At 53.7% G+C, this 137,952-nt stretch overlaps 11 protein-coding genes and 1 long non-coding RNA gene across 13 annotated transcripts; 5 read left to right on the forward strand and 7 right to left on the reverse strand.

The window, feature by feature from the left end:
• The first annotated feature begins 16,698 nt into the window (after window positions 1-16,698).
• On the forward strand, window positions 16,699-17,298 carry LOC135405004 (gastrula zinc finger protein XlCGF49.1-like). Its single transcript, XM_064639725.1, has one exon. The coding sequence runs from the start codon at window positions 16,699-16,701 to the stop codon at window positions 17,296-17,298; it is 600 nt and encodes a 199-aa protein (XP_064495795.1).
• Window positions 17,299-27,213: 9,915 nt separating this feature from the next.
• On the reverse strand, window positions 27,214-28,263 carry LOC135405005 (olfactory receptor 14J1-like). Its single transcript, XM_064639726.1, has one exon. The coding sequence runs from the start codon at window positions 28,261-28,263 to the stop codon at window positions 27,214-27,216; it is 1,050 nt and encodes a 349-aa protein (XP_064495796.1).
• Window positions 28,264-45,156: 16,893 nt separating this feature from the next.
• Window positions 45,157-46,121, reverse strand: LOC135405006 (olfactory receptor 14J1-like). Its single transcript, XM_064639727.1, has one exon. It carries the CDS (start codon window positions 46,114-46,116, stop codon window positions 45,157-45,159), a length of 960 nt encoding a protein of 319 aa, XP_064495797.1. The 5' UTR covers window positions 46,117-46,121.
• A 9,351-nt stretch (window positions 46,122-55,472) lies between these two features.
• LOC135405515 (B-cell antigen receptor complex-associated protein alpha chain-like) lies at window positions 55,473-59,308 on the reverse strand. 2 transcript variants are annotated; one of them, XM_064640221.1, is made up of 5 exons: window positions 59,202-59,306; window positions 57,963-58,454; window positions 57,219-57,337; window positions 55,798-55,866; window positions 55,473-55,692 (listed from the first exon to the last, which is right to left on the reverse strand). In XM_064640221.1, exons 1-5 carry the CDS (start codon window positions 59,284-59,286, stop codon window positions 55,582-55,584), a joined length of 876 nt encoding a protein of 291 aa, XP_064496291.1. In that variant the 5' UTR covers window positions 59,287-59,306; the 3' UTR covers window positions 55,473-55,581. The 2 variants fall into 2 exon arrangements, with proteins under 2 accessions (XP_064496291.1, XP_064496290.1); XM_064640220.1 differs by lacking the exon at window positions 57,219-57,337 and having other exon boundaries at window positions 59,202-59,308.
• Window positions 59,309-67,124: 7,816 nt separating this feature from the next.
• Window positions 67,125-73,904, forward strand: LOC135405007 (uncharacterized). The gene is made up of 7 exons (XM_064639728.1): window positions 67,125-67,769; window positions 68,344-68,452; window positions 69,912-70,130; window positions 72,239-72,646; window positions 73,193-73,423; window positions 73,665-73,693; window positions 73,764-73,904. Exons 1-7 carry the CDS (start codon window positions 67,668-67,670, stop codon window positions 73,902-73,904), a joined length of 1,239 nt encoding a protein of 412 aa, XP_064495798.1. The 5' UTR covers window positions 67,125-67,667.
• On the forward strand, window positions 73,503-80,288 carry LOC135405578 (alanine aminotransferase 2-like). The gene is made up of 4 exons (XM_064640285.1): window positions 73,503-74,146; window positions 75,888-76,031; window positions 78,104-78,249; window positions 80,162-80,288. Exons 1-4 carry the CDS (start codon window positions 74,099-74,101, stop codon window positions 80,244-80,246), a joined length of 423 nt encoding a protein of 140 aa, XP_064496355.1. The 5' UTR covers window positions 73,503-74,098; the 3' UTR covers window positions 80,247-80,288.
• A 776-nt stretch (window positions 80,289-81,064) lies between these two features.
• Window positions 81,065-82,981, reverse strand: LOC135405660 (uncharacterized). The gene is made up of 3 exons (XR_010425917.1): window positions 82,272-82,981; window positions 81,382-81,493; window positions 81,065-81,297 (listed from the first exon to the last, which is right to left on the reverse strand). It is a non-coding gene; the product is annotated as an uncharacterized LOC135405660 (long non-coding RNA).
• A 6,632-nt stretch (window positions 82,982-89,613) lies between these two features.
• Window positions 89,614-90,405, forward strand: LOC135405009 (olfactory receptor 14J1-like). The gene has a single exon (XM_064639729.1). It carries the CDS (start codon window positions 89,614-89,616, stop codon window positions 90,403-90,405), a length of 792 nt encoding a protein of 263 aa, XP_064495799.1.
• Window positions 90,406-98,841: 8,436 nt separating this feature from the next.
• Window positions 98,842-99,736, reverse strand: LOC135405010 (olfactory receptor 14J1-like). The gene has a single exon (XM_064639730.1). It carries the CDS (start codon window positions 99,734-99,736, stop codon window positions 98,903-98,905), a length of 834 nt encoding a protein of 277 aa, XP_064495800.1. The 3' UTR covers window positions 98,842-98,902.
• An 8,497-nt stretch (window positions 99,737-108,233) lies between these two features.
• LOC135405011 (olfactory receptor 14J1-like) lies at window positions 108,234-109,205 on the forward strand. Its single transcript, XM_064639731.1, has one exon. It carries the CDS (start codon window positions 108,234-108,236, stop codon window positions 109,203-109,205), a length of 972 nt encoding a protein of 323 aa, XP_064495801.1.
• A 7,105-nt stretch (window positions 109,206-116,310) lies between these two features.
• LOC135405012 (olfactory receptor 14A16-like) lies at window positions 116,311-117,270 on the reverse strand. The gene has a single exon (XM_064639733.1). The coding sequence runs from the start codon at window positions 117,268-117,270 to the stop codon at window positions 116,311-116,313; it is 960 nt and encodes a 319-aa protein (XP_064495803.1).
• A 10,559-nt stretch (window positions 117,271-127,829) lies between these two features.
• On the reverse strand, window positions 127,830-132,177 carry LOC135405013 (zinc finger protein 239-like). The gene is made up of 2 exons (XM_064639734.1): window positions 132,133-132,177; window positions 127,830-128,516 (listed from the first exon to the last, which is right to left on the reverse strand). The coding sequence occupies exons 1-2, from the start codon at window positions 132,175-132,177 to the stop codon at window positions 127,830-127,832; spliced, it is 732 nt and encodes a 243-aa protein (XP_064495804.1).
• Between the last annotated feature and the right edge of the window lie 5,775 nt (window positions 132,178-137,952).

Below are 137,952 nucleotides of genomic sequence, written 5' to 3' on the forward strand. Positions count from 1 at the left end.
CAGCAAGAGGATCAGAGGGATGGAGCAGCTCTGCTGTGAGGAAAGGCTGAGAGAATTGGGATTGTTCAGGCTGGAAAAGAGAAGGCTCCAGGGTAACCTTATTGTGGCCTTCCAGTGCCTGAAGGAGCCAACAAGAAAGATGGAGAGAGACTATTTACAAGGGCCTGGAGTGACAGGACAAGGGGGAATGGCTTCACACTGACAGAGCAAAGGGTTAGATGGGATATTAGAAAGAAATTCTTGACTGTGAGGGTGGTGAGATCCTGGCACAGATTGCTCAGAGGAGTTATGGCTGCCCCATCCCTGGAAGTGTTCAAGGGCAGGCTGGATGGGTCTCAGAACAACGTGGTGTAGTGTCAGGGGGTTGGAACAAGTTGGTCTTTAAGGTCCCTTCCCACCCAAACCGTTCCATGATTCTGTGACTTGTGGGGGATGTGGTGGTCAGAACCTTCCCAGCGGGACAGGGGAGAGTACAAGGTGGAAAAAAAAAAAACAACTCGTGGATTGAGATAAGTCAGTTTGTTTGAAGCAAAAAGCAAAGCGATGCTTGCGCACACAGAAGCAAAAGACAGCAGGGTTTGTTCTCTGCTTCCCATGAGCAGCCATGGTCAGCCACTCCCGAGGAGCAGGGCTTGGGTCCGCGGGACGGTTCCTTAGCAGGCAACCATTAGACAATGAATGCCCCCCTCCTGCTCCCTTGCCCTCAGCTAATGTCCCAGTGTTGGTGCTGTGCTCAGCAGTGGCCAAAACACTGGGGTGTTCTCAACCCCCTTCCAGCTGCCAATGCCAAGCCCAGCCCTGGGATGGCTGCTGTGGGGAACTTAACTGCAGCTCAGCCAGACCCAACCCAAATATCTGTGGCACATATTCTATAGAATCCATCCTTAGGTGTTGTGTGATAGATCTATAAGATATTACACATAATAAGCAATAATCAGGCAAGTGTCCTCCTTAGGGACACCCCCCCCCCCAAACTCTTGCCTGGGTTTGTTCCCTGGGGGTCTCTGCAGCAGCAAGCACAGCCCCACACTGACTGCTCTGGGCTGTGCAGGCATTTGTGGTTCTGCCTGTCTCAGACACACCCCCAACCTTGGGATGGATCTGGATGTGACTGGATGTGATGTCACAGGGGAGATGTGATGTCATAGGGGAGATGTGATGTCAGAGGGATTATATGATATCACAGGGTAGTTGTGATGTCATATGATGGATGTGACATCATAGGGGAGATGTGATGTCACAGGAAGGATATGATGTCATATCATGGTTGTGATGTCATAGGGGAGATGTGATGCCAGTGGAAGGATGTGATGTCATAGAGGAAATATGATGTCAGTGGGAGGATTTGACGTCACAGGTGAGGACGTGACATCACAGGGATGATATGATATCACAGGAGAGGTGTGATGTAACATGATGGTTGTGACATCATAGGAAAGGCGTGATGTCATAGGGGAGATGTGATGTCACATGGGAGGACATGATGTCACAGGAAGGATGAGATGTCACAGAGCAGGTGTGATGTCACAGGAAGGATGTGACATCATAGGGGAGATGTGATGTCACATAAAGGATGTGATGTCATATGATGGACATGACATCATAGAGGAGATGTTATGTCACAGGAAGGATGTGATGTCACAGGAGGGATGTGACATCACAGGTATTATATGATATCACAGGAGAGCTGTGATGTCATATGATGGACATGACATCATAGAGGAGATGTTATGTCACAGGAAGGATGTGATGTCACAGGGATGATACAATATCACAGGAGAGGTGTGATGTCATACGGGAGATGTGATGTCACAGAGGAGGATGTGATGTCACAAGAAAGATGCTATGTCACAGGAAAGATTTGATGTCACAGGGGAGATGTGATGTCATATTATAGTTGGGACATCATAGAGGAGGTGTGATGTCATGGGAAGGATGTGATGTCACAGGGATTATATGATATCACAGGAGAGGTGTGATTTCACAGGAAGGATGTGATGTCATAGGCGAGATGTAAAGTGACAGGAAAGATGTCACGTCACAGGAAGGATGTGATGTCACAGGGAGGATTTGATGTCACAAGGGAGCTGTGATGTGACAGGTACGATGCCTGCCACCCCCACGCCCCTGGTGCCTGATTGGCCGCTGCCCCACCAATGGGCCATCCCATGGGATGCAAATGTCCTGCCCTGCTGCATATTCATGAGCTCGGGGCGGGGCTTTGAGCCCTTGATCAGAGGCAGGCGAGCTTTTGGTCCTCGCCCACTGCCGCCGCGCCCGGAGCGCACCCGTGCCAAGTGCGTGGGGTCGACCACAGGAACCCAATATATTGTGTGAGTGCAGGGCTTGAGGCATGTGGGATTGAATGGACACAGAGGAAGAACTAACATTCAGAAACATATCTACTTCTCTGTCTCAATTAATAAACCCCACAGTTTGACACATTGACTTCAAATTCCCACAGAAGAAGTAGCAGTGTGTATTCCCTCTGACACCTTGGCCACCCTAGAGCAAAGATGCTGAGGTGTAAATGCTCTGGGTTTATTTGTTTTTTGAAGAAAACATTCCAGACTTCTCCATTATTGCTACTCTAGTGGCATCATGCCAGATAAGAAAAATAGTGGGATAAATAGATAATTCCTTCTTTTTAATAATGGGTCCATAGCGGCCCAGATTTCCTCTTTTTGCAGGAACCTGCCAGCAGATGAGGTCAAACTGCGTGAGAGCAATAAAGCTTTCAATTGCTGCAATGGGCAGAAGAGATAACTGCCCCCACAACTGCTTCTGTTATCAGTTTACAAGTATGCCATGAGAAAACGAAGCAGCAACAGGACTGGAGAGTTGTACTGTTCTTTGCAGCGCTGGTTGTTTGCATGTGTTTGTATTTTTATCTTAATAACTTTGTGATATGCAAGTCTGTGTGTATTTTTGTCTCAGGAGTTTTGCAATATGTAAAAGTTTACCACAAACATCGTGTGTCTCCTCTACTCCCCAAATTGCTTGTATGATCAGCTTATTAATAATTGTTGACTTATTGGTGTTTTTATCATGAGCAACTCACTGGTAAGATTGTGTAAGACAAGCCATTTCATGTATTGCTAGTTTAATTTTTGCCAAGTTTATTTTGTCTTTTTATTGAAAAACAAATTGGCTTGGGAGAAGCTTTTAGATATGTATAATTCTGTCTCAATCAATTGAAACTCCACCAAATTTAGCCTGGGAGTTGGTACAAGAATTTATGCATATTTGGAATCATACAAATATGTATTAGATGCATTAATCCTCTGCCTCGGAAGGCATCAAATTTTACATTTGGCTAAATTTCTCAAAATATTAACAAATAAAACTAAATCTGGACAAAACAAAAGAAAGTGTTACCTGAAGAGAATATAAGAAAGCCTTTTACCAACTCCCACGTAACTCAATGCATTTGCAGAAGAACTGATGTGTAATTTCAGGTCCAATTTCAAGACACGTTGGCCCCTCTAACAGACACATTACTATGGAATCCCTCATACCCAACACGCATTAGAGGATACCCTGATTACTCACGGGGTGGAGACAGTGGCTAATGAAAATTAGATTTGTGTCAGTATTAAATCCTGATGTTTGTAACTTTGTTAATGTTAGGAAATTTGATTGTAGCTATTGGGATCATGTTATGTCCCATATGCTTACTATTTTACTGTAAGGTTTGGTTTTTTTGGAGGGAATTGCATCGCATTGGGAAAAGATTTGTGCTATCTCTTCCTTTTCTTTACTCTTCTCTCTTTCTGTCCACTACACAAAAGGCACCGCCCACAAAGAAGATTCACAGTGAACGACCAAAGAAGAGAAATTATTGAATGCATAAATTACGGGGTGGTGTCAGAGACTGAAACAGCTTATGATTTATGCATTCTAGGATTGCCAAGGGACTCTTGCAGGTTTCTGCTGGACTTTTGCATTAGACCTCTGATGGCCCATCAAAGCCCATCCCCCCTCTGCCAATCCTGAAAGGCAGGAAAAACCCTTTTCCCAGGCCCCTCATGGGAACTCTGTGCAGGCCCAGGAGATGTTGGGGGTTCGTGGCATGGCCTGGGACACCATCCATGGATATAATAACTCCTAACTTCTTGGAGTGTGGGGGCTTCCCTCCCCCACCCCCAACGGATCAAGGCCACCACTTCAACTCACAGACATGGAAGCTGCAACTCCCAAGTTCCATCGCTGGACCCCGTGGGCGGTGACTGTAGACATCTTTCCACTCTCAGCTTTGCTTTCCCTTACTCTCCCTCACCCTTATCCTATCTTTCCTTTCTCTCCCTTATGCATTTTCCCTAAAGGTTCTCTTTATGCCACATTGCTGTAGATGAGAGATAGAGCTGATAACACCCAAAATGGCAACATACCTGTTTACCTTTGAAACAAAACTGTTCTGAAATAAGCCCTACTTATATGTTTTCAAACACCAATTATTCGGTCTCTTTTCACTCTAATCCACCCCAAGGGATTTATTAATAAGAACCTGGGTTACCCCCCACTTTCTGGGGTGGGTGGTAACAGACCCCTTGTAGCAGGATGTTCGGCCTGGAAAAGAATCTGATGGGAGAATGCAAGCACTGCAAACTCTCTGTGTGAGTTACTGCTGGTGCCAAGGGGTTGGTTTAGTGTTGAATTGTGCCAAACTCAGCCTGGTTCCCCAACCTTCCAACACACATCCTGCTTTTGGAAGCAGAGTTTGACAGATCAGCTGCTCACTGGCCTGGGAATATGTGACTGGCCATCCATCACTGGATAAGCATAAAAGCCCAGGGCCAACTTTCATAGAGCAGATTCTTCCACAGACTTTGTTGAAGTGTGTGGAGCTTCTGCTGTGAAGCAGGGACAGCTCTTGATGGTCACTGCCCAGGGGGTAAAAGAAAGAGAGAGATCTACTTTGATTTATTTCTATCAGACCCCACCGGGCCCTCCCCGCTTCCTGCCGGGATCGGACACCGCCGGCGGCCCCGGCCCTGCCGGGCTCCATCAGCCTGAGCAATTGCTGCCAAGGAGGGGCCGGGGGCTTCCTCTTGGCCTTCGTCTCCCTGGCGCTGGGGCTCGGCTTCTACCTGCGCCAGAAGGTGAGGGGGGTCCCAGGGGGTCGTGTGTCCCCCCAGAGCGTCTGTGCCCCCCTGGGGACCCCCCACCCCGGTGTCACCCCCTTTTCTCTCCCCACAGAGCTCCTGAGCCGGCGGCAGCCGCAGCCCCTCCCCGGGGCCTCGGGCCCAGCCTGGACCCCTCCTGTCCCTGTGAGGATTTTGGGGGTGTCATCTGTCCCCCCCTCCCCTGCTGTCACCCTGCCTGCACCCGGCTGCTCCCAGTGATCCCAGTAAAGCTTCCCAGTTCTCCCCAGTCCCGGTTATTGGGGGACAATGTGGGAGGGGCTTGAGGAATCCCAAGGCGTGGAGCCGAGTTTGGGGGGGGCAGAACTGGCCCCAGGATGGATCTGGAATGGGGAATCCCCCTGTGTTCCCCCTGTGTCAACCTGCCCCTCAATAAAGCATCCAGCTCACCCCAAAAGGTGCTGGGAACTCCCAAGAACCTCCAGATAGCACCCCAAGGACCCTCAAACCCACTCAAAGCCCACCCATGACCCCTCCCAACCCCATTTTCTGGGGGGACTTCTCTGGGCACTGGTGGTGCTGGGAGCCCCCCCGGCTGTGGGCGAGGAGTTCTCGGGTGAAAAGGGGGGGAGAAGCGGGAGGTCGGTGGGAAAAGTGGGGGTCAGAGGGGATAAAGGGGTGGTGGAACCCCAAACTGAGCATGAGAGGGCTGGGGACTGGAAAGATGATACAGAATTGGTGAGAGAGGGGGGAAAAAGTAGGGGTTAGGACCCCTAAACTGATCGGTGGGGGGGCTGGAGATGAGGGGACCATGAAAAGGTGGAAGGAACAGGGAGAAGGGTGGAAAAGGGGGGGTGGTCTGGTGGGTCTGACAGTCCCATGGGGGTCTTTGGGCAAAGGGGGGCTGGCAAAGGAGGCTAGTCCTCCTGACCTCCCAACTTACTGTGGGGTGCTGGGGGCTGATGGATCCAATCTCAGCCTTGCTTTATGTCAACAGTTTCAGTTTACAGGAATTACAGAGCTGTGACTGAACAACTTTTGTTTCCCAAGTTTTAATGATGGAAAATCAGATTTATTGATAGAAATGAATTATTTAGGGTTACAAATGATCAGACAAAAGATCTTCATCAGAATTATTTACTGCACAATATACATACGGAAACTACCAGAAGTACAGGATAAGATAGGACGGTGCTCTACACTAAAGCAATTGTTGAAGCAATTCTACTCAAGCTGGCACAAAAGCAATAATTCTTAATTAGAGATGGATGGAACTCCCCCAGACCAACACTCGTGGGGAGATCTCTGCTCTCAGCCTCCAGCAGTGACCTTGGGGGGTCACCAGCCAAGGCAGGAATCTCCAAACATCCTCCAGGAAGGATTCTGTTGAAAGAACCTGCCCCTGGGAAAGGGGACTGGCCCTTTCTGGTCAAAAGTGATGGACTGACAGTCACTGGACGCCAGGTGTTGCCTCACAATCAGGGGCTTCATTCGGGGTGGAAGCAACGGCTGAAGCTCTTCCTGCAGTCGGGGCACTGGTAGGGCTTCCCTTACAGGTGGGTCCGTTGGTGTCTGGTCAAGGTAGAGCTCTGGGTGAAGCTCTTCCCACACTCCCCACAGTGGGGCCTCTCCCCGGTGTGGATGCGCCGGTGAGTGACGAGGGTGGAGTTCCGGTTGAAGCCCTTCCCGCAGTCGGTGCAGCGGAAGGGCCTCTCATCCGTGTGCGTCCGCTCATGCAGGAGGAGATGTGAGCTGGTCTTAAACCTCTTCCCACATTCCAAGCACTTGTAGGGCCATTCCCCAGTGTGGATGCGTTGGTGGGTGCGAAGGGTGGAGCTCTGGTTGAAGCTCTTCCCGCATTCCCAACAGGTGAAGGGCCGTTCCCCAGTGTGGATGTGCTGGTGGGTGAGGAGGTGGGAACTACACCTGAAGCTCTTCCCACATTCCCCACATGGGTAGGGCCGTTCCCCAGTGTGGATGTGCAGGTGTCGGATCAGGTGGGAGTTTCGGCTGAAGCTCTTCCCACATTCCAAGCACTTGAAGGGCTTCTCTCTGCTGGGAGGCTGCTCAGGGACCACCAGCTCAGAGCTCCCCCTCAAGCTCCGGCCACCTTCCTGGCACAGGTTGGGTCTTTCCTCCTCAGAGCACCCTGGGATGGCTTTGGAGCCCCTCCTGCGGGGGGATCTCCGGCCCTTTTCCTCCCCGCTGCCTTCCTGCGCCGGGGAGCCCTTCAAAACGGCCTCTCCCACCAGGGTCTCACGGGGGGATTTGTCCTCCGGGCTCTCCGTCCTCAGCTCGGGGCCTGGGGCAGGAAGCAAGAAGGACAGGCAGGGGATTTGCCTCCGGCCCACAGGACATCCCCCCAACTCCGGCCCCGGCAGGACGGCGGCGCCAGCGGGGTTGTCCTGCAGCCGGGGCCATGCTCGGCTGACAGAGCCAGCACAACACCCGCCCAAAGGGACACTGACTTCCTCCTCACCTGCCTGGGGGGCCCAAGGCATCTTCCTCTTCCTCGCAGCCTCCTTCTCCATCCGCCCAAGCTTTGGGAAAGAGAAATCCTGATGAGGGGGAAAAACAAGGGCTGAGCACGTTGGCTTGGGGGTTCCTCCTGCCCAAGTCCATCTCTAGAACTCCGGGCATCCTGTGACCATAAAAACCTCCCAAACACCAAGGTTCAGCCCAGAAAAACCCAAACCACCAGGATTCAGGCAAAAAACCCTCTCAGAAATAGTGAGGGATGGCTGTGCCGAAGGAAACCAAACAGACCCACAGGCGGGGGGACACCAGAGGCTGCCCCAGGGCAACGAGAGCAGGGAGCGGATTGGGACCCCTGACACATGGGCAGGCTCTGAGTTCAGCCTGACCAGGGGCAATTTGGCACCAACAGCACAGCCCCGACCATTGGCTCAGCACAGGGGGCCCGAGCTCCCCCCTCTCCAGGCACTTGCGGCTCTCGCAGCTCCCCCCTCTCTCCAGCCTCCGCCATTCTCCAAGGATCAAGGCATGGGGACATCAAGGCACCCGCAGAGCAACGCCGCTCCTGCTCTCCTCCCTCCCCTTACCCCCCCCCACCCTGTTTCCATCAGCCCACAAACCCCAGTTCCCTTTGGGGGTGACCCACTGCCCCTCCAGCTCCCTTTGGGGGTCCCGCCCACTCTTTTCGCTTCTCTCGCCCCTTTCCCATCGTGGTTGCTCCGCTCACCCGACAGCGGCAGGAAGGGCAGGGACAGGGGCAGAGCAGCAACAGCAACAGAACAATCGCCCCCCATCCAACGGGTGCCCGGGAAGGGGGAACTCATCCCAAATATCCTGGGGGGAGTGTGGGAGGTCGAGACATATTCAGGATGCCAGCACAGATTTCCCTGCAAAGTCTGCACTGACTCAAGCTCTGGAGAGGAGATTGTGCCCTATGGATGAGATTGCAGACGGGCCCTCAGGTCCCCAGAATCAATCAGCAACCAGGAATAGACACAAAAGGCCCCCTTGAAAATTTCAGGGGAGTGTCCTGTAAGGAGGGGACAGTGTCACACCACCAGGGCAGGGCTGGCAAGTGGGAGGCTGCTCCAGGGCTCTGCAAGAGGCCTCGTGCTCTGCTCGGCCCCAGCACTGGCTGGTACCAACACCCCCGGCTGCCCCCGGCCCTGGGCAGCTCTGCTGCCACAGGCTGTGCCCTCACCATGGCCCTGCAATGGCCCTGCCTGTCCCTCACCCGTGGCCCTGCCCATGGCCCTGTCCCTTGGCTCTCTCTCTGCCAGCTCAGTGTGGGGCACACGGGCTGGGGGTCCCTCCCAAGCCCCCCGGGCAGCCGGCGTTGGCTGGGGGGATGTGAGGGCTGGGCCTGCTCAGCACAGCCCCGGCCTCGTGCCCAGCGCCTCTTTCCTGACCCACACAAGAGCTTCCCGGACCCCCCAGGGCTCCCCTGCTGCTGCCTCTGCTCCTGGCCCTGCCTTTGCTGCTCCCTTGGCTGGGGCAGCGGCTGCAGGGGGGGATGGCAGCAGCTTCAGCTCCACGGCACTTCCTGGGGGGAGCTCAGCCCGGGGGGGACGGGCAGGGACCTGATGGGGATGGACAGGGGCCCAGCAGGGACAGCCAGGGCCTGCAGGGGAAGGCACAGGGACAACCTGGACCCCCACACTGCCAGGGCTGTCTCTGCTCCTCCTTGCAGGCTCCGTGGCCAGGCACAGTTTGTGTTCCTGGGTGCCCACCATCTCAGCACTTGGAGACGCTCAAATCAGCGCCCGCAGCTCTGCAGCAAAGCCCCAGCTCACCTGGCACACAGGGGATGGACACAGCACCTGCTCGGGGATGGGCACTCACAGCTTCTGTCTCTTCCCCACCACGGGGCTCTCCTTCCTCAGCAGCACCTCTGCCTTGCACTTATTCTCAGCCTCACCTCAGGGACAGCTCTGGCCTCACCTCCGCGCCACTTCTCAGCCTCACCTCAGGGCCTGGGCTCAAGGACAGGAACCTGCAGGGAGGGGACATCATGTGCAAGCTGAGGGCTGCCTGCTTGCACTGGCCTCTGGGCTTCTTTCTCCTTCTACAACCAGCCCAGAACTCAGCCTGCTTTTCTAACACCACACATTTACAGACTAACCTTGGAGATAGATATGGACAGACATCTCTATCACCCTGGGGATAGAGCCTCAAGCATGTGCTGCCATAGGAATGGCAATTACAGAATCACAGAATCAGCCACGTTGGAAAAGACCTCCGAGATCATCAAGTCCAACCCTGGATCCAACCCTACTGTGCTTCCCAGACCATGGCACTGAGGCCACATCCACTCTCACCTTCAACACCTCCAGGGACGCTGACTCCACCCCCTCCCTGCCCAGCCCATTCCAAGGCCTGATTACTCTCTCAGCAAAAAATTGCTTCCTAATATCCAACCGAAACCTCCCCTGGCACAGGTCAAGACCCAGCCCTCTTGTCCTACTGCTGCTTCCTGGCACAACAGCCCCACCCCCACCTGGCTCCAACCTCCTGGCAGGGACTTGCAGACAGTCAGGAGGTCTCCCCTGAGCCTCCTCTTCTCCAGCCTCAACACCCCCAGCTCCCTCAGCCTCTCCTCACACCACTTGTGCTCCACTCCCTTCCCCAGCCTCGTTGCTCTTCTTTGCTCCTGCTCCAGCCCCTCCAGGGCCTTCCTCAACTCAGGGGCCCAGAGCTGGACACAGCACTCCAGGGGTGGCCTCACCAGCGCTCACTCCAGCCCAACAATCACTTCCCTGCTCCTGCTGACACACTCTTCCTCAGACAGATCCTTCTGCAGAGCCCTCCTGCCTTCCAGCACATCAACACACTCCCAGCTTGGGGTCACCTGCACATTTGCTGATGAAATGCCTGGTTCTGCAGCAGCTGCAGATGCTCAAGGGGCAGCAGGACCAAGTCAGGGGCCTGGGGGGGCCTGGGGGGCTTTGGGGTCCAGGAGGGTCCTGGGGGAGCTGGGGAGGGGATTTGGGGATTCGGGGTACAAACCAGCACAGACCAGTGCAGACCAGAACAGACCAGTACCTCCTCACTGCTCCCCAGATCTCTCCTGGAGCTGGGCCACGTTATCCTGGGACACCTGAGCCCCCCCAGTGCCCTCCCAGTACAGCCCAGTGCCCCCAGTACAGCCCACTGTGTTCCTGTCCCAAGGTGCCGGGTGATCCCTCTTTGGGGGGAGTTGGAAGTGATTTGAGGGGGGGCTGGGGGAGATTTGGGGGGGTGGTTGGATAAGAATTTGGGGGGTTTTGGGGTGCTTTGGGTGCATTTAGGGGAGTTAAAAGGGGTCTTGGGAGGTCAAAGGATCTGTAGGGGGAGGGGATTAAAAGGAAAATGGGGGTTGGGAGACATTTGGGAGGGGTTATGATGTCTAGGGGGAAAGAGGAGGGGCTCCACCAAGAGCAGGTGAGTCCTGAGATCCCCTTGGGGTTCCCAGGACCCGCTTGGTGTCCCTAATTCCCCCCTTAACACCCCAAGACCGCCCTGGTGTCTCCAATGTCCCCAGGGCCTCCCCATGGCCATAATTCCCCCCAATTCCACTGTCCCCACACTCCTCCTCATTGTCCCCACTGTCCCCAAACCCCATCCCTGATGTCCCCAATCCACCATCTCCCTCCAGGAGCCCCCCCTGGACCCTCTGACCACAAAAATGCTCCCTCCCCCCACAGTAACAGAAAGGCCAAGAGCATCTGGGGACACACTGGGGAGAGGTGGGGGGCTTTGGGGGGGCACTGGGAGGGACTGGGGGGTTAATGGGGGATTACCAGGACCCACGGGGGGACACTGGCAGGTTACTGGGCCATACTGGGGGTTACTGGGTGCTCACTGGAGGATCACTGGGCCATCCTGGGGGGCAGTGGGAGGTCACTGGGACACACTGGCTGGTCACTGAGGGGGTTACTGGGCTGTACTGAAGGTCACTGGGAGGTCACTGGGATATACTGGGGGCACTGGGATCCCCTTAGTCGGTTCTGCTACATCTTCCCCCTGGACTTTTGGGGGCACTCGCAGGACCCCTCCCCTGGGGGTTGGGAGATCCTCTGAACCCCACTGCTGGGCTTTAGGGGACACCCAGGCCCCCCTCCTTTGGGGTGTCTGTGTGCTGAGTTTTGGGGGTCTCTGGGGTTCGAGGGGAGAATTGGGATCCCCTTTCCCTGGGGTTGGTCCGCTGGGCTGGCAGAGGTGCTGTGGTGGGATGGGAAATGGCATCATAGGAGTTTTAGTTGGCCGTGGCCAGGCAGGACTGACACGGAGACGCCTCAAAATCCTCTCAAAACCCCTGAAATCCTCTCAGAAATCCACCCCTGGACCCATTGAAACCTCGTCAAAGACACCCCAAATCCCCTCAGAGACCTCATCTCCCCCCCAGAATCCCCTAAACCCTCTCAGTGACCTGCAAAACCCACCTGGGACCCCCAAGCCCCTTCAGAGACCTCAAAAACCCCCTCAGGGACCCTCAAAACCGTCTGGGACTCCGTAAATCCCCCTAGAAACCCACAAAACTGCTTCAAAGACACACCCCCCCAAAGCCCCCCAGGACCTCCCAATTCCCTCGGAGACTCCAAAACTCCCTCAGGGATTCCCAAACCCCTTCAGGGACCTTCAACCTCCCCCCTAAGTCCCTTCGCGACACCAAAGCTCCTCAGAGCCCCCCAAAACCTCCTCAGGGACCCCTAAAAGCCCCCAAGGAACCACAAAACCACAGAACAGCAGAAGAGCTTTCTGTAAAGGAAGAGAGCAAAGAATCTGAGAAGGAGGAGACCAAGGAAAAACTGAAGCAAAGCAATAAAATCATCCTGGTCCTTGCAGTTTTTCCTTGACCTTTTTCTCACTTTTCCCTTTCTTAGGGTTCTTTTTTTGGTTGGGTGGTTTTGAATTTTTTTTCCGAGGGACTTTTTCGGCAATCGAATCACCCTTCCGGGTTCTTGGGAGGCCTCCGGGCCCCGCGGCCCCCGAGAGGTTCCTCCGAACCTCCGAACCCCCCGCGCTAAACCCTCCCGAGCCCTCCAGCCTTTCCCCCCACAGCCGCGCTCCCCGCAGCCCCCGAGGGGATCCCCAGACCCCGCTCTCCCGCACCCCCCGCCTGCACTCAGAGCTCACCGACCGACCCGCCGCCATCACCGATTCCCGGCAGCCAACGCGGCAGGGGCGGGGGCGGGGCTGCGGGGGCGTGGCCGCGCGCTGATTGGCTGCGGCGGCGTTCTCTGAACGCGGTGCGCGCGCAGCCGGGACTCGGTGATGGCGGCGGGGCCTGCGGTTCGCTCTGAGTGCTGTGAGTCCCCCCGGGGGGGCTCGGGAGGGTTTAGCGGGGGGGTTCGGGGATAACCGAGGAGGTTTTGAGGGGTCCCTGAGGGAGTTCGGTGTCCTGAGGGGACTCAGGGGGTGGTTGAAGGTTCCTGAAGGGGTTTGGGGGTCTCTGAGGGGGTTTTGGTTTCTGAGGAGATTTGGGGGGTGCCAGGTGGGGTTTAGGGGTCTCTGAGGAGGTTTGGAGGTCCTGGTGGGACCTTTTAGGCAGTTTTTGGGGTCTCTAGGGGGTTTACGGGGTCTTAGACAGTTTTGAGGGTCTCTGAGGGGGATTGGGGGGTCCCTAAAGGGGACTGGGGGGTCCCGGGTGGGTTTTGCGGGTCACTGAGAGGGTTTAGAGGGTGCTGGGTAGGGATGAGGTCTCTGAGGGCATTTGAGGGGACCTTGAGAAGGTTTTGATGTGTCGAGGGGGGGCTTTCAGGGGTTTTGAGGGCATTTTGGGGGGTTCCCTAAAGCCCAGCAGTGGGTCCAGGGGGTCCCCCAGCCTCAAAGAGGAGGGGTCCTAGGGATGGCCCCCAAAATCCGGGGAGGAAAATGTACTACATCCGGGTAAGGGGATCCCTAGACCCCAGTATATCCCAGTGACTTTCCAGTGACCCCTTCAGTAACCAGCCAGTGTGTCCCAGTGACCTCCCACTGCCCCCCAGGATGGCCCAGTGATCCTGCAGTGAGCACCCAGTAACCCCCAGTATGGCCCAGTAACCTGCCAGTGTCTCCCCGTGTGTCCTGGTAATCCCCCAGTAACTCCCCAGTCCCTCCCAGTGCCCTCCCAGTGTCCCTCAGTTCCCCCCAGTGTGTCCTGGTAATCCCCCAGTAATCACCCAGTGCCCTGCAAAGCCCCCCAACTGTCCCCAACGTGTCCCCAGATGCCCTTGGCCTTTCTGTGAGCATGGGGGGGTGTTTTTGTGGTCAGAGGGTCCAGGGGGGGCTCCTGGGGTGAGATGGAGGGTTGGGGACATCTGGGATGGGCCTTGGGGACAGTGGGGAGGGGTTTGTGGACAGTGGAATTGGGGGTGCCAAGGGGGGAATTAGGGCTATGGGAAGTCCCTGGGAACATTGGAGACACCAGGGGGGTCTCGGGGTGTCATGGAGGGAACTGGGGACAGCAAGAGGGTCTTGGGGACACCAGAGGGGTGTCAGGTGTCACCTGCTTGTGGTGCAGCCCTTTCTCTCCCCCCCAGGCCCCTTTAACTCCCCCCAAATGTCCCTTAACCTCAATTTTCCTTTTAATCCCCTCCCCTCACAGATCCCTTTGATGCCCCAATGCCCCCAAAACTTGTTTTAACTTCCCCAAATACACCCAAAGACCCCCCCAAACCCCCCAAATCCCCATCCAACCCCCCCCAGATCCCCCGAAATCTCCCACAGCCAGTCCCCCCTCAAATCCATTCCAACCCCCCCCCAAAGAGGGATCACCCACACCCTGGGACAGGAACACAGTGGGCTGTACTGGGGGCACTGGGCTGTACTGGGAGGGCACTGGGGGGGGCTCAGGTGTCCCACAACAAGGTGGCCCAGCTCCAGGAGAGATCTGGGGAGCAGTGAGGAGGTACTGGTCTGTCCTGGTCTGTCCTGGTCTGTACCCCCAATCCCCAAAGCCCCTCCCCAGCTCCCCGAGGACCTTCCCGCACCCCAAAGCCCCCCAGGCCCCCTTCAGGCCCCTGACTTGGTCCTGCTGCCCCTTGAGCATCTGCAGCTCCTGCAGAACCAGGCATTTCTTTGCTCCCCACAGGGTCGTTCCCACACCCAGAATGGAATCTGGAGGCAGCAGGATGTGCACAGGGCTCCCATTTCCTACAGTGCAAAGGGGCTGCAGGGAGTGATTCCCCTGCTCTTGCAAATCTGCCAAAACCTGCAGGGCACAGAAGTGGGAGCTTCAGGAATTTGCTGGCCTTGGGAATAGAGCTCACAGGGTATTGAGAGGAACATATCCCTCAAATACAATCTCTCTGCATACACAATATCTGTCTGGACAGGCAGATAAAGCAATAATCAGATATATTCTGTGTCGTATATATGACACATATTCTATAGAATCCATCCTTAGCTATTGTATGATATATCTATAAGATATTACACATAATAAGCAATAATAAGGCAAGTGTCCTCCTTAGGGACACACACTTCTGAGGGAACTTGCACTTGACCCCCCCCTCTCTTCAGCTTCGAGCCACCTGGTGCCACAGAGGGGGACAGAGCTCCTGTGGAACATTCTATTCCACTGACACAGAGCAAGGAATAAACCCAAACTATTGCCTGGGTTTGTTCCCTGGGGGTCTCTGCAGCAGCAAGCACAGCCCCACACTGACTGCTCTGGGCTGTGCAGGCATTTGTGGTTCTGCCTGTCTCACACACACACACAAAACAGTCTGGTGTAGTGCTGCCCTCAGGAAACCCCCCCAGCCTTGCTCCAGCTAAAGCTGTGGAATTTGTCTTTGTTTCCCTTGGGTTCAGGGTCAGGCTGTGCCTGTGTCCAGCCCAGAGGCTCAGAAAAGCATTTCTCCTCTCCCCTTGCAATCTGCTGCTGCAGACAGGACCAGGCACTGGTGGCACTGGGAGTGAACAGCAGAGTGTTTCCAGGGGTTCTCTGAAGGAACACGAGTGTCCAAAGAAACCAGCACAAGTCTCCACAGAAGTCCCAGTCCTTCATCTCTGAATGAGCTTGTTCAGCCCAGGAAAAACTGTCTAAGTTTTATTTCCATGGAAGGAGGTTTTTCCCACTTTAACACCAGTTTAGTTCCAAACCGGTTTCTTCATTTCCTCCTCTCAGTTTCCCTGAAGGACACTGACAGGGGCCATGGACACTGACAGGGATCACAGAGTTTGTCCCTTGGCCATACAGCTCCTGTTGTTTGGTAGCACAGGAGAGGTTAATTAGAGCCCAGGCTCCAATCCCACGCCGTGCCTTGAAGATGAGCTTGAAATCAAACAACTCTCCTGCTGGAGGGTTAAAATCAGTCCCCATCACCTTTTTTTGGGCTGAACCTTCATATTTTGGAGTATTTTTTAGCTGAATCTCAACTTTTTGCAGTTTGGGGTGGTGAGGGTTTTCTTGCTATTTCTGAGGGGGTTTTGCCTGAATCTTGTTGGTGGCTTCAGTTTTTCTGGGCTGAATCTTGGAGTTTTGGAGGTTTTTATGGACACAGGATGCCCGGTGAGTTCTAGAGATGGACTTGGGCAGGAGGAACCCCCAAGCCAACACACTCAGCCCTTGTTTTCCCCCCCATCAGGATTTGTCCTTCCCAAAGCTTGGGCGGATGGAGGAGGAGGCTGCGAGGAAGAGGAAGATGCCTTGGGCCCCCCAGGCAGGTGAGGAGGAAGTCAGTGTCCCTTTGGGCGGGTGTTGTGCTGGCTCTGTCAGCCCAGCATGGCCCCGGCTGCAGGACAACCCCGCTGGCGCCGCCGTCCTGCCGGGGCCGGAGTTGGGGGGATGTCCTTGGCCTTCCCTGTGGGCCGGAGGCAAATCCCCTCCCTGTCCTTCTTGCTTCCTGCCCCAGGCCCCGAGCTGAGGATGGAGAGCCCGGAGGACAAATCCCCCCGTGAGACCCTGGTGGGAGAGGCCGTTTTGAAGGGCTCCACGGTGCAGGAAGGCAGCGGGGAGGAAAAGGGCCGGAGATCCCCCCGCAGGAGGGGCTCCAAAGCCATCCCAGGGTGCTCTGAGGAGGAAAGAGCCAGCCTGTGCCAGGAAGGCGGCTGGAGCTTGAGCCAGAGCTCTGAGCTGGTGGTCCCTGAGCAGCCTCCCAGCAGAGAGAAGCCCTTCAGGTGCTTGGAATGTGGGAAGAGCTTCAGTCAGAGCTCTCACGTGCTCCGACACCAGGACATGCACACTGGGGCACGTCCCTACACGTGTGGAGAATGTGGGAAGAGCTTCAGCCAGAACTACCACCTCCGCACCCACCAGCGCATCCACAGCGGGGAACGGCCCTACAAGTGTGAGGAATGTGGGAAGAGCTTCAGCCGGAGGTACCACCTCTGCACCCACCAGCGCATCCACAGTGGGGAACGGCCGTACACATGTGAGGAATGTGGGAAGAGCTTCAACCGGAGCTTTCACCTTCGTTCCCACCAGCACATCCACACTGGAGAATGTCCTTACACATGTAGGGAATGTGGGAAGAGCTTCAGTCACAGCTCCACCCTCCGCAAACACCTTCGCATCCACACTGGGGAACGGCCCTACAAGTGCTTGGACTGTGGGAAGAGGTTTCCAACCAGGGGGAATCTCTACACGCATGAGCGGACGCACACGGCTGAGAGGCCCTTCTGCTGCATCGACTGCGGGAAACGGTTCAAGGAGAAATCCCATCTTGTCACCCACCGGCGCATCCACACCGGGGAGAGGCCCTACAAGTGTGGGGAGTGTGGGAAGAGATTCACCCAGATCGGTGTCTTGACCAAACACCAATGGACCCACCAGTAAGGGAAGCCCTACCAGTGCCCCGACTGCAGGAAGAGCTTCGGCCGCTGCTTCCACCCCTAATGAAGCCCCTGGTGTTGAGGCAACCCCTGGAGTCCAGTGACTGTCAGTCCATCCCTTTTGACCACAAAGGGCCAGTCCCCTTTAACAGAGGCACGTTCTTCCAACAGAACCCTTCTTGGGGGGTGTGTGGAGATTCCTGCCTTGGCTGGGGACCCCCCAAGGTCACTGCTGGAGGTTGAGAGCAGAGATCTCTTCACAAGCATTGGTCTGTGGGAGTCCCATCCATCTCCAATTAAGAATTATTGCTTTGTGCCAGCTTGAGTAGAATTGCTTCAACAATTGCTTTAGTGTAGAACACTGTCCTATCTTATCCTGTACTCCTGGTAGTTTTAGTGTTTCTATTGTGCAGTAAATAATTCTGATGAAGATTTTTTGTCTGGTCATTTGGAACCCTAAATAAATCAATAGATTTGATTTGCCATCATTAAAACCTTGGGGACAAAAGTGGTTCACTTACACCTCTCTAATTTCTCTAAACTGAAACTGTTGTTTCAGTTGTCCCAAGGCTGAGATTGGATCCAGCAGCCTCCAGAACCCCAGAGTAAGTTGGGAGCTCAGGGGGGCCACCACCCATTGCCAACTCCCCTGTGCCCAAAGACCCCCATGGGGCCATCAGGCCTGCCAGACCACCTCCCCTTTTCCACCCTTCTCCCTGTTCCTCCCACTTTCCCATTGTCCCCTCAGTCTCCAATTTTCCACCTGAACAGTTTTGGGGGCCCAACCCCCACTTTTTGCCCCCTCTCCTGTGGGTGCTGAAGGAGAAAATGAGGCTGCACACACAGAGTTCCATTACGGGACTTGTCCGCCCATCTTTCCAGCATCCCCCTTTCATTGGGGTTCCTTTGGAAGCAGCGCCTGGGCTTTGTCTTTTAGTCCACTGGAATTCCCAGCATGGCCCCAAAGCAGTGCCCTGATCCCACACATTCCCCTCCCCTCATGTGCTGGCTGTGTTCAGCCACCAGACAAAAACACAGGCTACCATGCAGAGCGTTCCAGGTGGTTTCCACTTTGGCAAACAGCACTCTCTGGATGGAAAACACCAGTCAAGGCCAAAACACTCCTTGTTGATCTGAATTAACTGAGAGCAGCAGCTCCTGCCTTAACTTTTTCCCATAAAAATTCTCAGGGTTCCTTTGCTTCCAGGAGGCCCCACATGTCACAATGGCCCCTGGATTCCATGAGCTTCCACAGTCTCCAAAGGTTCCTTTAGTTCCATGAGGCCCTGCAGTCCCAAAATGCCCTTTGGATTCTCGGAGATTTCCCACTGTCCCAGGGTCCCTTGTGCTTCAGAAGGAGCTGCAGTAGGACAGTGGCCCCTTGGTTCCGTGAGCTCTGCAGTGTTCCAGGAATCCTTGGGTTCCAGGAGAGCCTGCAGTTTCACAAGGAGCACTTGAATGCAGGAGGTTCTGCAGGGTCCCAATGGCCCCGGGATTCTGGGAGGTTCAGAAATATCTCAGGGCTCCCTTGGTTCCAGGAGGACACACATGTCACCAGGAACCCTTGGTTGCAGGAGGTTCGACAGTGTCCCAGAATTCCTTTGATTTCATGTGGTCCTGCATTATCCCAGAATATGATGGATATCACATCTCCTCATAGGGGAGATATGATGTCACAGGAAGGATGTGATGTCACAAGGTAGGCGTGCTGTCATAGGGGAGATGTGATGTCATATGGTGGCTGTGATGTCATAGGGGACATGTGATGTCACATGAAGGATGTGATGTCACGGGCAGGTGCGACGTGTCAGGTAGGGTGTGATGTCATATGATGGATGTGACGTCATAAGAGAGATGTGATGCCATATGGTTGTGATGTCATATGGGAGATGTGATGTCACAGGAGGGGGTGTGATGTCATATGCAAACTGTGATGTCACAAGAAAAATGTGATGTAACAGGGAGGATGTGATGTCACGGGGGGGCTGAGATGTCATGGGGACGATGTGATGTCACAGGGCATGCCATGATGTCAAAGGGAGGATATGATATCTCAGGAGATGTGTGATGTCATATGATGGATGTGACATCATAGGGAAGCCTTGATGACACAGGGATGATATGATGTCACAGGGCAGGATGTGACATCACAGGGATGATATGATATCACAGGAGAGATGTGATGTGACAAGAAAGATGTGGTGTCATAGGGGAGCTGTGATGTCATGTGGAGGTGTGATGTTATATGATGATTGTGAAGTCATAGGGGAGGATGTAATGTCACCGGAAGGGTGTGATGTCACAGGGGAGGACCTGATGTCACAGGGAGGATGTGATGTCACAGGGATTATATGAGACCACATTAGAGATGTGACGTCATATGATGGAATGTGACATCATAAAGGAGTTTTTATGGCATGCGGAGGACGTGACGTCACAGGGATGATAGGAGATCGTAGGAGAGGTGTGATGTCATATGATGGATGTGATGTCATAGAGGGGCCTTAATGTCGCAAAAAGAATGTGATGTCACAGGGAGGATGTGATGTCACAAGAAGGATGTGATGTCACAGGGAGGATGCGATGTCACAGGCAAGCATGGGATGTCACAGGGAGGTGGTGATGTCACGGGGATGATATAAGATACAGGAAGGATGTGATGTCACAGCAGAGCTGTGATGCCACAGGGACAATGTGATGTCACAGGGGAGGATGAGACGTCACAGGGATGATATGGTATCACAGGAGAGATGTGATGTCATATGATGGATGTGACATCATAGAGGAGCCTTGATATCACAACAAGGATGCGATGTCCTGGGGAGGATGTGATGTCACAGGGCAGATGTGATGTCACAGGGGAGGACATGATGTCATAGAGGGGATGTGGTGTCATGGGGAGGATGTGATGTCATAAGGTAGGTGTGATGTCACAGGAAGGATGTGACATCACTGAGAGCATGTGATGTCATAGAGGAGTGACACATCCCCCCCACCTTGCTCCAGCTTAAGCCCTGGAATTTGTTTCCCTTGGATTCAAGTTCAGGCTCTTTTATTTCCATGGATGTCTAGAGATGAGTTAAGGGGAGCTCAGACCTTTTGGTGAGGAAGGAGTTGTTTACTCTGGAGCATTTGAACTCAGCCTTTGTTCCTGGTTTCTTCCCACTCTTTCAGAGCAGTTCATTTCCCAGGGTGAAAGCTCTGATTCCCCAGCACAGTCAGGTTCTCCTGAGCTCAGGATCTTTCACTGGTCTCAGGTACCGCATCGCCCCGGCCGCAGCGGCGCAGAGGCTGCTCGGGAGGTGACAGTGTGCTAGAGGGAGATGCCCACTCACTGTCCTTACTGCCTGCACAGCGCAGGGCTGGGGGGAATTGAGCCAGGCAGGAAAAGGGAATGGCGGCGATCGCACGGTGCTGAAATGAGACGGGAAGTAGCAAACAGCCTGGCTGGGGGGAGCACAGTTTGGGAAGGGGGCGCAGGGAAAACCCACTGTGATGTTCTGGGGTAAATAACAGAAAATAAACAGAGGAGGGTCCCCTTTCAGATATGGTTTATAGATCAGTGCACTGTGTATAGTGTAAGATAGCTTCAGAAATGTAAGAATGCAGTTTCTACAGCTTTTACTACAGTGACATGTTTTTTATAAAATATGTAAAGAGGTAATAAGTTGGGTGTTAGGTTGGGCTTTCTTTGGTCTGGGTTTTGGTTTTTTTTTTTTTTTTTGGTGAATGCTTTGTCCCCTCCAACCTCCCCAAAGGAGCTTTCTTGAATGTACCTTCTTACAGCTAATTTGAAGGATTAGTTTAGATAAGCCTCTTAGAGGCTTATTTCATTTAAATGAAATCGGGGCACATGTCTTTTTGGCTCTGGTGCAAGATTCAAACTAATTTTTTTCTTCCTCTTTGGCTCAATTAAAAGCCATCTTAAAACACTCCCAGTATATTGTGTGAGTGCAGGGCTTGAGATTGAATGTATGGGATTGAATGGACACAGATAGAACTAACATTCAGAAACATATCTGCTTCAATTAACAAACCCCACAGTTTGACACATTAATAATATTCATAGTAATTGTGATTTGACTATATATTGTGACATGCATATGCACATGTGAGCATAAGGACATATGAAATAGGTATTGTAGTTTCTGCAGTTCTTGTGTTATGGGTGAGGGGAGAGAGGATTCGAGCTAAAAATTGTCTGAACATTTTGAGAGTGCAGAGACATCTGTCTGACCATCACTAGGTATGCTTTGATTTTCAGGGAGAGCATGTTAAAGAATGCAATAACTTAAAGCCAGCTGCACTCTTGAATTTTTGCTCTTTCAGCAATAACAATAGCACTAATAATTACTAATAGTTAATGAGCTAACAGATGCAATAACTATATCTGGCCATTTTGAGATATATGTTGGTTTAATAATTTTAAAATGATCATTACGTTCATAACAGGAAATGTCCCTTAACCTCTGATTAAAATGTAACATTGACTAAAGGATTATAGAGGGGACTTAATTTTACTGACTGTTTTAACAGTTATCACAGCTGTTGGAAAAGGAAAGGCAATTGAAACACTCCAAAAAAGGGGGGTGGGGAGGCAGAACGAGAGTAGTTTAATAAATTTAAACATGGTCTCTGAATGCCAAACATAAAAAATTGAGCAGATCTGTAACTCCACAAAGCTGCTGTACCCTATGTACGTTTGCCTTTTGTGGCTCCCTGTGTTTCATTCATTTGAACACTGAGCAGTTTCCCTACTTTCTCCATTTAAAAATGTGCAGCAGCATTTAAATGTGGAACAAATTCAGCTGTTCATGTGCCTAGAGTTTCATCTTAGAATGCACCTGATAGAATACTCAGCTGACAGGAAATAAAGGTTGTGTAGAATGGCTGTAACATTTCAAAAGTGGACACAGGTGTCACATCCTGTGAATGCTGCAGTGCAGTGATGGTTGGTGTACATATTTTATGTTTTTCTAACCGTTCTCATGTTGTGATGTGGGAATGGTGTGTGGAGTTCCCCTGCGAGTCTGTCTGGGTTATGTCTGTGTAGGGATGAACAGGAGTGTGTGTGTAGATTCCCATGCCTGTGTGTTTGTGTGTGTGCAGGGGGATTCTGTGCTAAACTCGTTGAGCTACGAGGTGCACAAAGGACCCCCTTGCTTTCTAAATTCCTTCTCAGAGAGGAGCCTGGGGGGGGCTGGATCCAGTCTCAGGCTCAGATTTTGGTTTCAATTGAAGGACTTATAGAGATGTGATTCAATCACTTTGTCCTGCAGGTTTTAGTGATGGCAAATCAGAAATATTTCTATAAAAACAATGATTTATTATGACAAATGAACAAAAAATTGATCAGAAAAGTGAACAGATGAAAGACCTTAAAGAGAATTATTTACTTCAAATTATAAAAGCCAAAAACCCCTAGTAGTATAGTGTAAGATAGGACAGTGGAGTCTATCAAAGTAACTCTATTAAAGCAATTGGATCAAAGCCAGCAAAAAGAAACAATCCTGAAGCAGAGATTGAGGTAACTCACCCCACAACGACAGGGGGTAATTCTTTTTTCTTCCAGCCAACCCCTGGGCAGTGACCATGAAGAGCTGTCCCTGCTTCATGGCAGAAACTCCACACACTTCAAGGAAGTCTGGGGAACAATCTGCCACATGAAAGTTGGATGGGACTTTTATAGTTATAAAGAGTTTGACTGCCAGACATATTTGCAGGCCAGGGAGCAGCTTATCTGTCAAATCTTGCTTCAGAAAGCAGGATGTGTGTTTGAAGTTTCATGAAGCATTTTGAGTTTAGAATAATTCAACATTAAAAACAGCACCTTGACACCAGCAGTAACTCATCACAGAGAGTGTGCATTGTTTGCAATCTCTGACTATTTTTAGGTATTATCAAAGCAGAGCATCTTGCCAGAAACAGCCCCTTGATTCCATGAGGTTGCAAAAACTCTCAGGGTTCCTTTAGTTCCATGGGGGCCTGCGGCGTCACAATGGCTCCTTGATTCCAGGATGTTCCAAAACATCCCAGGGTTCCGTTGGCTCCAAGAGGCTCCCCAGTGTCCCACCGGCCCCTGGATTCCAGGAGGCCCTGCAGTGTCCCAATGGCCACTCGGTTCCAGGAGCCACAGCGGCTGCCACCGGCGTCTGTGCCCGGAGCCGCCGCTCCCACGGGGCTGCCGCACTCACCGCCGGGGTTGCCGCTCGCGCAGCCGCCGCTCTGCCCCGGCTGCACCGGGACCCGGCACCGCCTCGGGCCTGCGCTGCCGCCTCAGCGGCCACAGGGACACAGGGATGGGGGACCTTTGCTCTGACACTGAGGGGGCCTGGCTTTGTTCTGCTGGGGTCTGGGCTTTAGGAAAATTGCTGTTCATTTTCATGCTCCACTGGAACACCTCCTGAATTCCAAAGGTTTCCTAATCCAGGGGGAGGGGTTTCTATGGCATCGGAGGTGCCGCCCCTCGGGACACATTGTCAATAAACCATCCAGCTGATTTGGATGGGTGTAAGAGCTGGGGAACACAGGATAAGGAGTCATCCCCTGAAAACCGTGGAATATTCCCTACCTGAATCCTAACCCAAAGAGAAGAGTTTGTATACAATTCACAAATAGTTTGGAAACTCCAGTCATTCCTGATACCAGGATGGAAATTCAGCAGATAACTAAAGCCAGTCCCCTTGGGAGCCCACAACCAGTGGGGCTGAGGGAGGTCCTGGGAGCTCCCCAGCACCTCCCTCTCAGTGGGACACCTCTGGCAGCCTCTCCCAGCTTGGGAACCCTCCAGTTTCCAACACTCCAAAGACCCTCCCTGATGCCCAGGACAATTCTGATCCCCCTCCACAAACACTCCTCCAGCTGTTACCCTGGTCTGTTGGCAAACACAAAGGGATTTGGGGGAGTGTTTCCCTGACAAGGAGGAGAATTTGGGAGAGGGACCTTTCCACAGCCAGCTATTGATGTGTCCACACATCTCTGCCTGGGTGTGGGTGTGGATTGACTGTGGTGGGAATGTTGTTATTGTGAATCCATAATTCAGTCACTGTTAAAATTGTAGCAAATGCTATTGAATCACTAGATAGCTGTTAAACTGGTCAATAATTAAATGCTAGTAATCTCTTTTGCCCCCTTATATTTGTGTCCAAATCCTTTGCATCCTGATCCTCTTGCATCCCAAGGCTCTGTGTAAATCATTCTCTTTCATCAAAAAATATATTTTTCATGACTTCCACTTTAAAATCTTCCTCCTTAGCTAAACTACATAACAACTCTAATTAGTTGTTGATGTCTTGAAGACAATTAAAGAAAGAAAAATAATTTGTTTTTCAGTGTTTTAATGGGTCCCACAGTGTGTTTGGAGTTGCATCAGCTGTCAGTCCAAGGTGGGCCATGGCAGAACTGGTGAGGCTGGGGGGTGAGGAGCAAGACAGATCGTAGAGGGTCAGTGTGGATCTCCTGAGGAGACACTCAGCATCAAGATAACTTGGAGAACACCTCTATCACCTCTTTTCTGAACTTAAAAATATCCAACCTTGAATTAAAAAAAAGTACAAACTTTAAAGACTTGTTTTGAAATTGTCTTGAAGACAATTTAAGGAAACAAAGAGATCCTGAGGGATTTCTGGAATTTAATGAGCTCACGGCATTTTTGCAGCCCAGCCCATGATCCTTGCGGTGCTGAGCGAAGATTGAAGCAGCTGCTCGAGAAGTCAGAAGCCAAAGTCCAAGTGCCTTGAAGCATTGCTGGGCCCCACTGAGGGCAGGCACTGCCAAAGCCTCCCCAGGGACTCCTTGGAGCAGCTCCTTGGAGGCCAGGAGTGCAGGCAGACAAAGGCTCTGGGCAGGCCCCTGCAATGCTGAGCAAAGCCTGCCTTGGTTTTGTGGAGCACAAAGGCCAAGGCCTGAGCCCCAGGCCCTGGCCCAGCAGATCCTGTCCCTCCCGGCTGGCTCAGGGCTGTTTGGGGGGCACTGGGATGGGAGGGGGAGGAACAACAAAGGCCCAAAACTGGGCAACCCCTGCCAGGCTCCTGAGGGAGGGGCGAGGCAGAAACCAAGGGCAGAACCTGCCAGGAAAGTGGCTTGTGGTGGCCTGAGTGGCAGAGGCAGCTGCCAGAGGCAAGGGGACAAAGGCCTGGGTGCCTTTGGGCCTTGCAGCCCTGCCAGAGCCCTTGGCCATCTCTCCTGCAGGCTGTCCTGCCCTGGCCCTGCTGCTGCTCTGGCCTTGCAGGCTGCACACACCCCTCCTGCTTTCCCACCCCCTCCCAGCAGCATTTCTAGACCCTCCCTGATGTCTCTGCACCAGCTCTGGCTGTTGCCATGTGCACTTGGCCTTCTGAACTTGGATCCTGAGCCCCGTGTGCCACAGGACATCCCTCCCAGAGCCCAGGCCCTTCTCCTGGGGGTCACTGCAGAGCTGAGCAGATCCAGGTCACCTCCCATTCCTCTGCCAACCCCCTGGGCCTGCTCTGGACTCTCCAGGTCCTTGCCCTGCTCCCAAGGGCTGTGGGGGTGCTTAATGGTCAGGGCTTGGAGTTTAGAGCTCAGGGTGGGGATTAGGCAGAACTTTGGGAGGTTTGTTGTTCTGCTGGCAGTGTCTGCTTCATGATTAGGGGAAGAGCTTTTTGGTCTGGGTCAGGATTAAAGCTTTGCTTTTCATACTGGTAATACAGGTTTGGGAATGGGGTGGGAACTGGAGTACAAATAAGTCTGGAGTTCTGGGTTTGGGCTTTTTCTGGCTTGGAATTAGGGCAGTGAATTCCTTTCAATGGGAGGGGCAGCACTTTTGGGGAGTGTTGGGGCTTCAGGTTACAAAGAGAGTAAAGGCCTATCAAGGGTGTTTGCCCAGTCATTGTTTCAGCACCCTCAGCATTCTCTGAACCTGGTTTTACCTCATCAAAATCCTTCCTCTGTTGGTCAAGCCCCTCTTTCCTTCCCTAATTTTCCTTCTCTTTTGTCCCAGTTCCTCCTAACCTCCTCAGAACTTTCATCAGGATGGGCTCAGCTTTGTGATAACACGGTGCAACCTCATGGACTCAAGGAGCCACTGTGAAACTGCAGAACCTCATGGAATTATGAGGCCATTGTGACACTGGGGAAACCCATGGAATCAAGAGGCCACTGGGATGCTCCAGGGCCCCATGGAGCCAAAGGAACCCAGGGACAGTGGGCAACCTCCTGAAAGAAAGGGGCCATTGTGACACTGCAGAAACCCATGGAATCAGGCCATTGTGGCACTGCAGGGCCTCTTGGAAACATAGAAACCCTGGGCCACAGTGGAATTTCATGGAATCAAGAGGCCATTGTGACACTGGGGAACCTCATGGAACAGAAGGAATCCAGGGACTTCTTCTCGATACCAGAGTTGGGAAGAGACCTCAGCCTTCAGGAAGTGCCTGGAGGGGAACCCCTTTGCTGCTGGAACTGCTGTTGTGGAGCCCAGCCCTGTCCCAGCAGTGCCCAGGGCCTGTCCCTGCCTGTGCTCACAGGCCTGACCCACAGCAGGACAGTGACTGAGCTGCCAGAGCACTCAGGCCTTGGGTACGGACAGGAAAGGAGAGGGTGGGAGTGCAAAGAGAGCAGCTCTGAACAGACCCAGTTCAGGTGCTCCCTGGCAGTGCTGGGACTCTTTTCCCTTCCACATCTGCAAACATGGAAATGCCCTCCAGCTTCAGGGGAGGTCTTGGAGGAAGAATCTGGAAAAAAGCATTTGTGTCCTTTCTTACACTCAGAGATTGTGATTCCTCATGTACAAACTAACACAGGGAGGATGTTTAACAACCACCTTGCTGCACAAACTTTTATTTTGCTTAAATGCACACAAAGCATGATTCTTGAGTAGTACATTTTGTGGGTGAAAAAAAAAGAGGTAGAGACTGATGTACATGGGATGAAGAATAAAATTTCAGTGTTATTAACATTAACAGACGAACAAAAAAGAAAAGCCCCCCAACACTATCAAAAGCTTTAGAAGGCAGGCTGGGCCCAAAATAAGTTCCACAATGAGTGTTCTGCAGAAGAAAAGATGCAGTTTATTGCTTCTCAAAAAACACGTAGTCATCATTTTCCTTATGGCATCCTTGAGCTCCTGGTTCCTGAGGCTGTAGATGAGGGGGTTCACTGATGGAGGCACCACCACGTAGAGAACTGACACCACCAGGTCCAGGGACGGGGAGGAGATGGAGGGGGGCTTCAGGTAGGCAAAGACGCCAGTGCTAAAGAACAGGGAGACCACGGCCAGGTGAGGGAGGCACGTGGAAAAGGCTTTGTGCCGTCCCTGCTGAGAGGGGATCCTCAGCACAGCCCTGAATATCTGCACATAGGAGTAAACAATGAACACAAAGCACATCAAAAACAGAAAAGCACCAACCCCAATGAGCCCAATTTCCCTGAGGTAGCCTGAGTGTGAGCAGGAGAGCTTGAGGATGTGTGGGGTTTCACAGAAGAACTGGCCCAGGGCATTGCCCTGGCACAGGGGCAGGGAAAATGTATTGGCTGTGTGCAGCAGAGAATTGAGAAACCCAGCGGCCCAGGCAGCTGCTGCCATGTGGGCACAAGCTCTGCTGCCCAGGAGGGTCCCGTAGTGCAGGGGTTTGCAGATGGCAACGTAGCGGTCGTAGCACATGATGGTGAGGAGGGAAAACTCTGCTGACATGAAGAAGTCAAAGAAAAAGAGCTGTGCAGCACATCCCATGTAGGAGATGGTTGTGGTGTTCCAGAGGGAATTGTCCATGGCTTTGGGGACAGTGGTGCAGATGCAGCCCAGGTCTGTGAGGGAGAGGTTGAGCAGGAAGAAGTACCTGGGGGTGTGCAGGTGGTGGTCACAGGCTATGGCACTGAGGATGAGGCCGTTGGCCAGGAGGGCAGCCAGGGAGATGGCCAGGAAGAGCCAGAAGTGCAGGAGCTGCAGCTCCCGCCTGTCTGCGAATGCCAGGAGGAGGAACTGGGGCATGGAGCTGCTGTTGGACATTTGCTGCCTCAGAGTATGATTTTCTGTTGAGGTAAAAAAGGCAGAACTGAATTAGGCCAGACTCAATCAGCAAAACATCTTGCATGTCTCATAGCAATTCAACATTCAGGGCCTCTTTTCAGGAAGATCTCTCTGCATCCCTCTCCCCGAGCTCTGGGTTTTGCTGGCTGAAGGGGGCACTGAGAGCAGGGACCCTGGAATGGGCTCCCGAGGAATCCGTCTTGCTGTGCAGTGAGAGGCAACTTGGAGCACAGGGTGACCTCCAATTAAATGCATTTGTGATGTATCAAAGTGTTTCCAGAACTGCTGGTCACAGTTTGGCCAAGGGCAGAACAGAGGGAGGGGATTTGGGGGACTTTGTGCTCCAAGTGAAATCTTGTGAGTCTTGAGAGGCAAAGGGGTGGTCTCTTGGTGCAGAGACAAAAGCTGGCCATCTTTCCCGTTCACAGCTGCCCCTGGCTGGCAGCTTGGAGCTGAAGAGGGATGGCCTTAGGAATTCCCTGCAAAAAGAAACAAGGCACTTCTGGGAGCAGAGGAATCTCAGTTCAAAGAGCAGATTTACAGAATCCTTGCCTTTCCTCAGAGTGCCTGATTAAGACTTCATCTTTCTCCTCCCAGACTGCCACACACAGGGATCATTGCAGCTCCCAAGTACGGCTGCCCAGGGCATTTCCATGGATTTAGCACTGAGGAGTTTTCTCCATGGGGATCCTGTGCAGCACAGAGATCCTATGGCAGAGTTGTGCCCTTCTGGAGGGCACCTGCAGCCCTGCAGGACACCCAGGCAAACAGCTGAATACCCTGAAGGTGCCTGGAGGGCACTTGGGCACTTGGCTCCCACAGACACATCCCCACAGCAGCACCCAAAGGGGTTGTGTCTGGACAGGAATCTGCCACCCCCAAACCCCACAGTGGCTTAGAAAACCCACTGGTGAGAACAAGGAGAGCCCAGGCAGCAGGGGATGGCAGTGAAATGCCACAATGCTGCTGCCAAGGGAGGAGGGACACAGAGAGACAGCTGGAAATCAGGGCCTTGTCCTTGCCTGGGCTCTGGCTGCTGCAGGGCAATGCACAGCCCAGCCCCCGTGGGCCTGAGGGCACAGGCTCTGCTTAGGCTGGGAAAGGAGCCCAGGCAGGAGCTGCTCAGGGAAGGGGTCTGTGCCACAGGGACAGCAGGGAGGGGCCCCCATCCCCCTGCCCAGCCCTTGTGGCAGCAGCTGCCTCTCCCTGCCTGCCTGTCTCTGGGTGAGGAGCTGTTCCTGCCAGCAGCCCCTGCCTGTGCCCAGCTCAGCTCCCTGCCAGTGCTGCCAGAGCCATCCCCAGCCCAGTGCCCAGGGGCAGCTCTGCCTGGGCAGGGGCTGCAGAGCAGATCCCAGACACCCTGCGGTGGCTGGGAAGGGGGAGGTGTTCTGGGGGATGTGCTTCCTGAGAAGGGCCCCTGGAAATGGCAGGAGGTGGAGCTGTAGCTGTGAGGAGCCCTGAGCCTGCAGCTGAAGGGCCCTGCCCAGCCCTGCCCTGCCCTGAGGGGTCACTCCTTCCACCCACCCTTCTCCCTGCAGGGCCGTGGCAGCTCCTTGGCCGGGCTGAGAGCTGCCCCTGGCAGGCAGCAGAGTCCCTGCCCCAGCACACAGAGCCCTGGGGGCAGGACCCTGCTCTGCACCACAGCCCTGGGCACCCCTGGCTGCACCCCCACCTTCCCACCCCACAGCCAGCCCTGGCACAGGGAACCTTCTGGCCCTGGGCCTCTGATGGGGCAGCAGCAAGTCCTGCTCTGCAGCAGCTTCTCCTGCTGCACCCCAGCAAATGCAGCAGAGCCATCCTGACAGCTCCTGCCACTGCTGCCATTTGGCAGCTGGCAGAGGCACTTGCAGGAACTCCCCTGCACTGCTCTGCAGCCAGAGCCTGACCCTGGCAAAGGGCTGGCAAGGTTCCTGCCCTGAGCAGCTCTGCCCTGTCCTCCCACCCCAGGATCCCTTGAACCTCCTGCTCCCTTCTCCTCTCTGCCCTTGCTGCCTGCAGCTCCTGCCCTGCTCTGCCATATGGCCACTTCCTCTGCACTGCAGCAACTGGGAGAGTGCTGCTGAAAGATCCTGGAAGCTGTGGGATGTGGCAGCTTGAGGAGGTGCCTCCAAGAACGCAAGTTGAACTTTCCTACAGCCAGAGAATTCTTCCTTCAAATCCTAAGAAGGTTTCTCCCATAGTGAAAACTCAGTGACCTCCCAGCCCAGGCTGCTTCTCATTTCTCTGCCTTCTCTCCTGTGCCCTGGGTGCTGCAGGCAGTGCCTTCAGCCCTGCTGGGCTGTGCAGAAAAGTTGCTCCTGCCCGGAGCTGTCTCTTTGAAGCTCCTCTTGCTTGCCAGGAGCTCCCTGTGTGTCAGGAGCCCAGCCCAGCTCAGCAGCACAGCAACAGCCCCAGGCAGCCCTTGCTCTGCTCCTCTGGGCTCCCTCCAGCTGTCCCTGGGGCTCCAGAGGAACCTGCTGGCCCACAGCTGAAGGAAATAATGATGTTCCTTCTCTCAGCTGGGCACAGACATTTCTGTCAGCACTGTCATTTCTCCAAACACACACAGAGTTAAGTCCAAGAGTCCCCTTTTCTTGTCCCATCATTAGACAGGAAACTCTGACAGTGCCCGGGAGGGATCTCTTTCACCTGCACTCAGGGAAGGGACTCAGCTGAGTCAACAGAGGTGTCTCATTGTGGCTCTGCAGACCTGGGGCCAGAAGGACACTCTGCTCCCTCCACAACCCCTATGGGCTGGGATTCCTCCTGCCCCACTTCAGTGGGCCCAAAACAGGCCCCTACAGGTGACTCCTTGTCCCAGCTCCCATGGCAATGAAGGAAGACCAAAGCCAGGAGTGACCTGCTGGGACCAAACCCCTGGTTCCTCCTGAGGGGCCAGAGGTGACTGAGATTCCTGCTGGGAACTGCAGGCTCCAATGGAGCAGTTCCTAGGGACAGGGCAGCAGCTGTGGGATCTTCTTGGAGGCTGCTGGGACATTGCTTTGGCCAACTTCAGTGGCAGAAGGGGCCCACATGTAGGACAGAGGAACGTGTCACTGTTCCTTCTGTCCAGGGCAGCCCATAGAGGTGTTCAGGTGACCAAATGGAGTCAGGTGGCACAGGGAGAGAGATCTCTCTCCTGTTCTTTATCAGGGTATTTTCTACATGTCCTCAGAGTACAATGGCAGTTTTCTCCTGGACATGCCTTCACTGCTGAACCTTACTCAGGGCAGCTGAGCCTGGATTGAACAGCCAAAGAGGGGCCTGTAGTGCCAGGGGAGGTGACAGGGCTCTGCAGCACAAGTGCAGCAGCTGCCATGGACAGCACAGGGCCTGTGCAGGGACTCCATCCCCATTCCCAGCAGTTGTGTGACAGGCACCACCCAGGGCTTCTCAGACACATTGGGGGCCTTTGGGGCAGGGAGTGAATCCCAGCCCTGCAGGGACACAGAGGCTGTTACCATAGTAACTGCCCATAGCAATGGAAATGTCTGATGGTTGCCATGGTAACCGACCATAGTAATGGGAATGTATGATGGTTGCCATGGTAACTGACCATGGGAACAGCAATGTATGATGGTTGCCATGGTATTTGACTGTACCAGTAAGAGTATCAGTTCCCACGGTAACTGATAGTATCAATGAGAATGTATGATGGCTGCCATGGTAACTGACTGTACCAGTGGGAAGTATGATGGTTCCTGTGGTAACTGACTGTAGCAACGGGAATGTATGCTGGTTGCCATGGTAACCAAGCATAGCAATGAGAATCTATGATGGTTGCCATGGTAACTGACCCTAGCAACTGGAATGTGTGATGGTTGCCATGGTAACTGACCCTAGCAACTGGAATGAATGATGGTTGCCATGGTAACAGACCATAGCAATGGGAATGTGTCACAGTTGCCATGGTAACCGACTGTAGTAATAGGAATGTGTCATGGTTGCCATGGTAACAGACTGTACCAAAGGAAAGTATGATGGTTGCCATGGTAACTGACTGTAGCAATTTGAATGTATGATGGTTATCATAGTAACCGACCTTAGAAGCGGGAATGTATGATGGTTACAATGGTAAACGACCGTAGCAGTGGGAAGTATGATGGTTACCATGGTAACTGACTGTAGAAATGGGAATGTATGCTGGTTGCCATGGTAACCGACCATAGCAGTAAGAATGCATGATGGTTGCCATGGTAAGTGACAGTAGAAAGAAAAATGTATACTTGTTGCCATGGTAACCAACCATAGCAATGAGAGTTTATCATGGTTGCCATGGTAACCGATCTTAGCAACAGGAATCTATGATGGTTGCCATGGTAACTGACCATAGCAATGGGATTGTATGATAGTTTCCATGGTAACTGACCTTTGCAGTGGGAAATATGTGATGCGTGCCATGGTATCTGACCATAGCAATAGGACTATATGATGGTTGCCATGGTAACTGACTGTACCAGCGGGAAGTATTATGGTTCCTGTGGTAACTGACTGTAGCAATGGAAATGTATGCTGGTTGCCATGGTAACCAACCATAACAATAAGAATGTATGATGGTTCCATGGTAACTGACCCTAGCAACTGGAATGAATGATGGTTGCCATGGTAACAGACCATAGCAATGGGAATGTAAGATGGTTGCCATGGTAACCAACTATGGCAATGGGAATGTATGCTGTTTACCATGGTATCTGACCATAGCAGTGGGAAGTATGATGTTTGCCATGGTAACTGACTGTAGCAATGGGAATGAATTATGGTTGCCATGGTAACTGACCATAGAAACGACAATGTATTCTGGTTGCCATGGTAACGGACTGTACCAGTGGAAAGTATGTTGGTTGCCATGGTAACTGACTGTAGCAATGGGAATGTATGGTGTTTTCCGTGGGAACTGACCATAGCAACGAAAATGTATCTTAGTTGCCATGGTAAACGACCATAGCAATGCTTATGTATGATGGTTGCCATGGTAACCGACCATAGCAATGCTAATGTATGATGGTTGCCATGGTAACCTGCTGTAGCAATGGGAATGCATGATGTTGCCATGGTAACTGGCAGTAGGAACGGGAATGTATGATGGTTACCATGGTAACTGACCATAGAAACTGGATTTCAGATGTTTGCCATGCTAACTGATCGTAGCAACGATGCTGTACGATGGTTGCCATGGTAACTGATTGTAGCAGTGGGCCGTATGATGGTTGCCATGGTAACCGACCACAGCAATGGGGATGTGTGATGGTTACCACAGTAACCGACCGTAACAGTGGGAATGTATGGTGGTTTCCGTGGTAACTGACCGTAGCAACAGGAATGTATGATGATTGCCTTGGTAACTGACCATAGCAATGGGACTTTACAATGATTGCCTTGGTAACTGACTGTAGGAATGGGAATGTATGATGGTTTCCATGGTAACCGACCATAGCAATTGGATTGTATGCTGGTTGCCATAGTGACCGACCATAGCAATGCGACTGTATGATGGTTGCCATGGTAAATGACAGTAGCAGTGGGACTGTATGATGGGTGCCAGGGTAACTGACCGTAGAAATGGCAATGTATGATGGTTGCTATGGTAACTGACCATAGCAACGAAAATGTATGATGGTTGCCATGGTAACCGAGCATAGCAATAGGAATGTGTGATGGTTGCCATGGTACCTGTGTGTAGCAATGGGAATGTATGATGGTTGCCATGGTAACTGACTATAGGAACGGGAATGTGTGACGGTTGCCATGGTAACTGATTGTACCAGTGTGAAGTATGATGGTTGCTGTAGTAATTGACGGTAGAAACGGAATGTATGATAGTTGCCAAGGTAACTGACTGTACCAATGGCAATGTATGATGGTTGCCGTGGTAACTTACCATGGCAATGAGAATGTATGCTGGTTACCATGGTAACCAACCATACCAGTGGGAAAGTATGATCGTTGCCACGGTAACTGACTGTAGGAATGGGAATGTCTGATGGTTGCCATGGTAACTGACCTTAGCAATGGGAATGTATGGTAGTTGCTGTGGTAACTGACCGTGGCAATGAGAATATATGCTGTTTGCCATGGTAACTGACCACAGCAGTGGGGATGTATGATGGTTGCCATGGTAACTGACCGTATCAATGCAACTGTACGATGGTTGCCATGGTAATGTATGTACCATAGCAATGGGAATGTGTGATGGTTGCCATGGTCACCGACTGTAGCGACAGGAATGTATGATGGTTGCCATGGTAACTGACTGTACCAGTGGGAAGTATTATGGTTGCCATGGTAACTGACTGTATCAGTGGGAAGTATGCTGTTTGCCACAGTAATTGACTGTAGCAATGGGAATGTATTATGGTTGGCATGGTAACCGACCATAACAATGACAATTTATTATGGTTGCCATGGTAACTGACTGTGGCAATGAGAATGTATTCTATTTGCCGTGGTAACTGACCATAGCAATGGGAATGCATGCTGGTTGTCATGGCAACTGTGATTTACTTAGACTATGAGCACGATATTTTCATCTGCAAAAACATTAGTGAGTGTCCAGAGATCTCCCAAGATGGGCTTTAAAGGTCTCAAGCACATGAGCACTAGAGAGGGGCTAAGGAGCTGTGGCCTCAATGGTGTGGAGACTGAGGACAGCACAAGACAGCCCTCAGAGGGCTTCAAGGGTGGATTTAGAGATAGTAGATCCTTTTGTCAGAGCAGAAAAGAGCATGAGAAAGAAAGAATTAATGCCAAGTGCAGCTGGGGAGGTCCCGAGTGGACGTGAGGAAAAAGGAATTTCACTCCATGGAAAACACTGGGCTGGAACACGTCACCCAGGAGTCTGGATGAGCCCAAGGCTTTGTGTGTGCAGGAAGAGCCAGGGAGGACGCAGAGATGTCAGTGCAGGAAGGTGCCAGCCAGGTGGGGCAGCCGGGGGGATGACGACAGCCTGCAGGGAAAGGGGCAGGGCATGGACACCGTAGGACAGCCTGGGCTGGAGAGGAGACAGGGATGGGGAGAAGCTGAAAGGCCCTGACAGAGCCACCTTCTGCAGGCCTTTGGCCAGGGCTGCTGTCTGTGCCCCTGATGCCAGGAGGAGGGGAGTGCCCCTTGCAGCCCTGGGGCCTCATGGCCTCCTTGTCCCTGCTCAGCAGCCTGGCAGGTGCCACCCCATGGTCCTGCCCTTGGCATTGCACATCCCACATCCCAGTGCCCCAGGAAGAGCCCTGAGGAATGAGGCAGGGACAGGATCTGCCTTCCCAGGAGCTGCAGGTCAGGGCTTGGCCCGTTGGATTAAGGAAACAAGTCAAGGTTTATTCAGCATCAGAGCCACCTTTCCCTTGCTTGTCCATCCTTGTCATCACTGTCTGCAGTTTTCTGCTCTAACTGGAACCCAGGGAGACATTCTCAGTTGTGTCCCTCAGTGAGACTCATTAGCACTACAAGAAACTTCAGTGTTTCAATCTCATTTTGACTTCTTGAGAAGTTGTTTGAACTTCCTCTCAGGGACTGAGTCTCATGTAAACAACAACAAACCGCCCTGAGGGTCATGAAATGCCTGGGGTTGTTGCTGTGCTGCTGAGCTGGGCTGGGCTCCGGGCACACAGGGAGCTCCTGGCAAGCAAGAAGAGCTTCAAAGAGACAGCTCTGCTGGTGAGCAGCTCCTCTGCACAGCCCAGCAGGGCTGAGGGCACTGCCAGGGCAGCTCAGGGACACCAACAGGGCACAGACAGAGCTTCAAGGGGCTCAGCACTGGCAGGAGGGCTGAGAGCTCCCTGCAGGAGGAATCTTGGCAGGGTGCACATGGTGAGTCTGTGGCTGCAGGGCAGTGCAGGGGCAGCTCCTGGAGGCATCTCCTAAAGCTGGCCCAGCCCCAGCTGATGGGATGGGTGAGCAGGGGGCTGTTTGGAGGCCCTTTGGAAGAGCTGTGAAGCTGGGAGTGCAGCCAGGGGTGCCCAGGGCTGTGGGGCAGAGCAGGGTCCTGCAGCCCAGGGCGCTGTGCTGGGCAGGGACTCTGCTGCCTGCCAGGGGCAGCTCTCAGCCGGCCCGGGGAGCTGCTGCCAGGGCTGGGGCAGAAGGGCTGTGGGTAAGGAACAAACCTGGCAGGGGAGGGAGGTTCTTTTCCATGTCTTGCTGTTGCAGGGTCAGACCTGCTCAAACCTCCAGATTACTGCAGCATATTGAATGGAGAATGTTTTGCAAAGCTCAGAAAAGACAGGGGCTACAGGAAAGGAATTAGTCCTGAGGTGTGTTTCCTGCTTGGGCATTGTAGCATAGACATTGTTCTCTCAGTTCAGGAGGCTGCACTGAAATTCAAACTCTTTTACTCTCAGAGATGAATATTTCAGGCAGGATCAGAGATGAGCACAGGATCCTGGGCAGTGCTGAGCCTTCCCTTGGGGGTGGGCACTCTCCTGTCCCAGCCTTTGGCTTCTCTGCAGGAGGGCTCCTGTCCTGCTCTGTCCAGCACAGCTGCACCTCTGGGCTGGCACAGGGGACACTTCACAGAGCTGCCCTTTCAAGTAGCGCTGCCCTGCTCTCAGCACAGATCGTGGTGGGGTTTTTAAAGATGAATCTGTGTGTGAAGTCATCCTCAAGGCAGCACAACAGAAACTTCAGGGCAGATGGGAAACAGACTGAGAGGCACTGCAGCTCTCCTGGCCCTGCAATAAGCCATGCAGAGCACAGCCCTTCTGCCTGTCCTGTCTCAAGAATCTTCAGATTTGTCACCAGAAAAATTTGCCCCTAAAAAAACATCCCCAGGTGTTATGATTGTAACCAAAAAACCGAGTCAAAATTATTTTAAGGATACTCTGTGCCTCTCTTCTGCAGTACAAATTGCTCCAAGACAACAGTACAGGAATTGAACTTTTCCATCAAAGCTGGGTTCCATGTGACATCCCCTGTGATCATGAGAGCTGTCCCAAACCAGTTCCTGTCTGCGTTGCAGCAGAGCAAAGCTGAGTCCTTGGCAGCACATGGCCAGAGCTCCTGCTCCTCACAGCACCCTCAGAGAGCACAAACCAGAGAAAAGAAATGCCTTGACTTGGAGGAGATTTCCCTGAAAACTGAGATGGCTTTGCTGAGAGGGGGCTGTCTTAATAGTTCCCTGTGCTTTCCTTTTCTGAACAGACCCTGTCCTAAGGAACAGCAAATGTCCAACAGCAGCTCCCTCACCCAGTTCCTCCTCCTGGCATTCGCAGACAGGAGGGAGCTGCAGCTCCTGCACTTCTGGCTCTTCCTGGCCATCTCCCTGGCTGCCCTCCTGGCCAACGGCCTCATCCTCAGTGCCATAGCCTGTGACCACCACCTGCACACCCCCATTGGCTTCTTCCTGCTCAACCTCTCCCTCACAGACCTGGGCTGCATCTGCACCACTGTCCCCAAAGCCATGCACAATTCCCTCTGGGACACCACAACCATCTCTTACATGGGATGTGCTGCACAGGCCTTTCTGCTTGTCTTCTTCATTGGAGCAGAGTTTTCCCTCCTCACCATCATGTGCTACGACCGCTACGTTGCCATCTGCAAACCCCTGCACTACGGGACCCTCCTGGGCAGCAGAGCTTGTGCCCACATGGCAGCAGCTGCCTGGGCCACTGCCTTTCTCAATGCTCTGCTGCACACAGCCAGTACATTTTCCCTGCCCCTGTGCCAGGGCAATGCCCTGGGCCAGTTCTTCTGTGAAATCCCACACATCCTCAAGCTCTCCTGCTCACACTCAGGCTACCTCAGGGAAATTGGGCTCACTGTGGTTACTGCCTGTTTAATGTTCGGTTGTTTTGTTTTCATTGTTTTCTCCTATGTGCAGATCTTCAGGGCTGTGCTGAGGATCCCCTCTCAGCAGGGACGGCACAAAGCCTTTTCCACGTGCCTCCCTCACCTGGCTGTGGTCTCCCTGTTCCTCAGCACGTTATTCTTTTCCTACCTGAAGCCCCCCTCCATCTCCTCCCCATCCCTGGATCTTATTGTGTCACTCATGTACTCAGTGGTATCTCCAACACTGAACCCCCTCATCTACAGCCTGAGGAACCAGGAGCTCAAGGATGCCATGAGGAAGCTGATAACTGGGTGTTTTTCAGAAGCAATAAACTCTCCTTCTTCTCCATGTTATGTACCTCATTAAAGGCCAATCCTTTTATGTACTTCATTAAAGGCCCACCATATCTTCTCTATTTTTTGCTTCTGGTAGGGGTGTTATTTTTGTGAGAATTTGTTCACATCAAAAAATCTTTATATGTATAAAGATATATATAAAAAAGTATATATATATATAAACACCATTTTCAATTCAGTGTTTGCCTTTCTAGCCTGGCCCACAGGCTGTACGAATTGGGAATTGTACTCACTGTGTGCTTAAACCAAATAAAGAACTCTGCATTGGCTTGTTTGCCTGACATCTTTCCTCTCTGACTTCTCTGCAGCTGCAGGGTCGGTGCCTCTGTGCAGAGCTGGGCCAGAAAAGAGTCCCAGCAGAGCAGCACTGCCAGGGAGCAGCAGCCCTTCTCCTCCATGGCCTCCTCTCCCTTCCCTTCCACACTGTCCTGCAGAACCCTGTGTTGTTGGAGGCCTCAGTGCTCTGGCAGTCGGTCCCAGTCCTGCTGCAGGACTGTCCAGGGACTGCAGGCAGGGACAGCCATGGGCACTGCTGGCACAGAGCTGACCTCTGCAGCAGCACTGCCATCCTGCAGGGGCATCTCCTCAGGCCAGGGCCTCAAAGCTTCCATCTGCTTTCCACTTTGCTCTCCAGGATGTGCCCAAAGCAATGCCCTGCAGAGGAAAACAGCAGTGACCAGCACAAGGGGGGGAGTGCTCAGGGTGGGGGCACCCAGCAGTGCCCTGGCACAGCCAGCGCCGCTCCCAGCACTGGCCTCTCACCCCAGGCCATTGGGCTTGTTCTTCCCTCCAAGGAGGGACATCAAATGACCAGCTCAGGGGTCCATGTTTGCACTGCATGCACAAGACATGCCCCTGTGTCACGGCTTGGGGCTGGGGGGGGGGAAAGGCTTAGACAAAGTTGATGGCAGAAGCCGTCTCATTGAGCTACGAGGGACACAAAGGACCCTCTTGCTTTCTAAATTCCTTCTCAGAGAGGAGCCTGGGGGTGGCTGGATCCAATCTCAGGCTCAGATTTTGGTTTAGATTGAAGGAATTATTGAGGCGTGATTCAGTCACTTTGTCCTGCAGGTTTCAGTGATGGTAAATCAGAAATATTTCTAGAAAATGAATTATTTATTATGTTAAATGAACAGAAAAATTACCAGACAAGTGAACAGACAAAAGTCCTCAATCAGAATTATTTACTACACAGTATAAAAGCCAAAACCTTCTAGCAGTATAGTGTAAGATAGGACAGTTCAGTCTATCAAAGTCATTCTATTAAAGCAATTGGATCAAAGCCAGAAAAAAGAAACAATCCTGAAGCAGAGATTGAGGTAACTCACCCCACAACGACAGGGGGTAGTTCTCTGTCTTTCACTTAACCCTTGGGCAGTGACCATGAAGAGCTGTCCCTGCTTCATGGCACAAGCTCCACACACTTCAAGGAAGTCTGTGAAAGAATCTGCCCCATGACAGTTGGACGGAGCTTTTATAGTTATCAAGGGTTTGACTGCCAGACATATTTGCAGGCCAGGGAGCAGCTTATCTGTCAAATCCTGCTTCAAAAAACAGGATGTGTGTTTGAAGTTTCATGAAGCATTTTGGGTTTAGCATAATTCAACATTAAAAACAGCACCTTGACACCAGCAGTAACTCATCACAGAGAGTGTGCATTGTTTGCATTCTCTGACAATTGTTTAGGTATTATCAGAGCATCCTGCCAGAAACAGTCCCTTGATTCCACGAGATACCAAAAACTCTCAGGGTTCCTTTAGTTCCATGGGGGCCTGCAGTGTCACAATGGCCCCTTGATTCCAGGATGTTCCAAAACATCCCAGGGTTCCCTTGGCTCCAAGAGGCTCCCCAGTGTCCCAGCAGCCCCCTTGATTCCAGCAGGCCCTGCAGTGTCCCAATGGCCACTCGGTTCCAGGAGCCACAGCGGCTGCCGCCGGCGTCTGTGCCCGGAGCCGCCGCTCCCACGGGGCTGCCGCACTCACCGCCGGGGTTGCCGCTCGCGCAGCCGCCGCTCTGCCCCGGCTGCACCGGGACCCGGCACCGCCTCGGGCCTGCGCTGCCGCCTCAGCGGCCACAGGGACACAGGGATGGGGGACCTTTGCTCTGCCACTGATGGGGCCTGGCTTTGTTCTGCTGGGGTCTGGGCTTTAGGAAAATTGCTGTTCATTTTCATGCTCCACTGGAACACCTCCTGAATTCCAAAGGTTTCCTAATCCAGGGGAGGGGTTTCTATGGCATCGGAGGTGCTGCCCCTCGGGACACATTGTCAATAAACCATCCAGCTGACTGGGATGGGTGTAAGAGATGGGGAACACGGGATAGCCTTGGAACGTTCCCTACCTGAATCGTAACCCAAATGGATTGGTTAGGATACAATTTCAAAATGTTTTGGAAACTCCAGTCGTTCCTGACACCAGGATGGAAATTCAGCAGATAACTAAAGCCAGTCCCCTTGGGAGCCCACAACCAGTGGGGCTGAGGGAGGCCCTGGCAGCTCCCCAGCACCTCCCTCTCAGTGGGACACCTCTGGCAGCCTCTCCCAGCTCGGGAACCCTCCAGTTTGCAACACTCCAAAGACCCTCGCTGATGCCCAGGACAATTCTGATGCCCCTCAACAAACACTCCTCCAGCTGTGACCCTTGTCTGTTGGGAAACACAAAGGGATTTGGGGGAGTGTTTCCCTGACAACAAGGAGAATTTGGGAGAGGGACCTTTCCACACCCAGCTATTGATGTGTCCACACATCTCTGCCTGGGTGTGGGTGTGAATTGACTGTGGTGGGAATGTTGTTCTTGTGAATCTATAATTCAGTCACTGTTAAAATTGTGGCAAATGCTATTGAATCACTTGATAACTGTCAAACTGGTCAATAATTAAATGCTAGTAATCTCTTTTGCCCCCTTATATTTGTGTCCAAATCCTTTGCGTCCTGACCTCTTACATCCCAAGGTTCTGTGTAAATCATTCCCTTTCATCAAAAAATATATTTTTGGTGACTTCCACTTTAAAATCTTCCTCCTTAGCTAAACTACATAACAACTCTAATTAATTGTTGATGTCTTGAAGACTTGAAAACAAATAAAGAAAGATAAATAATTTGTTTTTCAATGTTTTAATGGGTCCCACAGTGTGTTTGGAGTTGCATCAGCTGTCAGTCCAAGATGGGCCATGTCAGAACTGGTGAGGTTGGGGGGTGAGGGGCAAGGATGATCATATGAGGTCAGTGTGGATCTCCTGAGAAGACACTCAGCATCAAGATCACTTGGAGAAAACCTCTATCACCTCTTCTCTGAACTTAAAAATACCCATAATTGAATGAAAAAAAAGTACAAACTTCGAAGACTTGTTTTGAAATTGCCTTGAAGACAATTAAAGGAAGACAAAGAGATCCTGAGGGATTTCTGGAATTTAATGAGCCCCACGGTGTGTTTGCAGCCCAGCTCATGATCCTGAGGTACTGAGAGAAGATTGAAGCAGCTGCTGAAGAAGTCAGAAGCCAAACTGCAAGTGCCTTGAAGCATTGCTGGGCCCCACTGAGGGCAGGCACTGACAAAGCCTCCCCAGGGACTCCTTGGAGCAGCTCCTTGGAGGCCAGGAGTGCAGGCAGACAAAGGCTCTGGGCAGGCCCCTGCAATGCTGAGCAAAGCCTGCCTTGGTTTTGTGGAGCACAAAGGCCAAGGCCTGAGCCCCAGGCCCTGGCCCAGCAGATCCTGTCCCTCCCGGCTGGCTCAGGGCTGTTTGGGGGGCACTGGGATGGGAGGGGGAGGAACAACAAAGGCCCAAAACTGGGCAACCCCTGCCAGGCTCCTGAGGGAGGGGCGAGGCAGAAACCAAGGGCAGAACCTGCCAGGCAAGTTGCTTGTGGTGGCCTGAGTGGCAGAGGCAGCTGCCAGAGGCAAGGGGACAAAGGCCTGGGTGCCTTTGGGCCTTGCAGCCCTGCCAGAGCCCTTGGCCATCTCTCCTGCAGGCTGTCCTGCCCTGGCCCTGCTGCTGCTCTGGCCTTGCAGGCTGCACACACCCCTCCTGCTTTCCCACCCCCCTCCCAGCAGCATTTCTAGACCCTCCCTGATGCCTCTGCACCAGCTCTGGCTGTTCCCTGGAACACAAAGCCATGGGCTGATCCTGACTCCCTCTGGGTGACCTCTTGCAGCAGAAGGGTCCCCGTTGAGTGATATTTCATTTTCCTCACCTTCAGTCTGAACCTTCAATGCTACTCTTTGGGGAGATTTCATTCTTCTTCCAATTGGAGAAAAGCTCCATCCTGTCAGATCTCCCCTAGACCCTCTCCTGTTCTTCCTCATTCCTCCAGAATGAGGAACCTCACAGACAGACAGACCAGTCCAGATGTGGTGACCCCAGGGCTGAGTCCAGGGGGTGACAACTCCCTTGTCTGGGTGCCCACACTCCCCCCAAGGCAGCCCCATGTGCAGTTGGCCTTAAATCAAGGGGCCGTTCTGATTCTTTGTAATGTCACAGAATCAAGTGGCACCGTGACACTGCAGGGCCTCATGGAACCAAAGGAATGCAGGGACACTGTGGAATCTCATGGAACCAAGGGACCATTGTGACATGCGGGGTCTCTTTTAAACAAAAGTATCCCTGAGATATCTCAGAACCTCCTGGAACCAAGGGGCCACTGTGCCTCCCCAGAACTCCATGGAATCAAGCAGAGCCGCTGCCTCCCCCCCGCCGCCGCACGGACCGGAGTCGCCGGCTCTGCCCCGCTTGGACACCTCTGGAGTCAGCGTGTTCTTGGGCAGCACAACTTAGACCAGACCAGAGAGTTTTCCAGATTTTGCTTTGCCCCTTCTTTTCCATTGGTTTTGTTTTTTGTTCTTTGTTCATTCAGGGGGAAAAGGGAGAAGGGAAACATGTTGATCCCTGTTTCATCTCCCAACAAAAGGGAGTTGGGGCGGGGGGGGAGAGAGGAGGCAATTTCTCTCTCTGCTGATGCTTTGAATAGTTCTGTTGGTATTGCTGTTTTTGCTGCTATATTTCTTGTCAGTAAAGTCTTATATTTTCACTTATACCTCCTTGTATTTTGTCTCCCTATAGTGGTGGGGAATAAAAGAGAAGTGAGTTAATTTTATTGGAGTTCCCACCCCAATATGTGTCTTTAAAGCAGCAGTTGCCCAAGGGCTCCCTGAAATTTGGCATCATCCACAAAAGAATTGAAAATACATTTTGCTCCACTGTAGAGAGAGATATTCTGCATTGGTGGGCAAGGGCTGATCACTGAGGGATTTCATCAGGAAGTTGCTGCCAAGAGGACTTTGTACCATGGATTTTATTTGACACTCTTCATTCAGCCAACTTCCCACCCACCACATCTTTCACTTCTTCAGTCCAGCTCTCACCAGTCTGGCTCTAAGGAGACCACAGGAGACCATGTCAGGGGCCTTGATAAAGTCTGGGCACACAAAATCCTCTTCTATTCCCTCCCACAGGGGTTCTGCAATCCCTGCCTTGTCCTTCCCATGCCTGGCAATGGCTGCAGGAGGACTTGCCCTATCCCCTTCCCTGCTGAGCCTGAGCAGTCTGGAACTCTCTCAACCCTCCTTGCTGCACTGTTTGCAGACTGGTTCCATGTCTGCCTTTGCCAAGGCCCCAGGAAGCTCTGGGATGGCTCTGACCTTTCCAAGGGTTTGGGAGAGGTCTCCCAGTGACACTGCCCAGCCTTCTCAATATCTCTGACACCAAAACCTTTGTGATATCCCACAGTTACAGTTTAGTGCCCAGGACACAACACAGGTTGTCCTGGTGGTTCTGGAGAATGAGAAGGGATTTCTTCCTCGAGGCCAACCCCTCCAGTTGGATTTGAGTGCAGCTGAAAGGTTTCCTCAGCATTTTCCCCGGTGCCTCCCTGCCCTGAAGGTTTCTGGCCATCAGGCTGGAGCTGAGGGGGTTGGGCAGGTGCCTGAGGAGGGGGTAGAACAAGGGCTGTGTCCAACTGTGCCAGGAGGGCTGTGCTGGGCAAGGATGAGGAGGCTGCAGAAAACAGTGGCACTGGGGAGGTGAGAGGAGCAGCTGGAGAGACCTTGTGCCTGCCCACGCTGGGCAGGAGCTGCCCCAGGATGGCAGCTCTGAAGCACTCCCAGGATGTCCCTGTGAACAGGAGGGGAAGACTGGATCTGAAAATGACACCTGGAAAGCAGAGAGCAGGAGTGTCATGGGGACACTGCAGGAGAGTTCCAGCCCTGGAGCAAGGTCACAGAAGAAGTGACCCAGTACATGCCCTGCCCTCAGAAGATGTCACAGCACCTTGGAGATGCTGTAAGAGAGCCCAGCTCTGCTTCACAAGTTCTCAGGGCCTGTCTCTGCCTGTGCTCCAAGGGCTTCCAGCCCACAGGACTGTGCTCAGAGAGCACCCAGGCCTTACAGCGAGAAAGGGGCTCAGGAGGACAGTGTGGAAGTGGCAAGAGAGCAGCTCTGCAAAGACCAAGCCCTGCTGCTCCCTGGCAGTGCTCCTGGGCTGGGATTATTGACCTCTTCACGTTTGCAAATACACCCTGTCCTGCAGTGTGCTGTCCTTTAGAAACATCTGAGAAGAAGGGTCTTGGACAAAGAAGGCACTGCAGGGTCTTTTATTTTGTTTAAATACTCAGAGAGGACAATTCATCATTTATACATCTCTGAGTCAAATTTAATGGCTAGACACTAAATTAGAAGGCAGATGCATAAGAATATTTAATTGCACAGAATGGTATTGCAAGAAGAACCTGATGACATCCATGAGAAACCTGAGCAGGAAGGCTGGGCCATTAAGGAGTCCCATTCTGAATGCTACGCACCAGAAACCCGGCACTTTATTGCTCCGGAAAAGCATCCAGTCATCAGTTTTCTCAGGGCATCCTTGAGTTCTTTGTTCCTCAGGCTGTAGATGAGGGGGTTCAGTGCTGGAGGTACCACTGAGTACAGAACTGACACCACCAGGTCCAGAGATGGGGAGGAAATAGAGGGGGGCTTCAGGTAGGAAAACATGACAGTGCTGAAAAAAAGGGATACCACAGCCAGGTGAGGGAGGCAGGTGGAAAAGGCTTTGTGCCGTCCTTGCTGAGAGGGGATCCTGAGCACAGCCCTGAAGATCTGCACATAGGAGAAAACAATAAAAACAAAACAGCCAAACACTAAATAGGCACTAAACACAATAAGCCCAAGTTCCCTGAGGTAGCCTGAGTGTGAGCAGGAGAGCTTGAGGATGGCAGGGATTTCACAGAAGAACTGACCCAGGGCATTGCCTTGGCACAGGGGCAAGGAAAATGTATTGGCTGTGTGCAGCAGAGCACTGAGAAACCCAATGGCCCAGGCAGCTGCTGCCATGTGGGCACAAGCTCTGCTGCCCAGGAGGGTCCCGTAGTGCAGGGGTTTGCAGATGGCAACGTAGCGGTCGTAGCACATGATGGTGAGGAGGGAAAACTCTGCTCTAAGAAAGACTATGTAGACAAAAAACTGTGCAGCACATCCATGGTAGGAGATGGTTGTGGTGCCCCAGAGGGAATTGTGCATGGCTTTGGGGACAGTGGTGCAGATGCAGCCCAGGTCTGTGAGGGAGAGGTTGAGCAGGAAGAAGCCCATGGGGGTGTGCAGGTGGTGGTCACAGGCTACGGCGCTGAGGATGAGGCCGTTGGCCAGGAGGGCAGCCAGGGAGATGGCCAGGAAGAGCCAGAAGTGCAGGAGCTGCAGCTCCCGCCTGTCTGCAAATGCCAGGAGGAGGAACTGGGTGAGGGAGCTGCTGTTGGACATTTGCTGCCTCTGGTTATTGTTTTCTGTTGAGGAGAAAAAAGGCAGGACTGAATTAGGCTAGAGTCAATCAGCAAAACATCTTGCATGTCTCAAAGCAATTCAACATTCAGGGCCTCTTTTCAGGAAGATCTCTCTGCATCCCTCTCCCCGAGCTCTGGGGTTTGCTGGTTGAAGGGGGCACTGAGAGCAGGGACCCTGGAATGGGCTCCTGAGGAATCCTTCTTGCTGTGCAGTGAGAGGCAACTTGGAGCAGAGGGTGACCTCCAATTAAATGCACTTGTGATGTATCAAAGTGTTTCCAGAACTGCTGGTCACAGTTTGCCCAAGCACAGAACAGAGGGAGGGGATTTGGGGGACTTGATTTTGTTCTAGTTCCTCTTGCCAGGAGGAGTTTGGATGGTTGAAATCTGTGACATTTCTGATGTGCTCCAAGGGAAATCTTGTGAGTCCTGAGAGGCAAAGGGGTGGTCTCTTGGTGCAGAGACAAGAGCTGGCCTTCTTTCCTGTTCACAGCTGCCCCTGGCTGGCAGCTTAGAGCTAAAGGGGGATCACCCTTAGGAATTCCCTTAAAAAAGTAACAAGGCATTTCTATGAGCAGAGGAATCCTGGTTCAAAGAGCACATTGACAGAATCCTTGCCTTTCCTCAGGATGCCTGATTACGATCTTATCTTTCTCCTCCCAGACTGCCACACACAGGGATCATTGCAGCTCCCAAGTACAGCTGCCCAGAGCATTTCCATGGATTTAGCACTGAGGAGTTTTCTCCATGGGGATCCTGTGCAGCACAGAGATCCTATGGCAGAGCTGTGCCCTTCTGGAGGGCACCTGCAGCCCTGCAGGACACCCAGGCAAACAGCTGAAGACCCTGAAGGTGCCTGGAGGGCACTTGGGCACTTGGCTCCCACAGACACATCCCCAACAGCAGCACCCAAAGGGGTTGTGTCTGGACAGGAATCTGCCACCCCCAAACCCCACACTGGCTCAGAAAACCCACTGGTGAGAACAAGGAGAGCCCAGGCAGCAGGGGATGGCAGGGAAATGCCACAGTGCTGCTGCCAAGGGAGGAGGGACACAGAGAGACAGCTGGAAATCAGGGCCTTGTCCTTGCCTGGGCTCTGGCTGCTGCAGGGCAATGCACAGCCCAGCCCCCGTGGGCCTGAGGGCACAGGCTCTGCTTAGGCTGGGAAAGGAGCCAAGGCAGGAGCTGCTCAGGGAAGGGGTCTGTGCCACAGGGACAGCAGGGAGGGGCCCCCATCCGCCTGCCCAGCCCTTGTGGCAGCAGCTGCCTCTCCCTGCCTGCCTGTCTCTGGGTGAGGAGCTGTTCCTGCCAGCAGCCTCTCCCTGTGCCCAGCTCAGCTCCCTGCCAGTGCTGCCAGAGCCATCCCCAGCCCAGTGCCCAGGGGCAGCTGTGCCTGGGCAGGGGCTGCAGAGCAGATCCCAGACAGCCTGCGGTGGCTGGGAAGGGGGAGGTGTTCTGGGGGGATGTGCTTCCTGAGAAGGGCCCCTGGAAATGGCAGGAGGTGGAGCTGAAGCTGTGAGGAGCCCTGAGCCTGCAGCTGAAGGGCCCTGCCCAGCCCTGCCCTGCCCTGAGGGGTCACTCCTTCCACCCACCCCTTCTCCCCCAGCCCCGTGGCAGCTCCTTGGCCGGGCTGAGAGCTGACCCTGGCAGGCAGCAGAGTCCCTGCCCCAGCACACAGAGCCCTGGGGGCAGGACCCTGCTCTGCACCACAGCCCTGGGCACCCCTGGCTGCACCCCCACCTTCCCACCCCACAGCCAGCCCTGGCACAGGGAACCTTCTGGCCCTGGGCCTCTGATGGGGCAGCAGCAAGTCCTGCTCTGCAGCAGCTTCTCCTGCTGCACCCCAGCAAATCCAGCAGAGCCATCCTGACAGCTCCTGCCACTGCTGCCATTTGGCAGCTGGGAGAGGCACTTGCAGGAACTCACCTGCACTGCTCTGCAGCCACAGCCTGACCCTGGCAAAGGGCTGGCAAGGTTCCTGCCCTGAGCAGCTCTGCCCTGTCCTCCCACCCCAGGATCCCTGGAACCTCCTGCTCCCTTCTCCTCTCTGCCCTTGCTGCCTGCAGCTCCTGCCCTGCTCTGCCATACGACCACTTCCCCTGCACTGCAGCAACTGGGAGAGTCCTGCTGAAAGATCCTAGAAGCTGTGGGATGTGCCAGCTTTAGGAGATGCCTCCAGGAAGGCAAGCTGAACTTTCCTACAGCCAGAGAATTCTTCCTTCAAATCCTGGGAAGGTTTCTGGCATAGTGAGAGCTCAGTCACCTCCCAGCCCAGGCTGCCTCTCATCTCTCTGCCTTCTCTCCTGTGCCCTGGGTGCTGCAGGCAGTGCCCTCAGCCCTGCTGGGCTGTGCAGAGGAGCTGCTCAGCAGCAGAGCTGTCTCTTTGAAGCTCTTCTTGCTTGCCAGGAGCTCCCTGTGTGCCAGGAGCCCAGCCCAGCTCAGCAGCACAGCAACAGCCCCAGGCATTTCATGACCCCCTGGAGGGTTTGACATTGTTTACATGAGACTCAGTCCCTGAGAGGAAGTTCAAACAACTTCTCAAGAAGTCAAAATGAGATTGAAACACTGAAGTTTCTTGTAGTGCTAATGAGTCTCAATGTGGGACACAACTGAGAACATGTCCCCAGGTTCCAGTTAGAGCAGAAAACTGCAGACAATGATGACAAGGATGGACAAGCAAGGGAAAGGTGGCTCTGATGCTGAACAAATCTTGACTTGTTTCCTTAATCTAACAGGCCAAGCCCTGACCCCCAGCTCCTGGGAAGGCAGATCCTGTCCCTGCCTCATTCCTCAGGGCTCTTCCTGGGGCACTGGGATGTGGGATGTGCAATGCCAAGGGCAGGACCATGGGGTGGCACCTGCCAGGCTGCTGAGCAGGGACAAGGAGGCCATGAGGCCCCAGGGCTGCAAGGGCCACTCCCCTCCTCCTGGCATCAGGGGCACAGACAGCAGCCATGGCCAAAGGCCTGCAGAAGGTGGCTCTGTCAGGGCCTTTCAGCTTCTCCCCATCCCTGTCTCCTCTCCAGCCCAGGCTGTCCTACGGTGTCCATGCCCTGCCCCTTTCCCTGCAGGCTGTCGTCATCCCCCCGGCTGCCCCACCTGGCTGGCACCTTCCTGCACTGACATCTCTGCATCCTCCCTGGCTCTTCCTGCACACACAAAGCCTTGGGCTCATCCAGACTCCTTCTTTGTGACACATTGCACCACAACACTGACCTCAGAGGGAAATTTCTGACTTCTTGTCACCACTCTAGGCCACCCCAGCTGCCCTTGGTGGCACTTGTTCCTTCTTAGGCTGTTTTCTGACAGGAAGAAAAGCTCCACCAGCTCTCACACCCCCCTTCCAGACCTCTCAGGCTACTCCTCTACTGTCCTCAATCTTCACACCACTGACCCCTGAGTCCTCAGCCTCTATATACGGGTCATGTGCTTGAGACCCCAAATTCCTTCCTGGGAGATCTCTGGGAGCTCTGCAAAGTTTTTGAAGATGACAATAGAGTGCTCTTATCCCAGGAAACACAGAGGGACACTTTTTTCCAAGGGTTGTCTTGGCAGAATGAGGCACAATCTCTTTACACTTTCTGGCACAAGGGAGCTCTGAGCTCTGAGTATGGAGGGAGCTCCAAGTGCCAACCACTGGAGTGGGAGCTACAAATCCTCAGGGCTTGTGTTCTTTGGAGGGCCAGACACTGGGGAGAGTGGTGTGTGTGTGTGCACATGGAAGGACTTGAAGGGCACAATGAACTGTCTCAAAACACTGTCAAAGCAGGAAAATCCCATAAGGCACCACAACACATAAGCACTGGTGGCAAACAGGAAGGCCTTTAATTCCAAGGCCTAAATGGAGGTGAAGCTTTGGAAGTAGCCCCCAGGACAGAAGTGCACTGTGCAGACTGTGGGAAAGAGCAGACAGCCCCAACAGGAAGCCAGGGCTGGTAAGGCAGGTCTGGGGAACCCATCCAGACAAAGATTCCCACCTGCAGACTGGAAGCACACCGCGCAAAACTCCCACCGTGGCAAACTGTGGGAAAGGAAGCAAGTCCTTGTACATGTGCCAGCCCAAGCTGTGGGAACAGCATCTACCCCCCTGAATACCCGGGGCTTGGGCTGTATAAAAGTGATAGCCCAGAAGCACAACTTGGGGACCCTCCACCGAGCAGAGCAGGGTGAAGAAGGACCGGTGGGAGCCTCAGGGATCTCCATGGTGTGATACATTTACTTCATCTCTGTCTCTCTCACTGGCTTCCCACCACCTCCTTCTTCTCTCTCTCTCTTTCTATTTCTTTCTTTCTCTCCCTCCTATTTACTGTTAAATCAAAGCTGACTTTGGCACATGGTCTCCTTTGCAGCTGAATTTGGGCAGAGGTGTCTTTTAATAATGGGAACCTGACAGTATCCATGAGGTTTTACAGTGTGGGAATGGCCACTGGATTCCATGAGGTTCCACAGAGTCACAGGGTCCATTTGGCTTCATAAGGCTCTGTAGTGTGATAATGGACCCTTGATGCCATGAATTTGCAAAATGTCTCAGGATTCCTTTGGTTCTAGGAGGCCCCACATATCACAGTGGCCCCTTGGTTCCATGAGATTCCACAGTGTCCCAGGAATCCTTTGCTTCCATGGGACCCTGCAGTGTCACAATGGCCCCTTGATTCCATGAGGTTCCACAGTGCCAATATGGGCCCTTGATTTCTTGAGGTCCACAGTGTCCTGGGGTCCCTTTGTCTCCATGATGCTCTGCAGTGTCACAGTGGCCCCTTGATTCCATGAGGTTCTGAAAAGTCTCAGGGTTCCTTTGGTTCCATGAGGCCCTGCAGTGTCACAGTGGCCTAGTAATTCCATGTGTTTCCACATTGTCCCAGGGTTGCTTTGGTTCCATGAGTCCCTGAGGTTCCTCAGTGTCATGATTGCCCCTTGATTCTATGAGGTCCCGAAATGTCTCAGGGCTCCCTTAGCTCCAAGAGGGCCTTCATGGCACAATGAATCCTTGGTTCCATGAGGTTCCAAAGTGTCTCAGAGTTCCTTTGGCTCCAGAAGGCCCTACAGTGTCACAATGGCCCCTTTACTCCAGGAGGTTCCACAATGTCCTCGCTGGAACACACAGGGCTGTAATGTTGTCACCCCTGCAGAGCTGCCTCCAGCTCTGGGCTCCAGCACAGGAAGGACATGGACCTGTTGGAGTGAGTGCAGAGGGGACCATCAAAGTGATCAGAGGGATGGAGCAGCTCTGCTGTAAGGAAAGGCTGAGAGAATTGGGATTGTTGCGGCTGGAGAAGAGAAGGCTTTGGGGTGACCTAATTGTGGCCTTGCAGTGCCTGAAGGGAGCCAACAAGAAAGATGGAGAGAGACTTTGGACAAGGGCCTGGAGTGACAGGACAAGGAGAATGGCTTCACAGTGAGAAAGGGAAGGGTTAGATGGGATATTAGGAAGAATTTCTGGACTGTGATGGTAGTGAGATCCTGGCACAGGTTGCTCAGAGAAGTTCTGGCTGCCCCATCCCTGGAAGTGTTCATGGCCAGGTTGGATGGGGCTCTGAGCTCTGGGTCTAGTGGAAGGTGTCCCTGCCCATGGCAGGGGGTTGGACTGAGATGCTCTTTAAGGTCCCTTCCAACCCAAACCATTCCATGATTCTGTGACTGGTGGGGGATGTGGTGGTCGGACCTGATGGGCACAGAGACCCCAAAATGATGGAGTTTTCCATTCTAGGTGGAGGAAGGAGGGGGCAGCAGAACTGATACCCTGGACTGCTGGTGGTCAGACTTTGGTCTGTTTGGGAGACTGACTGATCTAGGTGTGAGTGTGGATGTGCTGGAGGGCAGGAAGGCTCTGCAGAGGGATCTGGACAGGCTGGATCAAGAAGGCCAAGTGTCAGGGCCTGCACTTGGGTCCCAACAACCCCCTGGAATGCTCCAGGCTGGGGGCAGAGGGGCTGGAGAGCTGCTCAGCAGGAAGGGACGTGGGGGTGCTGCTTGACAGCAGCTGGATATGAGGCAGAGTGTGCCCAGGGGGGCAAGAAGGCCAAGGGCATCATGGCCTTTGTGGAGAAGAGTGTGGCCAGCAGGAGCAGAGAACTGATTGCCCCTCTGTGCTGGGCACTGCTGAGGCCCCACCTGGAGTGCTGTGTCCAGTTCTGGCCCCTCAGTGCCAAAAGGCCCTTGAGGGGCTGGAGCGTGTCCAGAGAAGGGAACGGAGCTGGGGAAGGCTCTGGAAAACATGTCTGCTGAGGGACAGCTGAGGGAACTGGGCTTGTTGAGTGTGGAGAAGGGGAGGCTCAGGGGGGACCTCATTGCTCTCTGCAATGACCTGAAAGGAGGTTTTCAGTGGGTATGGGGTTGGTCTCTTCTGCAAAGCCTTTAGTTACAGGAAGAGAGGAAACGGCCTTAAATTGCATCAGACAAGGTTCCTATTAGATATTCCAAAACACTTTTTCCACTAAGAGAGTGCTCAGGCATTGGAACAAGTAGCCCAGGGAGGTGGTGGAGTCTCTGGAAGCATTCAGGTGGCATCTGGATGTAGCGCTTTGGGATGGGGTTTAGGGGTGATTCTGGTGGTGCTGGGTTGACAGTTGGACTAGAAGGTCTGGAAGGTCTCTTCCAACGTTGATGATTCTGTGATTCTCTGACCTGTCATCACTGGTTGCAGGTTTGTGCTCTAACAAGACCCTGGGGATATTTTCTCTGTGGGGTCCAGAGGTTTCTATCTGGTCCCTCTGCTTGGAAAGCCTTCCAAATCCATTCTGGTGAGGGGAGGTGGTGATGCAGCAACAGCAGCTGCCTTGTGGGATGCCTGGACACCCCTGGGGAGGCAGAGCTGGGGCCACTCATTCTGTGCCCTGTCCTGGATGGGTGCTGGGGGGACTGCCCTGAGGAGAGACCAATGAGGCTTCTCCTGGGGAAAGCCTCAGCCAGAGCTCAACTTCCCAAACAAGGCTGGGGCTGGGGGTGTGCCAAGGGGGACGTTGTCCTGCAGGCAGCAGCACAGGACAAGCAGGACGCAGTCTGCTCAGGACACGGCGCATCTGAAGGACACCATGGGTTTGGGCCCATTGTTGCTGCTTTATGAAATCACAGCTGCCTCCAACTGGCTCAGTGGAGACAGAAGAGCAGTGCTCGTAGTTTGAATCGTGGTTTTTGCTGAAGACTTGAAGGTATCAGGATTCCAGTTTTCCTGCCTGTATAAAAGACAGAGTTTCTTTTTTGTGATAACATCTACGACTGGAAAGATCCCCAGGCAGCCACCAGGGATGATGTCACAGGGATGATGTCACAGGAGAGATGTGATGTCCTAAGGGGGCTGTGATGTCACAGGGAGGATGTGATGTCATAGGAGATGTGATGTCAAAGAGGATGTGAAGTCATGGGAGAATGTGATGTCACATGGGAGTTGTGATGTAACGGGGGAGGATGTGATATCACAGAGAAGGATGTCATAGGAGACATGCGACGTCACAGAGGAGGATGTGATGTCACAGGGAGCTGTGATGTCACAGGGGACATGCGATGTCACAGGAGAGGATGTGATATCACAGGACAGCTGTGATGAGACAGGAGACATGCGATGTCACAGAGGAAGATGTGATGTCATAGAGGAGGAAGTGATGTCACAGAAGAGCTTTGATGTCTGTCGTGGTTTGGACCTTGTTTTCCCCCAGAGGCTAAAGAAAAGTGGTAGACCCCAAGGGGTGGAAACCCCTGGAAGTTTTGAAGTTCTGCCCAATGGGCGCTCCTGCAGAAATGTAAATGTATCACAACCAGACCGGAAGAGATGAGTTGTAGTTTTTGGTTGAGGAGGGGTGGCCATGTTGTAGAGACACGAGGTAGGGGCTCTGTGCCCCTTGGGGCCTCTGGCCCCCTCCCAGCCCCTGGCTGGGGGCTGCAGGGACCTGGAACAGCATAAAGCTGGGCTAGGTGCCTGTAGTTATGCTGGGAGATGTTTTCTCCATGGGCGCAGAGCAGCAGCCGATGCTGACCAGAGAAATGGTGGCAGAGAGCCAGAGATAAGAACCTGAACTGGAAGAGCAGCAGAAACAACACGCAGCACCGCAGAGAAGACTCCTGGAAAGGGAGAGAGAGAGAACCAGCAGCTGAGAGACAGAGTTTGGGGTAAGACTGTACCAGATCCCCCAAAACTCCCTTGAGACCCCTCTTGGCGAAGAGGGACATGGACTCCTATTTTGGAGAAGAGTTTTAGACATGCAGCACCGGAGAGAGAGAGGAGCTAAGAAGCTCAAAAGACGTCCTGGAGCTGGACCGGGACGGCCAGATGGAATGCAGGGGGAGTTGACCTTGGCTCCCCCCTCGCACTGCTGCCACGGTGGCAGCCTGAGAGACAGGGCACAGAGGCCCTGCAAGCTTGAATCTCTTGAGATACCAGACCGTCATGAAAGACCCCCCTGTGTCTTTGTGATATGACGTGGTGATACGACCTTGTCTGGGGTTACGAAGCCCACGGAAGACCCCTCGGTTGAGGCGATGGGGCCGGGGGAGTTTGATACCTCCCTCGTTGAGTGCTGGCAGAAAGCCAGCTATCAGCTGCTGCATGTGGAGAAGACAGACAGAACCTGCTGCCTTAGAAGATGCTGCTGATTAAGGACTGGAAGGGATCTGTTCTTCTTTCCCTCCTGGACTTTTATTTGGAGGGGAGAGGAGACCTGATCCACTGTAAATACTATATGTCATGGTAGAGATAGTTTGTGATTGTGTGTATAATGTGATATGGTATTTATTTGTACAGTCATTGTAATATATTCCCTTCCCCCACTTTGAGTCTGGTGTGTTTTGTCTGGAAAAACCCATCTCACATTGGGTTGAGATGTGGGAGGGGGGATGGAGTTAGGGAATTGGATTTTGGGGCTATCTCAAACCATGACAGAGGGAAAGTGAGGGAAAATGGGAGAGTGAGGGGAAAATAGAGGATAATGGGGGGAAATGAGGGAAAATAGGAGATAATGCGGAAATGGGAATAATGGGGAAAATAGGAGATAATGAGGAAAAATGGGGGGGAATGGGGGAAATAAGGGGAAATAGGGGATAATGGAGGAAATGGGGGAAAATGGGGGGAAAATGGGGGAAATGAGGGAAAACAGGGTAATGGGGAAAATGGGGGATAATGAGGGAAAATGGGGAAAATAGAGGATGAAGAAGGAAAATGGGGGATAATAGGGGAAAAATAGGGGGTCACTACAAGACCCCCCTTCCCATCAGACTCTGAGGCATCTCTGCTCTCACCTGCCTCCCCTTGCTGATTAATTAACCACTTGTTAATTACTAACAAGTAATTAACCCCCTAAAACCCACAGAACCCCTCCGGCAGTGCAGTAGCTTTATTTTGGGGGGGTCAGCATGGCCTTGTGTCACCAGAGCAGAGCATCGGGGGGGCCAAGCAGAGCCAGGGGATCCCAAACCCCTTCCCAGGGGGTCCCACCCCCCTTTTTCGGGGGGTCCCTCAGGGCTTTTCCAGCTGGGAGTCGCCGGGGAGGGTCCCCACGTCCTGGTAGGTGGGTTGGACCCCCCGGGAAATGTCCTCGTACATCGAACACTCGTCCAGGTTCAGCCCCTGAAAGCAGGGAAAGGGGGGGATTCGGGTCAGTTTGGGTGGGTTTAGGGGCTGATAGACCCCTCCGAGCATGATTTTGGGGCATGGAGGCCCCCGGAACGTCACCTCGTAGAGGTTTTCTTCCTCGCATGTGGTTTTTTCGGGGTGCAGCAGCTGCTCGTTGGCCCAGCGCTTCTGTGGGGGGGAACAGGGGGCATGGGGGGGGTTGGGGTGGCCAGGGGGGCTTTGGGGGCACCAGGGGGGATTTAGGGGTGGCCGGGGGGGGGGAAGGGAGCACAAGGGGTTTTTGGGGTGGCCAGGGGGGGTTTTGGGGGCATTAGTCAGGATTTAGGGGTGGCCGGGGGGGGGGGGGGGTGGGAGCACCAAGGGGAAATTAAGGGTGATGGGGAAAACTAGGGGTGGCCGGGGGGGGTTGGGGTGGCCAGGGGGGTTTTGGGAGCACCAGGGGGATTTTGGAGTGGCCGGGGGGGGTTTCTGGGGGCACCAGGGGGGATTTAGGGGTGGCCGGGGGGGGGGTTGGGGGGCTCCAGGGGGTTTTGGGGTGGCCAGGGGGGGGTTGGGGGCACTACGGGGTATTTAGGGGTATCCGGGGGGGGCTTGGGGGCACCAAGTGGGAATTAAGGGGTGACGGGGGAAAACTAGGGGTGGTCGGGGGGGGTTGGGGTGGCCAGGGGGGTTTTGGGGGCACCAGGGGGATTTAGGGGTGGCCGAGGGGAGTTGGGTGTCTCTGGGGAGGACTGGGGGGATTTGGGGATGGCAGGAGGAGATTGGGGAGAACTGGGGGGGAATTGGGGAGAACTGGGAGGTACGGGGGGTTTGAAGGGGTTTTGGGGCATCCGGAGGGGAATTGGGGGTACCGGGGGGGGGTTGGGGGTGTCGAGGGGGATTGGGGTTACCCAGGGGGGGATTTAGGGGGACCTGGGGGGCAATTGGTGTCCCCAGGGTCTCAATTAATGTCCCCAATGTCTCAATTGGTGTCCCCAGTGTCCCATTTACGGGTCCCAATGTCCCACCTGGTGTCCCCAATGTCCCACCTGGTGTCCCCAGTGTCCCAGTTGGTTTCCCCAATGTCCCAGTTGGTGTCTCAATGTCCCAATTAGTGTCCCCAGCATCCCAGTTGGTTTCCCCAATGTCCCAATTAGGTGTCCCCAGTGTCCCAATTGGCATCCCCAGTGTCCCATTTAGGGGTCCCAAAGTTCCAGTTGGTGTCCCCAGTGTCCCAACTGGGGGTCCCAGTGACAGAACTGGGGGTCTCAGTGTCCCAGTTGGTGTCCCCCTGTCCCAGTTGTCCCAGTGTCCCAGTTGGGTGTCCCAGTGTCCCAGTTGGTGTCCCAGTGTCCCAGCTGGTGTCCCCCTGTCCCAGTGTCCCAGCTGGTGTCCCCCTGTCCCAGTGTCCCAGTTGGTGTCCCCCTGTCCCAGTGTCCCAGTTGGTGTCCCCGTTGGTGTCCCAGTGTCCCAGTTGGTGTCCCAGTGTCCCAGTTGGTGTCCCCCTGTCCCAGTTGTCCCAGTTTGTCCCAGTGTCCCACCCTGAGCAGCAGCAGCAGCCCCGGCCCGGCCGAGCAGAGCAGCAGCAGCACCCCCTGCGCCGTCAGGATCCGGTTCTTGGTGCTCTCCCTCAGCGCCAGGAACGGGGCGGGAACCGGCTCTGCGGGAACGGGGACTGGGTAACTGGGAGGGACTGGGGTATACTGGGAGGGACTGGGTTACACTGGGAGGGACTGAGGTATACTGGGAGGGAGTGCAGGGCACTGGGTTATACTGGGAGGGCACTGGGTTACACTGGGAGGGACTGGAGGGCACTGGGTTGTACTGGGAGGGCACTGGGTTATACTGGAAGGGCACTGGGTTATACTGGGAGGGAGTGGAGGGCACTGAGTTATACTGGGAGGGCACTGGGTTATACTGGAAGGGCACTGGGAGGGGCTCAAAGGGGATACTGGGAATAACTGGGAGGGACTGGGGGGAACTGCAGGGCACTGTGATGGACTGGGGGGGCTCGTGGTAGCACTGGGTTATACTGGGAGGGGACTGGGATGGACTGGGAAAGACCAGTGACTCAGATGAGACCCCCCAGCCCCCCCTGACTCCTCCCCGAGACCCCCAGGACCCTCCCGAAGGTGCCGCAGGGCTGGGGGGCACTGGGATACCCTTGGAGGGGACTGGGATGGACGAGGTTAAACTGGGAGGGACTGGGCTATACTGGTACCATGCTGGGGGCACCGGGAGGGGCCGAGTGACATGGCTGAGACCCCCTCGCGCCCCCCACTCACCGAGGACCCTGACGAAGGTGCCGCAGCTCTGGGCCGTCTCCTCCCCGGACTCCACGCGGCAGAAGAAGAGCCCGGAGTCGTTGTGGGACAGTTTGGGGAAGGTCAGGGTGGAGCTTCCCCCCCCTTCCTGCACCACCCGGTCCATCCGGCGGCCCCCCCGGGTGGCCACCACCTCCTGGGGCCAGGGGCAGCTCCGGGGGACCTCCCCGAGCCCGGGGGGACACGCCTGGAGCCAGGTCAGGGCGGTGTCGGGGGGGCCTCGGAAGTGGCACTCGAGGGTCAGGGGGGTCCCCACGGGCCTCTCGCGGGAGGGGGGCCCCCCCCACACCCGGAGCCACCCCTGGGGCGGGGCCGGGGAGCAGGAGGGGCTCAGGGGGCTCCCGGTGGTCACGATCACAGGGGTCGGCATCTTGGGGGGCTCCGGGGGGGGAGGCGGGGAGGGGGTCGTGCACGGGGCGCAGCCTTCGGGGGGGGTCTGGGAGCACTGGGAGCCTGCGGGGACAGAGGGGGGTTATGGGGGGTCCCCCGGAGCTCCCCAACCCCCACGGAGGGCGACTGACCCCGGGGGGGTCACTGGGGGTCCCTGTCCCTGCTGGAGGGGGGTCTTTGGGAGTTCCCAGAATAGTGAGGGGTCATTGGGGGTCCCCCCAGGGTCTCTGAAGGTCCCCCAGACCCATCAGAGGGTCATTGGGGCCCCCCAGCCCCTCCCAGTTCCCCCCCTCCCCCCTCTCAGTTTCGGTTCCCTGTCCCAGTTTGAGGACAGGAAACACTGGGGGGGGGGGACATTTTGACACAGGTGTGGGGGACAAAAACCGATGCTGAGACCCCCTGAGACCCCCCAGACCCAAACCCCGAGACCCCCAGACCCAAATGGAGACCTTGGGATCCCTAAGACCCCCAGAACCAAATCCTGAGCCCCCCAGACCCAAACCCTGAGACCCCCAGACCCAAATTGAGACCCCCAAGACCCAAACTGAGACCCCCAGACCCAAACCCTGAGACCCCTGAGACTCCCAGACCCAAATCCTGAGCCCCCCTGACCCAAACTAAGACCCCCAAACCCAAACTAAGACCCCCAGAACCAAGGCCCCCAGACCCAAACTGAGGCCTTGGGACCCCTGAGACCCCCAGACCCAAAGCCTGAGACCCCCTGACCCAAACTAAAACCCCAGAGACCCCTCAGACCCAAATTGAGACCCAGCCCACACCAAAACTGAGACCCCCAGACCCAAATCCTACCTGCGAGGAGCAGGATGAGGATAAGCAGGGGTCTTGTGACCCCCCAGTTTGGGAGAGGCCTCCGAGTTTGGGGAGCCCCCGCCATCCCCCCACTGTCCCCACCGAGGCCCCAAAAACAGGAGATGCAGCCCAGTGACCCCGGGAGGCCACGCCCACCCAAAATTTCCCCCGGGGGGAAGGGCTAGGGGCCACGCCCATCCATCCCCCAGACCTGCTGCCTCAAAATCCCCCCAGGACTTCTGAGGGGGGGAATTTTGGGGGTCTCAGGGGACTCAGTTTGGGTCTTGGGGTCCTCCCAGGTCCCCCCTGTCCTTCTTCCCTCCTGCCCCAGGCCCCGAGCTGAGGACGGAGAGCCCGGAGGACTAATCCCCCCGGCAGACCCTGGTGGGAGAGGCCGTTTTGAAGGGCTCCACGGCGCAGGAAGGCAGCGGGGAGGAAAAGGGCCGGAGATCCCCCCACAGGAGGGGCTCCAAAGCCATCCCAGGGTGCTCTGAGGGGGGAAGACCCAGCCTGTGCTGGGAAGGCGGCCGGAGATTCAAAAATTGCTTTAGTGTAGAGGACTGTCCTGTCTTATCCTGTACTCCTGGTAGTTTTAGTGTTTCTATTGTGCAGTAAATAATTCTGATGAAGATCTTTTGTCTGATCATTTGTAACCCTAAATAATTCATTTCTATCAAGAGATCTGATTTGCCATCTTTAAAACCTGGGGGACAAAAGTGGTTCAGTCACACCTCTGTGATTCCTCTAATCTGAAACTGTTGGCATGATCCAAGGCTGAGGTTGGATCCAGCAGCCCCCAGCACCCCACAGGAAGTTGGGAGCTCAGGGGGGCAACCCCCCTTTGCCAACCCCGCTGTGCCCAAAGACCCCCATGGGACTGTCAGACCTGCCAGACCACCCTCCCTTTTCCACCCTTCTCCCTGTTCCTCCCACTTTCCCATTGTCCCCTCCATCCCCAGCCCCCTCATGCTCAGTTTGGGGGTCCCACCCTCCCCTTTCCCCACTCTTCTGACTTCTCCCACCCATTTCCCATCATCACCCAAACCTCAGAGCCCTTCCCCCCTCCACTTTTGGGGGGTCCCACTCCCCTCCCACTCAGTTTGGGGTCCCACCACCCCTTCTGTCCCCTCTGACCCCCCTTTTCCCACTGACCGCCCCCTTCCCACCACCTGCTCACCCGAGAGCTCCTCACCCGCAGCCGGGGGGGCTCCCAGCACCACCAGTTTCCAGAGAAGCCCCCCCAGAAAAGGGGTTAGGTGGGGTCCTGAATAAACTCTGAGTATGTTTGGGGGTCCTTGAGGGGCTTTGGGGAGGTTTTGGGGGGTCCCAGCACCCTTTCGGGTGAGTTGGGTTCTTTACTGAGGGGCAGGTGCCCTCTCAAAGCCCCCTTAGAGCGGGATGACACAGGGGGAACACAGGGGGGTCCCCATTTCTGATCCATACTGGGGCCAATTCTGCCCCCCCAAACTCAGCTACAGCCCTTGGGATTCCCCCAAGCCCCTCCCCCACTGTCTCCCATAACCAGGACTGGGGAGAACTGGGAAGGTTTACTGGGATCACTGGAAGCAGCTGGGTGGTGTCAGAATAAAAGCAGGGGAGGGAGGGACAGAGGACACCCCAAAATCCTCGTGGGGATGGGGGGGGGCCAGCCACCGGCTCAGGAGCTCTGTGGGGAGAGAAAAGGGGGTGACACCACAGTGGGGGCCTCATGGCACAGAAACAACAGAGGGACATTGTGGAACCTTGTGGAATCAACAGGACATTACAGAATCACAGACTCAAAGAATATGCCAAGGTGGAAGGGACTCACCAGGATCACCAAGTCCAACACTTAGCCCTGCCCAGCACCATTCCCAAGAGTCACACCGTGGGTCTGAGAGTATCATCCAAATGCTGCTGGAGCCCTGGCAGCCTTGGTGCTGTGCCCACTGCCCTGGGGAGCCTGTTCAGTACCCTCAGTCCTGTTCCTGGTCCCCCCAGGGCAGAGCTCAGTCCCTGCCCCTCCTCTGCCCCTCCCCAGGAAGTTGGACCTGCAGTGAGGTCTCCCCTCAGTCTCCTCTTCTCCAGCTGAACACTCCAAGTGCCCTCAGTGTCCTCACACAGCCTCCCCCCAAGGCCCTTCCCCACCTTCCTTGCCCTCCTTTGGACACTCTCCAATGGCTCAATCTCTCCCTTCCATTGTGTCCCCCCAAACTGCCCCAATGGTGCAGGTGAGGCCGCCCCAGGGCAGAGCAGAGCGGGACAATCCCCTCCCTGGCCCGGCCGGCCGTGCTGGGCCTGATGCCCCCAGGACAGGCTTGGCCCTCCTGGCTGCCAGGGCACTGCTGACTCAGGGCCAACTGGCCACCCACCAGCACCCCCAGGGCCCTTTCCCGGCACTGCTTTCCAGCCTCTCCTTCCCAGTCTGTCCGTCCATGCGGGGTTGCCCCATCCCAGGGCAGAATCCGGCACTTCCCGCTGTTGAACTTCTCATGGTTGGTGATTCCCAGCCCTTGGATCTCTCCAGGTCTCTCTGCAGGGCCTCTCTGCCCTCAGGGGACTCAACAGCTCCTCCCAGTTTGGGGTCATCTGCAAACTTACTTAGTGTTGCTTCCAGTGCTGCATCCAAGTCATTGATGGAGATGTTGGAGAGCACAGGGCCCAGATGGAGCCCTGTGGAACCCCACCAGTGACCCCCATCTGATGTCACCTGTCACTGTCACCTTCCGTGCCCGACCCAGGAGCCAATTGCTCACCCAGCACAGGATGTGTTTATCCAGCTCTGGGCTGGACAGTTTGTCCAGAAGGATCCTGGGAGAGACAGGACTGAAAGTTTTACTGAAATCCAGAAAGATCACATCAACTGGCCTCCCTTGACCAGCCAGGTGGGTCACCTTGTCATAGAAGGAAATCAGATTTGATAGGCAGGACTTTCCACTCCTGAAGCCCTGCTGGCTGTGTTGTCTTTCAGGTGTTTTTCAACCTCTCCCAGAATAATCTTCTCCATAACTTTACCAGGCACTGAAGCGAGACTGACAGGCCTGTAGTTTCTGAGGTCCTCCTTCTCGCCCTTCTTGAAAACTGGGACAACGTTCAGCAGCTTCCAGTCAGCCGGGACCTCTCCAGATTCCCAAGACCACTCAAAAATCATCGAAAGAGGTTTTCTGATGATATCAGCAGCTCTTTGGGGATTCTGGGATGAATCCCATCAGGCCCCAGAGATTTGTAGGGATCCAGCTGGAGCAGCAGATCCCACACAACATCAGGGATAGCTGGGAGTTGATCATTCTTGCAGTCATGGTCCTGCAACTCAGGGCTCTGAGACCCCCTTGGTCCGTCATCCGTGTTGAAGACAGAGGCAAAGAAAGCGTGAAACACCTTTGCCTTGTCCTCGTCCCTGTGTGGGAGGTGACCATCCTCATCCTGGAATGGGTCAATGATAATTCTATACTTCCTATTGCCATTATTATATTTGAAAAGACCCTTTTTATTGTCCCTCACATTTCTGGCAGCTTCAACTCCAGCTGAGCTTTGGCCACACGATTTTCTCCCTACAGTGATGAGCAACATCTCTGAATTCTTCCCAAGTCACTTGACCTTGCTTCCACTGGGCACACACCTTCCTTTTTTGCCTTATTTCCAAGTCACAATGATCTGTTTATTCCATGAGGCCTTGCAGTGTCCCAGTGGCCCCTTTGGGTCCACAAGCCACTGCAGTGTCACAATGGCCCCTTGATTTCATGATGTTCTGCAGTGTCCCAGGGTTCCTTCTGTTCCATGAGGCCCTTAAGTGTCACAGTGGCCACTTGATTGCATCAGGTTGCACAGAGTCCCAGGGTCCCTCTGGCTCCACGAGTCTCTGCAGTGTCACGATGGCCTCTTGGTTCCATGATTTTCCACATTGTCTTGGGTCTCCTTTTGCTCCATGAGATTCTGCAGGGTCCAAAGGCCTCTTGATTCCCTGAGGTTCTGAAATGTCTCAGGGCTCATTTATATCCATGAGTCTCTGCAGTGTCTCAATGGCCCCTTGATTCCATGAGGCCCTGGAGTGTTACCCAGGACCATTTATTCCATGAATTTCCACAGTGTCACAGAGTCCTTTTTGTTCCATGAGGCCCCTCAGTGTTACAGTAGCCCCTCGATTTCTCCAGGTTCTGAAATGTCTGAGGGTTATTCTGGTTCCATGCGGCCCTCCAGGGTCACAGAGTTCCCTCCATTCCAGTGTTCCTGGGTTCCTGTGGTTCTGTAGTGGGCTGACCTTGGCAGGACACCAGGTGCCCACCTAGCCACTCTGTCACTGCCCTTCCCAACCTGACAGGGGAGAGAGAATAAGATGGAAAAGGACTCGTGGGTTGGGATAAGGCACTTTACTAAAGCCAAAGTCAAAGTCTGTGCCCACCCAAGGCAAGAGGAAAAGAACAGGGTTTATTCTCCCCTTCCCATCTGTGCAAGTTTCGAGCTGGCTTCCCGCCAAGCCCCCGAAACTCGACAACAAGGACCCACTTCCCAGAGAGGGAAGAGAAAAGAAAAGACCCAAGCCGCCAAAGCTATAGCAAAAATATATACATATATATATTTTACATATGAGACAGATACACAAAACGAGAATACCACACACCACAACTCCAGAAATCCCAAACAGCTCCCCAAAAAGGGAAGAGGGGGAGGAAGAAGGGAGAAGGACAAAAAGGGACAAAGACCGAGCAAGTCAAACAGCCAACTGAAGGCAAACTAGCAAAAATCTCACCACTTCCCTTCGAACAGGCAGGATGGCTGGACACGGCCCAGGGCTCTCCCCTCACGCGTGGCAGATAACAGCAGTCACTGTAGGCCTCAGCTCCAGATAAGTCAGACCGAGACAGGGACCCACCGTCCTCGAACCTCGCCGGAAAGGAAGAGGGAGAGATCCCTCCTGCTGGCTTTATTTATACCTCAAGTTACGTAAAGGAATAGCATGGAATACTTCCGTGATCACTTTCCTAGTTCCTTCCTGGTTACAAGCTGGTCTCCAGGAAGGCCTAGAGTGAAACCATCACATTGGGATTCCCCGAGATGTTCCCGGATCAATCCCATGGCATTCCCAGGATTCCCCAGGATGCTCCCGGATCATCCCCGCAGCATTCCCGGGATTCCCTGAGATGCTCCCAGATCGTCCCCACGGCATTCCCAGGATTCCCTGGGATGTTCCTGGATCATCCCCACAGCATTCCCAGGATTCCCCAGGATGCTCCCGGGAGCACTCCTGAGTCATTCTCGGGATCCCCTGGGATGTTCTCAGATCATCCCTACGGCATTCCCGGGATTCCCTGGGCTGTTCTGGTTACCTACCGCAGGACTGCCGGTGCCGGGAGCTCGGGGGTGTCCCCGCAGAGGCCCTGGGGGACAAACTGGGGGGGGACACGGGGAGGGTCGGGGGGGGTCACCCCACGGGGGGTCCACCCCCATCCCCCCCTTCGCGCTTCCCTCAATCCCGGGGGTTGGGGAATTCTGGGATTTGGGGTGTCCGTGGGTCCCCTGTGGAATTCTGGGATTTGGGGTGTCTGTGGGATTGTGGAATTCTGGGATTTGGGGTGTCCGTGGGATTTGGGGTGTCCGCAAGTCCCTTGTGGAATTCTGGGATTTGGGGTGTCCGTGGGATTTGGGATGGCCACGAATCCCCTGTGGAATTCTGGGATTTGGGGTGTCCGTGGGATTGTGGAATTCTGGGATTTGGGGTGTCCACGAGTCTCCTGTGGAATTCTGGGATTTGGGATGGCCACGAGTCCCCTATGATATTCTGGGATTTGGGGTGTCCGTGGGATTTGGGATGGCCACGAATCCCCTGTGGAATTCCAGGATTTGGGATGGCCACGAGTCCCCTGTGGAATTCTGGGATTTGGGGTGTCCGTGGGATTTGGGATGGTCATGAGTCTCCTATGATATTCTGGGATTTGGGGTGTCCGCAAGTCCCCTGTGGAATTCTGGGATTTGGGGTGTCCGTGGGATTTGGGGTGTCCGTGGATCCCTGTGGAATTCCGGGATTTGGGATGGCCGCGTGTCCCCTATGATATTCTGGGATTTGGGGTGTCCACGAGTCCCCTTGCGGAATTTTGGGATTTGGGGTGTCCGTGGGTCCCCTGTGGAATTCTGGGATTTTGGGTGTCCGGGGAATTTGGGGTGTCTGTGAGTCCTCTGTGGAATTCTGGGATTTGGGGTGTCTGTGGGATTTGGGATGGCCGTGGGTCCCCTGTGGAAATCTGGGATTTGGGGTGTCCGTGGGGGCTTGGGGTGACCCCAGGGGTCCCGTGGGGGTCCCATGGGGGTCTGTGGGTCCCTGGGGGGTTCTGGGTGACTCAAGGGGTCCTGGGGGGGTCTGGGGTGACACCGGGGATCCTGTGGGGGTCTGTGGGTCCCTGTGGGGCTCAGGGTGATGCTGGGGGTCCCGTGGGGGTCCCATGAGGGTCTGTGGGTCCCTGTGGGGCTCAGGGTGACTCTGGGGGTCCCTGTGGGGCTTGGGGTGACCCTGAGGGTCCTGTGGGGGTCTGCGGGGTCCCTGTGGGGCTCAGGCTGATCCTGGGGGTCCTGTGGGGATCCCCTGGGGGTCTGTGGGTCCCTGTGGGGGCTCGGGGTGACCCTGAGTGTCCCCACGGGGGTCCCCATGGGGGTCCCTGTGGGTCCCACTGGGGCTCGGGGGGTTCCCTGGAGGTCTGTGGGTCCCTGTGGGGTTCTGGGTGGCCCTGGGGGTCGCATGGGGGTCCCGTTGGGGTCTGTGGGTCCCCATGGGGCTCTGAGGGTCCCCTGGATGTCTGTGGGTCCCTGTGGGGCTCTGGGTGACCCTGGGGGTCCCTGTGAGGGTCTATGGGTCCCTGTGGGGCTCGGGGTGACCCTGGGGGTCCCGTGGGGGTCTGTGGGTCCCTGTGGGGGCTTGGGGTGACTCCGGGGGTCCCCTGGAGGTCTGTGGGTCCCACTGGGGCTTGGGGGGTCCCCTGGATGTCTGTGGGTCCCTGTGGGGGCTCGGGTTGACGCTGGGGGTCCCCATGGGGGTCCTGTGGGTCCCTGTAGGTCCCCTTGGGGCTCTGAGGGTCCCCTGGAGGTCTGTGGGACCCTGTGGGGTTCTGGGTGACCCCGGGGGTCCCTGTGGGGGTCCCGTGGGGGTCTGTGGGTCCCTGTGGGACTCGGGGTGACGCTGGGGGTCCCTGTGGGGGTCCCCATGGGGGTCCCTGTGGGTCCCACTGGGGCTTGGGGGGTCCCCTGGAGGTCTGTGGGTCCCCGTGGGGTTCTGGGTGACCCTGAGGGTCCCTGTGGGGTTCGGGGTGACCCCAGGGGCCCCGTGGGGGTCTGTGGGTCCCTGTGGGGGCTCGGGGTGACCCTGGGGGTCCCGTGGGGGTCTGTGGGTCCCGTGGGAATCCGTGGGTCCCCGTGAGGTCCGTGGGTGACCTTGGGTGACCTTGAGGGTCCCGCGGGGGGGTCCGGGGGTCCCTGGGGAGTCTCCGGATGACCCTGGGGGGGGCCCTGGGGGTTCTCTGGGTGCCCCTGGGGGTCCTGGGGGTCCCCTGGGTGACCCTGGGGGTCCCGTGGGGGGGGTGGGGGGGTCTCACCCATGCCAGCTCCTCCTCGGTGCCATCCCCCCCCTCGAGCAGGGGGGTCTCCGGGTCCGGGGCGGGGTCAGCGGCCCGCGGCCGCCATGGCAGGATCCAGGTCCGGGATCGGGATCCCTGGGAAACCCCCCCGGGGGGGGGGGGGGGCGTGGCCGGGTTGTTGTTTTGGGGCCGGGTTAATGTTTGGGCCTCCTGGTTAATGATTAGGGGTCTTAATTAATGATTAGGGGCCTTAATTAACGAGCAGGGGTCCGTGCCGGGGTGCCCGGGGTGGGCGGGGTCCCGTCTGTCCGTCTGTCCCTCCGTGCCCAGCTCCGCCCATGTTATGCCACCCCAGGACCTGCCCCGAGCCCAGGGTTGTCCCTCTTTCCCCCCCGATTTCAGCCCCCCTTTCTCCCCCGGTGCCCCCCGTTATCCCTTTTCCCACCCCATTTCCCCTCCTGTCCCTCTCCCGGTGCCCGTCCCGTGCCCGGGACACCCCGTTTTCCCCCGTTATCCCCCTTTTCCAGCCCCGTTTCCCCCGGTTACCCCCTTTTCCAGCCCCATTTCCCGGTCCCGGTGCCCACCCCGTGCCAGGGACACCCCATTTCCCCCCGTTATCCCCCTTTTCCAGCCCCGTTCCCCCCGTTATCCCCCTTTTCCAGCCCCGTTCCCCCCCGTTATCCCTATTTCCAGCCCCGTTCCCCCCAGTTATCTCCCTTTTCCAGCCCCGTTCCCCACCGTTATCCCCCTTTTCCAGCCCCGTTCCCCCAATTATCCCCCTTTTCCAGCCCCGTTTCCCAATCCCGGTGCCCACCCCGTGCCCGTTTCCCCCGGTTATCCCCCTTTTCCCGTCCCTTTTCCCGATATCCTGCCCAATTCCCGCCCCGTTTCCCTCCCCTGGCACCACCCCCCTGGCACGGGCCGGGCCATGGCGGCCCCCGAGGGCACCGCGGGGATATTCCAGGCTCTGGAATGCGGCGGCGACGACCCGCATTCCATGGGATGGGCTCCCATTCCCGTCCTGCGCCAGGTACCCCCGGGAATGTCACCCGGGAATGTCACCCCCGTGTCCCTGGGGACAATCCCGATCCCCAAATACCCCCGGGAATGTCCCCCCCGTGTCCCCGGGGACAATCCCGATCCTCTGGGAATGTCCCCCCCTGTGTCCCCGGGGACAATCCCGATCCCCAAATACCCCCGGGAATGTCCCCCCCTGTGTCCTCGGGGACAATCCCGATCCCCAAATACCCCCGGGAATGTCACCCCCGTGTCCCTGTGTCCCCCCAGGACTCATTCCCACTCCCTAGGTGCCACCTGGAATGTCCCCCCCGTGTCCCTGGGGACAATCCCGATCCCAAATACCCCCGGGAATGTCCCCCCGTGTCCCCGGGGACAATCCCGCTCCCTGTTCCCAGGTTTTGGATCCCCGTTCCCAGGTTTTGGGTCCCCGTTCCCAGGTTTTGGATCCCTGTTCCGAGGTTTTGGGTCCCCGTTCCCAGGTTTTGGATCCCTGTTCCCAGTTTTTGGATCCCTGTTTCCAGGTTTTGGGTCCCCGTTCCCAGGTTTTGGGTCCCCGTTCCCAGGTTTTGGGTCCCTGTTCCCAGGTTTTGGCCACCTGTGTTTATCCCGAACTTTTGGACACGGACACGTTTCCCGAGGCCGTTCGGGGCCGGGCCCGCCGGATCCTGCGGGAGATGGACAGCGGGAATATCGGTGGGATTTGGGGGGGTTCGGGGGCTTTGGGGTCACCCTGGAGGGGTTTGGGGTCACCCCGGCGGGGTTTGGGGGCTTTGGGGTCATCCCGGAGGGGTTTGGGGACTTTGGGGGGTTTGAAGGTTTTGGGGTCACCCCGGCGGGTTTGGGGGCTTTGGGGTCACCCTGCAGGGGTTTGGGGGGGGCTCGGGGGCTTTGGGGTCACCCTGCAGGGGTTTGGGGGGTTCGGGAGCTTTGGAGTCACCTCGGCGGGGTTTGGGGGCTTTGGCGTCACCCTGACGGGGTTTGGGGGGGCTCGGGGGCTTTGGGGTCACCCTGCAGGGGTTTGGGGGTTCGGGAGCTTTGGGGTCACCTCGGCTGGGTTTGGGGGCTTTGGGGTCACCCTGACGGGGTTTGGGGGGTTTGGGGGGCTTTGGGGTCACCACGGCGGGGTTTGGGGGCTTTGGGGTCACCCTGGAGGGGTTGGGGGGGGTTGGGGACTTTGGGGTCACCCCGACGGGGTTTGGGGGGTTTGGGGGGCTTTGGGGTCACCCTGGCGGGGTTTGGGGGGCTTTGGGGTCACCCCGGAGGGGTTTGGGGGCTTTGGGGTCACCCCGGAGGGGTTTGGGGGCTTTGGGGGGTTCAGGGGCTTTGAGGTCATCCCAGAGGGGTTTGTGGGGTTCGAGGGCTTTGGAGTCACCTCGGCGGGGTTTGGGGGGTTGGGGGCTTTGGGGTCACCCCGGCGGGGTTTGGGGAGTTCGAGGGCTTTGGGGTCACCGCGGAGGGGTTTGGGGGCTTTGGGGTCACCCCAGAGGGGTTTGGGGGCTTTGAGGGGTTTTGGGGTCACCCCGGCGGGGTTTGGGGGGTGCCGGGAGGGGGGGTCGGGATCCTGTGGGGTGCTCAGTGTGGGGGTGGGTGGGTGGGTTGTGGGGTGTCCCGCGGGGGGTCTGGTGATCTGTGGGGTGCCTGTTTGAGTTATGGGGTGCCCAGAGCCATGGGGGTGCCCTCAGAACGACCGTTTGAGGTTTGTGGTGCCCAGACCGTCGGGATGCCCTCAGAACGACCCATGGGGTGCCGTTTGAATTATGGGGTGCCCCTCTGAGCTCTGGGGTGCCCCTTTGATTTCTGGGGTGCCCTCAAACAATCTCTGGGTTGCCCGATTGAATTATGGGGTGCTTGTTTGAGCTTTGGGGTGCCCCCAAACAATCTCTGGGGTGCCCCTTTGATTTCTGGGGTGCCTGTTTGAATTCTGGGGTGCCCGTTTGAGCTATGGGGTGCCCGTTTGAGCTATGGGGCGCCCCTTTGATCTCTGGGGTGCCCCCAAACAGTCTCTGGGGCGCCCCTTTGATCTCTGGGGTGCCTGTTTGAATTATGGGGTGCCCCCAAACAATCTCTGGGGTGCCCCCAAACAATTTCTGGGGTCTCTGGGGCTCCCCTTCGATCTCCGGGGTGCCCCCCTGATCTCGGGGTGCCCTCCCAGGTGGGTACAACCACGAGCACCGATCCCGGTGTGTTCCCGAGCGCGTGTCCCGGTTCCTGGAGCGGCGGGACGGGATCCCCTCGGACCCCAAAAACATCATCCTGTGCAGCGGCACCGCCTCCATCCTGACGGTCAGTCCCTTCCCTTCCCAAACTCCAGGGAATTCCAGCCTTGGAAAAACCCCCGGCCTGACCATGAGGAAAAAAAAAAATCCCACCGGTTGGAAAAGAAAAAAAAAAAAAAAATCCCTCTTTTTTTAAAATTGAAGAAATTTAAATTTAAATTTTAGAAATTTAATATTTTATATTATATTATGTCATAATATATTATATTATATATAGTTTTATAATTATATATATAATATATAATATATATTATAAATATATATATAATATTATCAATAGTTTTGTAAGTAAATATATAATATATATTACATACATTATAAATATATATATTATATATAGTTTTATAATTATATACAATATATATTATAAATATATATTTATATATATTATTATATACTATTACATTTATATGATATTTATGTATTTATAAAAATATATATTTATGTTTTTAGATATTATATCATATGATACTTTATTTATTATATATTATATATATTATATATAAAATATATATATTTACAATATCTATATTTTTTATATATATATGTATATATATATATATAATTATAAAACTATAGAACTATTAAAACCGAGGGGGTCTTTTCTCCCTCCAAAAAAACAAAACTCGGTGCCGGACTCGAATAAAAAAGAAGGGGAAGTCCCCTTTTTTTGCAGCGAAAAGAAACCTTTTCAGGCAAAAAAAATGAAATATTAACCTTATCCCATTTCCCCGAGAATTCCATCCCTAAACCCCTGTCTCGACTGTCGAGAAAAGAAAGAAAAAAAAAATCCGTCTTTTTTTTTTTTCTTAAATGGAAGAAATATAAATTTAAATTCCACGAGTTTTATAGTTTTATAATTATATATAATTATATATAATTATATATAATTATATAAAAAGATATATATATTATTATAATCTATATTTAGATATTTATAAAATATATTATATATATTATATATTATATATATATATTTTTTATATATATTATATATAATAAATATCTAAATATAGTTATTTAAATATTTCTAAATAATTCTACTCCAGCACCGAGTATTTTTTTTTCGGGGGGAGGAAAGACCCCCTCGGGTTTAATAGTTTTATAGTTTTATAATTATATATATATAATACATATAATATTATATTTATAATATATATATTATATATGTAATAGTTCTATAATTACATATAATATATATAAAATATATATTTATAATATGTTATATATGCTATATCTATAATATATATAATTATAAAACTATAGATAATAAAATATAACATGAAATATATAATATATATAATATATATATAAAATATATATATATTATATATATATTTTATAATAGTTTTTTTCTTTAGATAAGGTTAATATTTCATTTTTTTGTCTGAAAAGTGTTTTTTTCGCTGCAAAAAAGACCCCCCAGACACCCAGCTCTGGGACTCGGAGCTCTTCAAACTTCACCCCATTCCTATAAAAACACCACCCATATTTTTATTTCTCCTCCCTGTTCCCCGGAAATTCCAGCCTTAAACCCCCGGCCTGACCATCGGGAAAAGAAAAGAAATATCCCTTTTTTTTTAAATCGAAGAAAGACACCAGAAACTCGGAGAAAAAAAAAAAAATCCCTCTTTTTTTTTTAAATGGAAGAAATTTAAAATTTCAATTTCAATACCCCGCTGCGAACTTGGGGAGCAAAGAAAGGGGGGAGGGGTTTTATTGCGGATTTATTCAGGGTTTTTATTATATATGTATTTTATATATATAATATATATATTTATAATATATATTATATATATTATATATAATATATTTATAATTATAAAATTATATATAATATAATATTAAATATATAATATATATAAAATATATATTATATATTATAATGTATATAATATATGTACTATATATATAATATATATAGTATATATTATAATATATATAATATATATAGTATATATTATAAAAATATATATTATATATATTATATATAATTATAAAACTATATATAATATAACATAGTATAAAATATATAATATATATAAAATATATATAAAATATATATTATATATATAATTGTAAAACTATATATAATATATTATATATAATGTATATATTCTATATAAAATATAAATATATATTTTTATATATATATATAAAATATATTTTTAAAAATATACATTATTTATATATTTTATAATAGTTTTTTTATCTCCCTTATCCGGCCGAAAAAAAAAAAAAAGCCCCCCCCAATCTCCGGCTCTGGAACTGGGATCTCTTAAAACTTCCCCACATTCCTATAAAAAAAAATCCAAAATTTTTATTCCTCGCCCCGACGGGTCCCGTTGTCCCTCCTTCCCTCGGCAGTTCGTGCTGTCTCTGCTGGTCGATCCCCGCTCGGCGGTGCCCACGGGGGTCCTGGTGCCCGTGCCGGGCCCCCCCCTGGCCGCGCTGGCCGCGGGGCTGGCGGGGGCCGTGCCCATCCCGTACCCCCTGGAGGAATCCCGGGAATGGGCCCCGGACGTGGCCGCGATCCGCCGGGAGCTGCGGGACGCGCGGGGCCGCTGCACCCCCAAAGTGCTCTGGGTCGTCAACCCTGGGGACCCCACGGGTGAGTGCGGGGGGTTAAACCCGGCCCGGGGGGAGCTGGGAATGAGGAAACTTGACCTGGGGCTCGGTGGGAACGTTTAAACCCGGCCCGGGGCTCGGTGTCCCCAATTAAACCCAGCCCAGGGCTCGGTGGGCACGATTAAACCCTTCCTGTGCCTCAGTTTCCCCAGTTAAACCCAGCCCGGGGCTCGGTGTCCCCAGTTAAACCCAGCCCAGGGCTCGGTGTGCCCAGTTAAACCCAGCCCAGGGCTCGGTGTGCCCAGTTAAACCCCTCCTGTGCCTCAGTTTCCCTGCTGGGCTCTGCCTAAACCCCCCCCCCTCCCGTGCCTTTGTTTCCCAGTTAACCCCTCCTTGGGCCTCACTTTCCCCTCTGGGCTGGTTTAAATCCACCTCGGGCATCACTCGCCCCTCTTGGGCTCCACTTAAACCGTCCCCGGGCCTCAGTTTCCCCAGTTCAACCCATCCCACCATTCCCATTCCCGTTCCCACTATTCCCATTATTCCCATTATTCCCATCCTTCCCGTTATTCTGTTATTCCCACCCCAGGCCATGTTCTCAGCCGCCATTCCATGCTGGCCCTGCTGTCTCTGGCGTTCGAGGAGCCGCTGCTGCTGCTGGTGGATGAGGTGGGGCAGCCCCAGTGCCCCCAGTGCCCCCAGTGCCCCTTGGCAGCCCCCCTGCCCTGGCCCAGTGCCCACCCCATTCCCAGGGCACTCCCTGCCCCATTCCCACCCCATTTCCTCCCCATTATCCCTTTCCCCACCCCACTATCCCAGAGCACTCCCTGCCCCATTCCGCCCCATTTCCCCCCTAATTCACTTCCCCAGTGCCCCCATTATCCCTTTTCCAGCCCCATTCCCAGGCACTCCCTGCCCCATTCCCACCCCATTCCCACCCCATTCCCCCTTTTCCAGCCCCATTTCTCTGTCCAATTACCCACCCCATTCCCAGGGCATTCCCTGCCCCATTCCCACCCCACTCCCACCCCATTCTCGCCCCATTCCCACCCTATTCCCAGCCCATTCCCAGCCCGTTTCCCATCCCCAGGTGCACCAGGGCACTCCCTGCCCCATTCCCGCCCCATTCCCACCCCATTCCCCCCCGTTTCCCCCCCCAGGTGCACCAGGATCGCTCCTTCTCCCCGGATCGCCCGTTCGTGTCGTTCCGCCGGGCTCTGGCTGAGGCCGGGCCCCCGCTCTCCTCCTCCGTCCAGCTCGTCTCCTTCTACTCCCTGTCCAAGAGCGCCGCCGGAGAGTGAGCGGGAATGAATGCCGGGAATGGGATGTCCGGGATGGATCTCCCCGGGCTGAGCGCGGCCGTTCCCGCAGGAGCGGCTTCCGTGCGGGGTTCCTGGAGCTGGTGAACATCGAGGAGGGGGTTCGGGAGCTCTTCCAGCTGGCCCAGTCCATCCCCCGGCCCTGTGTGCCCGGCAGGATCCTCCTGGACCTGCTCATGGACCCACCGGACCCAGCAGATCCCATCGCGAGGGCGGTGCAGGAGGTGGGAGAGGCTGCTTGGGGCACGGCCCGGCCCAGCCCATCCTATTTCTTATCCCACCCCATCCATCCCATCCCGTCCCATCCCGTCCCATCCCATCCTATCCTATTTCTTACCCCATCCCATCCCATCCCATCCCATCCTATCCTATTTCTTACCCCGTCCCCATCCCATCCCAGCCCCAGCCCAGCCCAGCCCATTCCATTCCATTCCATTCCATTCCATTCCATCCCATCCCATCCCATCCCATCCTATCCTATTTCTTACCCCATCCCATCCCATCCCATCCTATCCTATTTCTTACCCCATCCCATCCCATCCCATCCCATCCCATCCCACCCCACCCCACCCCACCCCAACCCATCCCATCCCACCCCATCCCATCCCATCCCATCCCACCCCACCCCATCCCATCCCACCCCACCCCATCCCATCCCATCCCATCCCATCCCATTCCACCCTATCCTATTTCTTATCCCATCTCCATCCCCATCCCACCCCACCCCAATCCCAATCTCAATCCCAATCCCAATCCCATCCCAATCCCCATCCCACCCTGCCCCAATGCCATTATCCCAATCCTGTTATCCCATTATCCTGCAGCACTGCGGGTCCCTGTGCTGGGCACTGTCCTGGTCCCAATCCCATTATCCCAATCCCATATCCCAAAGGACCAGCGGAAGCTGTGCCGGGTGCTGTCCTGATCCATATCCCAATGCCATTATCCCAATGCCATTATCCCAATCCCACCACCGTGTGTCCCTGTGCTGGGCGCTGTCCCATCCCAATCCCATTATCCCATATCCCACTATCCCATTATCCCATTATCCCATATCCCACCACCGTGTGTCCCTGTACTGGGCACTGTCCCATCCCATTCCCGTTATCCCATATCCCATTATCCCTTTATCCCATATCCCAATCCCAGCCCCGTGTGTCCCTGTGCCGGGCGCTGTCCCATTATCCCATATCCCATTATCCCAATCCCATATCCCAACCCCAGCACTGTGTGTCCCTGTGCCAGGCGCTCTCCCATCCCAATCCCATTATCCCAATCCCATATCCCACTATCCTGCAGCACCGCGGGTCCCCGTCCCTGTCGCTGTCCCATCCCAATCCCATTATCCCAATCCCATATCCCAACCCCAGCACTGTGTGTCCCTGTGCCGGTCACTCTCCCATCCCAATCCCATTATCCCAATCCCATATCCAGCACCGTGTGTCCCTGTGCCGGGCGCTCTCCCATTATCCCATATCCCATATCCCATTATCCCATATCCAGCACCCTGTGTCCCTGTCCCATCCCAATCCCATTATCCCAATCCCATTATCCCAATCCCATTATCCCAATCCCATATCCCATATCCAGCACCGTGTGTCCCTGTCCCGTCCCAATCCCATTATCCCATTATCCCAATCCCATATCCCAATCCCAGCACCGTGTGTCCCTGTACTGGCCGCTCTCCCATCCCAATCCCATTGTCCCAATCCCATATCCAGCACCGTGTGTCCCTGTGCCGGGCGCTCTCCCATTATCCCATATCCCATTATCCCATATCCCATTATCCCATATCCAGCACCGTGTGTCTCTGTGCCGGGTGCTCTCCCATTATCCCAATCCCATTATCCCATATCCCATTATCCCATTATCCCATATCCAGCACCATGTGTCCCTGTCCCTGTCGCTGTCCCATCCCAATCCCATTATCCCATTATCCCAATCCCATATCCCATTATCCCGCAGCACCGGGTGTCCCTGTGCCAGGCTCTGTCCCGGAACGCTCGGAGGGTTCAGGATGTTCTGGGCTCAGTCCCCGGGATTCGCTGCCCGGCCCCGGCCGGGGGGCCCCGAGCCCTCCTACGGGTACAGGGCACGGACACCGACAGGGTAAGGGGGGGACTGGGGGCACTGGGGGCACTGGGAGGGACTGGGGGAATGGGGGAATGGGGGAATGGGGGCACTGGGGGCACTGGGAGGGACTGGGAGGGAATGGGGGAATGGGGGGAATGGGGGGACTGGGATGGGGGACTGGGAGGGACTGGGGGCACTGGGGGGACTGGGGGCACTGGGGGGACTGGGAGAATGGGGGAATGGGGGGACTGAGGGCGCTGGGGGGACTGGGAGGGACTGGGGTTGACTGGGATGGGGGACATTCCCACGGGTCCAGGGCACAGACACGGGACAGGAACCGGTACAGAGGGGACTGGGGGAACTGGGATGGGGGACACTGGGGGACACTGGGGGGACTAGGGGCACTGAGGGAACTGGGGGCACTGGGAGGAGGGGACTGGGGGGAACTGGGGAAGTGGGGGGCACTGGGAGAACTGGGGGGAGAGAGGGAAGGGGGGGGACACACGGCCCTGCAGGGGGGGGATTGGGGACGGGGGGGGACTGGGAACGTGGGACATCCTGGGGACTCGGGACATATTCGGCACATGGGACACCCTGGAAATGTGGGACATCCCGGGGACATGGGGGGGGGTGTCTGGGGGACTCGGGACATCCCGGGGACAGGGACACCCTGGGAATGTGGGACATCCCGGGGACATGGGGGGGGTGTCTGGGGGACTCGGGACATCCCGGGGACAGGGACAGGGACACCCTGGGGACAGGGAAAGGGACACCCTGTGGACAGGGGACACCTTGGGGACAGGGACACCCTGGCAATGTGGGACATCCTGGGGACATGGGGGGACCTGGGGGACTCGGGACATCCCGGGGACAGGGGACAGGGACATCCTGGGGACAGGGAAAGGGACACCCTGGGGACATGGGGGGGCCTGGGGGACTCGGGACATCCCGGGGACAGGGGACAGGGACATCCTGGGGACAGGGAAAGGGACACCCTGGGGACAGGGACACCCTGGGGACAGGGACAGGGACACCCTGGGGACAGGGGACACTCTGGGTACAGGGGACACCTTGGGGACAGGGGACACTCTGGGCACAGGGACACCTTGGGGACAGGGGACACCTTGGGGACAGGGGACACTCTGGGCACAGGGAACACCTTGGGGACAGGGGACACCTTGGGGACAGGGGACACTCTGGGCACAGGGAACACCTTGGGGACAGGGGACAGCCCAGGGACACCCTGGGGACAGGGGGAAAGGGACACTCTGGGGACAGGGACCCCCTGGGCACAGGGTCCCTCCCTCGGTGTCCCCCCTCGTCTCCCCCTTTTCCCCTCCCTGTCCCAGCAGTTCTGTCCCCCTGTGTCCCCCTGTCCCCCTATGTCCCTGTCCCTGTCCGTGTCCCATCTGTCCCCGTGTCCCCCCTGTCCCTGACCCTGTCCCCTGTCCCTGTCTCCTGTCCCCCTGTCCCCTGTCCCTGTTCCTGTCCCTGTCCCCTGTCCCTGTCCCCTGTCCCCTGTCCCCTGTCCCTGTCCCCTGTCCCTGTCCCTGTCCCTGTTCCTGTCCCTGTCCCCTGTCTCTGTCCCTGTCCCTGTCCCTGTCCCCCTGTCCCTGTCCCCTGTCCCTGTCCCTGTCCCCTGTCCCTGTCCCTGTCCATCTGGCCCTGTCCCCTGGCCCTGGCTCTGGCCCTGGCCCCCTGGCCCCTGTCCCTGTCCCTGTCCCTGTCCCTGTCCCCTGACCCTGTCCCCTGTCCCTGTCCCTGTCCCCCTGTCCCCCTGTCCCCCTGTCCCCCTGTCCCTGTCCCCTGTCCCCCTGTCCCTGTCCCCTGTCCCCTGTCCCTGTCCCCCGTCCCTGTCCCCTGTCCCCTGTCCCTGTCCCCTGTCCCTGTCCCCTGTCCCTGTCCCTGTCCCCCGTCCCTGTCCCCTGTCCCCTGTCCCTGTCCCCTGTCCCTGTCCCCTGTCCCTGTCCCTGTTCCTGTCCCTGTCCCCTGTCCCTGTCCCCCTGTCCCCTGACCGTGTCCCCTGTCCCTGTCCCTGTCCCTCTGTCCCTGTCCCTGTCCCTGTCCATCTGTCCCTATCCCTGTCCATCTGTCCCGTGTCCCCCCAGGCGCTGTCACTGTCCCGTGTTCGGTACCGGCGGTCGGAGGAGCTCCCGGAGGTGCTCCCGGGGGTGTTCCCGGGGGTGTCCCCGAAGGAGCTCCCGGGGGTGTTCCCGGGGAGCCACTTCGGGCTCGAGGGGGGCTCCCACCTGGGGTACGAGGGAGATGGGGGGGTACCCAGAATGGGAGGTCTGGGGGGAAATGGGGGCACCCAAAATATGGGGTATTGGGGGAAATGGGGGCACCCACATGGGGGGCACGGGGGAGATGGGGGGGTACCCAAAATGGGAGGGTCTGGGGGGAAATGGGGGCACCCAAAATGGGCAGCACGGGGGAGATGGGAGCACCCAAAGTGTGGGGTGTGGGGGGAAATGGGGGCACCCACATGGGGACACGAGGGAGATGGGGGGCACCCAAAATGTGGGGTGTGGGGAGGGGGAATGGGGGCACCCAAAATATGGGGTATGGGGGAAATGGGGGCACTCACAGGGGGGCACGGGGGAGATGGGGGGGGGCAAAATGTGGGGGGTGTGGGGAAATGGGGGCACCCAAATTGTGGGGTATTGAGGGAAATGGGGGCACCCACATGGCGGCACAGGGGGCCACCCAAAATGTGGGGTGTGGGGGAGATGGGGGAGTACCCAAAATGTGGGGTGTGGGAGGAAATGGGGGCACCCAAATGTGGGGTATTGGGGGACATGGGGGAGCACCCAAAATATGGGGTGTGGGGGGAAATGGGGGCACCCAAATGGGGGCACGGAGGGCACCCAAATGGGGGGTATCGGGGGGACATGGAGAGCACCCACCTGGGGTATGGGGGGGCACCCAAAATATGGGGTATGGAGGATATGGGGGACACCCAAAATATGGGGTACTGAGGGAAATGGGAGGCACCCAAATGGCGGGTGTAGGGGATATGGGGGCACCCAAAATGTGGGGGACACGGGGGGCACCCAAAATGTGGGATCTGGGGGAGATGGAGGCACCCAAAATGTGGGACTTTGGGGTCCTCTTTGGGAGCTGGGGTTGGGATTTTGGGGTCCCAGTGTGGTGGTGGGGGTTTTGGGATTTGGGGGGTGGGAATCTGGGGTCCCATCAGGGTGTTGGGTGTTACAGGGTGGGATTTTGGGGTCTTGTTGGGGTGGGGGGTGTTGGGTGTTACAGGGTGGGATTTTGGGGTCCCATCAGGGTGTTGGAGTTGGGTGTTGGGATTTTGGGGTCGGGGGTGGGATTTTGGGGTCCCGTTGGGGTGGGGGGTGTTGGGTGTTAAGGGGTGGGATTTTGGGGTCAGGGGCTGGGATTTTGAGGTCCCATCAGGGTGTTGGGTGTTACGGGGTGGGATTTTGGGGTCTCATCAGGTTTTGAGTGTTAGAGGGTGGGATTTTGGGGTTGGGTGGGTTTGGGATTTTGGGGTCCTGTTGGGGTTGGGCGTGTTAGGGGGTGGGATTTTGGGGTTGGGAGCTGGGATTTTGGGGTCCCATCAGGGTGTTGGGCTTGGGATTTTGGGGTTGGGGGCTGGGATTTTGGGGTCCTGTTGGAGTGGGAGGTGTTGGGTGTTAGGAGGTAGGATTTGGGGACTGGGATTTTGGGGTCCCCTAAGGTGTTGGGGTCAGGGGGTGTTATTTTGGGGTCCCCTCAGGGGTTGGGGTCAGGGGGTGTTATTTTGGGGTGCCCTCAGGTGTTGGGGTCAGGGGGTGTTATTTTGGGGTCCTCTCAGGTGTTGGGGTCAGGGAGTGTTATTTTGGGGTCCCCTCAGGTGTTGGGGTCAGGGGGTGTCGCCTCCTGGGCTCTGCTGCCACCCCAATTTGGGGCTCTTTGGGGTGGGGGGTGGGCTCCAATTTGAGGGGTTCCCATTGCCCAGTGGAGCCCCCCCGGCCGGTGGGGTGGGATTTGGGGTGGGATTTGAGGGGGATTTGGGGTGGATTTGGGGCCGGAAGGATCCACGTGCCCCCTGGTGCCCCCCCCGGCCGGTGGGGTGGGATTGGGGGGGATTTGGGTGGGATTTGGGGTGGATTTGGGGGGATTTGGGGCCGGAAGGACCCAAGTACCCCCCCGGTGCCCTCCAGGCTGTCGCTGCTGCTGCCGCCGCAGACGCTGGAGCGGGTCCTGCTGCTCCTCACCCGCTGCCAAAGCCCATCCCAGCCGGAATGATCCCAAGGGACAGGAGCCCCCGGGCTGGGGAGGGACTGGGGGGATCCAGGGAGGGATTGAGGGGAGCCAGGGATGGATTTGGGGGATCCAGGGAGGGATTGGGGGGATCCAGGGATGGATTTGTGGGATCAATGGATGGGTTGTGGGATCCAGGGATGGATTAATGGGATCCACAGATGGATTCATGAGATCAATGGATGGATTTGTGGGATCCAGGGATAGACTCATGAGATCCAGGGATGGACTGTGAGATCCCATGGATGGATTCATGGGATCAGTGGATGGATCCATGGGATCCAGGGATGGATTGTGAGATCCAGGGTTGGATTCGTGGGATCAGTGGATGGATTGTGGGATCCAGGGTTGAATTGTGGGATCCAGGGATGGATTCATGGGATCCAAGGGTGGATTCATGGGATCAGTGGATGGACTGTGGGATCCAGGGACGGACTGTGAGATCCCATGGATGGATTCATGGGATCAGTGGATGGATTGTGGGATCCAGGGTTGGATTAATGAGATCCAGAGATGGATTGTGGGATCCAGGGATGGATTGTGGGATCCAGGAACAGATTCATGAGATCCACAGATGGATCCATGGGATCCAGGAACAGATTCATGAGATCCACAGATGGATCCATGGGATCCAGGGATGGATTGTGGGATCCAGGGACGGCTTTGTGGGATCAGTGGATGGACTGTGGGATCCAGGGACGGCTTTGTGGGATCCATGGATGGATTCATGGGATCCAGGGATGGATTGTGGGATCCAGGGCCGGCTTTGCGGGATCCAGGGATGGACTGTGACACCCATCAGATCCCGTTCCTGGCAGGCTCCGTTTATTAATTTACAAAATCCCGATAAAACGCCCCCGGAAAAAGGCTCCTGGGGGAGGGTGTGGGAAGGACATTCCCGGGAATGCCCATCACCTGGCAGCATCCAGGATCTCCTGGGTGGCCAGGCGGGCGATCCAGTGGAAATCCAGGGGGAGGTGCCTCCTCCAGAAGCGCCGATCCCGCCCGTAGATCTGTGCCGGGAAGCGGGGGCTGCCTGCGGAAAACCGGGAATGGCAGCGGGGGGAAGAGGGGCAGGAAGGGATCCCAGATCCCCAAATCCCATCCCATCAGTCCTTACTGATCCCGTGGAATATCCTGGCGATGGCTCTCCCGGAGAACTTCTCGTCGGGGCGGACGGACAGGAAGCGTCGGATGTCAGAGCGGACCCAGCTCTCCCAGTCCCGCAGATCCTGAGGGCAGGGAAGAGATCAGACCTGCTCCCATCCCATCACATCCCATCCCAAATCCAGGGGGAGATCACAGCCCTGCTCCCATCCGATCCCATCCCAAATCCATGGGGAGGGCACAGCCCTCATCCCGAATCCATGGGGAGCTCAACCCTCATCCCATCCCATCCCAAATCCATGGGGAGGTCATATCCCCTCTCCCAAATCCCTGGGGAGATCATATCCCTCATCCCAAATCCATGGGGAGCTCACATCCCTCATCCCAAATCCATGGGAGATCATAGCTCGCCTCCCAAATCCATGGGGAGCTCACAGCCCTCCTCCTCCTCATCCCAAATCCATGGGGAGCTCACAGCCCTCATCCCAAATCCATGGGGAGGTCATATCCCACCTCTCAAATCCATGGGGAGCTCATATGGCTCCTTCTTCTCCTCCCTCCTCTTCCTCATCCCAAATCCATGGGGAACTCACAGCCCTCATCCCAAATCCATGGGAAGCTCACATCCTTCCTCCTCCTCATCCCAAATCCATCTGAAGCTCAAATGGCTCCTCCTCCTCCTCCCTCCTCTTCCTTATCCCAAATCCATGGAGATTCACATCCCTCATCCCAAATCCATGGGGAGCTCACATCCCTCATCCCAAATCCATGGGGAGCTCACATCCCTCATCCCAAATCCATGGGGAGCTCACATCCCTCCTCCTCCTCATCCCAAATCCTCACCCTCGTCCAACCCCAGGCATTCCCAACCCGGGATCATCTCCCAGGAAAACCGGGATGTACCTGAGCCCTTCCCAGCTCCTCCTCCTCCTCCTGGGATCCGAGTCCATCCCACTCGAAGTATTCCCGGATGAGATCCTTGAGCCTGGAGCTCCTCCTCTCCTCCTCCTCCTCCTCCGGAGGGTTGGGATCCAAGCTCTGGAATGCCACTCTGAACCCACCCCATCACCTTCCCACCCTTTCCCAGCATTCCAGGGAAATCAGGGCAGGAAAACAGGGACATGGGGGTGGTTTTCCTCACCTCTGGAATGCCACGCTGATCCCACCCCATCAGCTTCCCACCCTTTCCCAGCATTCCAGGGAAATCAGAGCAGGAAAACCCGGGAAGGGGTGGTTTTCCCTCACCTCTGGAATGCCACGCTGATCCCACCTCATCAGATTCCCGTCCCTTTCCCAGCATTCCAAGGAAAACAGGGCAGGAAACAGGGACATAGGGGTGGTTTTCCTCACCTCTGGAATGCCACGCTGATCCCACCCCATCAACTTCCCGCCCTTTCCCAGCATTCCAGGGAAAACAGGGGCAGGAAAACCCAGGAAGGGGTGGTTTTCCTCACCTCTGGAATGCCCGGAAACAGGCCCGGAGCTGGCGCAGGGCGGCCTTTTCCCGGGATTTCACGCGCCAGAGCAGGAATTGGCAGACGGAGTCGAGCTCCCCCTCGCTCAGGTCTCCATAGGCGCGGAAGTGGAAGGACAATTCCCCGAATTCCACCCAGATCCCGCTTGGCCCCGCGCGCCCTGGGGAGGAACGAGGCATGTATCCCGATCCCGATCCTGAGCCCGAGGGATGACGGGACCTCTCTGGAGGTATGGATCTGGGTGGGATCCCCCCTGACCCTCAGTCCCAATCCCAATTCCAATCCTGATCCCAACCCCAACCCCACTCCCAACCCCAATCCCAACCCCAATTCCAAACCCAACCCCAACCCCAATCCCAAACCAGATTCCAATCCCAATCCAGATCCCAATCCCGATCCGAATCCCAATCCCAAGGGATTCCAATCCCAACCCCAATCATGCAGAATCCCAATCCCAACCCCAATCTTGATCCCAATCCCAACCCCGATCCCAATCCAGATCCCAATCCCAACTCCAACCCCAATCCCAATCCCCATCCCAATCCTAACCTCAATCCTGATTGCAATCCCAGTCTTAATCCCCATCTCAATCCCAATTCTGATCCCAATCCCCCAACCCCAACCCTAATCCCAACCCCAATCCCAATCCTGAGGGATTCCAATCCCTATCCCAACCCAATACCAATCCAGATCCCAATCCCAATCTCAATCCCAACCCCAATCCCAGTCCCAATCCCAATCTCAAACCTGATCCCAATCCAAGGCATTTTGATTCCAATCCCCATCCCAGTCCCAATCCTGAGGGATTCCAATCGCGATCCCAATCCCAACCCCAATCCCAACCAGATCGCAATCCCAATCCCGAGGGATTCCCGTCCCAATCCCGATTCCAATCCCAATCCCAATAGATTCTGATTCCAATCCCAATCCCAATCCTGAGGGATTCCAATCCCAATCCCAACCCTGAGGGATCCCAATCCCAACCCCAATCCTTAGGGATTCCAACCCCAATCCCAACCCTAGTCCCAATCCCAACCAGATCTCAATCCCAATCCCAATCGATTCCGATTCAAATTCAAATCCCAATCCCGAGGCATCCCAATCCCGAGGGATTCCAATCCCAACCCCGATCATGAGGCATTCCAACCCCAATCCCAATCCCAATCCCAATCCCCATCCCAACTTCAACCCCAACCCCAATCCCAATCCCAATCCTTAGGGATTCCAACCCCAATCCCGCTCCCGCTCCCTCTCCCTCTCCCACCGTTACCGTTCCATATCCGCGTCTCCCCCTGGAGCCTCCGGAGTTCCCGTTTCACCAGCGCCAATTCCCAGCCCATGGAATCGCTGAGCTCCACCACATCGAATTCCAAGGATCCGGAATTCCGGTGGTCCCGCCTCGCCAACCGCTCCTGCGCCAGGAAAATGGCCACGGGAGGGCAACTGAGGGGAAAAAACCCAAAACTGGGAAAAATCCCACCGGGAATCGGGTTTTCCTGGGAATTCCCAGGTTAAAAAATCCAGGAAAAATCCCATTGGAGCTGGGGGGGAATCAGGTTTTCCTGGGAATTCCCGGGTAAAAAAATGCAGGAAAAATCCCATTGAAGCTGGGGGGGAATCGGGTTTTCCCGGGAATTCCAGGGTTAAAAAATTCAGGAAAAATCCCATTGGAGCTGGGGGGGAATCGGGTTTTCCTGGGAATTCCCGGGTTAAAAAATCCAGGAAAAATCGGGTTTTCCTGGGAATTCCTGGGTTAAAAAATCCAGAAAAAATCCCACCAAAGCTGAGGGGGAATCGGGTTTTCCCGGGAATTCCAGGGTAAAAAATCCAGGAAAAATCGGGTTTTCCTGGGAATTCCCGGGTAAAAAAAATGCAGGAAAAATCCCATTGGAGCTGGGGGGAATGGGGTTTTCCCGGAAATTCCTGGTTTTTCCCACCTCCGAGCTGCCTCCCGGAGCTGCCGGGCGCCTCCGGAGCAGCAGATCCGGCACTGGGAATGGGTGGGAAGCAGCAGCTCCAGCCAGTGCCGGGGGTGCAGCTCCAGGTAGCACAGGAGGGTCTCGATCCCTGCAGGAAGAGAGATCCAAGGAATTCCAATCCCAAAAAATCCCGTCGGGAATCCAGGAATTTCACACCCCCCCCCGGAGCCAGGGTGGGATCTGTAGGGGATTCCCCCCCCCCTCAATCCCGATCCCGAGGGATTCCAATCTTGATCCCAATCCCAATTCCAATCCTGAGGGATTCCAATCCCAATCCCAATCCTGAGGGATTCCAATCGCGATCCCAACCCCAATCCCAACCCCAATCCCAATCAGATTGCTATCCCAATCCCGAGGGATTCCCGTCCCAATCCCGATTCCAATCCCAATCCCAATAGATTCTGATTCCAATCCCAATCCCAATCCTGAGGGATTCCAATCCCAATCCCAACCCTGAGGGATCCCAATCCCAACCCCAATCCTTAGGGATTCCAACCCCAATCCCAACCCTAGTCCCAATCCCAACCAGATCTCAATCCCAATCCCAATCGATTCCGATTCAAATTCAAATCCCAATCCCGAGGCATCCCAATCCCGAGGGATTCCAACCCCAACCCCGATCATGAGGCATTCCAACCCCTGTACATTGTACAGGCCTATAAAACAACAACAATCTATGAAATGCATTTACAGAACAACAATAAAGCAACAACATATAAACCATATATGGAATGTATTTACATGAGTAGAATCTTTAGAAAAGCAAAAATCAGCAACACTCTATAAACCTTATTTAGAGACCAACAACAAAAGAGCAGCACATCAAATGTATGCACAGGAGATTCATATCCCTGTCCAATCTGCCTGCCAGTCTGGAAGAAAAGCCAGGACAGAGCCTGGCTGGGGATGGGAGCTGGATCTGGCAGGATGCTGCGGGGTCTGTGGAGCTGGGAGGGATCTGTGGGGCTGGGGGTATCTGTGGAGCTTTTTTAGTTTACAGCTAGGTATTTATCTTTGTTTAAGAAATGGATACTTTTCCCTAGCATAATTGATACAGAAACAAACTCTATCCCAAGCAAATTATCCAAAAACATTCATAAGGTATTGTGCATAGAAGCTGGAAAATAACCCTTGGAGTAATCTGAAGCTGGACACTGATGTGGGCTATTCCAAACACAACGTCTGGCACGCAAGGTAGACAAAATAGAAAAGCTGACAAGGTACAGCAAGAGCTGGTGAGCCATGGGCTACTTGCTGCCTAAGTCTCAAGAGCAATAAAAGCCTCCAGACAAGGGGAGTTGATTTCACATGAGCTGTCATTGACAGAAGGGGGAACTTTTTCAGTCAGAACAACAAGTCACCAGAAACAAAGAGTTGTTTTTTTCTACAAAATGGAAGGAAAATAAAGGCAAGAGTGAGGCTGCAGCTCTACACAATCATCATGAGATAGACTAGAACTAAAACTGAGGCAAAGGACTTCAGTAAGTGCAGCATTGTTCACACTGATAGCTGTGTCCTGGTTCCAGGGGCTGGGACCAGTTTACCACCATGTGGTATAACCCAAACTGTGCATCCTTTGAAACCTGCCCAGTGTGTGACAGGAATTCCTGTCACAGGAACCACCCCAAGCAGTGCAGGAGGAGCCTCCCAAGCAGCAGTTGCAGGGCAGCAGGACTGACCTGAGCTGCCTTTGGTGCCCAGGAACTCCCCCCACACAGCCCCTCTCCTGCCCCGGGGGACCACCAGAACAGGGGCAGCCCAAAGGACTGGACTGGAGCAATTCAACAGACATTTTGGGGCCATTTTATGGACATTTTGCAGGGGTGGTGCAAAGACTAAGGGAAGGAGACCTGTGTGTTATAGCAAAGAATGGGAAGGGGGTGGTGGGGGGTGAAGTTGTATTGAGTCGTGTGGGGCCTGGGCATGATGGGACTGGTGTGGAATAAGGGCTGGAATGTGCTGGTTTGGGCCGGGGTGGAGTTAATTTTCTTTGCAGGGGCTGGTGTGGGGCTGTGTTTGGGCCTGTGCTGAGCACAGGCTTGAGAACAGAGAGGTGGTTTTGTTAGTGCTGAGCCTACCCAGAGCCAAGGCCTTTCCTGCCCCTCGCACAGACACACTGAGGAGGGGCTGGGGTTGTGTGGGAGGCTGGGAGGGGACACAGCCAGGACAGGTTTGGAGTGATGAAGATTGTTTTCCCAAGCCACCATTCCATGGGATAGGGCCCTGCTCTCCTGGAGGTGCTGAACACCTGCCCAACTGTGGGAAGCAGGGAACGAATCCCCTGTTTTGTTTTGCTCCTGCGTGCAGCTTTTGCTTGTCCTTATTAAAGTATCTTTATCTCAACACAAGAGTTTTCCAGCTTTTCCCCTCCCAGTTCTCTCCAGGGTCCTGCTGGTGGGGGAGTGAGGAGTGGCCAGGAGGGGCTTGGGGGCTACATGGGGTGAAACCACAACAGCCTTTGTTGGTGTCCAGGGTGGGGCTGGGAGTGTTAGAGATACTGACAGATGTATCTGGGATGTGCTGCTGAAATTTGCAGCTGCTGGTGCTGTCTGGGGCTCCTGGCTGTGTGTCAGAGTTTGGGGCTCCTTGGTGGCTGGAACTCCATGTGAACTTGAGCTGAAGGGCCTGTGACCTGTGGGTGAGTCCAGGGTGGAGCAGAGACCCCCCTGCAGCCCGGGGAGGAGCCCACACTGGAGCAGATTTGCTGGCAGGACTTGTGACCCCTATTATCAACATAAGACTCCAATCTTTCAGTTTAAGGCCATTGCCCCATGTTCTGCCAATACAGGCCTTCGTAAAACGTATCCCTGTGATTTCCTTAGACTGTGAGCACCATGTGTTCATCTGCAAACACCTTGGAGAGTACCCAGGGATCTCCCAAGAAAAGATTTGGAGGCCTCAAGCCCATGACCACTCTGTAGGGACTGGGCTACTGGGCTACTGACCATGTAGCTCTGGGCTCCATGGTGTGGAGACTGAGGACAGTGCAGGGGTAGCCAGAGAGGGTTGAAGGGTGGTTTCAGGAATGAAGGATCTTTTTGTCATAGCAGGAAGCAGTATGAGAAATAAAGAAACAATGCCAAGTTCTGCTGGAGAGATCCAGACTGGAAACAAAGAGAACGGAGTTTCACCCTGAGGGCAATGCTGTGCTGTAACACATCACCCAGGAGGAGTCTGGATGAGCCCAAGGCTTTGTGTGTCCAGGAAGAGCCAGGGAGGACGCAGAGATGTCAGTGCAGGAAGGTGCCAGCCAGGTGGGGCAGCCGGGGGGATGACGACAGCCTGCAGGGAAAGGGGCAGGGCATGGACACTGTAGGACAGCCTGGGCTGGAGAGGAGACAGGGATGGGGAGAAGCTGAAAGGCCCTGACACAGCCACCTTCTGCAGGCCTTTGGCCAGGGCTGCTGTCTGTGCCCCTGATGCCAGGAGGAGGGGAGTGCCCCTTGCAGCCCTGGGGCCTCATGGCCTCCTTGTCCCTGCTCAGCAGCCTGGCAGGTGCCACCCCATGGTCCTGCCCTTGGCATTGCACATCCCACATCCCAGTGCCCCAGGAAGAGCCCAGAGGAATGAGGCAGGGAGACAATCTGCCTATAAAGGAAGCTCAGGGCTTCGCCCGTTAGATTAAGGAAAAAGCATCAGAGCCACCTTTCCCTTGCTTGTCCATCCTTGTCATCACTGTCTGCAGTTTTCTGCTCTAACTGGAACCTGGGGAGAAGTTCTCAGTTGTGTCCCTCAGTGAGACTCATTAGCACTACAAGAAACTTTAGTGTTTCAATCTCACTTTGACTTCTTGAGAAGTTGTTTGAATTTACTCTCAGGGACTGAGTCTGGGGAGTCTCATGTAAACAACATCAATCCCCCCGAGGGTCATGAAATGCCTGGGGCTGTTGCTGTGCTGCTGAGCTGGGCTGGGCTCCTGGCACACAGGGAGCTCCTGGCAAGCAAGAAGAGCTTCAAAGAGACAACTCTGCTGGTGAGCAGCTCCTCTGCACAGCCCAGCAGGGCTGAGGGCACTGCCAGGGCAGCTCAGGGACACCAGCAGGGCACAGACAGAGCTTCAAGGGGCTCAGCACTGGCAGGAGCGCTGAGAGCTCCCTGCAGGAGGAATCTTGGCAGGGCTGCACATGGTGAGTCTGTGGCTGCAGGGCAGTACAGAGGCAGCTCCTGGAGGCATCTCCCAAAGCTGGCCCAGCCCCAGCTGATGGGATGGGTGAACAGGAGGCTGTTTTGGGGCACTTTGGAAGAGCTGTGAAGCCGGGGGTGCAGCCAGGGGTGCCCAGGGCTGTGGGGCAGAGCAGGGTCCTGCAGCCCAGGGTGCTGTGCTGGGCAGGGACTCTGCTGCCTGCCAGGGGCAGCTCTCAGCCGGCCCGGGGAGCTGCTGCCAGGGCTGGGGCAGAAGGGCTGTGGGCAAGGACAGTGACTTGGATGGCTGAGTCCTTGGCAGCACATGGCCAGAGCTGCTGCTCCTCACAGCACCCTCAGAGAGCACAAACCAGAGAAAAGAAATGCCTTGACTTGGAGGGGACTTCCCTGAAAACTGCCCTGGCTTTACCAAGAGGGGGCTGTCATAATTGTTCCCTGTGCTTTCCTTTTCTGAACAGACCCTGTCCTAAGGAACAGCAAATGTCCAACAGCAGCTCCCCCACCCAGTTCCTCCTCCTGGCATTCGCAGACAGGCGGGAGCTGCAGCTCCTGCACTTCTGGCTCTTCCTGGCCATCTCCCTGGCTGCCCTCCTGGCCAACGGCCTCATCCTCAGCGCCGTAGCCTGTGACCACCACCTGCACACCCCCATGGGCTTCTTCCTGCTCAACCTCTCCCTCACAGATCTGGGCTACATCTGCACCACTGTCCCCAAAGCCATGGATACCTCCCTCCATAACACCACAACCATCTCCTACATGGGATGTGCTGCACAGCTCTTTTTCTTTGCCTTCTTCATCTCAGCAGAGTATTTCCTCCTCACCATCATGTGCTACGACCGCTACGTTGCCATCTGCAAACCCCTGCACTACGGGACCCTCCTGGGCAGCAGAGCTTGTACCCACATGGCAGCAGCTGCCTGGGCCACTGGCTTTCTCAATTCTCTGCTGCACACAGCCAATACATTTTCCCTGCCCCTGTGCCAGGGCAATGCCCTGGGCCAGTTCTTCTGTGAAATCCCACACATCCTCAAGCTCTCCTGCTCACACTCAGGCTACCTCAGGGAACTTGGGCTCATTGTGGTTAGTGCCTATTTAGTGTTCTGTTGTTCCATTTTCATTGTTTTCTCCTATGTGCAGATCTTCAGGGCTGTGCTGAGGATCCCCTCTCAGCAGGGACGGCACAAAGCCTTTTCCACGTGCCTCCCTCACCTGGCCGTGGTATCCCTGTTCCTCAGCACTGGTATGTTCGCCTACCTGAAGCCCCCCTCGTCCTCATCCCCATCCCTGGATCTGGCACTATCAGTTCTGTACTCGGTGGTTCCTCCAGCACTGAACCCCTTCATCTACAGCCTGAGGAACCAGGAGCTCAAGGATGCCCTGAGAAAAATGATGACTGGATGCTTTTCGGGTGCAATAAATTGCCTGGTTTCCGGTACGTAGCATTCAGAATGGGACTCCTTAATGGCCCAGCCTTCCTGCTGTGGTTTTTCGTGAAGGTCATCAAGTTCTTCTTGCAAAAATTTCCTGTGCAATTAAATATTCTTAGGCACTCCATTTCTAATTTTATGTCCACTTTTTGATTTTGACACAGAGACTGTATAAATGATGAATTGTGCTCTCTGAGTATCTAAACAAAATAAAGGACCCTGCACTACCTTCTTTGTCCAAGACCCTTCTTCTTAGATGTTCCTAAAGGACAGCACACTGCAGGACAGGGTGTATTTGCAAACGGGAAGGGGACAATAATCCCAGCCCAGCAGCACTGCCAGGGAGCAGCAGCGCTTGGTCTTTGCAGAGCTGCTCTCTTGCCATTTCCACACTGTCCTCCTGAGCCCCTTTCTCCCTGTAAGGCCTGAGTGCTCTCTGAGCACAGTCCTGTGGGCTGGAAGCCCTTGGAGCACAGGCAGGGACAGGCCCTGGGAACTTGCGAAGCAGAGCTGGGATCCCTTCCAGCATCTCCAGGATGCTGTGGGATCTTCTGAGGCCACTGCATGTACTGGGTCACTTCTTGTGTGACCTTGCTCCAGGGCTGGAACTCTCCTGCAGTGACACCATGACACTCCTGCTCTCTGCTTTCCAGGTTTCATTTTTAGATCCACTCTTCCTGTCCTGTTCACAGGGACATCCTGTTCACAGGGACATCACAGCTTCAGAGCTGCCATCCTGGGGCAACTCCTGCCCAGTGTGGGCAGGCACAAGGTCTCTCCACCTGCTCCTCTCCCCTCCCCAGTGCCACTGTTTTCTGCAGCCTCCTCATCCCTGCCCAGCACAGCCCTCCTGGCACAGCTGGACACAGCCCTTGTTCTACCCCCTCCTCAGGCACCTGCCCAACCCCCTCAGCTCCAGCCTGATGGCCAGAAACCCTCAAGGCAGGGAGGCACTGGGGAAAATGCTGAGCAACCCTTTCAGCTGCACTCAAATCCAATTGGAGGGGTTGGCCTCAAAGAAGAAATCACTTCCAATTCTCCAGAACCACCAGGACAACCTGTGTTGTGTCCTGGGCACTCCTCTGGAAGTGTGTGATGCTGCAAAGATTTTGGAGTCAGGGATATTGAGAAGGCTGGGCAGTGTCACTGGGAGACCTCTCCCAAACCCTTGGAAAGGCCAGAGCCATCCCAGAGCTTCCTGAGGCCTTGGCAAAGGCAGACATGGCAGCAGTCTGCAAACAGGGCAGCAAGGAGGGTTGGCAGAGTTCCACACTGCTCAGGCTCAGCAGGAAGGGGATAGGGCAAGTCCTCCTGCAGCCATTCCCAGGCACTGGAAGGACAAGGTAGGGATTGCAGAACCCCTGTGGGAGGGAAAAGAAGAGGATGTTGTGTGTCCAGACTTTTTCAAGGCCCTTGACATGGTCTGCTGTGGTCTCCTTAGAGCCAGGCTGGTGAGAGCTGGACTGAAGAAGTGGAAGATGTGGTGGGTGGCAAGTTGGCTGAATGAAGAGTGTCAAATAAAATCTATGGTACAAATTCCTCTTGGCAGCAACTTCCTGGTGAAATCCCTCAGTGACCAGCCCTTGAGCAGAACTGTAGAACATCTTTATTATCTCTCTGTACAATGGGACAAAATGCATTTTCAAGTCCTTTGTGGATGATGCCAAATTTCAGGGAGCCCTTGGGCAACCGCTGCTTTAAAGACACATATTGGGGTGGGAACTCCAATCAAATGAACTCACTTCTCTTTTATTCCCCACCACTATAGGGAGACAAAATACAAGGAGGTATAAGTGAAAATATAAGACTTTACTGACAAGAAATATAGCAGCAAAAACAGCAATACCAACAGAACTATTCAAAGCATCAGCAGAGAGAGAAATTGCCTCCTCTCTCACCCCCTGCCCCAACTCCCTTTTGTTGGGAGATGAAACAGGGATCAACATGTTTCCCTTCTCCCTTTTCCCCCTGAATGAACAAAGAACAAAAAACAAAACCAGTGGAAAAGAGGGGGCAAAGCAAAATCTGGAAAACTCTCTGGTCTGGTCTAAGTTGTGCTGCCCAAGAACACGCTGACTCCAGAGGTGTCCAAGCAGGGCAGAGCCGGCGACTCCGGTCCGTGCGGTGGCGGGGGGGAGGCAGCGGCTCTGCTTGATTCCATGGAGTTCTGGGGAGGCACAGTGGCCCCTTGGTTCCACGGGGTTCTGAGATATCTCAGGGATACTTTTGTTTAAAAGAGACCCCGCATGTCACAATGGTCCCTTGGTTCCATGAGATTCCACAGTGTCCCTGCATTCCTTTGGTTCCATGAGGCCCTGCAGTGTCACGGTGCCACTTGATTCCGTGACGTTACAAAGATCAGAATGGCCCCTTGATTTAAGGCCAACTGCACAGGGGGCTGCCTTAGGGGGAGTGTGGGCACCTAGACAAGGGAGTTGTCACCCCCTGGACTCAGCCCTGGGGTCACCACATCTGGACTGGTCGGTCTGTCTGTGAGGTTCCCCATTGTGGAGGAATGAGGAAGAACTGGAGAGGGTCAAGAGGAGATCTGACAGGATGGAGCTTTTCTCTGTATTGGAAATAGAATGAAATCTCCACAAAGACTAGCATTGAAGATTCAGATTGAAAGAGAAGAAAAAAAAAATGTCAGTTAACAGGGACTCTTTTGCAGCAAGAGGTCACCCAGAGGGAGTCAGGATCAGCCCATGGCTTTGTGTTCCAGGGAACAGCCAGAGCTGGTGCAGAGACATCAGGGAGGGTCTAGAAATGCTGCTGGGAGGGGGTGGGAAAGCAGGAGGGGTGTGTGCAGGCTGCAAGGCCAGAGCAGCAGCAGGGCCAGGGCAGGACAGCCTGCAGGAGAGATGGCCAAGGGCTCTGGGAGGGCTGCAAGGCCCAAAGGCACCCAGGCCTTTGTCCCCTTGCCTCTGGCAGCTGCCTCTGCCACTCAGGCCACCACAACCAACTTTCCTGGCAGGTTCTGCCCTTGGTTTCTGCCTCGCCCCTCCCTCAGGAGCCTGGCAGGGGTTGCCCAGTTTTGGCCTTTGTTGTTCCTCCCCCTCCCATCCCAGTGCCCCCCAAACAGCCCTGAGCCAGCCGGGAGGGACAGGATCTGCTGGGCCAGGGCCTGGGGCTCAGGCCTTGGCCTTTGTGCTCCACAAAACCAAGGCAGGCTTTGCTCAGCATTGCAGGGGCCTGCCCAGAGCCTTTGTCTGCCTGCACTCCTGGCCTCCAAGGAGCTGCTCCAAGGAGTCCCTGGGGAGGCTTTGGCAGTGCCTGCCCTCAGTGGGGCCCAGCAATGCTTCAAGGCACTTGGAGTTTGGCTTCTGACTTCTTCAGCAGCTGCTTCAATCTTCTCTCAGTACCTCAGGACCATGGGCTGGGCTGCAAACACACAGTGGGGCTCATTAAAATCCAGAAATCCCTCAGGATCTCTTTGTCTTCCTTTAATTGTCTTCAAGGCAATTTCAAAACAAGTCTTCAAAGTTTGTACTTTTTTTGTTTTAATTCAATTATGGCTATTTTGTAGTTCAAAGAAGAGGTGATAGAGGTGTTCTCCAAGTGATCTTGATGCTGAGTGTCTCCTCAGGAGATCCACACTGACCATGTATGATCAGCCTTTCTCCTCACCCCCCAGCCTTACCAGTTCTGACATGGCCCATCTTGGACTGACAGCTGATGCAACTCCAAACACACTGTGGGACCCATTAAAACACTGAAAAACAAATTATTTTCATTCCTTTAATTATCTTCAAGTCTTCAAGACTTCTAGAGCTAATTGGAGTTGTTTTGTAGTTTAGCTAAGGAGGATGACTTTAAAGTGAAAGTCATGAAAAATATATATTTTTTGATGAAAGGGAATGATTTACACAGAGCCTTGGGATGCAAAGGACACAAAAGATTTGTATCCAAAGACAAGGAGGCAAAAGACATTACTAGCACTTAATCATTGACCAATTGAACAGTTATCAAGTGGTTCAATAGCATTTGCTACAATTTTAACAGTGACTGAATTATAGATTCACAAGAACAACATTCCCACCACAGTCAATTCACACCCACACCCAGGCAGAGATGTGTGGACACATCAAGAGCTGGGTGTGGAAAGGTCCCTCTCCCAAATTCTCCTTGTTGTCAGGGAAACACTCCCCCAAATCCCTTTGTGTTTCCCAACAGACCAGGGTCACAGCTGGAGGAGTGTTTGTTGAGGGGGATCAGAATTGTCCTGGGCATCAGCGAGGGTCTTTGGAGTGTTGCAAACTGGAGGGTTCCCGAGCTGGGAGAGGCTGCCAGAGGTGTCCCACTGAGAGGGAGGTGCTGGGGAGCTTCAAGGGCCTCTCTCAGCCCCGCTGGTTGTGGGCTCCTAAGGTGACTGGCTTTAGTTATCTGCTGAATTTCCATCCTGGTGTCAGGAATGACTGGAGTTTCCAAATATTTGGGAATTGTATCCAATCTGTTCCATTTGAGCTGTGATTCAGGAAGGGAATGTTCTAAGGCTTTCATGGGATGACTGATTATCCTGTGTTCCCCAACTGTTCCACTCCGGATTGTTCCCACCTTTATCATCCAGAAGCACCTGGTCCAGTCCAGGAACACTTCACCATACCCCTGGTGCAGTCCAGGGACACTTCCCCACACCCTGGTCCAGTCCAGGGGCTCTTCATTGCTCAGCTGGTTTGGTCAAGGCTTGTCAGGAGCTCCTGAGATCATCGACCAGGCCTGAGGACAATGGGGGGAGGATGCACCACCACACAGGTTTATAGGAAAGATGGGGACAAACTTTTTTTAGGGCCTAGATATGGCTGTGAAAGGAAAATAGTTTTGAACTAATAAAAGGCAGATTTGAAGTAGATATAACCAAGAATTTTTTTCACTAGAGGTGGTGAAACATTGGCACAGGTTGCCCAGAGCGGTGATGCCTCAGCCGCGGAAAAATTTAAGGTCAGGTTGGACAGGGCTCTGGGCAACCTGATTTGAATGAACATGTCATTGCTCATTACAAGGGAGATGGAATAGAAGAACTTCAAAGACCCATTCCTACCAATACTCTTCCATCATTCTGCTGGAGCCAAGGCTGACAAGGATCACCCAGGTTTCAGACCCAGCTGAGCATCCCCTTTGATGGCCCATCTGGCAGCTCTGCTAAAAAGCTGCTGCAAAGAACCTCCAGACCTAAAGGAGCTTTGTACTGGGCTCAGCTGTGGCTCTCAGGGCTGGGGGTTGGCTTTTGGCTGCCAGGTGCCCACCAAGGCTCTCTCACTCCTCCTCCTTCTCCACTCCCCTTGGTGCCTGCAGGGTTGTTTCTCCCCCATTTCTCTCACTCCTCTCTGGGTTCCAGCACCCTGGATTTTATCCTTTCTCTAAAGGGTTATCACAGAGGTGCCTCTGGAATTGCTTTTTGGCTCAGCTTTGGGCACTGGCTGGTGCATTTTGGAGCCACCTGAAACTGGCTCTCTCTGACACAGAGTCAACTCTTGATCTCCTCTTCCCTAAGGGAAACCTGCAGCCCCCTCCCTGCTACCAAACCTGATCCACAGGGTCATTCAAGTGCCCAGGAATACAGGAGGTCATTGAGCCCATTATTCTTCAGGCTGGTTAAACAAGACTTTGTCCTCTTCCTGTCCCTGACTGGAGGTTCTTTCTGTCAGAGCAGAGCTGTGCTGGACCTCAGCCATGCTTTGCTCCAGAGCCTGCTGGGGTGGGGGCAGATGGCAATGGAAGAGTTGGGTTGGACTGGTTGACCCTTGTGGGTCCCTTCCAGCTCAGCATATTCTGTCATTCTGCATTTGTTTCACTTTGGTTTGGTTGGGTTTGGTCTTTTTGCCCCCCTTTTGAATTGCTTTTCCTCTGACCCATGAGTTTTTTCTTCATTGTCTTGGGCCTTGCTGGGCACCTGATGGCAGGACAAGTTTATCCCACTCACTCATCTTGACCACATTTTTTGTCCAAGTCACCATAGACTGGATGAGGTTTCTCACAGACTCGCTGCAACTTGGCATCATCCACAAAGGAGTGGAAAGTGCATTTCATCCCATCACCCAGAGACATAATAAAGATGTTCCATAGGAATGGTCAAGGGCTGGTCCCTGATGGATGTCACCTGGGAGTTGCTGCCAAGAGGAATTTGTGCCATGACTTTTGACCCTCATCAGTCATTCAACTTCCCACCCACCACGTTTCACTTGTCCAGTCCAGCTGTCACCAGTCTGGCTCTAAGGAGACCACAGGAGACCATGTCAAAGGCCTAGAAACAGTCTGGGCACACAACATCCCTTTTTTTTTCCCTGTCACAGGGGTTCTGCAATCCCTGCCTTGTCCTTCCCATGCCTGGCAATGGCTGCAGGAGGACTTGCCCTATCCCCTTCCCTGCTGAGCCTGAGCAGTCTGGAACTCTGCCAACCCTCCTTGCTGCCCTGTTTGCAGACTGATTCCATGTCTGCCTTTGCCAAGGCAAGAAGCTCTGGGCTGGCTCTGGCCTTTCCAAGGGTTTGGGAGAGGTCTCCCAGTGACACTGCCCAACCTTCTCAATATCCCTGACACCAAAACCTTTTCTATTATCCCACAGTTCCAGTTTAGTGCTCAGGACACAACACATATTCTCATGGTTCTTCAGGAGAAAATTAGAAGTGGTTTCATTATAGAGGTCAACTGGTGGAGCAGCCCAGTCTGCTCTGGCCCCACAGCAGTGCCCAGCCCAGGGTGCTGCAGAGCTCTGGGCACTCCCCCCACAGCCCCAGCCCCTCTGAAGGGCACAGCAGCTCCTGGGGCACAGAGAGGAGTCTCAGCATCCCCATCAGCTCAGGGGCTGGACACTCAGCATGGCAGGAGGAAATGGAGGTCAGGGAAAGTGCAGGAGCCCTGGTGTCACCTCCAGGAGATGCCCAGCACAGCCTGACTGTGCCCCTCAGTGCCAGCCCCTCTGCCCAGCCCAGCCCAGAGTCCTGGCCCAGGGACAGAGCAGCCTGTCCCCAGGGGGGCTGCAGAAAGAGGTTTCTCTGTGTCAGGGATTCCTCTCTGCAGGCCCAGAAATGCTGCCTTGCTCTTCTGCAGGGACATCCCTTTGCCCAGGTCAGTGTGTCCAGGCTGCCTTGGCCAGTTGCAGATCCCAGCCTGGGATCCCTGCAGGGCCCTGAGCTGGAGGTGCTGCTCTGCACAGGGAGGGGCTGTGGCACCCTGGGCTGAGCCTGCACTGGCCATGCTGGTCAGGGTGGGGAGCAGACCCAGCAGGATGGGGATCACTCCTCTCCACCCTCTGCCATAGTCCTGGAAGGCTCAGTAGCCAAGAACAAGGCTGGGCAGGACCATGGGCTGTTTCCAATGGCACAAAGGGCAGGGTAGGGCTCCACTCCATCCAGCCTGTGGGCTGGAGAGTTCTTCAGGACACCCTCCTGGAAAGCCCACCCCTGGCTCTGTTACAGCCCCCCCTGAACTGAGGAGGCACAAGGGGAGTTCACTGTGGGTGAGACGAGTCACTGGCCAGAGTCCTTTCTCTGTTCCTGCTGCGGCCCCTGGGCTTGCAGAACTCCCCTTTACCAGTTCACAGGGAGATTTAGGACTTGATCTCTGGGTGACTCCACCCTGGGCAGGATTCTGCTCCAGGGCTCCATTCCCTGCTGACTGGATGGGACGGGCTGTCCCTGCAGATCCTCTGTGCTCTCCTGCACTTCCTGAGTTCCTACAGACAAGTCCTCACCTGCCATCAGAGCCCTCACGAGCTGCAGAGACCCAGGCAGGTGACTTGGAGGCCATTTGCCACTGGCCACCAGCACAGAACATCTGACCCAGCCCTCAGTCCCTCAAGTACCCCAGTGAGTCGCTTCTCTCACTGCAGGGACTGAATGGGGAAACAAGCAAAGCAATGAGACTTTGCAGAGTCTATTCCTTGGCCTTGTTCTTTATATCAACCTTTCAAAAAGAACAAAGCCTTCAGGAACTGCCCAGGGGGATCCCCTTTCCTGATGGAAATGTTGTTAAGGAGCCCAGCTCTGTCCCAGCAGTGCCCAGGGCCTGTCCCTGCCCATGGTCACAGGACTGACACACAGCAGGGACTGAGCTGCCAGAGCACTCAGGCCTTGGGCAAGGAGCAGAAAGGAGAGGGAGGCAGTGGAAAAAGAGCATCTCTGAAAAGCCCAAAAGCTGCTGCTCCCTGGCAGTGCTCCTGTACCAGGACTCTTTAGCCCTTCTCCTCTGCACACAGGCACTGCCCTCCAGCTTTAGGGAAGTTCTTGGAGGGAGAATCTGGAAAAAAGAATTCAAGTCCTTTATTCTAGTCAGTGATTGTGATTCCTCATGTACAGAATAACAAAGGCAGGATGTTTGACAAAGAAGTGGCTGCAGGAACTTTTACTTTGTTTAAATGCACACAGAGAATGATCCCTCATTTACACAATGGTGGGTCAAAACAAAGAATTAGAGAGTGAATTAGGTATAAGATGGAGAATAAATTTCTGTGTTAACAACATTAAAAGAGGAAAAAATGTAGGAAATGGCCCCCACCACCACTCTCAAAAGCTTTAGAAAGCAGGCTGGGCCAGTAAAGGGTTACACAATGAGTGTTGTACAGAAGAAAAAAGGCAGGTTGTTGCTCTTGAAAAGCATCCAGTCATCATTTTCCTCAGGGCATCCTTGAGCTCCTGGTTCCTGAGGCTGTAGATGAGGGGGTTCAGTGCTGGAGGCACCACCGAGTACAGAACTGACACCACCAGGTCCAGGGATGGGGAGGAGATGGAGGGGGGCTTCAGGTCAGAAAATGTGGCAGTGCTGACAAACAGGGAGAGCACAGCCAGGTGAGGGAGGCACGTGGAAAAGGCTTTGTGCTGTCCCTGCTGAGAGGGGATCCTCAGCACAGCCCTGAAGATCTGCACATAGGAGAAAACAATGAAAACAAAACAGCCAAGTCCTAAAGAGACACTAACCACAATGAGCCCAATTTCCCTGCGGTAGCCTGAGTGTGAGCAGGAGAGCTTGAGGATGTGTGGGATTTCACAGAAGAACTGGCCCAGGGCATTGCCCTGGCACAGGGGCAGGGAAAATGTATTGGCTGTGTGCAGCAGAGCATTGAGAAACCCAGTGGCCCAGGCAGCTGCTGCCATGTGGGCACAAGCTCTGCTGCCCAGGAGGGTCCCGTAGTGCAGGGGTTTGCAGATGGCAACGTAGCGGTCGTAGCACATGATGGTGAGGAGGGAAAACTCTGCTGACATGAAGAAATAAAAGAAAAAGGCCTGTGCAGCACATCCTGTGTAGGAGATGGTTGTGGTGCCCCAGAGGGAATTGTGCATGGCTTTGGGGACAGTGGTGCAGATGGAGCCCAGATCTGTGAGGGAGAGGTTGAGCAGGAAGAAGCCCATGGGGGTGTGCAGGTGGTGGTCGCAGGCTACGGCGCTGAGGATGAGGCCGTTGGCCAGGAGGGCAGCCAGGGAGATGGCCAGGAAGAGCCAGAAGTGCAGGAGCTGCAGCTCCCGCCTGTCTGCAAATGCCAGGAGGAGAAATTGGGGGATGGAGCTGCTGTTGGACATCTGTTATTTCTTAGCACAGGATCTGTTTCAGAAAAGGAAAGGACAGGGAACAGTTAAGACAGACCTCTGTGAAAAAGCCACTCCATTTCTAAAAGAAATCAATGTGTCAAATGTCACCAAATTCACTGCCAAGGAGTCAGTTTTGCTCTACTGTGGTGTGACATATAACTTTTTTGGTAGAGCTCTCACACACACAAGGAATGTCAGTTGTAACACATCTTGAATACAAAAGTTCCCTCTCTACACCCATGATTCAGAAGAGCTGGAGTTGCAGAGCAGAAGCTTAGTCTGTCCTTAGAATAATTGTACCTGTGTTTTCAATTTTTACCATCACATCTGGGGAAGGTTCTTTTCCACTGCAGGAATCCTCATTTCTATGGCCAAGCACACAGTGCCCAGCAGAGTTGCCTGAACACCCCCTCCCCCAGGCCTTGGAGGCACTTGCCCCCCACTCCCTGCCCAGGGCTCTGCTCCCTGGAGCTGTCCCTGCCAGCAGCTGCTTCCCTGGGCCCAGGGCTGGACACTGCCAGTGCTGCCAGAGCCCATCCCAGCCCTGGGGGCTCAGCTCTGCCCTGCAGAGCCCTCCCAGCAGCACAGGGCACTGCCCAGGGGCATCTCTGGCTGGGCAGGCTCTGATGGCAATGTCAGAGCAACCCTGAGGAGGCTGGAAAAGTGACACTGATGCATCTATTAGACAGTTTCAATGTCTGATACTCTCAGATTCAATCCTCTCTAATCTAACGGAGTTAAAGTTTCAGTGTCTCCTCCTGCGCTCAGAGATTAATTTCTCTGTCACAGTCAGCACCCAGACAACCCAGAGTATAACACTGAAAGAACTGGTCCCTTCTCTTTAATACCACCTGTCGGTCTGTGCCTCTTGCAAATACCTTCTGGGAAATTTCCTGCTTTGATCTGGAGCTGTGACCAGCCCTCATCCCTGCAGCACACTTTGGAGATCAGAAGGACTCTGCCCTGCTCTGCCCTCCCAGGAATTGTTCCTTCCCCACAGCCCTTCTCCCCCAGCCCCGTGGCAGCTCCTTGGCCGGGCTGAGAGCTGACCCTGGCAGGCAGCAGAGTCCCTGCCCCAGCACACAGAGCCCTGGGGGCAGGACCCTGCTCTGCACCACAGCCCTGGGCACCCCTGGCTGCACCCCCACCTTCCCACCCCACAGCCAGCCCTGCCACAGGGAACCTTCTGGCCCTGGGCCTCTGAGGGGGCAGCAGCAAGTCCTGCTCTGCAGCAGCTTCTCCTGCTGCACCCCAGCAAATCCAGCAGAGCCATCCTGACAGCTCCTGCCACTGCTGCCATTTGGCAGCTGGGAGAGGCACTTGCAGGAACTCCCCTGCACTGCTCTGCAGCCACAGCCTGACCATGGCAAAGGGCTGGCAAGGTTCCTGCCCTGAGCAGCTCTGCCCTGTCCTCCCACCCCAGGATCCCTTGAACCTCCTGCTCCCTTCTCCTCTCTGCGCTTGCTGCCTGCAGCTCCTGCCCTGCTCTGCCATATGGCCACTTCCCCTGCACTGCAGCAACTGGGAGAGTCCTGCTGAAAGATCCTGGAAGCTGTGGGATGTGTCAGCTTTAGGAGATGCCTCCAGGAAGGGAAATTGCACTTTCCTACAGCCAGAGAATTCTTCATCCAAATCCTGGGAAGGTTTCTCCTGTAGTGAGAGCTCAGTCACCTCCCAGCCCAGGTTGCCTCTCATCTCTCTGCCTTCTCTCCTGTGCCCTGGGTGCTGCAGGCAGTGCCCTCAGCCCTGCTGGGCTGTGCAGAGGAGCTGCTCACCAGCAGAGCTGTCTCTTTGAAGCTCTTCTTGGTTGCCAGGAGCTCCCTGTGTGCCAGGAGCCTGGCCCAGCTCAGCAGCACAGCAACAGCCCCAGGCAGCCCTTTCTCTGCCCCTCTGGGCTCCCTCCAGCTGTCCCTGGGGCTCCAGGGGAACCTGCTGGCACACAGCTGAAGGAAATAATGATGTGCCTTCTCTCACTTGGGCACAGACACTTCTTTCAGCAGGGGCATTTCTCCAAACACACACAGAGTTAAGTCCAAGAGTCCCCTTTTCATGTCCCATCATTAGACAGGAAACCCAGACAGTGCCCAGGAGGGATCTCCTTCACCTGCAATGAGGGAAGGGACTCAGCTGAGTCAACAGAGGTGTCTCCTTGTGGCTCTGCAGACCTGGGGCCAGAAGGACACTCTGCTCCCTCCACAACCCCCATGGGCTGGGATTCCTCCTGCCCCACTTCAGTGGGCCCAAAACAGGCACCTGCAGGTGACTCCTTGTCCCAGCTCCCCTGGCAATGAAGGAAGACCAAAGCCAGGAGTGACCTGCTGGGACCAAACCCCTGGTTCCTCCTGAGGGGCCAGAGGTGACTGAGATTCCTGCTGGGAACTGCAGGCTCCAATGGAGCAGTTCCTAGGGACAGGGCAGCAGCTGTGGGATCTTCTTGGGGGCTGCTGGGACATTGCTTTGGCTACCTTCAGTGGCAGAAGGTGCCCATATGTAGAACAGAGGAACGTGTCACTGTTCCTTCTGTCCAGGGCAGCCCCTAGAGGTGTTCAGGTGACCAAATGGAGTCAGGTGGCACAGGGAGAGAGGTCTCTCTCCTGTTCTTTATCAGGGTATTTTCTACATGTCCTCAGAGTACAATGGCAGTTTTCTCCTGGACATGCCTTCACTGCTGAACCTTACTCAGGGCAGCTGAGCCTGGATTGAACAGCCAAAGAGGGGCCTGTAGTGCCAGGGGAGGTGCCAGGGCTCTGCAGCACAAGTGCAGCAGCTGCCCTGGACAGCACAGGTCCTGTGCAGGAACCCCATCCCCATTCCCAGCAGTTGTGGGACAGGCACCACCCAGGGCTTCTCAGACACATTGGGGGCCTTTGGGGCAGGGAGTGAATCCCAGCCCTGCAGGGACACAAAGGCTGTTACCATAGTAACTGCCCATAGCAATGGAAATGTCTGATGGTTGCCATGGTAACCGACCATAGTAATGGGAATGTATGATGGTTGCCATGGTAACTGACCATGGGAACAGCAATGTATGATGGTTGCCATGGTATTTGACTGTACCAGTAAGAGTATCAGTTCCCACGGTAACTGATAGTATCAATGAGAATGTATGATGGCTGCCATGGTAACTGACTGTACCAGTGGGAAGTATGATGGTTCCTGTGGTAACTGACTGTAGCAACGGGAATGTATGCTGGTTGCCATGGTAACCAAGCATAGCAATGAGAATCTATGATGGTTGCCATGGTAACTGACCCTAGCAACTGGAATGTGTGATGGTTGCCATGGTAACTGACCCTAGCAACTGGAATGAATGATGGTTGCCATGGTAACAGACCATAGCAATGGGAATGTGTCACAGTTGCCATGGTAACCGACCGTAGTAATAGGAATGTGTCATGGTTGCCATGGTAACAGACTGTACCAAAGGAAAGTATGATGGTTGCCATGGTAACTGACTGTAGCAATTTGAATGTATGATGGTTGTCATAGTAACCGACCATAGAAGCGGGAATGTATGATGGTTACAATGGTAAACGACCGTAGCAGTGGGAAGTATGATGGTTACCATGGTAACTGACTGTAGAAATGGGAATGTATGCTGCTTGCCATGGTAACCGACCATAGCAGTAAGAATGCATGATGGTTGCCATGGTAACTGACTGTAGAAAGAAAAATGTATGCTTGTTGCCATGGTAACCAACCATAGCAATGGGAGTTTATCATGGTTGCCATGGTAACCGATCTTAGCAACAGGAATCTATGATGGTTGCCATGGTAACTGACCATAGCAATGGGATTGTATGCTGGTTTCCATGGTAACTGACCTTTGCAGTGGGAAATATGTGATGCTTGCCATGGTATCTGACCATAGCAATAGGACTATATGATGGTTGCCATGGTAACTGACTGTACCAGCGGGAAGTATTATGGTTCCTGTGGTAACTGACTGTAGCAATGGAAATGTATGCTGGTTGCCATGGTAACCAACCATAACAATAAGAATGTATGATGGTTCCATGGTAACTGACCCTAGCAACTGGAATGAATGATGGTTGCCATGGTAACAGACCATAGCAATGGGAATGTAAGATGGTTGCCATGGTAACCAACTATGGCAATGGGAATATATGATGTTTGCCATGGTAACTGACTGTAGCAATGGGAATGAATTATGGTTGCCATGGTAACTGACCATAGAAACGACAATGTATTCTGGTTGCCATGGTAACGGACTGTACCAGTGGAAAGTATGTTGGTTGCCATGGTAACTGACTGTAGCAATGGGAATGTATGGTGTTTTCCGTGGGAACTGACCATAGCAACGAAAATGTATCTTAGTTGCCATGGTAAACGACCATAGCAAAGTGACTGTATGATGGTTGCCATGGTAACCGACCATAGCAATGCTAATGTATGATGGTTGCCATGGTAACCTGCTGTAGCAATGGGAATGCATGATGTTGCCATGGTAACTGGCAGTAGGAACGGGAATGTATGATGGTTACCATGGTAACTGACCATAGAAACTGGATTTCAGATGTTTGCCATGCTAACTGATCGTAGCAACGATGCTGTATGATGGTTGCCATGGTAACTGATTGTAGCAGTGGGCCGTATGATGGTTGCCATGGTAACCGACCACAGCAATGGGGATGTGTGATGGTTTCCACAGTAACCGACCGTAACAGTGGGAATGTATGGTGGTTTCCATGGTAACTGACTGTAGCAACAGGAATGTTTGATGATTGCCTTGGTAACTGACCTTAGCAATGGGACTTTACAATGATTGCCTTGGTAACTGACTGTAGGAATGGGAATGTATGATGGTTTCCATGGTAACCGACCATAGCAATTGGATTGTGTGCTGGTTGCCATAGTGACCGACTGTAACAACGCGACTGTATGATGGTTGCCATGGTAAATGACAGTAGCAGTGGGACTGTATGATGGGTGCCAGGGTAACTGACCATAGAAATGGCAATGTATGATGTTTGCTATGGTAACTGACTGTAGGAATGGGAATGTATGATGGTTGCCATGGTAACTGACCATAGCAACGAGAATGTATGATGGTTACCATGGTAACCGAGCATAGCAATAGGAATGTGTGATGGTTGCCATGGTACCTGTGTGTAGCAATGGGAATGTATGATATTTGTTATGGTAACTGACCATACAAACAAGAATGTGTGATGTTTGCCATGGTAACTGACTGTAGGAACGGGAATGTGGGACGGTTGCCATGGTAATTGATTGTACCAGTGTGAAGTATGATGGTTGCTGTAGTAACTGACCATAGAAACGGGAATGTATGATAGTTGCCACGGTAACTGACTGTACCAATGGCAATGTATGATGGTTGCCGTGGTAACTGACCATGGCAATGAGACTGTGTGCTGGTTCCCATGGTAACCAACCATACCAGTGGGAATGTATGATCGTTGCCACGGTAACTGACTGTAGGAATGGGAATGTGTGATGGTTGCTGTGGTAACTGACCGTGGCAATGAGAATATATGCTGTTTGCCATAGTAACTGACCATAGCAGTGGGAAGTATGCTGTTTGCCACAGTAAATGACTGTAGCAATTATGGTTGCCATGGTAACCGACCATAGCAATGATAATGTATTAGGGTTGCCATGGTAACTGACTGTGGCATTGGGAATGTATTCTATTTGCCATGGTAACTGACCATAGCAATGAGAATGCATGCTGGTTGTCATGGCAACTGTTATTTCCTTAGACTATGAGCACGATATTTTCATCTGCAAAAACATTAGTGAGTGTCCAGAAATCTCTCAAGATGGGCTTTAAATGTCTCAAGCACATGAGCACTAGAGAGGGGCTAAGGAGCTGCGGCCTCAATGGTGTGGAGACTGAGGACAGCACAGGACAGCCCTGAGAGGGCTTGAAGGGAGGATTTAGAGATGGTGGATCCTTTTGTCAGAGCAGAAAGGAGCATGAGAAAGAAAGAATTAATGCCAAGTGCAGCTGGGGAGGTCCCGAGTGGACATGAGGAAAAAGGAATTTCACTCCATGGAAAACACTGTGCTGCAATATGTCACCCAGGAGGAGTCTGGATGAGCCCAAGGCTTTGTGTGTGCAGGAAGAGCCAGGGAGGACGCAGAGATGTCAGTGCAGGAAGGTGCCAGCCAGGTGGGGCAGCCAGGGGGATGACGACAGCCTGCAGGGAAAGGGGCAGGGCATGGACACCTTAGGACAGCCTGGGCTGGAGAGGAGACAGGGATGGGGAGAAGCTGAAAGGCCCTGACAGAGCCACCTTCTGCAGGCCTTTGGCCATGGCTGCTGTCTGTGCCCCTGATGCCAGGAGGAGGGGAGTGCCCCTTGCAGCCCTGGGGCCTCATGGCCTCCTTGTCCCTGCTCAGCAGCCTGGCAGGTGCCACCCCATGGTCCTGCCCTTGGCATTGCACATCCCACATCCCAGTGCCCCAGGAAGAGCCCTGAGGAATGAGGCAGGGACAGGATCTGCCTTCCCAGGGGCTGGGGGTCAGGCCTTGGCCCGTTGGATTAAGGAAACAAGTCCAGTTTTCCTCAGCATCAGAGCCACCTTTCCCTTGCTTGTCCATCCTTGTCATCACTGTCTGCAGTTTTCTGCTCTAACTGGAACCCAGGGAGAAGTTCTCAGTTGTGTCCCTCAGTGAGACTTATTAGCACTACAAGAAACTTCAGTGTTTCAATCTCACTTTGACTTCTTGAAAAGTTTGAACTTCCTCTCAGGGACTGAGTCTCACATAAACAACACCAAACCCCCCTGAGGGTCATGAAATGCCTCGGGGCTGTTGCTGTGCTGCTGAGCTGGGCCAGGCTCCTGGCACACAGGGCAGTGCTGCAGATAGACAGCTCTGCTGGTGAGCAGCTCCTCTGCACAGCCCAGCAGGGCTGAGGGCACTGCCAGGGCAGCTCAGGGACACCAGCAGGGCACACACAGAGCTTCGAGGGGCTCAGCACTGGCAGGATGGCTGAGAGCTCCCTGCAGGAGGAATCTTGGCAGGGCTGCACATGGTGAGTCTGTGGCTGCAGGGCAGTGCAGGGGCAGCTCCTGGAGGCATCTCCTAAAGCTGGCCCAGCCCCAGCTGATGGGATGGGTGAGCAGGGGCTGTTTTGGGGCACTTTGGAAGAGCTGTGAAGCCGGGGGTGCAGGTGGGCTGCAGCCAGGGGTGCCCAGGGCTGTGGGGCAGAGCAGGGTCCTGCAGCCCAGGGCGCTGTGCTGGGCAGGGACTCTGCTGCCTGCCAGGGGCAGCTCTCAGCCGGCCTGGGGAGCTGCTGCCAGGGCTGGGGCAGAAGGGCTGTGGGCAAGGAGCAAACCTGGCAGCTGAGGGAGGATCTTTTCCATGTCTCGCTGTTGCAGGGTCAGACCTGCTCACAGCTCCAGACCACTACACCATATTGAATGGAGAATTGTTTGCAAAGCTCACAAAAGACAGGGGCTACAGGAAAAGAATTAGTTCTGAGGTGTCTTTCCTCTCAGAAATGAATATTTCAGGCAGTGTCAGAAATGAGCACAGGATCCTGGGCAGTGCTGAGCCTTCCCTTGGGGGTGGGCACTCTCCTGTCCCAGCCCTTGGCTTCTCTGCAGGAGGGCTCCTGTCCTGCTCTGTCCAGCACAGCTGCACCTCTGGGCTGGCACAGGGGACACTTCACAGAGCTGCCCTTGGAAACAACATTGTCCTGCTCTCATCACTGCACACGCATTTGTGGATGTGGTTTTTAATATTTATTTGTGTGAAATCAAAGTGAATGCAGCACAAGGGAAAGAGCAGGGCAGATGGGAAACAGGTTGAAGGACTCCGCAGCTCTCCTGGATCTGCTTTAAACCACAGAGAGCTGAGCCCTTTTGCCACTTTTCTTTTCTAATGACTCCTCACATTTTTAGCAATAAAAATGAGAATTTTTACTCCTAAAAAGAACAGTCTGCAGATTTAATGGTGGAACATATCTAACAGAAGAATTATTCTAAGGACAATAGAAGCCTCTGTTCTGCAGTCCACAGTCTTGTGATTAGGGGGGGTCAGAAATTAAGCTTTTCCATTAAAGGTGAGATACATCTGACATCCCTTGTGATCATCAGAGCTGTCACAAACCAGCTCCATGTCACCACTGCAGCAGAGCAAAGCTGAGCCCTTGGCAGCACATGGCCAGAATTCTTGCTGCTCACACCACTCTGAGCCAGCATAAGGGAAATACAAATGGTTTCGGGGGATTACTATGAAAGATGGAGTATCTCTGCTGAGAGGGGTATCTCCTAATTGTTCCCTGTCTTTTCCTTTTCTGAACAGACCCTGTCCTAAGAAAAAGCAAATGTCCAACAGCAGCTCCCCCACCCACTTCCTCCTCCTGGCATTTGCAGACAGGAGGGAGCTGCAGCTACTGCACTTCTGGCTCTTCCTGGCCATCTCCCTGGCTGCCCTCCTGGCCAACGGCCTCATCCTCAGCGCCGTAGCCTGTGACCACCACCTGCACACCCCCATGGGCTTCTTCCTGCTCAACCTCTCCCTCACAGACCTGGGCTCCATCTGCACCACTGTCCCCAAAGCCATGCACAATTCCCTCTGGGACACCACAACCATCTCCTACATGGGATGTGCTGCACAGCTCTTTTTCTTTGCCTTCTTCATCTCAGCAGAGTATTACCTCCTCACCATCATGTGCTACGACCGCTACGTTGCCATCTGCAAACCCCTGCACTACGGGACCCTCCTGGGCAGCAGAGCTTGTGCCCACATGGCAGCAGCTGCCTGGGCCACTGGCTTTCTCAATGCTCTGCTGCACACAGCCAATACATTTTCCCTGCCCCTGTGCCAGGGCAATGCCCTGGGCCAGTTCTTCTGTGAAATCCCACACATCCTCAAGCTCTCCTGCTCACACTCAGGCTACCGCAGGGAAATTGGGCTTCTTATGTTTAGTACCTGTTTAGGATTTGGTTGTTTCATTTTCATTGTTTTCTCCTATGTGCAGATCTTCAGGGCTGTGCTGAGGATCCCCTCTCAGCAGGGACGGCACAAAGCCTTTTCCACCTGCCTCCCTCACCTGGCTGTGGTCTCCCTGTTTATCAGCACTGGCATGTTTACTTACCTGAAGCCCCCCTCCATCTCCTCCCCATCCTTTGATCTGGTGGTGGCAGTTCTGTACTCGGTGGTGCCTCCATCACTGAACCCCCTCATCTACAGCCTGAGGAACCAGGAGCTCAAGGATGCCCTGAGGAAACTGATAACTGGGTGTTTTTCAGAAGCAACAAACTCTCCTTCTTCTGCATGTGTTGTACCTCATTAAAGGTCAATCCTTTTATGTACTTCATTAAAGGCCCAACATATCTGAGACGGTTTGAACGATAACGGACAATCCAGTTTGTGGGTACAAAGCTGAATACTTTATTTGACATAACTTTAGCTATATATAGGGTTTTGGGAAAGCAGGGCAATCATTCCATTGATGACTGGGGTTAAAGGTCTAGGAAGATATTTTTCTTTAAACAGATAAACAGATATTTCTTTCCATTTTGGGTATATAAAAGCTGTACATTACCTTGAAAAAAGGGCCTTCTTGCTACAGAATTTTCACTTGTAGTATTAGAAGTAAAGCTGCACTTAAATCACAAACACAATGCAGATGGGGGCAAACAGAGTTATAAAACGGATTTACCTCTGCAGTCTAGGTCAACTTAATTAAAAGATACTGTAAGAATATCAGACAGTAAATATAAACAGGCTTCCCTGTGTTTAAATCTCAAGGTTTCTGGCTAACTTCTTATGTCTGCTGTATCATTAAGAATTCCTACCACAACATATATCTTCTCTATTTTTTGCTCCTGGTACGGGGTGTTATTTTTGTGAGAATTTGTTACACTAAAAAATCTTTATATATAAATATGCATAAAAAATATATATAAAAGCATTTTCAGTTCAGTGTTTGCCTTTCTAGCCTGGCCCACAGGCTGTACAAATTGGGAATTTTACTCACTGTGTGCTTCAACCAAATAAAGAACTCTGGATTGGCTTGTTTGCCTGACATCTTTCCTCTCTGACTTCTCTGCAGCTGCAGAGTCAGTGCCTCTGTGCAGAGCTGGGCCAGAAAAGAGTCCCAGCAGAGCAGCACTGCCAGGGAGCAGCAGCCCTTCTCCTCCATGGCCTCCTCTCCCTTCCCTTCCACACTGTCCTGCAGAGCCCTGTGTTGTTGGAGGCCTCAGTGCTCTGGCAGTCGGTGCCAGTCCTGCTGCAGGACTGTCCAGGGACTGCAGGCAGGGACAGCCACGGGCACTGCTGGCACAGAGCTGACCTCTGCAGCAGCACTGCCATCCTGCAGGGGCATCTCCTCAGGCCAGGGCCTCAAAGCTTCAATGTTCTTTCCACTTTGCTCTCCAGGATGTGCACAACGCCCTGCAGAGGAAAACAGCAGTGACCAGCACAAGGGTGGGAGTGCTCAGGGTGGGGGCACCCAGCAGTGCCCTGGCACAGCCAGCGCCGCTCCCAGCACTGGCCTCTCACCCCAGGCCATTGGGCTTGTTCTTCCCTCCAAGGAGGGACAGCAAATGACCAGCTCAGGGGTCCATGTTTGCACTGCATGCACAAGACATGCCCCTGTGTCACGGCTTGGGGCTGGGGGGGTGGAAGGCTTAGACAAAGTTGATGGCAGAAGCCGTCTCGTTGAGCTACGAGGTGCAGAAAGGACCCCCTTGCTTTCCAAATTCCTTCTCAGAGAGGAGCCTGGGGGTGGCTGGATCCAATCTCAGGCTCAGATTTTGATTTCAATTGAAGGAGTTCTAGAGGTGTGATGCAATCACTTTGTCCTGCAGGTTTTAGTGATGAAAAATCTGAAATATTTTTATAAAATAATTATTTATTATGACAAATGAACAGACAATTGATCAGACAAGTGAACAGACAAAAGACCTTAAACAGAATTATTTACTGCACAGTATAAAAGTCAAAAACTCCTAGTAGTGTAGTGTAAGATAGGACAGTGGAGTAACTCAATTAAAGCAATTGGATCAAAGCCAGCAAAAAGAAACAATCCTGAAGCAGAGATTGAGGTAACTCACCTCACAATGACAGGGGGTAGTTCTCTCTCTTTCACTTAACCCCTGGGCAGTGACCATGAAGAGCTGTCCCTGCTTCATGGCAGAAGCTTCACACACTTCACGGAAGTCTGTGGAAGAATCTGCCACAGGACAGTTGGACGGGGCTTTTATAGTTATCAAGGGTTTGACTGCCAGACATATTTGCAGGCCAGGGAGCAGCTTATCTGTCAAAACCAGCTTCAAAAAGCAAGATGTGTATTTGAAGTTTCATGAAGCGTTTTGGGTTTAGCATAATTCAACATTAAAAACAGCACCTTGACACCAGCAGTAACTCATCACAGACAGTGTGCATTGTTTGCATTCTCTGACCATTGTTTAGGTATTATCAGAACAGAGCATCCTGCCAGAAATGGCACCTTAATTCTATGAGGTTCCAAAAACTGTCAGGGTTCCTTTGGTTCCATGAGGCCCTACGGTGTCACAATGGCTCCTTGATTCCAGGATGTTCCAAAATATCCCAGGGTTCCCTTGGCTCCAAGAGGCTCCCCAGTGTCCCACCGGCCCCTGGATTCCAGCAGGCCCTGCAGTGTCCCAGTGGCCACTCGGTTCCAGGAGCCACAGCGGCTGCCGCCGGCGTCTGTGCCCGGAGCCGCCGCTCCCACGGGGCTGCCGCACTCACCGCCGGGGTTGCCGCTCGCGCAGCCGCCGCTCTGCCCCGGCTGCACCGAGACCCGGCACCGCCTCGGGCCTGCGCTGCCGCCTCAGCGGCCACAGGGACACAGGGATGGGAAAGTGTCCCTGGACTGGACCAGGTGCTCCTGGATGATAAAGGTGCAAACAATCCCAGGTGGAACAGCTGGGGAACACAGGATAATCAGTCATCCCATGAAAGCCTTGGAACATTCCCTGCCTGAATTACAGCCCAAATGGAACAGTCTGGATGCAATTCTCAAATAGTTTGGAAACTCCAGTCATTCCTGACACCAGGATGGAAATTCAGCAGATCACTAAAGCCAGTCCCCTTGGGAGCCCACAACCAGCAGGGCTGAGGGAGACCCTGGCAGCTCCCCAGCACCTCCCTCTCAGTGGGACACCTCTGGCAGCCTCTCCCAGCTCGGGAACCCTCCAGTTTACAACACTCCAAAGACCCTCGCTGGTGCCCAGGACAATTCTGATCCCCCTCCACAAACACTCCTCCAACTGGGACCCTTGTCTTGGCAAACACAAAGGGATTTGGGGGAGTGTTTCCCTGACAACAAACAGAATTTGGGAGAGAGGGATCTTTCCACACCCAGCTATTGATGTTTCCACACATCTCTGCCTGGGTGTGAATTGACTGTGGTGGGAATGTTGTAGTTTTGAATCTATACTTCAGTCACTGTAAAATTGCACCAAATGCTATTGAATCACTTGATAATTGTTCAATTGGTCAATGATTAAGTGCTACTAATGTCTTTCGACCCCTTGTCCTTGAATCCAAATCCTTTGCGTCCTGACCCTCTTACATCCCAAGGTTCTGTGTAAATCATTCCCTTTCATCAAAAAATACATTTTTCGTGGCTTCCACTTTAAAATCTTCCTCCTTAGCTAAACTACAAAACAACTCTAATTAGTTGTTAATGTCTTGAAGACAATTAAAGAAAGAAAAATAATTTGTTTTTCAGTGTTTTAATGGGTCCCACAGTTGTTTGGAGTTGCATCAGCTGTCAGTCCAAGATGGGCCATGTCAGAACTGGTGAGGTTGGGGGGTGAGGAGCAAGGTTGATCATCCAGGGTCAGTGTGGATCTCTTGAGGAGACACTCAGCATCAAGATCACTTGGAGAACACCTCTATCACCTCTTGTCTGAACTAAAAAATATCCATAATTGATATAGTACAAAAAAAGTACAAACTTGGAAGACTTGTTTTGAAATTGCCTTGAAGACAATTAAAGGAAGACAAAGAGATCCTGAGGGATTTTTGCATTTTAATGAGCCCCACGGTGTGTTTGCAGCCCAGTCCATGATCCTGAGGTACTGAGAGAAGATTGAAGCAGCTGCTCAAGAAGTCAGAAGCCAAACTGCAAGTGCCTTGAAGCATTGCTGGGCCCCACTGAGGGCAGGCACTGACAAAGCCTCCCCAGGGACTCCTTGGAGCAGCTCCTTGGAGGCCAGGAGTGCAGGCAGACAAAGGCTCTGGGCAGGCCCCTGCAATGCTGAGCAAAGCCTGCCTTGGTTTTGTGGAGCACAAAGGCCAAGGCCTGAGCCCCAGGCCCTGGCCCAGCAGATCCTGTCCCTCCCGGCTGGCTCAGGGCTGTTTGGGGGGCACTGGGATGGGAGGGGGAGCAACAACAAAGGCCCAAAACTGGGCAACCCCTGCCAGGCTCCTGAGGGAGGGGCGAGGCAGAAATCAAGTGCAGAACCTGCCAGGCAAGTTGCTTGTGGTGGCCTGAGTGGCAGAGGCAGCTGCCAGAGGCAAGGGGACAAAGGCCTGGGTGCCTTTGGGCCTTGCAGCCCTGCCAGAGCCCTTGGCCATCTCTCCTGCAGGCTGTCCTGCCCTGGCCCTGCTGCTGCTCTGGCCTTGCAGGCTGCACACACCCCTCCTGCTTTCCCACCCCCTCCCAGCAGCATTTCTAGACCCTCCCTGATGTCTCTGCACCAGCTCTGGCTGTTCCCTGGAACACAAAGCCATGGGCTGATCCTGACTCCCTCTGGGTGAGCTCTTGCAGCACAAGGGTCACCATTGAGTGATATTTCTTTTTCTTCACATTCAGTCTGAACCTTCAATGCTACCCTTTGTGGAGATTTCATTCTATTTCCAATATGGAGAAAAGCTCCATCCTGTCAGATCTCCTCTAGACCCTCTCCAGTTCTTCCTCATTCCTCCAGAATGGGGAACCTCACAGACAGACAGACCAGTCCAGATGTGGTGACCCCAGGGCTGAGTCCAGGGGGGTGACAACTCCCTTGTCTGGGTGCCCACACTCCCCCCAAGGCAGCCCCATGTGCAGTTGGCCTTAAATCAAGGGGCCGTTCTGATTCTTTGTAACATCACAGAATCAAGTGGCACCGTGACACTGCAGGGCCTCATGGAACCAAAGGAATGCAGGGACACTGTGGAATGTCATGGAACCAAGGGACCATTGTGACAAGGGCCCATTCCATGACTTTTTGGAACAAAAGGAACTCTGAGACATCTCAGAACCCTGTGGAACCAAGGGGCCATAGTGACACTGAAGAGTCTCATGGCACCCACTGTGCCTCCCCAGAACTCCATGGAATCAAGCAGAGCCGCTGCCTCCCCCCTGCTGCCCTGCTTGGACACCTCTGGAGTCAGCGTGTTCTTGGGCAGCACAACTGATCTCAGACCAGAGAGTTTCCCACATTTTGCTTTGTCCTCTCTTTCCCCTGGTTTTGTTTTTTGTTCTTTGTTCATTCAGGGGGAAAAGGGGGAAGGGAGGTACATGTTGATCCCTGGTTTTATCTGTTTACAAAAGGGAGTTGGGTCAGGAGGGAAGAGAGGAGGCAACTTCTCTCTGTGTTGTAGCTTTGAACTGTTTTGTTGGTATTGCTGTTTTTGCTGCTATATTTCTTGTAAGTGATCTGTTATTTTTTTCACTTAAACCTCCTTGTATTTTGTCCCTCTGTAATGGTGGGAATAAAAGAGGAGTGAATTTATCTTGTTGGAGTTCCCGCCCCAATATGTGTCTTTAAACCAGGACAGGTTGCTCAAGGGCTCCCTGAAATTTGGCATCATTCACAAAGGACTTGAAAATGCATTTTGTCCCATTGCACAGAGAGATAATAAAGATGTTCTACAGTGGTGTTCAAGGGCTGATCACTGAGGGATTTCACCAGGAAGTTGCTGCCAAGAGGACTTTGGACCATGGATTTTATTTGACCCTCTTCATTCAGCCAACATCCCATCCACCACATCTTCCACTTCTTCAGCCCTGCTCTCACCAGTCTGGCCATAAGGAGACCACAGGAGACCATGTCAAGGGCCTTGATGAAGTCTGGGCACACAACATCCTCTTCTATTCCCTCCCACAGGGGTTGTGCAATCCCTGCCTTGTCCTTCCCATACCTGGGAATGGCTGCAGAAGGACTTGCTATATCCCCTTCCCAGCCTGAGCTGGAACTCTGTCAACCCTCCTTGCTGCCCTGTTTGCAGACTGCTTTAATGTCTGCCTTTCCCAAGGCCCCAGGAAGCTCTGGGATGGCCCTGGCCTTTCCAAGGGTTTGGGAGAGGTCTCCCAGTGACACTGTCCAGCCTTCTCAATATCCCTGACACCAAAACCTTTTCCATAGCCCACAGTTCCAGAGGAGTGCCCAGGACACAACACAGGTTGTCCTGGTGGTTCTGGAGAATGAGAAGGGATTACTTCCTTGAGACCAACCCCTCCAATTGGATTTGAGTGCAGCTGAAAGGTTTGCTCAGCATTTTGCCTGGTGCCTCCCTGCCCTTAAGGTTTCTGGCCATCAGGCTGGAGCTGAGGGGGTTGGGCAGGTGCCTGAGGAGGGGGTAGAACAAGGGCTGTGTCCAACTGTGCCAGGAGGGCTGTGCTGGGCAAGGATGAGAAGGCTGCAGAAAACAGTGGCACTGGGGAGGGGAGAGGAGCAGGAGGAGAGACCTTGTGCCTGCCCACGCTGGGCAGGAGCTGCCCCAGGATGGCAGCTCTGAAGCACTCCCAGCATGTCCCTGGGAACAGGAAGGGAAGATTGGATCTGAAAATGAAACCTGGAAAGCAGAGAGCAGGAGTGTCATGGTGTCACTGCAGGAGAGTTCCAGCCCTGGAGCAAGGTCACACAAGAAGTGACCCAGTACATGCAGTGGCCTCAGAAGATCCCACAGCATCCTGGAGATGCTGGAAGGGAGCCCAGCTCTGCTTCACAAGTTCCCAGGGCCTGTCCCTGCCTGTGCTCCAAGGGCTTCCAGCCCCCAGGACTGTGCTCAGAGAGCACTCAGGCCTTACAGCGAGAAAGGGGCTCAGGAGGACAGTGTGGAAGGGGCAAGAGAGCAGCTCTGGAAAGAACAAGCACTGCTGCTCCCCGGCAGTGCTGCTGGGCTGGGATTATTGTCCCCTCCCCATTTGCAAATACACCCTGTCCTGCAGTGTGCTGTCCTTTAGGAACATCTGAGAAGAAGGGTTTTGGACAAAGAAGGCACTGCAGGGTCTTTTATTTTGTTTAAATACTCAACAAGAACAATCGATCATTTATACATCTCTGTGTCAAAATCAAAAAAGATGGACATAAAATTAGAAGGCAGGTGCCTAAGAATATTTAATTGCACAGGAAATTATTGGAAGAAGAACTTGATGACCTTCACAAAAAACCTGAGCAGGAAGGCTGGGCCATTAAGGAGTCCGATTCTGAATGCTACGCACCAGAATACAGGCACTTTATTGCTCCTGAAAAGCATCCAGTCATCATTTTTCTCAGGGCATTCTTGAGCTCCTGGTTCCTGAGGCTGTAGATTAGGGGGTTCAGTGATGGAGGCACCACTGAGTACAGAACTGATAGTGCCAGATCCAGGGATGGGGAGGAGATGGAGGGGGGCTTCAGGTAGGCAAACATGACAGTACTGACAAACAGGGAGACCACGGCCAGGTGAGGGAGGCACGTGGAAAAGGCTTTGTGCCGTCCCTGCTGAGAGGGGATCCTCAGCACAGCCCTGAAGATCTGCACATAGGAGAAAACAATGAAAATGAAACAAACAAATCCTAAACAGATACCAACCACAAGAACACCAATTGCCCTGAGGTAGCCTGAGTGTGAGCAAGAGAGCTTGAGGATGTGTGGGATTTCACAGAAGAACTGGCCCAGGGCATTGCCCTGGCACAGGGGCAGGGAAAATGTATTGGCTGTGTGCAGCAGAGCAATGAGAAACCCAGTGACCCAGGCAGCTGCTGCCATGTGGGCACAAGCTCTGCTGCCCAGGAGGGTCCCGTAGTGCAGGGGTTTGCAGATGGCAACGTAGCGGTCGTAGCACATGATGGTGAGGAGGGAAAACTCTGCTGACATGAAGAACAGAAACAAAAAGGCCTGTGCAGCACATCCTGTGTAGGAGATGGTTGTGGTGTTCTGGAGGGAATTGTGCATGGCTTTGGGGACAGTGGTGCAGATGCAGCCCAGGTCTGTGAGGGAGAGGTTGAGCAGGAAGAAGCCCATGGGGGTGTGCAGGTGGTGGTCACAAGCTACGGCGCTGAGGATGAGGCCGTTGGCCAGGAGGGCAGCCAGGGAGATGGTCAGGAAGAGCCAGAAGTGCAGGAGCTGCAGCTCTCTCCTGTCTGCGACTGCCAGGAGGAGGAACTGGGTGAGGGAGCTGCTGTTGGACATTTGCTGCCTCTGGACATGGGGACCTGTTCAAGAAGGAAAGGACAGTGACTGTGCAGGACAGACTTCTCTTGGAAAAGCCCTTTCTCAGAGGCCCATATCTGCTCCTCAACACCTTCCCCTTGACCGTGTCCAGGTGTCCTTCCTTCCCCGTGGTTGCTGGAGCCCTGATTGCTGCTGGCCAAGTGCTCTGTGAGGAGCAGGACCTCAGCCTGCAGGACACTGGGCAGTCAGCCCTGCTCCCCCCAGTCAGGGCACGGGAATAGTGAGGGCAGGGCCAGTCCTGGGGGGTGAACTTTGACAAAGAATCTGCTCCTAAGGCAGAGCAGCTTGTCAGCAACAGCACTGCCAGGGTGCAGGCAGGGAGATGGCAGAAGGCAGAGGGAGAGATTCTGCTGCACTGTGGGAGAACAGAGAGGCTTGTGAGGCAGGAGGATTGTCTGAGGCCTAGTGCAGAGTGAGGGGAGCTGCTCTGTCCCTCTGTCCTGTGCCAGCTGCCCTGCACTGGCACCTTTCTGAGACACACTTCAAAGTTACACTCCTGTGTTCCCCTGGAGAGCAGATGGACCCACGGCAGACAAATTGGCTCCCCACTTTCCCAAAGTCAGGGAGAGTCGGCTCATTCCCAGCCTGCCAGAGCCCAGAGCCCCCCAGGACACAGAGAGCTGGGACACCTTGCTGTGCTCAGCCCTGCACAGGAGGAGCCCCAGGGACTGGACCTGACTCTGCAGCTCAACCTGCCATTCCCAGAGAGCCTGTCAGGAATAGCAGGAGCACCTGAGCAAGGCAAGGAGAGAGACAGCCGGGCCCTGAGGAAAGGCTTTCCCTTCCCAGCCGTGCACAGCCCCTCCCAGGCAGCCCCAGGGCAGGACAGTCCCCTCAGGCCCTGCTCAGCAGCAAATGGGCCCAGGGCAGCAGAGATGCCCTCCATCCCTCGTGCTGCTCTGCCTGCCCAGGAGGTGCCTGAGGGCCCAGAGCCCCCGGGCTGAGGGCTGTGCTGGCTGGGAGGGGACACAAGAGCTGTGCTGCTCAGGGAAGGGGTTTACACTGCAGGGCAGGGCTGGGAGGTGCCACATCTCCCCAGCAGAAGTGCTACCCTCAGCATTCCCCCCCTCCCTGCCCATGTCTCTGCTGCCTGGAGCTGTCCCAGCTGGGAGCTGGTCCTTGAGCCCCGTGGTCCCTCCCTTCCAGTGCTCCCAGAGCCCAGCTCAGCCCCTGAGTGCACAGCTCAGCCCTGCAGCTGCTCGGACTGTGCAGGGATTAAAGAAGAGCTCAGCCCAAGCCTGGGGACAGTGGGAAGGTGCTGCTGGCTGGACCTGGAGGCTGGTGAGGGTGAGGGCACTGGCTGAGGTTCTCAGGAAACATCAGCACGATGGTTTAAGAGTCTCAGCCCCTGCTCTTAACTGTCCAGCTGAGTTTCCATTCCTACCAGGTTGAAAGAAAAGTAGAAGCACAGATTGATGAAAGCAGAGACTCAAGCAGGAAAGTCTGGCCCTGAAGGTGCTCATGAAAAGTTGCATCGAAATGACCTGGCCATGAGCTGGAGCTCCGAGCAGCCCTTGCCCAACCAGCACCCTCTCAACAGCAGAACAAACCTGACCCGCCCTGCCAAGAGTCACTCCTTCCACCCACAGTTTCACTCCACAGTGCTGTGGGAGCTCCCCAGGAAGAGTGAGAGGTGACCCCAGCAGTGACAGATCCCCTGCCCTGGCAAAGAGCCCTCTGGGCTGCAGGACCCTGCTCTGCAGGACAGCCCTGGGCACCCCTGGCTGCACCCCCCCTTCACAACCTGCAGCTGTCCCTGGAAGGAGCTGTCCTGCCCTGTCCCTCTGATGGTGCCACAGAGAAGCCCAGCCCTGGAGCTCCTCCTGCTCCTCTGCAACAGAGAAACTGTGGAGTCCTCCTAAAAGATCCTCCAGGCTATGGGATGTGCCAGCTTTAGCAGATCACCCAGGCACACAAGCAACATTGTCCTGTGTGCACAGACTTACCATGGAGAGGCTGTGAAAATCTCTCCCCTACTGAAGGTTCGGCTCACTGTCTTTCCAATCCTGATTCCCTTTAACCTTTTCCTGCCTCGCTCCCTTCCCCTCGGTGCTGCAGACAGTGCCCTCAGCCCTGCTGGGCTGTGCAGAGGAGCTGCTCACCAGCAGAGCTGTCTCTTTGAAGCTCTTCTTGCTTGCCAGGAGCTCCCTGTGTGCCAGGAGCCCGGCCCAGCTCAGCAGCACAGCAACAGCCCCAGGCATTTCATGACCCTCAGGGGGGTTTGGTGTTGTTTACATGAGACTCAGTCCCTGAGAGTAAGTTCAAACAGCTTTTCAAGAAGTCAAAGTGAGATTGAAACACTGAAGTTTCTTGTAGTGCTAATGAGTCTCACTGAGGGACACAACTGAGAACATGTCCCCAGGTTCCAGTTAGAGCAGAAAACTGCAGACAGTGATGACAAGGATGGACAAGCTCTGATGCTGAATAAACATTGACTTCTTTCCTTAATCCAGAGGGCCAAGGCCTGACCCCCAGCCCCTGGAAAGGCAGATCCTGTCCCTGCCTCATTCCTCAGGGCTCTTCCTGGGGCACTGGGATGTGGGATGTGCAATGCCAAGGGCAGGACCATGGGGTGGCACCTGCCAGGCTGCTGAGCAGGGACAAGGAGGCCATGAGGCCCCAGGGCTGCAAGGGCCACTTGTCTCCTCCTGGCATCAGGGGCACAGACAGCAGCCATGGCCAAAAGCCTGCAGAAGGTGGCTGTGTCAGGGCCTTTCAGCTTCTCCCCATCCCTGTCTCCTCTCCAGCCCAGGCTGTCCTACGGTGTCCATGCCCTGCCCCTTTCCCTGCAGGCTGTCGTCATCCCCCCGGCTGCTCCACCTGGCTGGCACCTTCCTGCACTGACATCTCTGCGTCCTCCCTGGCTCTTCCTGCACACACAAAGCCTTGGGCTCATCCAGACTCCTTTGTGATATATTGCACCACAACACTGACCTCAGAGGGAAATTTCTGACTTCTGGGGGTCCCCAGTCTAGGCCACCCCAGCTGCCCTTGTGGCACTAGTTCTTTCTTAGGCTGTTTTCTGACAGGAAGAAAAACTCCACCAGCTCTGACACCCCCCTTCCAGACCTCTCAGGCTACTCCTCTACTGTCCTCAATCTTCACACCCCTGACCCCTGAGTCCTCAGCCTCTATATACGGGTCATGTGCTTGAGGCCCCAAATTCCTTCCTGGGACATCTCTGGGACCTCTCCAAGGTTTTGGAAGATGACAATAGAGTGCTCTTATCCCAGGAAACACAGAGGGACACTTTTTTCCAAGGGTTGTCTTGGCAGAATGAGGCACAATCTCTTTAAACTTTCTGGGACAAGGGAGCTCTGAGCTCTGGGTATGGAGGGAGCTCCAAGTGCCAACCACTGGAGTGGGAGCTACAAATCATCAGGGCTTGTGTTCTTTGGAGGGCCAAACACTGGTGAGAGTGATGTGTGTGTGTGCACATGGAAGGACTTGAAGGGCACAATGAACTGTCTCAAAACACTGTCAAAGCAGGAAAATCCCATAAGGTACCACAACACACAAGCACTGGTGGCAAATGGGAAGGCCTTTAATTCCAAGGCCTAAAGGGAGGTGAAGCTTTGGAAGTAGCCCCCAGGACAGAATTGTACTGTGCAGAGTGTGGGAAAGAGCAGACAGCCCCAACAGGAAGCCAGGGCTGGTAAGGCAGGTCTGGGGAACCCATCCAGACAAAGATTCCCACCTGCAGACTGGAAGCACACCAGGCAAAACTCCCACCGTGGCAAGGTGTGGGAAAGGAAGCAAGTCCTTGTAGACGTGCCAGCCCAAGCTGTGGGAACAGCATCTACCCCCCTGAATACCGGGGGCTTGGGCTGTATAAAAGTGATAGCCCAGAAGCACAACTTGGGGACCCTCCACCGAGCAGAGCAGGGGGAAGAAGGACAGGTGGGAGCCTCAGGGATCTCCATGGTGTGATACATTTACTTCATCTCTGTCTCTCTCTCACTGGCTTCCCACCACCCCCTTCTTCTCACTCTTTCCATTTCTTTCTCTCTCCCTCCTATTTACTGTTAAATCAAAGCTGGACTGCTGACTTTGGCACATGGTCTCCTTTGCAGCTGAATTTGGGCAGAGGTGTCTCTTAATAATGGGAACCTGAGAGTATCCATGAGGTTTTACAGTGTGGGAATGGCCACTGGATTCCACGAGGTTCCACAGAGTCACAGGGTCCATTTGGCTTCGTAAGGCTCTGTAGGGTGATAATGGACCCTTGATTCCATGAGTTTGCAAAATGTCTCAGGACTCCTTTGGTTCTAGGAAGCCCCACATATGACAGTGGCCCCTTGATTCCATGAGATTCCACAGTGTCCCAGGAATCCTTTGGTTCCGTGTGGCCCTGCAGTGTCACAGTGGCCTAGTAATTCCATGAGGTTCCACAGTGTCCCAGGGTTACTCTGGTTGAATGAGGTTCTTCAGTGTCAGAGTGGCCCCTTGATTCCATCGTTCCACAGTGTCCCGGGGTCCATTTAGCTCTATAAGGCTCTGCAGGATGACAGTGGTCTCTTGATTCCACAAGGTCCTGAAATGTCTCAGGGTTCCTTTGGTTCCATGAGGCCCTGCATGTCACAAAGGCCTCTTGACTCCATCAGGTTCCACAGTGTCACAATGGTCAATTAGGCTCAATAATACCCTGCAGTTAAGAATGTCTCCTTTATTTGATGAGGTTCCACAGTGCCAATATGGGCTCTTGATTTCTTGAGGTCCACAGTGTCCCGGGGTCCCTTTGTCTCCATGATGCTCTGCAGTGTCACAGTGGCCCTTGATTCCATGAGGTTCTGAAAAGTCTCAGGGTTCCTTTGGTTCCATGAGGCCCTGCAGTGTCACAGTAGCCTAGTAATTCCATGTGTTTCCACATTGTCCCAGGGTTGCTTTGGTTCCATGAGTCCCTGAGGTTCCTCAGTGTCATGATTGCCCCTTGATTCTATGAGGTCCCGAAATGTCTCAGGGCTCCCTTAGCTCCAAGAGGGCCTTCATGGCACAATGAATCCTTGGTTCCATGAGGTTCCAAAGTGTCTCAGAGTTCCTTTGGCTCCAGAAGGCCCTACAGTGTCACAATGGCCCCTTTACTCCAGGAGGTTCCACAATGTCCTCGCTGGAACACACAGGGCTGTAATGTTGTCACCCCTGCAGAGCTGCCTCCAGCTCTGGGCTCCAGCACAGGAAGGACATGGACCTGTTGGAGTGAGTCCAGAGGGGACCATCAAAGTGATCAGAGGGATGGAGCAGCTCTGCTGTAAGGAAAGGCTGAGAGAATTGGGATTGTTGCGGCTGGAGAAGAGAAGGCTTTGGGGTGACCTAATTGTGGCCTTCCAGTGCCTGAAGGGAGCCAACCAGAAAGATGGGGAGAGACTATTTACAAGGGCCTGGAGTGACAGGCCAAGGGGAATGGCTTCACAGTGAGAAAGGGAAGGGTTAGATGGGATATTAGGAAGAATTTCTGGACTGTGATGGTAGTGAGATCCTGGCACAGGTTGCTCAGAGAAGTTCTGGCTGCCCCATCCCTGGAAGTGTTCATGGCCAGGTTGGATGGGGCTCTGAGCTCTGGGTCTAGTGGAAGGTGTCCCTGCCCATGGCAGGGGGTTGGACTGAGATGCTCTTTAAGGTCCCTTCCCACCCAAACCATTCCATGATTCTGTGACTGGTGGGGGATGTGGTGGTCAGAGCTGACGGGCACAGAGACCCCAAAATGATGGAGTTTTCCATTCTAGGTGGAGGAAGGAGGGGGCAGCAGAACTGACACCCTGGACTGCTGGTGGTCAGACTTTGGTCTGTTTGGGAGACTGACTGATCTAGGTGTGAGTGTGGATGTGCTGGAGGGCAGGAAGGCTCTGCAGAGGGATCTGGACAGGCTGGATCAAGAAGGCCAAGTGTCAGGGCCTGCACTTGGGTCCCAACAACCCCCTGGAATGCTCCAGGCTGGGGGCAGAGGGGCTGGAGAGCTGCTCAGCAGGAAGGGACGTGGGGGTGCTGCTTGACAGCAGCTGGATATGAGGCAGAGTGTGCCCAGGGGGGCAAGAAGGCCAAGGGCATCATGGCCTTTGTGGAGAAGAGTGTGGCCAGCAGGAGCAGAGAACTGATTGCCCCTCTGTGCTGGGCACTGGGGAGGCCCCACCTGGAGTGCTGTGTCCAGTTCTGGCCCCTCAGTGCCAAAAGGCCCTTGAGGGGCTGGAGCGTGTCCAGAGAAGGGAACGGAGCTGGGGAAGGCTCTGGAAAACATGTCTGCTGAGGGACGGCTGAGGGAACTGGGCTTGTTGAGTGTGGAGAAGGGGAGGCTCAGGGGGGACCTCATTGCTCTCTGCAATGACCTGAAAGGAGGTTTTCAGTGGGTATGGGGTTGGTCTCTTCTGCAAAGCCTTTAGTTACAGGAAGAGAGGAAACAGCCTTAAATTGCATCAGACAAGGTTCCTATTAGATATTCCAAAACACTTTTTCCACTAAGAGAGTGCTCAGGCATTGGAACAAGTAGCCCAGGGAGGTGGTGGAGTCTCTGGAAGCATTCAGGTGGCATCTGGATGTAGCGCTTTGGGATGGGGTTTAGGGGTGATTCTGGTGGTGCTGGGTTGACAGTTGGACTAGAAGATCTGGAAGGTCTCTTCCAACCTTGATGATTCTGTGATTCTCTGACCTGTCATCACTGGTTGCAGGTTTGTGCTCTAACAAGACCCTGGGGATATTTTCTCTGTGGGGTCCAGAGGTTTCTATCTGGTCCCTCTGCTTGGAAAGCCTTCCAAATCCATTCTGGTGAGGGGAGGTGGTGATGCAGCAACAGCAGCTGCCTTGTGGGATGCCTGGACACCCCTGAGGAGGCAGAGCTGGGGCCACTCATTCTGTGCCCTGTCCTGGCTGGGTGCTGGGGGGACTGCCCTGAGGAGAGACCAATGAGGTTTCTCCTGGGGAAAGCCTCAGCCAGAGCTCAACTTCCCAAACAAGGCTGGGGCTGGGGGTGTGCCGAGGGGGAAGTTGTCCTGCAGGCAGCAGGACAGGACAAGCAGGACACAGTCTGCTCAGGACACGGCACATCTGAAGGACACCATGGGTTTGGGCCCATTGTTGCTGCTTTATTAAATCACAGCTGCCTCCAACTGGCTCAGTGGAGACAGAAGAGCAGTGCTCGTAGTTTGAATCGTGGTTTTTGCTGAAGACTTGAAGGTATCAGGATTCCAGTTTTCCTGCCTGTATAAAAGACAGAGTTTCTTTTTTGTGATAACATCTACGACTGGAAAGATCCCCAGGCAGCCACCAGGGATGATGTCACAGGGATGATGTCACAGGAGAGATGTGATGTCCTAAGGGGGCTGTGATGTCACAGGGAGGATGTGATGTCATAGGAGATGTGATGTCAAAGAGGATGTGAAGTCATGGGAGAATGTGATGTCACATGGGAGTTGTGATGTAACGGGGGAGGATGTGATATCACAGAGAAGGATGTGATGTCATAGGAGACATGCGACGTCACAGAGGAGGATGTGATGTCACAGGGAGCTGTGATGTCACAGGGGACATGCGATGTCACAGGGGAGGACGTGATATCACAGGAGAGCTGTGATGAGACAGGAGACATGCGATGTCACAGAGGAAGATGTGATGTCATAGAGGAGGAAGTGATGTCACAGAAGAGCTTTGATGTCACTGGGAAGGATATGATGTCACAGGCAGCTGTGATGTCACAGAGGAGGATGTGATGTCACAGAGGAAGATGTGATGTCATAAGAGAGCTATGATGTCACAGAGGAGGATGTGATGTCATAGGAGACATGTGATGTCACAGAGAAGGATGTGATGTCACAGAGCAGGCTGTGATGTCACAGAGGAGGATGTGATGTCACAGAGGATGTGATGTCACAGGGATGATGTGATGTCACAGAGGAGGATGTGATGTCACAGAGTGGGATGTGATGTCACAGGGAGCTGTGAAGTCACAGAGGAGGATGTGATGTCACAGGAGAGCTGTGATGTCACAGAGGAGGATGTGATGTCATAGTAGAACTGTGATGTCACAAAGGAGGCTGTGATGTCACAGATGAGGATGTGATGTCATAGGAGGGTTGTGATGTCTCAGAGGAGGATGTGATGTCACAGGGGAGCTGTGATGTCATAGAGAGGTTTTGATGTCATAGGAGACAGGATGTCACAGAGGAGAATGTGATGTCACAGGGCGCTGTGATGTCACAGAGGAGGATGTGATGTCACAGGAAGGATGTGATGTCACAGGAAGCATGTGATATCACAGGGGAGCTGCGATGTCATAGAGAAGGATGTGATGTCATGGGGATGATGTGACGTCACAGAGGAAGATGTGATGTCACAGAGGAGGATGTGATGTCATATGATAGATGTGACACAGGGAGGAGCCGAGGTTGGGGAGGGCAAAACCGGCCCCAGAATGGATCGGGAATGGGGACCCCCCCCTGCGTTCCCCTGTGTCAACCTGCTCTGGGGGGCTTTGGGAGGGCACCTCCCCCTCAATGGGCATCCAGCTCACCCTAAAGGTGCCAGGACCACCCCACAGACCCCCAAGGACCCCCTAAATCCATCCAGAGCCCACCCAGGACCCCCTCAATCCCCTTTTTGGGAGGACCTTTAGGGGCACTGGTGGCTGAGCTGGGCAGCAAAGTTCATACCTGTCTGCAGCCTGAGTCACTGAAATACTGATTTTTAAGCACAGAAAGGAGAAGCTTGAGACAGTTTGTTGAAGGCAGAAAGGCTGATTTCTCATGTATTTTAATTACTTCTGAAATGCTTCAAAGCCTGGTTTTCAGGGGTTTATTCAATTTGGCAAGTTCATGGGGTTTTCTTGGGCTGTTCTTTGTGTGTGGGGTGGGTGGGTTGGTTGTTTTTACAGTTACTTGTCTCATATACTTGGTGCTTTTCCCAGGAGAACATTGATTTGTGTAGAGACAAAATGCCAGGAGAATATCTTAATCTGGGGATAAAAATACTCCCCGGGGAAGGATGCAGGATGAGTTGGTATGATTTATTTAAGAGTTTCAGGCCCACAACGAGCAGTTTCAGCCAAATTTTCTAAGTGACTGAGGAACCCTTTTCTCCAAATGTGCTCCCCTGAGGCAGTTTCAAATCCCCAGTTGTGATTCAGTTTTCTGGAATGATTCTAAATTAATTAAATGCTTTTTTTGGCCATCATCTAGGCAACTGCTGCCACAGATAACTTCAATTGTAAGAAAGCAGAAGAGAAAGAAATGAAAGGGCCACCTGTGAGCAAAAGGTATTTTTCATTTTCAGTAGTCTCTGAATTTTTGTTACTAGTTTTCTGTTTCTGTGGAAGAGTTCAGTGTCCTCCCTCCTGGGAGGGATGGGAACAAATGATTAAATGTGGAAAATGTTCCGTTCCAACACTGCAACCTGTAAATTGTCCAGATGGTCTAAAGATGTCCAGATTATTGAAAACCTTCCATATTTTTGTTTTCAGGGAGAGAGAAATATTTGATGAAGAAATCCAGCAAAGGCAAAAGTGCAAGGCCAACCCTCAGCCTGTGAAGAGCTGAGAGGTGGCACTGGCAGCCCCAGAATTACATAGGGAAAATAAGAAACACAGGAATTTTGGGGTGGGATTGATCCACTTTGAGGTGACAGATTGATCCCTCTCGACTTTTGGGATGCAGAGCTGGGAGAGACTGGAATGTTAATGGTCCATGGCTCCAACACTCTCCAGTTGCAGAAGCAGTGGGGGCTTTGCTGCCCAAGGGCAATGGAACTGCCTGGGGCAGAGAGGGGAACACCCACCCCTGGAGGGGACAGGCTGGGCTTAGAGCCAGAGAGGGGAAGTGTTATTTTTATGGTTTTATATCACTATAAACAGGAGCCAAAACTGTCCCAAATCTACTTTACACGGAAATAAAATTTTCCTAAACTAAACCCTATAGATAGATAGATAGATAGATAGATAGATAGATAGATAGATAGATAGATAGATAGATAGATAGATAGATAGATAGATAGATAGATAGATAGATAGATAGATAAATTATCCTCAGGGGGGAGTGGCCTCTGCATCTTTCTACTCTGATACTTTCTTTCTTTTCCCTTCTACATTTTCTTAAGTGTTATTTTTACGCTTTCATATCACTATATACAGGAACCAAAATGGCTCCAAACCTGCTTTACATGGCAACCCAACTGTTCTAAAATAAACACTACATATATATATCTATAAACACTGATTATTCACTGTCCTTTCACTCTAATCTGCCCAAGGGCTGGATTAACAAGACCCTGGGTCACCCTCACTGTCAGGGGGGTCGGGAGAGGGGCTGGACATGGAGGAAGCTTCTGGCAGCTGCTCACAGAACCCACCCCTGGAGCTCCCCTGCTACCAAAACATGGCCATCCAGACCCAATACAGTGCCCAGCATGGATGACCTGGAACCAGGTCTGTCCTCAACGTGGGTCCCTGTGGATTATCCAATAAAGGTCCTCCAATAGCTGACGGAGTTGGAGCAGCGGCCGAAGCTCTTCCCGCAGTCGGGGCACTGGTAGAGCTTCCCTTACCGGTGGGTCCATTGGTGTCTGGTCAACTTAGAGCTCTCAGTGAAGCTCTTCCCACACTCCCCACACTTGTAGGGCCTCTCCCCTGTGTGGATGCGCCGGTGGGTGACAAGGTGGGAGTTCCGGTTGAAGCCCTTCCCACAGTCGGTGCAGCGGAAGGGCCTCTCATCCGTGTGTGTCTGCTCATGCCTGAGGAGATCTGAGCTGGTCCTGAACCTCTTCCCACATTCCAAGCACTTGTAAGGTCGTTCCCCAGTGTGGATGAGTCGGTGGATGTGGAGGGTGGAGCTGTAACTGAAGCTCTTCCCACATTCCCAACATGTGTAGGGCCGTTCCCCAGTGTGCACACCACGGTGTTGGAGGAGGGTGGATCTCTGGCTGAAGCTCTTCCCACATTCCCTACAGGTGTAGTGCCGTTCTCCGGTGTGGATGTGCTGGTGTTCGATCAGGTGGGAGCTGTCCCTGAAGCTCTTCCCACATTCCATACACGGGTAGGGCCGTTCTCCAGTGTGTATGCCCTGGTGGGTGCGGAGGTTGGAGCTCTGGTTGAAGCTCTTCCCACATTCCCTACATGTGTAGGGCCGTTCCCCAGTGTGGATGCGCTGGTGGGTGTGGAGGTTGGACCTCTGCCTGAAGCTCTTCCCACATTCCCCACACATGTAGGGACGTTCCCCGGTGTGGATGTGCTGGTGGGTGAGGAGGTTGAAGCTTTTCCTGAAGCTCTTCCCACATTCTAAGCACCTGAAGGGCTTCTGCCTGCTGGGAGGCTGCTCAGGGACCACCAGCTCAGAGCTCCCCCACAAGTTCCGGCCGCCTTCCCGGCACAGGCTGGCTCTTTCCTCCTCAGAGCACCCTGGGATGGCTTTGGAGCCCCTCCTGCGGGGGGATCTCTGGCCCTTTTCCTCCCCGCTGCCTTCCTGCGCCGGGGAGCCCTTCAAAACGGCCTCTCCCACCAGGGTCTCACGGGGGGATTTGTCCTCCGGGCTCTCCGTCCTCAGCTCGGGGCCTGGGGCAGGAAGCAAGAAGGACAGGGAGGGGATTTGCCTCCGGCCCACAGGGAAGGCCAAGGACATCCCCCCAACTCCGGCCCCGGCAGGACGGCGGCGCCAGCGGGGTTGTCCTGCAGCCGGGGCCATGCTCGGCTGACAGAGCCAGCACAACACCCGCCCAAAGGGACACTGACTTCCTCCTCACCTGCCTGGGGGGACCAAGGCATCTTCCTCTTCCTCGCAGCCTCCTCCTCCATCCGCCCAAGCTTTGGGAAGGACAAATCCTGATGGGAGGGAAAACAAGGGCTGAGCGTGTTGGCTTGGGGGTTCCTCCTGCCCAAGTCCATCTCTAGAACTCACCGGGCATCCTGTGTCCATAAAAACCTCCAAAACACCAAGATTCAGCCCAGAAAAACCCAAACCACCAACATTCAGGCAAAAAGCCCCTCAGAAATAGTGAGATGAACCCCTCCCCAAACTGCAAAAAGTTAAGATTCAGCCAAAACATACTCCAAAATATGAAGATTCAGCCAAAAAAAAAAAGTTTAAGTGGGAGGATTAGGAGAGTGAGGACATTTCATGAGCACTTGATTTGATTGAGTTGCTATATATTAATCAAAAGCTGAATTAATGTAGTCTCACTTAAAACTCAATTTTTTTCTTCCTAGTTTCAGTGTAGAGAATAAATATGAAATCACTGGACTTCAGGCCTTCATCATTACCCCTGTGCTTTGGTGTGCAAATGCTTCCTCCTTCCACGCCTCCTCTGCCATCATTTCTGACAACTGGATTCCTCTGTTGTGCCAATATTCTGGGTGTGCAGTTTCCATATTTGCAAGGATTAAAAGCAACTTTTTGCCTACGAGTGTGAAGTTTAGTGTGAGAGAATCCTGGGCAGTCAGACACTGAAATTGTTGAGCTGCAATGGGCCGTGCAAATGGAATGACAGAATCCATTCTGCTGGCCCAGATACAGAAGCCAATCTGTGGCTGTGGCTCTTTGCCTCACTGGCACCATCCTCTGTGGTTCCTGCTGCCCACCATGGCACTGGCAGCCCCAGGGGCACAGGTACATCCATCCTGTACATGAAGTCAGTGTCAGACTGTCCACAAGTGTTAGCAGGAGTAAAACACTGCACTGCTGATCTTCTCAAATTTATTTCTATTAATGTCTGGCTTCACTTGGTCAATCTGTGTTCTCTTGCACAACATTACGTGGGTTTATGATTTTTATTATCACTGCACCAAATTAATCTGGAATGTGTGGTCAGAACAGTAATTACCTGTATTTGTGTATAACTGTGTGCACTTCTATTTTTCATGATTTCTGGCAAATTCACTGACAACTTCTTTCATGACTACATGATGGGGACTGAATTTAAGGTTGGGGGGTTTTCCTGAGGGCAGCACTACACCAGACTTTTGTGTGTGTGTGAGACAGGCAGAACCACAAATGCCTGCACAGCCCAGAGCAGTCAGTGTGGGGCTGTGCTTGCTGCTGCAGAGACCCCCAGGGAACAAACCCAGGCAATACTTTGGGTTTATTCCTTGCTCTGTGTCAGTGGAATAGAATGTTCCACAGGAGCTCTGTCCCCCTCTGTGGCACTGGGTGGCTCGAAGCTGAAGATGGGAGGGGGTAAAGTGCAAGGTCCCTTCTGAAGTGTGTGTCCCTAAGGAGGACACTTGCCTTATTACTGCTTATTATGTGTAATATCTTATAGATCTATCATACAACACCTAAGGATGGATTCTATAGAATATGTGCCATATATATGATACAGAATATATCTGATTATTGCTTTATCTGTCTGTCCAGACAGATATTGTGTATGAAGAGAGATTGTATTTGAGGGATATGTTCCTCTCAATACCCTGTGAGCTCCACTCCCAAGGCCAGCAAATTCCTGAAGCTCCCACTTGTGTGCCCTGCAGGTTTTGGCAGATTTGCAAGAGCAGGGGAATCATTCCCTGAAACCCCTTTGCACTGTAGGAAATGGGAGCCCTGTGCACATCCTGCTGCCTCCAGATTCCATTCTGGGTGTGGGAACGACCCTGTGGGGAGCAAATAAATGCCTGGTTCTGCAGCAGCTGCAGATGCTCAAGGGGCAGCAGGACCAAGTCAGGGACCCGGGGGGCCTGAGGGGCATTTGGGGTCCGGGAGGGTCCTGAAGGAGCTGGGGAGGGGCTTTGGGGATTGGGGGTACAGACCAGGACAGACCAGGACAGACCAGGACAGACCAGTACCTCCTCACTGCTTCCCAGATCTCTCCTGGAGCTGGGCCACGTTGTCCTGAGACACCTGAGGCCCCCACACTGCCCTCCCAGTACAGCCCAGTGCCCCCAGTACAGCCCACTGTGTTCCTGTCCCAGGGTGCCGGGTGATCCCTCTTTGGGGGTGTTAGAAGGGATTTGAGGGGGGGCTGGGAGAGATTTGCGGGGATCTGGGGGGGGTTGATGTGGATTTGGGGGGTTTTGGGGTGCTTTGGGTGCATTTAAGTGAGTTAAAAGGTTTCTGGGGGATCAAAGGGATTTGTGGGGGGAGGGGATTAAACGGAAAATGGGGGCTAGGGGACATTTTGGGGGGTTAATGTTGTCTGGGGGGAAAGAGGAGGAGCTGCACCACGAGCAGGTGAGTCCTGAGACCCCCCTAGTGTACCCAAGACCCTCTCTGTGACCTGCAAAACCCTCTGGAACTCCCAAAATCCCCCTAGAAACCCACAAAACTGCTTCAAAGACACCCCCCCCAAAGCCTCCAGTACTTCTCAGTTCCCTCGGAGACTCCAAAACTCCCTCACGGACTCCCAAAGCCCTTCAGGGACCTTCAACCTCCTCCCGAAGTCCCCTCACGACATCACACCCCCCCCCGTAGACACCCTAACACCGCCTCAGGGACCCCTAAAAGCCCCTAAGGGACCCCAAAACCACAGAACAGCAGAAGAGCTTTCTGTAAAGGAAGGGAGCAGAGAATCTGAGAAGGAGGAGACCAAGAATAAACTGAACCAAAGCAATAAAATCATCCTGGCCCTTGCAGTTTTTCCTTCATCTTTTTCTCATTTTCCCTTTTTTTAGAGTTCTTTTTTTGGTTGGGTGGTTTTGAATTTTTTTTCCGAAGGAATTTCTCAGGACCCGAATCCAACATCCGGGTTCTTGGAACGTCTCCCGGGCCCCGCGGCCCCCGATAGGGTTGCAATCCCGCGCTCTGACCTTCGGGAACCCCCGAACCCCCCCGCTAAACCCTCCCGAGCCCTGCAGCCTTTCCACCCACAGCCGCGCTCCCCGCAGCCCCCGAGGGGATCCCCAGAGCCCGCTCTCACCCGCTCCCGCCAGGTCTCACAGACAAAAGAAGGCCCCAGCGCCATCGTGACTTCCCGGCAGCCAACACGGCGCTCTGCGCGCGCACCGCCTGCACAGACCCCACTGCAGCCAATCAGCGCGCGGCCACTTCCCCGTCCGCCCGCCTTCTGTCACGCCCACCGCCCTGCGCGGTGCACTACGGGACTTGTAGTTCTCGCGGGGGTCAGCGGCCATTTGCATGGACTTTTTGTTTTTCTATGTCTTTTTTTTCCTCTTTTTTTCTTTCTTTATTCTTTCTTCTTTCTATTCCCCCTTTTTTTCTTTCTCTTTTTTCTCTTTTTTCTTCCTTTTTTTTTCATTTCTTTTCTGTTTTTTTCTTTTTTTCTTTTTTTTCCTTTTTTCTCTTTTTTCTTCTTTTTTTTTTCTTTTTTTCCTTTTCTTTTTTTTTTTTACATTGTTTTCTATCAGTTGTATTTGCAAGGAAAATTTAAACACAGATCAAAACAATCTCCAGATACATATCTTACGACAACAGATAATCTGGCATTGTTCCAGGTTCCTGAGGATTCCCAAGATCACAAACACTGAGACATGAAAGGTGCTCACATATAAAACAGCTTTCCCTGCTTTTTCCACAGGTAAAGCAAGTGTGGAGGGGGCACTTGGCCCCAGGCAAGAGGCTTTTACAGCCACTTTAGGCAGCCCAAAGTGGATCTGGCTGGCAAATGGGATTATGCTCATGATTTCAAGGAGGATTTCCACAGTACATTGAGGGGAAACATTGAGAGCCATTTCTTCATCTCCTGAAGGGATGAGAAGAGGGGAGAGCAGGTGCTGTGGCCCCAGAGCTTCTCTCTGCTTTGGGGACACTTCTGTGTTTTCCTCTGTCCATTGAATTCCCAACAAAGAATCAAAAAGCTACAGGAACTCCAGTCTGGAGTGCTCGGGACGTGGAAGCAGGGGAATTTTTCTTCCCAGCTGGGACTGAGAGTGCAATTTCACACTCCTTTGGAGAGCATTAACTAAGGCAGCCCATTTCTGCCCAGGGATCTTCCAGGGGGAACTCAATCCAGGCTCTGGGCAGGTCCCTGCAGGGGCAGCAGCTTCCTCTGCACATTTGAGGGGATAAAGCTGCTCTAACCCTGCACTCCAACTACTCCACAGCAATTTAGGACCTCTGAGGACAGTTCCCCACTGTTTCCACCCCAGCAGAGACCTGAACACGTCCCATGGGCACTGTGTGACCACCCCTGGCATTAACACCCTGTAGGAATGAAGACACTGACTGTAAATACACTTGTCTACCTGTAAACCTCAACTTTCTTTGCTACTATACAGCAATAACATTTTCTATCATATTGCAGCTACAGACTTAACAAATAGAATTGCATATATTGTGCTTTAGAAATTAAAATGCATTTCAAAGTCAGGCAATGCTAAACAAGGAAAGTCTTGAACCCTCCCCCCCAAACCAGCCCCACTTTCTGGTTTCACCACCAGCCCACTTCCTCACTCTCTTCACAAAGGGAGAAACTCTCTCTTTCCACCTCTGAAACAAAAATTCCCTCCCCAAAAGTGATCAAAACCAGTCTACTTAAGCACTACTCCAAATGCAAGTTGTCTAATAACCATTCCTTCTAACTCAGGAAGGGGAGGAGGTGAAGAAAGTCACAACAAATATTTGGATTCCTTCCTCTCCGATGTCTTCTCTTCCCTATCTGACGCTCTGGGACATGTGCAGGGGGGTCAGCATCTCTTCAGAGATGGCTCCTTTCACATCAGAGCCCCTCAAATTGGCTTCCTGGAGGTCACAACCTGATAGGTCACAACTCAGAAGGGGAAAAGAAAAAGAAGTGTCAATGGAATGCCCCCAGAACTCTGTTCAAAGCTTTACTTGAACTCCATTTACCTGAACTCCATTGTACTCTGAAGCTGGAGAGGTCAGCCAAAAGCCAGCAATCCCCCCAGTTACCAGCTGACCATAGGAGAGAAAGGAATAGGATGGAAAATGAATCCCAACTCACTTCCAAATCAGTTCCTGCCAACGTTGCTCCCCTGAGGTTACAGTTCTTTAGTTTGGTGTTTCTCAGCGTTGCAACTCGGAGGTTAATTCCTGTCATCTGTCTGCCCTCCATGGCCACTCCTTTCAGGCTGGCACCTGGAACACACACAGAAAGGAGTTCTGTGAGGAAAACCAGTCAGAAACACAGCAGCTCCACACTGGTGCTGCCTCAGAGCTGTGTGAATTGGAGGAGGACAAGGGGATTTGGGGCTGAGATGGTCACAGACTCAGTGCAGCCCTTGTGGGCCCTTCTCAGGGTTGGACAAAGCACAGCTGGACCTTTTCTGGGCCATAGAAATGCACAGGCTTCAGTTGGCACAGATTCACAAGGCAAAAGCTTCTCACCTTGCAGATTAGCTTTAAGGCCTGATGGGTCCTCAGAGTTGCAGCCTTTCAGGGACGCTCCCTCTGCGTTGGAGCGCAGCATCTTCACCCCTGGCAGGTTGGCACACTGGCACAGACAGGAGTGGGTGAGGGCTGGAAGAACAACACCAAAGACAATCAAGAAGACACTTTTAATTTCTGCTTTGGGAGTCAATCCCATTAAATCATTACTGGGAGGAAGTGTAAAAGCTTTGGGAACCAGAACAACTCTAGAATATATTTAAGAACTCCATGTTTTACACCGCTCTGTTTGTTCCAGCTCCTCTCTGTTAACACAAGCCCAGCCCTCCCAAGCTGCAGCAGCTCTTCCATCCAGCACAGAGCCTGACAGGTCAGTCCTCTCCAGGCTGGCACAGCACAGGCTGGCACAGGCCAGGTTGCAGTGGCTCAGATTGGCCACCTTGAAGTTGATGCAGCAAAGATCCAGGTGGGAAAGATCCGCTCCACTGAAACTGAGACCCTGGAAATCCCAAGGAATAAACCCCCCAAAAAGGTTACATGGAATGGAAGGGGTAGGTCTGGACACAAAGTTAACATCATTGTGTAGATATGTGTGCATTAATATTTACAGTGTGTAAATATCTGTGTCTAAATATATGGATAGAAATGTATTAAAATTTATACTGTCTATAAATATAGACAGATACAAGATAGATACAGACACACACAGGTCCTGGGAGGAGCTGAAGACACCCCACCAGGGAAGGGGGCTTCTAAAAAGGAGGGAGAGGGACTTTTGATATGGGCCTGGAGGGACAGGACAAGGGGCAATGGCTTTTCAACTGAAAGAGGGCAGGGTTAGATGGGAGACTGGGAAGAAATCCTTCCCTGGGAGGGTGGGGACAGGCAGGGATGGAATTCCCAGAGAAGCTGTGGCTGCCCCTGGATCCCTGCAAATGTCCAAGGACAGCTTGGATCAACCAGGTCTAGTGGAAGGTGTCCCTGCCCATGGCAGGGGGTGGAATGAGAAGACCTTTAAGGTCCCTTCCAACCCAAACCAGTCCATGATTCTATACAGACAAATACACACAAGACCATTTATTCTACTACTTAAGACTAAGGAAATCTAAATGCAAAGCTCTCAAAAATTGTCCTTGGTTCATTTTGTATTTAAACAAATGTAAGGGGGGTACTTTTGAATTAGATGATCAATGGAGCATAGAGGCGTGAGAAAGGAATCATATTAGGATGTGAAACCAGCCAGAGTATGGTACAATGTAACTTCATGGCACAAGCGAATTGTAAGGTCCATTGTGCTTTTTAGCAAGTCAGCTTGATATCCCCTATTATCAGAGCTGAGTTCTTCCTTGGTTTTGCTACATATTGCAAGATAGATACATCTACCCCTGAAACACAGTGGTAGAGGTCATACATAGGGGTGAGAAAGATGATGATGGGAGGAAGATTCTGTGGGCAGGGGTCACTCGCCCCTTGCCCTACAGCAGGGCATGCACAGACTGTTGCTATCAGGTGATGAACAGGCAGGGTTTGGCTGCCACTCAGGCATCACCTTATACTAGGTACTGGCCCTACGTGGTGTAATGTAGAGCCTTTAAAATGGGGTGTCAGGACTGCTGGGGTGAGCGATCCTCATCCTGCCATGGAGACTGTGTTGTTCCACCGGGACGCCCGCTAAGCACGGGCACCGACCAGCTGCTGCAGATCCTGGCAGCCCTGGCCTGTCTGTGTGGGTAAGCACAGTTTATTGACAGGAAGCAACTGAGAAAGCAAATGTTTTATATCCTTTTTTAATATCCTTGTAATTCCCTTTTTACTAGTTATTACTGTATTAAAAGCCACTCGTAGTATTGTTTTAATATCCTTTAAATGTTCCTTTAATTCCCTTATTACTAGTTAATACTATAATAAAAGCCGTTCATAGTATTGTATGAATGCCAACTGATAAAGCAGTTATTTTGTATTCTTTTTTAGCTTTTGATTCTCTTTGCTAGTTTTTTATTCTTACTGCAATAAAAGATTTTTTGTACTGTTTGAATGTCTGTTCTACTTGTCTTTATTCCGGGCATGTATTCAAATGAACTAATACATGGGGGCACAGCTCTTTGGGGCAGGAGACGAGCAGCACCCTTGCCAGGACTCGGGGCAGTAGCAGGTCTTCTTGGGCCAGGACTTGCCACAACTGCTGATTTGGGTGCAGCCCTGGCCAAAGGGCTCCCAACAGCATTGGTGCCCTTGCCCACACCTTCCTTCTCGGTGTCAGCCCCCCTGTTTAGGATGGCCACCAGCCAGCACTTCTCCCAAGGAGGCCGTGCCAGCTTGTGTGGAAGGCCCCGTGCCCTTCCCGCTGCGACTGAGTCGGCGGCCGAGGGGGCTCCTTGTGCTGCCGTGAGCAGGCACAGGAGGGGAGTGTTTGCTCATTTCTTGAGCTGTTCCTACAGTTCAGGTCCAGCCAGATTAGATACTTCAGAGAGCGGATTCCCTCCAAGGTGGGGCAGGTTGACGGGGCTGGGGGAGGCCCCAGGCCACGTGGCACTGTGTCCCAGGGCCCTTTGTGACATGCTGGGCATGGCCAGTGGGATGGAAGGGGGCAGGGTGTCCAAGGGCCCTTTATGACCCGCGGTGACAGAGGTGCTGCTGGTGACACGGCCACAGTGTCAACAGTGCTCCTCGGAGCAGGCGACGGGACAGGACGGGACAGAGCGGTGCTGTGCGGAGCCCCCGCGCAGCCAACTCGTGCCTTGCTGACCCGGAGCGTTTTAGAGGATTTTCTCTCTTTCAGGTGACCTCGAGGCATTTCCACAGGACTTGGAGACCCGGAGTTTCTCCGAGGTGTCTCTAAGCCTTGTGGCAGGTGCTCTTAAGACCCTTTTGCAGGACTTGGAGACCCGGAGCTTCTCCGAGGTGTCTCCAATCCCTGCGGCAGGTGGCCTCAAGGCCATTCTGCAGGACTTAGGGCCCGGAGTTTCTCCGAGGTTCTCTTTCTCTCTTGCAGGTGCCCTGGACACCAGACTGTGGCATGGCAGGGAGACGCTTCAGCCTGCTCAGGCTGTTCCGGAGGAAGAAGGAGGAGGAAAGCCCTGGGGCTGCTCCAGCACAGCAGCCTGAAGAGGTGCAGCAGGTGCAGCCCCCGCAGGAGGGTGAGTGCTGGAGCTGGGCCACAGGGCTGGTGGCTGCAGTCCCCTTGACCTCATCCTGTCCCATCCGCTCTGGACATGCCCAGGGAAAGGGAGGGGGGCAGAGGGGCTGAACTCCTGGCAGCCGTGCTCCATCCACTGGGCATCCCGGGGCTGGCCCTGCCTGCTCCTGGAGCCCAGGCCTGGGCTGTGTTCTCCGGCCTCTCCCGCACACCCTCAGCTCTGAGCACGCTCGCTCTTTGCCAGATGCAGGCCAGGAGCGGACAGAAGAGCAGCTCCGTGCCCGTGGCCGCTTCCGC

This window comes from Pseudopipra pipra, chromosome W (genome assembly GCF_036250125.1).
Source record: "Pseudopipra pipra isolate bDixPip1 chromosome W, bDixPip1.hap1, whole genome shotgun sequence".
Lineage (NCBI taxonomy): Eukaryota > Metazoa > Chordata > Aves > Passeriformes > Pipridae > Pseudopipra > Pseudopipra pipra.

What these genes read in the sequence shown, in the direction of transcription:
- LOC135405004 (XM_064639725.1), top strand. Translation starts at nt 16,699, where the DNA reads ATGCACACTGGGGCACGTCCCTACACGTGTGGAGAATGTGGGAAGAGC.
- LOC135405005 (XM_064639726.1), bottom strand. Translation starts at nt 28,263, where the DNA reads ATGTCCAACAGCAGCTCCATGCCCCAGTTCCTCCTCCTGGCATTCGCA.
- LOC135405006 (XM_064639727.1), bottom strand. Translation starts at nt 46,116, where the DNA reads ATGTCCAACAGCAGCTCCCTCACCCAGTTCCTCCTCCTGGCATTTGCA.
- LOC135405515 (XM_064640221.1), bottom strand. Translation starts at nt 59,286, where the DNA reads ATGGCGGGGGCTCCCCAAACTCGGAGGCCTCTCCCAAACTGGGGGGTC. An exon ending in CACCTTCGTCAGGGTCCTCG is followed by an intron (nt 57,338 to 57,962) that starts GTGAGTGGGGGG and finishes CCGTTCCCGCAG; the next exon opens with AGCCGGTTCCCGCCCCGTTC. An exon ending in AGGAAGAAAACCTCTACGAG is followed by an intron (nt 55,693 to 55,797) that starts GTGACGTTCCGG and finishes CCCTGCTTTCAG; the next exon opens with GGGCTGAACCTGGACGAGTG.
- LOC135405007 (XM_064639728.1), top strand. Translation starts at nt 67,668, where the DNA reads ATGGCGGCCCCCGAGGGCACCGCGGGGATATTCCAGGCTCTGGAATGC. An exon ending in CCATTCCCGTCCTGCGCCAG is followed by an intron (nt 67,770 to 68,343) that starts GTACCCCCGGGA and finishes CCCTGTTCCCAG; the next exon opens with GTTTTGGCCACCTGTGTTTA. An exon ending in GATGGACAGCGGGAATATCG is followed by an intron (nt 68,453 to 69,911) that starts GTGGGATTTGGG and finishes GTGCCCTCCCAG; the next exon opens with GTGGGTACAACCACGAGCAC.
- LOC135405578 (XM_064640285.1), top strand. Translation starts at nt 74,099, where the DNA reads ATGGACCCACCGGACCCAGCAGATCCCATCGCGAGGGCGGTGCAGGAG. An exon ending in TCGCGAGGGCGGTGCAGGAG is followed by an intron (nt 74,147 to 75,887) that starts GTGGGAGAGGCT and finishes ATTATCCCGCAG; the next exon opens with CACCGGGTGTCCCTGTGCCA. An exon ending in GAGGGGGGCTCCCACCTGGG is followed by an intron (nt 78,250 to 80,161) that starts GTACGAGGGAGA and finishes GGTGCCCTCCAG; the next exon opens with GCTGTCGCTGCTGCTGCCGC.
- LOC135405009 (XM_064639729.1), top strand. Translation starts at nt 89,614, where the DNA reads ATGGGCTTCTTCCTGCTCAACCTCTCCCTCACAGATCTGGGCTACATC.
- LOC135405010 (XM_064639730.1), bottom strand. Translation starts at nt 99,736, where the DNA reads ATGGGCTTCTTCCTGCTCAACCTCTCCCTCACAGATCTGGGCTCCATC.
- LOC135405011 (XM_064639731.1), top strand. Translation starts at nt 108,234, where the DNA reads ATGTCCAACAGCAGCTCCCCCACCCACTTCCTCCTCCTGGCATTTGCA.
- LOC135405012 (XM_064639733.1), bottom strand. Translation starts at nt 117,270, where the DNA reads ATGTCCAACAGCAGCTCCCTCACCCAGTTCCTCCTCCTGGCAGTCGCA.
- LOC135405013 (XM_064639734.1), bottom strand. Translation starts at nt 132,177, where the DNA reads ATGGCGCTGGGGCCTTCTTTTGTCTGTGAGACCTGGCGGGAGCGG. An exon ending in GTGAGACCTGGCGGGAGCGG is followed by an intron (nt 128,517 to 132,132) that starts GTGAGAGCGGGC and finishes CTCACCCACCAG; the next exon opens with CACATCCACACCGGGGAACG.